This window comes from Somniosus microcephalus, chromosome 11, assembly GCF_052327205.1.
Source record: "Somniosus microcephalus isolate GS21.2 chromosome 11, FLI_Smic_1.0, whole genome shotgun sequence".
NCBI classification, from domain to species: Eukaryota; Metazoa; Chordata; class Chondrichthyes; order Squaliformes; family Somniosidae; genus Somniosus; species Somniosus microcephalus.
In genome coordinates this window covers 40,855,146-40,978,019 of record NC_140997.1, presented here as the reverse complement: position 1 = coordinate 40,978,019, position 122,874 = coordinate 40,855,146, and the positions used below count along the sequence as shown (strand labels likewise).

At 44.3% G+C, this 122,874-nt stretch overlaps 1 protein-coding gene across 4 annotated transcripts; it reads right to left on the bottom strand.

Annotated features, from left to right (window-relative positions):
• Positions 1-10,494: 10,494 nt before the first annotated feature.
• On the bottom strand, positions 10,495-105,525 carry epn2 (epsin 2). 4 transcript variants are annotated; one of them, XM_086000538.1, is made up of 10 exons: positions 105,438-105,525; positions 68,672-68,745; positions 67,493-68,286; positions 47,111-47,223; positions 28,591-28,698; positions 27,153-27,300; positions 26,316-26,483; positions 24,504-24,599; positions 20,309-20,527; positions 10,495-16,351 (listed from the first exon to the last, which is right to left on the bottom strand). In XM_086000538.1, the coding sequence occupies exons 3-10, from the start codon at positions 68,088-68,090 to the stop codon at positions 16,032-16,034; spliced, it is 1,770 nt and encodes a 589-aa protein (XP_085856664.1). In that variant the 5' UTR covers positions 68,091-68,286; positions 68,672-68,745; positions 105,438-105,525; the 3' UTR covers positions 10,495-16,031. The 4 variants fall into 4 exon arrangements, with proteins under 4 accessions (XP_085856664.1, XP_085856665.1, XP_085856667.1 ...); XM_086000539.1 differs by lacking the exon at positions 105,438-105,525 and adding an exon at positions 104,039-104,181; XM_086000541.1 differs by lacking the exon at positions 20,309-20,527.
• Positions 105,526-122,874: the final 17,349 nt, after the last annotated feature.

Below are 122,874 nucleotides of genomic sequence, written 5' to 3'. Positions count from 1 at the left end.
TACTGTATCCCAAAATACTATTTTCTGAAAAAAGTATGAATTGAATGAATCAATACGAACTGCTTCTACCGTCTCTCCAGGGAGCCTGTTCCATAGATTGAACACTCACTCACTGAAATACTGTTTCCATGGACTAGTTTTACCATCAATATCCTGGGGGTCACCATTGACCAGAAACTTAACTGGACCAGCCACATAAATACTGTGGCAACAAGAGCAGGTCAGAGGCTGGGTATTCTGCAGCGAGTGTCTCAACTCCTGACTCCCTAAAGCCTTTTCACCATCTACAAGGCACAAGTCAGGAGTGTGATGGAGTACTCTCCACTTGCCTGGATGAGTGCAGCTCCAACAACACTGAAGAAGCTCGACACCATCCAGGACAAAGCAGCCCGCTTGATTGGCACCCCATCCACCACCTTAAACATTCACTCCCTCCACCACCGGCATACAGTGGCTGCAGTGTGTACGATCTACAAGATGCACTGCAGCAACTCGCCAAGGCTTCTTTGGCAGCACCTCCCAAACCCGCGACCTCTACCACCTAGAAGGACAAGGGCAGCAGATACATGGGAACACCACCACCTCCAAGTTACACGCCATCCTGACTTGGAAGTATATCGCCGTTCTTTCATCGTCGCTGGGTCGAAATCCTGGAACTCCCAAACAGCACTGTGGGAGTACCTTCACCACAAGGACTGCAGCAGTTCAAGGCGGCGGCTCACCGCCACCTTCACAAGGGCAACCAGGGATGGGCAATAAATGCTGGCCTTGCCAGCTATGCCCATATCCCATGAACGAATAATAGAAAACTTCCCTTCAAGCACAGGCCTTGGCCTCTGGTTCTACTGTTCTAGACAAGGTAAAATAGCTCGTCACGCTCTAGATTATCGAGGAATTATTCAAATGGCATTCTCCACAAGAAAACATTAGGCCTGCGCAGCACCCGGCTTTCCTTCTTCCCTGGCAGTAATGCCCTCCCCTACGCCCCACCACTTACCTTAGTGCCTGGGACCGTTGTCTCGGGTCCCGGTGGCCGCCTCCTACCATCCAGCCACCTAATGATTCCCGGCGTCAGGTGATCTCCTCAGCCTCATGGTTGATTTCTCGGCACCCCATGCATCAATCCCGCTCTCAGGTAAAATCAACCTATAATTTTTCTGAAAATATTTGACAATAACTTTTTTCTGTTAAGGAATTAAACACTATTGTATTGAAAAGCATCGCCACCTCAGTTACACGTTGACATAGGACTGCTCTCAAGATTAAAAAAAGTTTGCCAAATACTTTTTCATGACAGTGGTCTTCACTAGGTTAGTCTGATACACCTGAAGGAGCTCTGCAAACATGCTGCTGCACAGCTTTTATTACTGTGCAATTAATTTTGGAACAGTCATATGAAAAAGTGCCCATCACCAACCCTGTGATACTGGCCCAGAAATTGCGGTCGGAGGCTTGCCGCCCGCATTTGCCTCCGAACCGCAAGAAAACTCCATACTTACCTGCTGTCTCCGGAGCTTCGGACCCTTTAATTAAATATTTAAAGTTAAAATTTAATTTTTTGAAAAATAAATTTAAACGGGACAAAAATAACCTAAACTCATTTTAAAAGCGGGGGAGTGGGACTAAGTGCTCTTGCAGAGAACTGGCATGGGCTCGATGGGCCGAATGGCCTCCTTTTGTGCTGTAACCATTCTATGATTCTATGTAAGTGAATGTTTAGATCATTTTAAAAGTTTTATTTTAACATTTATTTTAACCCTTACGCTGGTAAAAGGTCTTATGCCTTCTTTTACCAGGCGTGAGAGTTTGGTGGGTATTCGCTGGGCAGTAGTTGGGCAAATACCCTAACTGCGCCAGCAAAAGTGAATTTGTAGTGCATGGGTACGATTTGTCAAGGAGAAACTTGACAGATTGCAAGTTCCTCCCAAAATGCATCACCTCACACTTTTCAGGGTTAAATTCCATTTGCCACTGTTCTGCCCATCTAACCAACCCATCTATATCATCCTGTGGCCTGAGGCTTCCCTCTTCGCTATTTACCACTCCACCAATTTTCCTGTGAACTTACTGATCATACCTCCTACATTCATATCTAAATCATTAATGTACACTACAAACAGCAAAGGACCCAGCACCGATCCCTGCGGTACACCACTAGACACAGGCTTCCAGTCACAAAAACAACCTTCGACCATCACCCTCTGCCTCCTGCCACTAAGCCAATTTTGGATGCAATGTGCCAAATTGCCCTGGATCCCATGGGCTCTTACCTTCTTGACCAGTCTCCCATGTGGGACCTTATCAAAAGCCTTACTGAAGTCCATGTAGACTACATCAACTGAACTACCCTCATCCACACACCTAGTCACCCCATCGAAAAATTCAATCAAATTGGTTGGACATGATCTCCCCCTGACAAAGCTATGCTGACTATCCTTGATTAATCCTTGCCTCTCCAAGTGGAGACTAATTCTGTCCCTCAGAATTTTTTCCAATAATTTCCCTACCACTGATGTTAGGCTCACTGGCCTGTAATTCCCTGGTTTATCCCTACTACCCTTCTTGAATAATGGTACTACATTAGCTGTTCTCCAGTCCTCTGGCACCTCCCCTGCAGCCAGAGTTCTGAAAATTTATGTCAGAGCCCCTGCAATCTCCTCTCTTGCCTCACACAGCAGCCTGGGATACATCTCGTCAGGGCCTGGGGATTTATCCACTTTTAAGCCTGCTAAAACCGCTAGTACCTCCTCCCTCTCAATACTAATCTGTTCAAGTATATCACAATCTCCCTGCCTGATTTCTATGCCTACATCGTCCTTCTCCATAGTGAACACAGATGCAAAATATTCATTTAAAACCTCATCTACATCTTCCGGCTCTACACACAGGTTGCCACTTTGGTCCCTAACGGGCCCTACTCTTTCCCTGGTTATCCTCTTGCCCTTAATATACTTATAAAACACCTTGGGATTTTCCTTTATTTTGCCTGCCAGTGTTTTTTCATGCCTCCTCTTCGTTCTCCTAATTTATTTTTTTAAGTACCCCCCCTGCACTTTCTATACTCCTCTAGGGCTTCCACTGTTTTTAGTCCTTTGTATCTGCCAAAAGCCTCCCTTTTTTTTCCTAATCCATTCTTGTATATCCCTTGACATCCAGGGTTCCTTGGGTTTGCTGGTCCCACCCTTGACCTTTACGGGAACATGTTGGCGTTGTACTCTATTTCCTTTCTGAAGACTCCCACTGCTCTGATGTGGATTTTTGGGTAAGTTGAAATCCCCTACTATTATTACCCTATTATTTCTACACTTCTCTGAGATTTGCCTACATATCTGTTTCTCTATCTCCCCCTGACTGTTTGGGGGCCTATAGTACACTCCCAGCAAAGTACTTGCCCTCTTTTTGGTTTTAAGTTCTATCCATATGGCCTCATTAGAGGAACCTGCTAAGATATAATCCCTCCTTACAGCAGTAATTGACTCCTCGATTAATATTGCAACACCCCCTCCTCTGTCTCGCCTGAAGATTCTATACCCTGGAATATTGAGCTGCCAGTCCTGCCCCTCCCTCAACCATGTCTCTGTGATAGCAACAATATCATACTCCCATGTGTTAATCGATACCATCAATTCATCTGCCTTACTCGCAAGACTCCTTGCATTAAAATAAATGCCATCCAGCCTTGCCATACTCCCTTGTGCCGTTACATATTTGCTCTGCCTTCCAGGCGGACTTGTTTTTTCCTCTATATTTGGCTGTACATCACCCCCTACTATAGCTCCACTCTCTATCCCATCCCCCTGCCAAGTTAGTTTAAACCCCCCCTCCCCCCCAATAGTACTAGCAAACCTCCCTGCAAGGATGTTGGTCCTGCTCCGGTTCAGGTGCAACCCGTCCGACTTGTACAGGTCCCACCTTCCCCAGAAGCAGACCCAGTGATCCAGGAAACTAAAGCCCTCCCTCCTGCACCAACTCTTTAGCCACGCATTCATCTGCTCTATCCTCCTATTCCTATACTCACTAGCACGTGGCACCGGGAGTAATCCAGAGATTACAACCTTTAAGGTCCTGCTTTTTAATCTGCTACCTAGCTCCCTAAATTCTTGTTGCAGGACCTCATCCCTCTTTCTACCCATGTCTTTGGTACCAATGTGAACCACGACCTCTGACTGTTCGCCCTCCCCCTTCAGAATGCCCTGCAGCCGTTCAGTGACATCCTTGACCCTGATCGTTGAGGACCCTTCTCAACGACCTCATGCTCCACAGGAGGGGGCACCACAGGGCTGCACTACACCAGAGGCGATACCCCCAATACAGGGTATACAGACAGAGGATGAGCTTCCTCAACATGACTGAGCAGCAGTGCTTCAGGAGGCTGAGGCTATCGCGCCAGGTCATTGCAGGCATTTGCAGCTTGCTGGAACAAGACCTGCTGCCCAGAGGTCCTGGTGGACATTCCTTACCAGTGGCTGTCAAAGTCACCACCACCCTCAACTTCTTCGCTTCAAGTTCCTTCCAGGGATCTGCAGCAGACATTTGAGGGATCTCACAGTCGGCTGACCATAGATAAATCACCCAGGTGACCAATGGCATGTCAGCCAATTATATCAACTTTTCCATTAATGAGGCCAGTGTTACTCAGCGGGCGCTTGGCTTTGCAGCTCTGGCTGGCTTCCTACAGGTGCAGGGCGTCATCAACTGCACACATGTAGCCATGAAGGCACCCCATCATCACCCAGGAGTGTTTGTCAACTGCAAAGGCTTCCACTCCCTCAATGTACAGCTCAGCTGCAACAGTAAAAAGATTATGCATGCGTGCGCCAGATTCCCTGGCAGCTGTGATGACTCTTTCATGCTGCGCCAGTCCATCCTCCCTCAGCTCTTCACACCTCCAAACACACTTACTGGCTGGCTGCTTGGGAGACAAGGGCTATCCACTGAAGAAGTGGCTCATGACACCCGAGGAGGCCAAGTACTAAGGTTGAGGAGCGTTATAATGAGAGCCACATCTCCACCAGATGTGTCATAGAACAAGCAATAGGATGTACTTCAGATGCCTCGACAGATCTGGAGGAGCCCTCAGTACACAACAGCCAGGGTCTCCAGAATCATCGTTGTCTGCTGCGCGCTGCACAATATAGCGCAGCAGTGAGGATTAGAGCTGCACGAGGAGCATGGCGCACAGCCTCTTCAGAGAAGGATGAGCAGGTGGAAGACGAGCAGGAGGAGGAACCAGAGATGCAGATGGCATCAGCGCACATTGCTGCTTGGGAGGGCCTCATTATGGCCAGGTTTACTTAACTTGCTCCAATGCAGCCACATGCTCTAAGTTTCCCCCGTTCACCCCACCGCAACACCATAAAGCATCCCTATAATGACCAAGCCAAAGCCCCAAAGCTTGAGGTTAAATAATGTCATCATTCACTCCAAGTGACAAAGCCATTTCCAAGGTTTGAGGCAAAAATGGACAAGACCCGAAAGTGGTGCGAAGAAAACCATTTATGTTTGCAATAAAAACAACAAACTTAGCACGAACATTTTTTGATACACCCATGTGCATTTATTTGTATGTCAATTTTCTTTTGCGAGTGTTTCTACGAGGTGCAACCCCCCTGTGACTTCAGCAGACCTTGTTGCAGGCTGCTCACTTCCCTGCTGTGACTGCTTTGATACTTTGGGCGGACATCCTCTGGGTTTTGGAGTCTGCAAGGGCCCCGCCAAAGTCAGCTCCTAGAAACATAGAAGATAGGAGCAGGAGTAGGCCATTCGGCCCCTCGAGCCTGCTCCGCCATTTAATGCAATCATGACTGATCATCCAAATTCAGTACCCTGTCCCTGCTTTCTCTCCATATCTCTAGATTCCCTTAGCCTTAAGAAATATATCTAACTCCTTCTTGAATATATTTAATGAATTGGCCTCAACTGTCTTCTGTGGTAGAGAATTCACCACTCTCTGAAACTTATAAAATTCTAATTTCTTCACCCAATGAGATCCCCTCTCATTCTTCTAAACTCTAGCGAATAAGCCTAATCGACCCAATCTCTCTTCATACATCATTCCTGCCATTGCAGATATCAGTCTGGTGAATCTTCGCTGCACTCCCTCCTTGGAAAGAACATTCTTCCTCAGATAAGGCGACCAAAACTGCACACAATACTCAAGGTGTGGTCTCACCAAGGCCCTGTACAACTGCAGCAACACATCCTTGCTCCTGTACTCAAATCCTCTCGCTATGAAGGCCAGCATACCATTTGCCTTCTTAACTGCCTGCTGCACCTGCATGCTTACCTTTAGCGACTGGTGCACAAGGACACCCAGGTCTCGTTGCACTTCCCCTTTTCCCAATCTATTGCCGTTCAGATAATAATCTGCCTCCCTGTTTTTGCCACCAAAGTGGATAACCTCGCATTTATCCACATTATACTGCATCTGCCCAATCTGTCCAAATCGTACTGGAGTTTCTCCGCATCCTCCTCACAGCACACACGCCCACCCAGCTTTGTCTCGTCTGCAAACTTGGAGATAATACATCTAGTTCCCTTGTCTAGATCATTACTTTATATTGTGAATAACTGGGGTCCTAGCACTGATCCCTGCGGTACCTCACTAGTCACTGCCTTCCACTCGGAAAAAGACCCGTTTATTCCAACTCTTTGCTTTCTGTCTGCCACCAGTTTTCTATCGAAGTCAGTACCTTACCCCCAATCCCATGTGCTTTAACTTTGCACGCTAGTCTCTTATGCGGGACCTTATCGAAAGCCTTCTGAAAGTCCAAATACACCACATCCACTTGTTCTCCCTTATCTATTCTACCAGTTACATCCTCAAAAAATTCCAGTAATTAGTTAAGCATGATTTACCTTTTGTAAATCCATGTTGACTTTGTCCGATCCTGTCACTGTTTTCCAAGTGCTCTGCTATTACATCTTTTATAATGGACTCTAGCATTTTCCCCACTACCGATGTCAGGCTTACCGGTCTATAATTCTCCATTTTTTCTCTACCACCTTTTTTAAATAGTGGGGTTACATTAGCTACCCTCCAATCCATGGGAACTGTTCCAGAGTCTATAGAATTTTGGAAGATGACCAGCAATGCATCTACTATTTCTAGGGCCACTTCCTTAAGTACCCTAGGATGTAGATTATCAGGCCCATGGGATTTATCGGCCTTCAATCCCGTCAATTTCCCTAACACCATTTCCCTACAAATACTCAGTTCCTCCCTCTCATTAGACCCTATGTTCCCCGACATCTCTGGAAGTTTATTTGTGTCCTCCTTTGTGAAGACAGAACCAAAGTATGTATTTAATTGGTCTGCCATGTCTTTGTTCCCCATTATAAATTCCCCTGATTCTGACTGCAAGGGACCTACGCTTGACTTCACCAATCTTTTTCTCTTCACATATCTGTAGAAGCTTATAGTCAGTTTTTATGTTCCCTGCAAGCTTACTCTCATACTCTATTTTCCCCCTCTTAATTAATCCCTTTGTCCGCCTTTGCTGAATTATCAGGTTTGCTGCTTTTTCTGGCCAATTTATATGTCCTCTCCTTGGATCTTATGCTATCCCCAATTTCCCTTGTTAGCCAATGTTGAGTCACCTTTTTTGTTTTATTTTTATGCCAAACAGGGATGAACAAATTCTGTAGTTCATCCATGCGATCTTTAAATGCTTGCCATGGCCTATTTACCATCAACCCTTTAAGTAATATTCCCCAATCCATCCTAGCCAACTCGCGCCTCATACCATCGTAGTTTCCTTTATTTAAATTCAGTACAAATGTCTCTGAATCGACTACTTCACTCTCCATCTTAATGAAGAATTCCAACATATTATGATCACTCCTCCCCAAGGGGCTTCGCACAAGATTGCTAATTAATCCTTTCTCATTACATAATACCCAGTCTAAGATGGCCTGATCTCCAGTTGGTTCCTCGACATATTGGTCCAGGAAACCATCCCGTATACACTCTAGGAATTCCTCTTCCACAGTATTGTTACTAATTTGGTTAGACCAATCTATACGTAGATTAAAGTTACCCATGATAACGGCTGTGCCCTTATTGCACGCATCTCTAATTTCCCGTTTAATGCCATCCCCAACCTCATCATTACTGTTTGGGGGTCTGTATACAACTCCCACTAACGTTTTCTGCCCCATGGTATTTCTCAGCTCTACCCATACAGATTCCACATTATCAGAGCTAATAGCCTTCCTTACTTATTGTGTTAATCTCCTCTTTAACCAGCAATGCTACCCCACCGCCTTTTCCTTTTTGCCTGTCCTTCCTGAATATTGAATACCCCTGGATGTTGAATTCCCAGCCTTGGTCACCCTGGAGCCATGTCTCCATAATCCCAATTATATCATATCCGTTTACATCTATTTGCGCAGCTAATTCATCCACCTTATTACAGATGCTCCTCGCATTAAAACACAAAGCCTTCAGGCTTGTTCTTTTAACACTCTTAGACCTTTTAGAATTGTGACTGTGCAGGGCCAGACTCAGACATCGCGATCCGAGGAAGCATGTAGGGCTCTAACTGAGGGGGAAGCAACGTGGAAGAAGTGGGAGCTCTTTGAGAAGAGCCCGCACGTCCATGTCCCCTCTCACAATCATCCCTCTCATGGGCCACCCGCACTTCCCTGCTAGTAAGGAGCCAGCGAGCACCTTGCTGCACAATAATGGGGCGAAGGCGGCCCAAGTCAACGTTTACATATCTCCTTGAGAGGAGGTCTATGAGCGCCTACCATCTGCTGTCCACAGCTAACGTGCTCATGTGACTGCCACATTTACATGGAAGAGTACATCGCCGCCATCGCCTGCGACATGGTGGCGCCCATGTTAGAGATGGACTCCTCCATTCGCTGAACATTTGCAGACATCACGGCTGCAAAAGATGCCAGAGCATCATGCAATTGCTGCTACCCCTCCAAGATCACCCTCTTTCTTGATGGTCCCCGAGGCTCAGCGTCTGCATGCAGCTCAGCAGAGCTTGGAGCATCCTGTGCCCTCCGGTGAGGAGTCTCCACTGCTGTCCCCGTCAACATCACCTGCTCTTGCTCACTTGTGAATTGTGAGATACTAGGTGACAACTTTACTCTATGGTGCAAAGGACCCACCGAGGTGTGCGTATCTGCGCTGGTGCTGGCTGCACTTGGGTCTTCTGACGTTGTACCCTCAGAGGCAGGAGGTGCCTCTGAGTCGTTGTCTTCCTCCTCCGGGGGGGGGGGGGGGGGGCGGGGGCAGGTGGTTGATGGACCTGTGGGAGAGTAAAGAGATGAATTAGAAGTATTATAATAAAAATGGCTAACGTTACCATTATGCACTTGACATTTCACTGGCTGCTGACGTAAGTCACCATATGGGTGACTGTTGTATACCACGTGGCTTTGAGATGTGATTCTGTCACCAGGTTGCTGGGATGTCCCCTCTCTCTGTCTCCCACTGCCAGCGTCTCTCTCTCTCTCTCGATCCCGAAATTTCCAGAACCGCCAACTCCTCTGCTGCTGTGAGATGTGCAATTACTGGAGGGCCAACTCTGGCTCTCTCCCGCTGTTTTTGTGGGCTCTCTTCTCCTGCAAACAAGGAAAGGGAATATTGAGTGAGAGTGATGGAATGAGTGTAAGGAATGGATGTGTTACATCTCTAAAGTGTGACTATGAGGAAGTGGGGTGCCAATGCCAAATGGCCTCCTTCTGTTACTTGCTATGATCGCATTAGGATGAGGGTGAGTGTGAGGGGTGGTTAGTCAGATGGGGATGTGAGCATGTACATAGAGAGGGATGGGTGGACGTGCACGGTAGGTTGGTATGAGGAATGATGTGCAGGAGTAGGCTTGGGAAGGCAGAGTGATGGGGATGTGTTGACAGGCACTTCAGGATGTGTGTGGCATTGCACTCACCTTTCCTAACCTCGAGATCACTGAAGCGCTTCCTGCACTATATCCAGATCCCCCTCACCACATTACTGCTGCTGACCTCCTTAGCTATATCCAGCCAGGCTGTTTTTCTTGCTTGTGGAGGTCTCCTTTGCTTATCAGCAGGGAAGAAGACTTCCCTGCGTGCTCCGACAGCCTCCACAAGAGTATGCAGCGAAGAATCAGAGAACCGTGGTGCAGCCCTCTGCCTTTGCATATCCATCCTTCCAAAGTTTTAGCTTTACTGTGGCCTTTCTTTGACACCTTCCACCCTCCTCTGGCAACATTCAAATGAGTTGAGTGCAAGGCAGCTTTAAATATGGGCGCTGGAAACAAGTCATTGATGACATCATTAGACCCGCACTATTTAATAGGGCTGGGAAACGAGCATGAGTCTTTCAATTGGGGCCATTAAGTCAAAGCCGCTCTGAGCAACGCGTTGCTCAGAACATCGCGTTCCCGACCCGCTACGTCGCCCGCACACACCCAACCCGACGCAAAAGGGGAAAATTCGAGCCAATATTGAAATGACACCTTTTCTTATGGAAAATAAATGAAATATCAAAACCACAGCAACAGATACCAACAATTTAATTTCATCATTTAAGCAACAGGCCCCTGATCTTTGCTGCTGTTCAAATGGCATAAACAATAACATTTTGTGTGAATTGCTACAAAACCATTACATAGAAAATAAAAGATACAGAACATATGTCACAATAGTACAAATGATAAATTATATTATACAGTAATGACAGTTGAGCACAATACCCTAAAAAGCAGCCTGCTCCCAGCATCATGAATGAGTTTGGTAGATATACAGAACATAATACTTGAAAAAGGTAGGTTACTCACTATTATGTGCAGTAGTCCTCATTCTTTAAATGCAGTTATCCTTTGCCTTATAATATGCAAGCCAAATAACTGGAAAATCAAAAGATACCAGTCCCTCTACTGGGCTTTAATGACTTGCCTGTCGCAGCATAACACAAGCGCCTTTCACCTCTTCCTCCCCCCACCGCAAAGAAAAGCGGGTTATCTTCAATTAAAATTTTTTTTTTTTTTTTTATATAAAAGAGCCGTAAATTAACATACGTGACAAGTCCAGACAGTAGCAGCCAAATTCTAGTATTTTAACCTAGGCACACTAACTATGCTGCTTTGGCTATATTGCCTCCACTGTAACCTAATCAAGGTGAGAGTTTGGTGGTACTGTAATAATGTATCGCTCCAGGTTAACAACTAGAATTGGCGCAACACCCAATCCAACCTGCATCATAATCACACACCAAACTGTTGATAATAGCAAGCAACCAGCATGGATTCAATTTCTTGGAGTGGTGTACACTAGCAAGGAGGTTTAAAATACACCAGCCAGATTATACTGATTATTCACACTGAATAATGTGGCACCCCCTGAAACCAAGGCATGGACATCAAATCTGACAAAGTGCATGGATGACTGCATATGCACAGTGGAGCTCTAAATTTTGGAGGAAGTCAAAGTTCTCAATTGTACGCAAAAACTATAACCATGCCATGTTATCCAATGCACTCATTCCAAACACATTAGATACAATAGACACTTGCATTTGAAGAGTTTCAGGCCTTTTTGGGCTTTAACATGCAGCCCTATGCCAAGGCACTGAGACACAGATTTGCAGCCACAGTCTGCAGTATTGACAGAAGCAGAGTGCTTGCACACTTTCTGGGTGATAGATTGTACGTAACTCGGAGACCTAATAAGGGGAAGAAACAAAGAAGATACACATTCAAATGCTCATAAGTTAAGGGTATAAGCATTTGAGTTTCCACAAGTTCCAGAAAATATTTTTATTCAAAAAATTCTTAGTAAGCTCTTACATTATAAAAATAATGTAGATCAATAGTGAAATTTTTCTGAACTTGTGCAACTCTCATGTCATGTATCTTTAGTAGCTTATTAAAAGACAATTCTACTTTATCTCAATTAGAGGACAACATAATAAGTTAGTGTGGATATTTTTGAATGAAAATGTAAAGAACTGAATAAAAGCAATTACAAAACAGGCACATATTGTGTCCTAGACTAAACCTCTATGTAAAACTAAAACTATAGGTAGATTTTTTTTGATGAGTAATTATTACAGAGATATGTTTTTGAAGGAGTGCAAACAATAAAAGAGTGCTGGTGACTGAGGTAGTTTTGCTGTGACCTTGCTGCTCAATGTGCGTACCACCAGTCATTTTTTTCCAATGTCTAGGATACTGTCCTCTTGTGGGGCAATTAGCTTTTTTGTTTTCTGGAACCTAGCTCCTATAAACATGCCCTTGCAAGCTATTTTGTAGGGATCTCACCAGATTCACTTTATATGAAAAAAACAGGTTTACCAAATGGTTTACACCACTTAAGCTTTCTCCAGTCTGATAGCCTGTATTGGGGTAAATATGTAAACTCTTGAAATGCAGAAACACAGCAATAAACAAATACATGGTGATGACCCTGGGTACTGAGACCATAGATTTTAGAGCATATTATACTGAATTACAGAAATATCCTTTGGCAATCAGTGACTAACAAAGAGGTGTCCTTCAGGTCCATATCCACCAGCCATGAAAAACTGCCTGAACACTGGGTTACAATGATCATGTAAAATATTTTGTTTGGGAGGAGCTCATTCAACCCTGAAACTACTCTCCAGGTCTTCCTAAAACTTGGTGAGAAACAGGGCAGAGGGAGCATCACTGCGATCACTCAAGGTATCTCCTCCTCCAAGCTTGTCGGGAACATGGGTTTGGTCCTGATCCATCACAAATAAGCGATTTATTACAGAAAATAAACTCAGCCAAGTCACACAAGTGGCAGCTAGGAGTGGCTGTCATATAAAGATTGGATCGTGTGGGGGAAAAGAAAGATAGGCATATGTGCATGGGGTGTTGGCTTTCATCTCACAGCAAGGGGAAGTCATGTAGGTTTCAATTGAGATGTCTTCCTTTGATTTTCCAGTCCCATGGCTTAATTAATTCATGGTGTGTTAAGGATACTGAATAAAAAAAGGACAAGCATTTAAAGTTATTAACTATGCAAGTGACCATCAAAATCTTACTGTACGACTTCCTGTAGTAAAATTAATACATAGCTACAGTACACGTGAAGTTACACAACAGTTACAAATGACAGACTACCGTACATTTACATTGATGCAAAGTTATGTAACAGAATGACAGCAAAGACATTTTTACAGTACATGGTGAAAACAGTTGTTGATACAAATCTTACCAGAAGCTTTGTATAAATTCTAGTGACTAAAGGCAAGACTATACAAGTAGTGGCTGCACTCTTAGCATGCATACTCTCACCCACTCACATGAACCCTAAGAACTCAAAATAAATTCAAAATATCTGGACTTGTACAATATAAATATCTGATGAAGGGTCCCAGACCTGAAACGTTAACTCTGTTTCTCTCTCCATGGATGCTGCCTGGCCTGCTGAGTATTTCCAGCATTTTCTGTTGTTATTATATTATAAATATATATGTGGTAGGTCAAATAGGGTCACGTTCCAAATGAACTTGTTTAGCATGAATTTTGTTTGTGGCATTTCCATATTTGGTATCTAGATGACCACTTTCTGTATAAAAAATGCACACACTAAAGTGTCAAATTAACTTCAAAAGCAATACAATTTTCATATTCAGAAATTTGGAAAAATTCTAAAAGTTACATAATATGCCATACATGTATTGCTAGTAATGACAATTTTTTAAAAATAAGGTGCACACCACTGTCGCCTGTATATGCTATAACTAGACAAATTAGTTTGACACATGAATAATTATTCCACACCTATATTTTAAAGAATTATTACTGTAAGTATTTCTTTTTTACAGCCTGTTGTCTGTATCTAAGCAAAATTATATCAGCTGGAAATCAGCATTTTACTTAAATATGGATGACAGGTGATACAAAACGAATCTATTCAACTTCTGAATGCAGATCTGAGCAGGATAAAAATTGTGACAGGTTATTCACAATAGTTATCCAACGTGGGTATGAAATATCTTATACACATGTCAAGTGATATTAGAAGAAATGGTACCTGGCAATTGATATCTACACTGAGCAAATGTTGATCACTAAAATTATAATGCCAGATTGCTCACTATCCACTGCCCTGTAAACCACTCCAAGACATCTCTTTGTACTTAATGGTATAGAAATGTAAGTTATTGTTGTTTTTCTTTATAAAAGTAAATGAATTTGGATGAGGAAACAAATCCAAGCTTTTCACTTTCCCTTTAAAGGAATATTAACTTGCTGTTGGCCATGTCTTCAAAACTCATTTCCTAGACAAAAAATAAGCGTATGAACTCTGCGCAAAACACGCACTCTCAAATGTCATAATCCACTCCTGCCACCTTAAGAGGATAGAAAATTCCTCATTCATTAAAAGCAATGCATGGACTGATCACTGTAGTCTGCCCATTTAAGTTACTTAAATAAAAATGTAGGACTACTATCTACCTTCTCTGCATAGCAATTCATCCTTAAGTAACTTGTCTGGTCATCCATTTATTCAAAAAGAAAATCTGTTTTCAAATTCATTACAAAACTTTATAAACTGCTATGCACTTAGTGTTTAACCAACATGACACACTGAACGCAATACACAAATACACTCAATTACTGGATTCCCTTTTCTCTTTCTAAAATACAGAGCTTAATCTTTCTCTCCACAATGAAGCAAAGATACAATTTGGACCGCACATTTCATGGCACCTGTCAACACAATGTTTTAAAGCAGATAAAAAACACGCTTGCAAAATTTTACCAAAATCCCTAGACAGAAAGGTTAAAAATAGCATAAAACTTTTGTAAACTACAATATGGTTGCAAATTACAGACTCTAAAACTTGGCTATTTAACTTTTACATGAAGACTCGTCTATTAAAAAAAGCTGTGCAAAGTGTACAGGATTAACTGCATATACCGATGTCGAGTCTGAATTAGCTTAATGTTTATATTACTTAGTAAAATCTAAAAGAAATAAAATAAAAAGCACCTAGATTCCAAAGATACACTGATGTAAGTTTTTCCTTTAAACTCTATATTTACTAAATGTCTGGTGTCTACTTTGTTGCATTAACAATGGTGGACACTACAACCTCTCACCTAGACAAGTATTTTTAAATATTCTAGAGAATAGCCATCGTCACCATTAGCAAATCTTATATTTCAATAACAGAAACCGACTGATGCATGCAGCTTTCTCCCACTTAAAAAAATCATCTTCTCTTCAAGTTACTGAAACTTTTGTAAATAGTTTGTTCGTTATCATTGCAATGATTTTTAATGATCACAACTTTACAAGGAATTTCATTCGTATCAGTACTGAACCATAATTAATTAATACTGAACAATAACTGATACCTTCTGCTTAAATAGCATCCAGTGCCTAGAACGTTGCTTCAAACAGCGATTAAAGGTGCATGCAACAGTCCAAATTCAAAAGCAACTTTGTAACAGCCTATTCAGAACACAGCACAATTAAAAATTCCTTACTGCTATGAACAGGTTTGCAAAATTATCTTCCATTCATCAGCTATGAAATCAGGGTTTTGTAGGTTTATTGGTGTTGTGATTTTGGTTATTTAAGTTCCATATTTGCTTTTTTGATTAGGAAGCAAACTTCTAATTCTTGAAAACAGTCATTGTGGCCTTTATAATTTTTTTGAACCAGGTCAATAGTCAGGTGACATGTGAAATATGCAAAACCAGTGTAAACAGTGAATATACCACACAAAACACTGTGTTACCTTTGGACAAACTGTAATATGCACTTAAGGATTGGAGGATTCAATAGGTGTGAATATTAGATTCACGTTACTACTGTTCAACTAAATGTTCAGTCACCATATACCTCCATTGGCAGCAAATAGCTTCTTTAGAAAATAGTGAAAATTAACCACCGTCAATATGTACTTCATAAAAACCAGCACAGCAAAATCCGAACCTACTGTGAAGGTTTCCTCACCACACCCATAAATGCAGTCTAGAGTACATTTAACTCAGCTAGCCACGCTCCTATCTAGGTTTTCTCTCTGTAATGAAAGTTTTTCCTCTGGTCTTTTATAATAGGAAAGGATTAGTTGTAGTGGTCTGGGATGTAGGCGGAGGGATGCCTGTTGAAAAAAGTGGTTGGGGCATTGTTCCGGCACTGTTCATTCCTGTACCCATCCTACCAATAACAGGCACTGGAACCATGCCCATTGCCATTGGTGCTGAAATGGAGGCGAGTGGCATTGGCTCCATACTGACTGCAGGCATGGTGCCAAATGTAGACTGTCCTGGGGCCATCAAAGGACTTGCTCGCATTTGATTCAGTGTAGGAGGCTGCGGCTGGTTAATTTGAAAGGGATTAATCTGAGTGACCTGGACTGGAGTTGAACCTACAAAAAAAAATGCACAAAGTTATAATTGAACATCAGTAAAATTAAATTAAATTTTTACAAGACACACAAACAAATATTGCTACATTAAATAACAAAGGGGCTAAATTCGGTTGATTTGCACCTCCCGTTCGCTAACAGGGTGCAAATCAACTAGCGCCTGGGCGCAGTGCCGCTAACGCCTCCTGCGAAATTAAGCAGGCTAGCGGCGGCACTAACCGTTAGCGCCGCATGGCGCTGTGCTGTCAGTGATGATTTCATCGCCGTGCGCAGCGCCCCGGCTGGAACATTGGGTGGCAGCACCCCGGCTGGAACATTGGGTGGCGCCCCCCCGACTTACCGCCGGATGCTATGTCTGCCAGGGTCAGGGGGCCTAGCTGCGGCCGGGGCGGCGCTGGTTAAAGGGGAGGTGGCGGGCGGCCATTTTTGTTGCTGGCCACCTGCCGGCACCTGCCCCCGTTGCCATCCCCGGCCCCCATGGGGTGCCGGCTGCTCTCCGTGAGCCCGGCACTCCTCTTAAGTGCTGGGCTCGTTTGCTGGCACTCCCGATCCCTGGTGGCCCAGCTGGGTGCCAGGGCGCACTGCGCCATGCCCCTCCCCTTTAATAAGGGGAAGGCCTGCAGTACCACGATATTGGCTCGCAGTGCCCCAAGAGGGATGCGGGGCGCTTCCAGTAGCGCCCTTCCTCCCTCTCGGGGCGCTAACTTTCTCGGGGCGATCCGCTACCCAATTTTTACCCCAAGTCTTTGAAAGTAGACAATTTAATAGCTTTACAAAACAGACTCTAATAATGGCCTTACTTTTATTTGGCTACCAAAGATTATGGCGATGTAGCACAGTAACAGACAGAATTATTAAAATACCCTCTCCCTACAAAGAATTCGATCATTTATGTATTTTAAATATATCGCAGCATAGCATTAGGAATAACACTGAGGAACCCATCTGGATTCTTGTATTTTAACAATCAGGAATTCCTTTACAATGGTAATGCGCTTTTGCATTTGTATTGCACACTACAGGCTTAAGATTTCTAATTCTCTTGGGTCTTTTTCCTGGCCTAGAAATACCATTTTGTAAAGCAGAAGGAAAGAGGTTCATAAAGACAACAGTTTGCATTTATACAGTGCCTTTAATGTCGAAAAATGTCCCATGGTATTTCACAGAGGTGTAATCAGACAAAAATGGATGCTGAGACAAAGGAAATATTAGGAGGTGGATGATGTTAAGGTGGAAGTAGGCAGTCTATATGTTGGAAAGTGCATGGGATGAGAAGCTCAGCTTGGGGTTGAAAAGGATGCGGAGAGTGCAAATAGTCTGGTTAAGCCTGAGACAATGGTCGATGGGAGGGCCGGGCGGGTGGGGGGGGGGGGGGGGGGGGGGTGGAAATTGGTGACAATGGTCGATGGGAGGGCCGGGGGGAATTGGTGACAATGGTACGGAGTTTGTTGTGGAGGCCTGCAAATCTGATCAAAAACAGCAAGAAATGCAGATTTCCTTTATTTCAGTTTGCCTCAGATCAGCATTAGCTCAAGACTTGCATCAAAGACCAGGTTTTGAGTACATTTGGGCATGTACTGGACCATAATATAGATTATAAGTACAAACAAGCAACTAATCTCAGGCTATCCAAACTACATGTATCTAGCACAGCATCTAAGGTAGCAGTCTTCATGCGATTCAGAAGCAACAAAATCCCAGAAGAAAGCAGACAATCCTGCCTCCATATTGATCCAGCTAGTTAGGAGACCTCTAGCTGGATGAAGAACAATTTCCTATTTGCAATTTGTGTGTGTAAAATCCCAGACTGATGCACTGATTTTGATGCTTCTTGTTCATATTTTCTTTAGTCGATTTATTCTTATGAAATGAAATTGAGCTCAAAAAACCGTGGAAGCAGGATGATCCCGAGGGCTCAGCACATTGAACCATATCAGTGGTTAATGTTTGGGTCATTCATTGCTTCATATGCTTCTACAACTTTTCAAAATGCCATTTCTCCATCTTTTCCTAAACTTGTTGCAGAACTCATACAATGCAAACTACAACTGACTGATGAGGAATCACAAAGCCCCATTCCAGAGACTCCGAGCACGAAAATTAAGCTCACGCTCCAGTGCAGTACTAAAGGAGTGCTGTACTATCTTTCCAATGAGACATTAAACCGAGGCCCCACCTGCCCACTCAGGGTACGTAAAAGATCCCGTGGTACTATTTGAAGACGAGCAGGTGGATTTACTTCCTTCCGCAGTGTTACATTATTCGATTCTGTATGTACAAGGTTATATTTCAGTTCACATGAGCGAGGCCTCAATTATGGTGCTGAACATGACTTTTAACAACACTCACAGCAAAGTACGGATAAGAATATCATCTACAAGAATAGACCAAAAACAGGCTGTTCACATTTTTAAAAGTAAAAGTAAATTTTACTTTTACTTTTAGTAAACAAACAGGATGAGGTCAGAGCTGTTAAATGGGAAGGCAGACAGACAGTGCTGGATTCATAGCATAGTGCAAGGTTAAGGAGTCATTTTATCCAGGGAACATAATATCAATTGTTCAGGGAATCCCAATGTGGCATCATAGAATCATAGAGGTTTCCTGCACAGGAGGCCGCCATTTGGCATGGTACGGTTCCACATCATAGCTTGTCTGTAGTGAAATAGCCATACGTGTTCGGCCTGCTCAAGGAAGGGATGGAGGGGGGTCACGTAACCAGCATGCTAGATGCAAGTAGAGTGAACTTCTTGCGGAGTGCGACTGCTTTAACTGGACGGCAACCAACAAGGAATGATTATTCCTCTGGTATGTGAAGAGTAGGCAAAACTGAGAGGGTTTGTCTCATTTCCAGTGAGCAAATCATTTGAGGGTGTTCGTTTTGACCCTGGACAATGCTACATTACCAGATGCTATGTATAGATGGTTATACTGCAGTTTCTAAGGAGTGATGGTGCACTTATGAGAGCATTCCTTGGTGCTATGCACGAGAGAAATAAATGGCACAGCTGAAAATTATAACACAGATATTGGCTGGTGAAGCAGTGTGCTGAACAATTTATCCAGGGGTTATTTGTTAACTTCACGGCATGTTTCTTGCAAAGAGAGAAGATTGTGTGTAAAAGATCAGAGAACCATTCAACACTTTGGGCCTCACATCTCTGAGCAAGGATAGCTGGCTTTCCATTTATTATTACCATCTGCGTTTCTTTTACAGTGTCTCAGATACAGTAAAATGATAGTACTGCTTACATGTTTATGACAAATGTTAAACAACTTTGCGTCATCAATAATCTTTTCCCTTTCTATTACAATATAGCTACGTGATCAAGAAAGAAGCAAGTGGCAAAGCGTGATGTATGCAGATCAGTTGAGGAAGTAAAGCTGCAGATAGTAATTTCCCTTTCACATCATGTCTTCTCCACATCTACTGAGCTCCCACTGCCGTGTTCTATTGACTTGGAAGGAGCCACAATAACCACAAACACTTACTAAAATGCCAGAGCCAATTTCCTAAGCTGCTGTACGACAAACATACCGGTTTAATCTATCTCAGATGTGGTGGGAAATAACCAATATTTCTCAATGTGTGCAACCACCTTGAGGAGAGTACAAATAACAACTGCAGTAAAATCAGTGAGGGGCATGGGGAAATCCGTCATTTAATTATCTGATTAGATTTGGAATTAGCCATCTTACGGAAATAGAGTTGAATGCTAGCATGAAAGTCTCAAGTGTGATGGGAACCACAAAGGCTACCTTGCAATATATTCTCAATCTATTTTCAATAAATTCCACCATATAGAAAGACAACTAAATATACAAGCCCTGACACAAACTAATCACAAAACTCTATTACTAAAATCATAAGAGTTGTGATTTACAAAGCATTACCACTACACTTCAGAACAGGGAGCAGAGTTCAATTTACAAGGAAATCATTTATGATATTCATACCTGAAGCCAGGAAAGGATTAGATATACTGGAAGGTTGCACAGGCTTGGATACCAGGGAATCCAGATTCACCAAAGCTGCATTAGGGCCCAGAAAGGACTCTGGTGTTTTCCGAGCTGCAGTCTGCCTTGATGGTGCTGAACTAGTGAATTGAGCATCAAATAAATCTGGACTAATTGAACCACTGGGCCTAGAACTTCCTCCCAATAGGTCAGTCTCGCCTAAAGTAAAAATTGACAAACATTTAACTCAAAGTTGAAAAAAACTTCGAGACAATTCAATAATGCAGGATAGGCAGCTATCAAATGCTAATGGTAATTACTTGAATTATTGTATTTTTATATCCACTGGTCTGTATCATTTCCTGTGTACAGTAGCCTGAATTAAACTATTTACTTAAGTACAATACTGCATTTTTACTATAATGCTAACTGTCCTCTGTAGGTATCAATAGTGCTGCATGCACTAAAAACTACAGGATCAACACAGTTAACCATAAAATCACAATCCTGCCCAACTCACAGCTTTCATATTTAACCTTTGTTTATTGATAACAACCACTACTGATCATCTAAACATGGAAACAGCATTTATGGTTGGGAAGCTGCATAACATAAATCCCCCTCCTGATAGTGGGAAATGTCAAAACTGTTGCGACTGATCTGTTGCAACTGCACAGTATTATGTTTAACCAAGAACTTCAATTGTTCTCAATGCCAATATTAGCTCACATGGAGCAAGGTGATACGGATATCTTCTTTTTGGAGGCTGGTTCTTATTGCTTGCAGCAAGAAACTAAATTTTCTCCTTGAACAGTAGGTCACACCTTAGCAACCTTTTAGGACAAGGGAACCATGGAAAGCTAGGACTTCAGCTGAAGCATTTATAATCTTTTGTGTAGCACACGGGATAGATGTATGCTCAATGTCAGAGAAGGGGGGAGGGGATGGGAAACCACAGCATCAAGGAAACACTGAAATTTCTCTGAGTAACTTGTATTCCCTATTAGTATCTTAAGAGAGAAAGCACAGTGAGGTTAGCAGATTCGAGAAAAATGTGTTAAAAGATCTTCTGTTTTTCCTTATGAATGCATTTGGCCATGACCCTTCAAATGGGTCAATGTGGAGGTTATTTGCCCAGTAGTACCTTTCAAAAGGGAATCGGATATATACTTGAATAGGAAACATTTGCAGGGCTATAGGAAAAGAGCAGGGGAGTGGGACTAATTGGATAGCTCTTTCAAGGAGCTGGCACAGACTCGATATGACTAATGGCCTCTTCTGAGCTGTAAGATTCTATGATTCTATCTATAAATCCTGTAACCATCCCCAAAATTTGATACAACATGGGTGATATCGCCTGGACATCTTCAGCTGATGATCTTCCAAAATTCTCTAGATTCTAGAACAGTCCCAGCAGATTGGAAGGTAGCAAATGTAACCCTGCTATTCAAATAAGGAGGGAAAGAGTAAACAGGGAGCTACAGGCCAGTTAGCCTGACATCAGGCGTCACAAAAATGCTGGAATCCATTATTAAGGAAATGGTAACAGGGCACTTAGAAAATCATAATGGCCCAGTAATTCCTGTCACAACGCGTGAGTACGGACGGGGTACTCACGCTGGTGCCCGGAGGAATTGCCGGTTTTCAGCATGCACAGCGCATGCGCTGAAAACCGGCATTTCCTGTCCTCTGACCCAAGGGGTTAAGAGGCAGAATGCGTGCGCCTGCACAGGCAGCGCGTGCGCAGTGAAATTCCTTTTTTTTCCCCCCAGAGTTGCGCGTGTGTAAAGGCCTCGGGTCTTTTCGCATTGAAAAACCACACGTAAGTACTTAGTTTTTCAGGTAAGTGGGCTTTTAGTACAATTGAGAATTTTTTTTCCCCACAGGTTTGTTATTTTTAAAGAATTTACAGTAAGGTAAGTTTAGTTTTAGCCCTGATTTTTTATTTAATTTTTTTTTTCAAATTTTAAAATTATTGTTTAAAATAGTTTTTCAGAGTTCTTTATTGTTCATTTAAGTAGCGCAATGTTTTTTTTTTAAATTTTCTTTCAGGTTTAAGTAGTGTTTTGGGGCCAGGAGTTTTCATGAGTTTGACAGCTCTTACTGTCAAACTCATGAATGAGTTTCCCCTCCCCTGATTGGCTGCACAGTGCTCACCTGATCCCAGCCGGCACATCGCTGGATCAGGTAAGCACATCGCGCCGACATCTGAACCGGGCCAGTGACAGGAAATGCAAGCAGGCCCGGGCTTCAGATGTCGGCGCGCAGGGTGAGTGCACATCGGGGGCTTGCACCCACGGCAAGCTCCTGATCCTAATTTCAGGGCCAATATGATTAGGCAGAGTCAACATGGTTTTATGAAAGGGAAATCGTGTTTAACAAATTTATTCGAGTGTTTTGCGGATGTAACTAGCAGGGTAGGTAAAGGAGAATCAGTGGATGTAGCATATTTGGATTTCCAAAAGCCATTTGATAAGGTGCCACACATAAAAGGTTTTTATGCAAGATAAGGGCTCATGGGGGTTGGGGGTAATATATTAGCATGAATAGAAGATTGGTTAACATACAGAAAACAGAGAGTAGGGATAAACGAGTCATTTTCAGGTTGGCAGGCTGTAACTAATGGGATGCCGCAAGGCTCAGTGCTTGGGCCTCAGCTAGTTACAGTCTATATTAAATGACTTAGATGAAGGGACTGAATGTAATGTATCCAAGTTTGCTGATGATGCAGAGCTAGGTGGGAATGTAAGCTGTGAGGAGGACACAAAGAGCCTACAAAGGGATATAGACAGGTTAAGTGAGTGAGCAATAACGTGGCAGATGGAGTATAATGTAGGGAAATGTGAGGTTATTCACTTTGGTAGGAAGAATAGAAAAACAATTTTTTTTAAATGGTGAGAAACTATTGAATGTTGGTGTTCAGAGAGATTTAGGTGTCCTCGTAGAGGAAACAGAGTTATCATGCAAGTACAGCAAACAATTAGGAAGGTAAATGGCATGTCGGCCTTTATTGCAAGGGGGTTGGAGTACAAGAGGAAGGAAGTCTTGCTACAATTGTACAGGGCTTTGGTGAGACCACACCTGGAGTACAGCGCACAGTTTTGGTCTCCTTATCCGTTCACTACGAAGGTTCATTAGATTGATTCCCGGGATGAGAGGGTTGTCCTATGAGGAGAGATTGAGCCTATACTCTCTGGAGTTTAGAAGAATGAGAGGTGATCTCATTGAAATATACAAGATTCTGAGGGGGATTGACAGGGTAGATGCGGAGAGGTTGTTTCCCCTGGCTGGAGAGTCTAGAATTAGGGGGCATAGTCCCAGGATAAGGGGGTCAGCCATTTAAGACTTTCTTCACTCAGAGGGTTGTGAATCTTTGGAATTCTCTACCCCAAAGGACTGTGGATGCTGAATCGTTGAGTAAAGGCAAGGCTGAGATAGATAGATTTTTGGATTCTAGGGGAATCAGGGGAAAGTGGAGTACAGGTCGAAGATCAGCCATGATCTTATTGAATGGCGGAGCAGGGTGGTGAGGGTCTGGAACTCACTGCCTGAAAGGGTGGTAGAGGCAGAAACACTCATCACATTTAAGAAGTACTTGGATACTAGATTTTGTTTTTAAAAGAGTGGCACTGAATTTAAGGCTGCACTTTAATCTTGGGGTTCTGTCTATTGGAAATTACTTAATGTGACAATTTTATTTTGACAGTTATAAGCATTTGAGTGAATTACAGTCTTGGAACTGCCTACCATCTACAAATATAAAATGCATGTTCAATGACAAGTTGTTGAATATCACAGCTAACTCTCAAATAAGGGAAACAAAATGGCTCACAAACACTGTAGCCACAAGTCTATGTAGGTCTCATTTGCTTGTGGGATTAAAATCCGTATTCAAACGCTTCCCACTGAGTATTCTGTACCACAGCTGTGTCAGAAAAAACACACAATACAAATTACAGCATATACTTGGAGCAAAACGTATTGGAAATGGCACATTTGAGAATGAATATTGTAAACGTCAGCTGAACTCTCAGGTAAAAGAACCATCACATGGGACTAAACATTCTAGAAAACAGAGTTACATCTAGCAGGGTTATGTGGCTACCATGCTGAAGAATCACTTTCATCTATGAAACTGGATCAAGATGGAAAATGACACCGGAGACATAGATAAACAAAATAAACATTTTGTTACCTGTTTTTTTTGATGAAGTGCGAAGGTCTTCAAAATCAGCAAAGTCATCCTTTGCTGCACCATTTAAGGTGCTGAAGGGGTCAAAAACTGTACTGCCTGCAATGGTGGTGGGGGTGTGGAAGGGAAATCACAGTAGACTATAATTTAAGATTTACTTTAAACTGCAATTCATTTAAGTCAGCTTTATTATCTTACTAACAACAGAAAATGCTGGAAAAACTCAGCAGGTCAGGCAACATCCGTGGAGAGAAACTTGAGTTGACATTTCGGGTCGAACCCTTCTTCAAAACTGGAAAGAAAAGAAACTAGATCGAAGGCAGGGCTGCGATCGGACAAAAGAATAAAAGAAACAAAAGAAGTAAAAGAGATTAGAAGCTAGACGAGATGGTAATAGGCTGAGATTAGGTGTAAAGTGTACTGGCAGGGCAAGAGATAGCTGCCAGGTGTGAGAGAGAAACAAAAGGAAAGGGGGGGGGGGGGGGGAAAGGAGTGGAAAAATTACAAGAAAAAATGAAATAGGGGCCGAGGTTATGATCTGAAATTGTTGAACTCGATATTGAGTCCGGAAGGCTGCAGAGTGCCTAATCGGAAGATGAGGTGCTGTTCCTCGAGTTTACGTTGAGCTTCCGTGGAACAATACAAGAGGCCAAGGACGGTGAGGTCAGAGTGGGAATGGAGCGGTGAATTAAAATGACAGGCGACCGGAAGCTCGGGGTCACCCTTACGGACTGAACGGAGGTGTTCCGCAAAGCGGTCACCCAATCTGTGTTTGGTCTCCCCAATGTAGAGGAGACCACATCGTGAGTATCTTACTGCTTTGATACTTTATTGGTGTTTAGACCATGATTAACAAATTACACAGCTCAATTCTGATAAGCAACGATTAGAATACTAGTCAAATGCAAACATGTCAAATGCACACAGGATTTACGCAAGCTAAATCCTTAGTTACTTGCTTTTTAAAAAAAAATATAGTTTTCATTTAAGAATGCACGTTATTTGGCAAAAAGTGCCGTACACAGTTTTGCTGTCATTTGTCAAACTACCAAGCAAGAACAGATTTGCTTTAAAATTGTGTGCTTAATCTGTAGTCCTGCAAGTCTAAATCTACAATTATAAAACTATTTAGACTCGAGTACAATTTGCAGGAAATCACCACTGGGTACATAAAGTTAAAGCTGAGGCAGTAATCACATACTGTCCCTTGACGTCTCTGGTACGCTTTGTAAATAAGATCAGACACAATATTTACTAAATGTTCCAGTCACATCCATCAGAATATCAGATGTTTTAAAAAAGGACAGGATTTTGAATACATGCAACTTGAATGCTATATTAACAGGGTGCATCAATTTATGTAGCTAGGATCTAATTGAAATATGAAGTTCATTGGATGGATGCCATTAGTCCCTGGACCTACAGATAAATCTAGTTGGTTTGACTTAAAGTCACGGTGAAATGATAAACACGTCTGCAATTTCCTACTCAGACAGCAGAAATAAGTGATTTTAGGTTGCATCAACCCTGTGTCCAGTGGGCAATAAAAAGCTGCTCATAATTCAGCATTAATTGATACTATAACAAGTTTCACTCAGAGATAATTCAAAGGTTGATAATGTTGGAATTTAAAAAATACCACTAGTGTGGCAGAGTGTCTTCAGAAGATGATGTGAGGCAACTTCTAAGGGATGAATAGAAGACTTTTACTACGCATAGCCCTGTATTATGCCTGCCCTTGGAGGGCATGATACTGACAATAGGTGGCAAACTGGAAAATTACAATTTCATCTCCACAGGACTCAATAGGCTTACCAGAAATAGAATCAGCTGAAGGACCTGATCCCCAGGGGTCTGCTGAAGACGTCACAACAGCAGAGGTGGTCTGCGAAGACGTCCATGGGTCTACATTTTTAGAAAGTGTCTGTGTGGCGGATAAAGCAGAAGCACCCCAAGGATCAACAGCAGCAGTCGATTTGGTATCTAGAACCAAAGACAAATACCTTGGTATCATCTGAAAAAATGCATTTTATCAGCTAAGAATAAGCTAATCAGATGTGGCTCTAGACTCCCATCCAGTTACAACATAAATTGATATTTGAACTTGGTTACCGACAATGGGTGAATACTGCCAGTTCCTGGCCAGGCTACTAGATGAAGAACAGGGTGATTACCACCTGAAAGTAAGACTCGAGTAATATTTCAAAAACTAAATTTCAAAAGATATCTGACACTAATGAATTATTAAATACTTCGCTGGTGAGTTTACATGCTATGGCACTACCTATAGAAGAAGTCTCTGATCACACACAAAGCAAATTGTCCTTGGTTATATTTGGCTGATTGTTCATGTTTTAAGTTGTACTCCAGCAGCTTAATATTTAGAAGAAGATATTCAGATAGCTCTACAGTTTCAATATATTTAATTCAAGCTGATAGATCAGTTCATATTTAATTGATTAAATTGCAAAGTTATTTTTTGCACTGAAAAAATTCAAAATATTCAATAGTTTGAATTAAGCAAAGTAATACAGCAAAGTGGGAATTTAGTGCTAAAAATTTAAATTATCAGGTAAGTTAATTTCCAAAGGACCCGGCAACATTCTCACGACACAAATGCGAAAGGCACTTTCATTGTACAAGTAATCTTACCAAGCGATTGCCATGGGTCAGATGCTACTGGGCTGCCTGCTCCTTCCCATGGGTCAGGTCTATCTCTCGGAACTGGTCGGATAGATATTTGCCAGGTTTCACTTTTTTGTGATGGTGACAAGGTATCCACGAGGGTAATCATGGGTGCCTGTTATTTAATTGGGAGGAGGGAAGGAAAGAAAAGGTTACTCAACAGAAATACTGAAAGAAAAGTTACTGTGAAATAAAAACATATTCAGACCTGGGATAAATTCAGGCTGATACATCATTCAATGTAGTTTTCAGATTTTTAGAATTCCAAATTGGATCACATTTTAAAAAATTGTTTCCTCTGATCTACATTACATTTTTTCTATAATTAATTAATACTCTTACTTTCAGGACTGAAAAATTATTGAGCAATACCTTTTTTTTGAAAGGGACATACAGTGGGAAGCCTCCCTCACTGGTACCTATTCTTTCCTGCACCATCCACAAGTGAAAGAAACGGGCAGGCAAATTTTTCCCAATGTCATTTTCATGTGGCTGCGGGAGCTGTGCAAGAGGGGCCAATGGTTGACTCTTCCTTTCTATGGAAAAGTGCTCAGCTTCTGGTTTTCAAATCCCGTAACAGCATAACTGATACCGAGAAATCAGCAAATGAAGATTGATACAAACCAGTGTCCCACTACTCCATGGTACAATACCAATCAGTATCCTGATCTAGTAGCTGGATCAGTTTTTTTTTTAAAAACATTTAAACATACATCTGGAGTAGATTACATACCTTTACTGCCAAGTAATTAAGGTTTATATTCATCAGTCACCACATAAATAATAGCAGCTCTGACAGGGGAACAGCACACATGATTAGCAAAAATAAGATTCTGAGCCAGTACTGAGAGGAGCGATACAGTAGTTGAAAAATTGAGTCATTTTGTAATCAAGTTTTTAAAATAGGTTATTAAATAACGAGATACTCTTTAAATGTTATTACTGTATTTGCCAAGTCAAATTACCACACAACCCCGCACTCGCGTCCCCACCCGCCAATACAGTAGCCTTAAAACATGACCTTTAATTTCAAGACTAACTTATCTACAGACCGTGAATCTTGAAATATAACTCAACCAATTACAAAGTATTTACAGCACAGAAACAGGCCATTCAGCCCAAAGATCCATACCAGTGTTTATGCTCCACACGTGCCTCCTCCCACCTTTCTTTATCTAACTCCATCAACATATCCCTCTATTCCTTTATCCCTCGTGCTTATCTAGCTTCTCCTTAAATGCATCTAAACTATTCAACTCAACTACTCCTTGTGGTAGCGAGTTCCACATTCTAGCCACCCTCTGGGTAAAGATGATTCTCCTGAATTACCTACTGAATTTATTAGTGATTATCTTATATTTATGGCCCCTAGGTTATATTCAGAAGCAGACAGCGTAACCCTTACCTTTTTCTTCTTTGGAGCTGTGCTACCCACTATTACAGCTGAATTTCTGCGACTCTCCTCCAAAGCCATCTGAAGCCGAAGATCATCACCACGGCGAAGGCGATCCTCCTGACGAAGATTACAGTACAAAATTAGTTACCAACAAAGTATTCCCTTCATTCACAATGACAAATGAGTTCAACTATTTTTTGGAACTTTGATTTTTTTTAAATGGAGATTCCTAACCCAACAGAGAGAAAGTGGTTACAAGGATAGCACTAAACCAAGAGGAAGAAGAATCTGATCAAATACACAAATCACAGAAAGTTAACATGCAGGGCTGAATTTTTACCTTGGTGTTGCGATGGGTGAGGCAGGTGGAGGGAGTCGGGAACCCGGAAGTTGGAGGGGCGCATATTGCAGTGTTTTTTAAAGAAGCTACTGCAATTCAATCAGACATCCAGGTTTCCAGACCAATTAACTGGAGCGGGTCCGATTATGTCACAGATGCCTAGACTTCAGCTGAGAAATTTAAAGAACATAAGAAATAGGAGCAGGAGTAGGCCATTCGGCCCCGCGAGCAGGTTCTGCCATTCAAAAAGATCATGGCTGATCTTCTACCTCAACTCCACTTTCCTGCTCTATCCCCATATCCCTTAATATCCAAAAATCTAATCGATCGCTGTTTTGAATATACTCAACGACTGAGCCTCCACAGCCCTCTGGGGTAGAGAGTTCCAAAGATTCACCACTCTCTGAGTGAAGAAATTTCTCATCTCAGTTCTAAATGGCCGACCCCTTATTCTCTGACTGTGACCCCTGGTTCTAGACTCCCCAGCCAGGGGAAACATCCTCCCTGCATCTACCCTGTCAAGCCCTGTAAGAATGTTGTATGTTTCAATGAGATCACCTCTCATTCTTCTAAACTCTAGAGAATATAGGCCTAGTCTACTCAATCTCTCCTCATAGGACAATCCCCCATCCCAGGAACCAGTCTGGTGAACTTTCGTTGCACTCCCTCTATGGCAAGTATATCCTTCCTTAGGTAAGGAGACCAAAGCTGTATACAATACTCTAGGTGTGGTCTCACCAAGACCCTATATAATTGCAGTAAGACATCTTTACTCTTATACTCAAATCCTCTTGTAATAAAGGCCAACATACCATTTGTTTTCTTAATTGCTTGCTGTACCTGCATGTTAACTTTCAGTGATTCGTGTACAAGGCCACCCAGGTCCCTCTGAGCACCAACATTTCCCAATCTCTCACCATTTAAAAAATACTCTGCTTTTCTATTTTTCCTACCAAAGAGGATAACTTCACATTTCTCCACATTATATTCCATTTGCCATGTTCTTGCCCACTCACTTATCCTGTCTATATCCCCTTGAAGCCCCCTTGCATCCTCCTCACAACTTACATCCCCACCTAGCTTTGTATCAGCAGCAAACTTGGATATATTACATTTGATCCCCTCATCTAAATCATTGATGTAGATTGTGAATAGCTGGGGCCTAAGCACTGATCCTTGCGATACCTCACTAGTTACAGCCTGCCAACCCGAAATGACCCGTTTATTCCTACTCTCCGTTTTCTGTCTGTTAACCAATCCTCAATCCATGCTAGTATATTACCCCCAATCCCAGGAGCCCTAATTTTGTTTAATAACCTCTGAGTGCAGTTTCAACAGAGTGCTGCGAGTTGGGTGAGTCAGAGTTAGGTGAGGAGTGGAAGGAGTAGCTCCCTTGCTTCGCCTTTGTTTTTCCTAACTTTTCACCCTGTAGGAAGAGGCTGGTGTCGGGAGCAGCAGGAGAGTACTGAGTATTTAAACTCACTTTCGCAGGCTTTTTCTCAAAGGCCGGTCAATCTCTCAGACCGGCAGCGGCGTTCCAGAACCACGCCACGACTCAAAATGTGACGCGGGCAAGAGGAAGCAGCTGATTCGCTGAGTACAGCCAGGTATTTATACTACTCTACAGTTTGACAGTTAAGGTTAATAGCTTATAAAGTTTAGAAGGTCTTAATTTTTGTGGTTATAGTTTCTAAGGTCTCTGTTGTGTATCGGGGAGTGCTAGTAACCAAGGGCCCTTGAGTATAGAATAGCAAAATACTGCGGATGCTGGCTCCACGGATGCTGCCTGGCCTGCTGAGTATTTCCAGCATTTTCTGTTGCCCTTGAGTATATCATTTAATTGTAGTTTAATTGGTGGTATTGATTTGATTTAATTTAATTTAAATTAATTGAAGGGTAAGTCATGACAGCACAGCTCGGCCCCGTGGCATGCTCCTCCTGCACTATGTGGGAAATCAGGGACACTTCCTGTGTCCCTGACGACTGTGTGCGGGAAGTGTATCCAGCTACAGCTACTGGCAGACCGCATTGCGGCGCTGGAGCTGCGAATGGATACATATTGGAGTATTCGCGATGCTGAGGACGTCGTGGATATCACGTTTAATCAGTTGGTCACACCGCAGGTAAAGGCTGCACAGGCAGTAAAGGAATGGGTGACCGCCAGGTAGAGTAGTAGGTGCAGGCAGGTAGTGCAGGGGTCCCCTATGGCCATCCCCCTCTCAAACAGATATACCAATTTGGATATTGTTGAGGGAGATGGCTTATTGGGGGAAGGCAGCAGCAGCCAACTTCCTGGCACCATGGGTGGTTCTGCTGCACAGGACGGGAGGAAAAAGAACGGGAGTGCTATACTGATAGGGGATTCTATTGTAAGGGGAATAGATAGGCATTTCTGTGGCCGCAAACGAGACTCCAGGATGGTATGTTGCCTCCCTGGTGCAAGGGTCAAGGATGTCTCGGAATGGCTGCAGGGCATTCTGGAGGGGGAGGGTGAACAGCCAGTTGTCGTGGTGCATATAGGTACCAACGATATAGGTTAAAAACTGGGATGAGGTCCTAAAAGCTGAATATAGGGAGTTAGGAGGTAAATTAAAAAATAGGACCTCAAAGGTAGTAATCTCAGGATTGTTACCAGTGCCACGTGCTAGTCAGAGTAGAAATAGAAGGATATTTCAGATGAATACGCAGCTAGAGGAATGGTGCAAGGGGGAGGGATTCAAATTCCTGGGACATTGGAACCGGTTCTGGGGGAGGTGGGACCAGTACAAACCGGACGGTTTGCACCTGGGCAGGACCGGGACCGATGTCCTAGGGGGAGTGTTTGCTAGTGCTGTTGGGGAGGGTTTAAACTAAAATGGCAGGGGGTTGGGAACCTGTGCAGGGAGACAGAGGAAAGGGAAGCAAGGACAGAAGTAAAAGACAGGAAGGAGAAAAGCAAAAGTGGCAGTCAGAGAAATCAAGGGTTTAAATCAAACATGACCACAGTAAATAGTAATTCTAAAAAGGTCTAAGAGTGTTAAAAAAAACAAGCCTGAAGGCTTTGTGTCTTAATGCGAGGAGCATTCGTAATAAGGTGGATGAATTAGCTGTGTAAATAGATGTAAATGGATATAATATAATTGGGATTACGGAGACATGGCTCCAGGGTGACCAAGGCTGGGAATTCAACATCCAGGGGTTTTCAATATTCAGGAAAGACAGGTAAAAAGGAAAAGGAGGTGGGGTAGCATTGCTGGTTAAAGAGGAGATTAACACAATAATAAGGAAGGATATTAGCTCTGATGATGTGGAATCTGTATGGGTAGAGCTGAGAAATACCAAGGGGCAGAAAACATTAGTGGGAGTTGTATACAGACCCCCAAACAGTAATGCGGAGGATGGGGATGGCATTAAACGGGAAATTAGAGACGCGTGCAATAAGGGCACAGCAGTTATCATGGGTAACTTTAATCTACATATAGATTGGGCTAACCAAATTAGTAACAATACTGTGGAGGAGGAATTCCTAGAGTGTGTATGGGATGGTTTCCTGGACCAATATGTCGGGGAACCAACTAGCGATCAGGCCATCTTAGACTGGGTATTATGTAATGAGAAAGGATTAATTAGCAATCTTGTTGGATGAGGCCCCTTGGGGAGGAGTGATCATAATATGATCGAATACTTCATTAAGATGGAGAGTGAAGTATTTGACTCAGAGACTAGGGCCCTGAATTTAAATAAAGGAAACTACAATGGTATGAGGTGCGAGTTGGCTAGGATGGATTGGGGAACGTTACTTAAAGGGTTGATGGTGGATAGGCAATGGCAAACATTTAAAAATTGCATGGATGAACTACAGAATTTGTTCATCCCTGTTTGGCATAAAAATAAAACAAAAAAAGGTGACTCAACCATAGCTAACAAGGGAAATTAGGGATAGCATAAGATCCAAGGAAAGGACATATAAATTGGCCAGAAAAAGCAGCAATCCTGAGGATTGGGAGCAGTTTAAGATTCAGCAAAGGAGGACAAAGGGATTAATTAAGAGGGGGAAAATAGAGTATGAGAATAAGCTTGCAGGGAACATTTTTACTGATTGTAAAAGCTTCTATAGATATGTGAAGAGAAAAAGATTGGTGAAGTCAAGCGTAGGTCCCTTGCAGTCAGAATCAGGGGAATTTATAATGGGGAACAAAGAAATGGCAGACCAATTAAATACATACTTTGGTTCTGTCTTCACAAAGGAGGACACAAATAACCTCCCAGAGATGCCTGGGAATATAGGGTCTAATGGGAGGGAGGAACTGAATGAAATCAGTATTTGTAGGGAAATGGTGTTAGGGAAATTGACGGGATTGAAGGCCGATAAATCCCATGGGCCTGATAATCTACATCCTAGGGTACTTAAGGAAGTGGCCCTAGAAATAGTAGATGCATTGCTGGTCATCTTCCAAAATTTTATAGACTCTGAACAGTTCCCATGGATTGGAAGATAGCTAATGTAACCCCACTATTTAAAAAAGGTGGTAGAGAGAAAACGGGGAATTCCCTGACCTCGGTAGTGGGGAAAATACTAGAGTCCATTATAAAAGATGTAATAGCAGAGCACTTGGAAAACAGTGACAGGATCGAACAAAGTCAACATGGATTTACAAAAGGTAAAGCGTGCTTGACTAATCTACTGGAATTTTTTGAGGATGTAACTGGTAGAATAGATAAGGGAGAACCAGTGGGTGTGGTGTATTTGGACTTTCAGAAGGCTTTCGATAAGGTCCCGCATAAGAGATTAGCGTGTAAAGTTAAAGCACATGGGATTGGGGGTAGAGGTACTGACTTGGATAGAAAATTGGTTGGCAGACAGGAAGCAAAGAGTTAACGGGTCTTTCTCCGAGTGGCAGGCAGTGACTAGCAGGGATCGGTGCTAGGACCTTGCTATACACAATATATATCAATGATCTAGACAAGGGAACTAGATGTAATATCTCCAAGTTTGCAGACGACACAAAGCTGGGTGGGCGTGTGTGCTGTGAGGAGGATGCAGAGAAACTCCTGTATGATTTGGACAGGTTGGGTGATTATACTGCATCTGCCATGCATCAGCCCAATGTGGATAAATGTGAGGTTATCCACTTTGGTGGCAAAAACAGCAAGGCAGATTATTATCTGAACAGTCCAGAACCAGGGGTCACAGTCTAAAGTTAAGAGGTAAGCCATTTAGGACAGAGATGAGGAGGAATTTCTTCACCCAGAGAGTGAAATCCTTAATTATGCAGAGTCAAAGGTAGAAAGTAGCCCCCAGGTTTAGTGATGCCTCCTTGGAGATATTACTCCAAGGAGTGAGGGCCCGCAGGACATACTGTACCCTGCTGATGGGAGGAAGAGGCCAGCGGCACTGACCAAAACCGAATGGCTGGAGATAGCGGAATTGAGCAGCAGGCGTGTTGTTCAAAGGACATGGATCCCGTGTAGGAAACGTTTTAACGACCTCAAAGGGTCAGGCAAGGCGAGTACAATGCCACATTGCCCTACATCCTGATGTGCGTGTCACCCCAACCCCCTCACTCTGCCTTCCCAATCCTACTCCTGCATATCAGTCCTCACACCAACCTACTGTGCAGGTGCACCCATCCCTCACATTCCCATCTGACCATCCACCACTAACACTCACCCTCATCTTAATGCAATGTTACACCTCTCTCTCAGTCACTCAACAGATGTTGCCAATCCATTTATTACACACATTCCATCACGCTCACTCAAAGGTTCCTTGCAGGAGAAGAGAGCGCAGAACACCCGGGAGAGGCAGCTAACTGTGGTGGCCCACCACTGACTTCAGCAGAGGCGGCGGCCCTAGAACTGAGCTGCGTTGCGGAGCTGCTGGTGGTGGGAGATGGAGGGGAGGGGGGACCTCCCAGCTACTTGGTGACAGAATTAAATATCATACAGCCACATGGCATACAAGTCACTCATGTTGGCTTGATGTCAGCAGCCAGTGAAATATGATCACGTGCATAATGGTAACTTAAAACATTCTTATTCTAATTCATGTCTTTACTCTCCCACAGACACATCACGTGTCCCTCCTACTGTCCAGCCAGAGGTGGTCATGGACTCTGAGGGTGCACTGTCACACGACCCATGCACACCAGCGCAGATACGCACATGTTGGTGGGTCCAGTAAGAGAGAGAATAGTTGCCACCTGGTGTCTCAGATCACGTGAGTAAGAGCAGATGGTGGAGACAGGGACAGCAGCAGAGTCCTCATCGGAGGACACAGGACACTCCAAGCAGTGTTCAGCTGGACGAAGATGCTGAACCTCAGGGGCCGTCGACAAAGCAAATAATTCTTGAGGAGCAACAAAAAATGCGGGAGGCTCTGGCAGCTTTTCCAGCCGCGATGTGCTCGACTGTAGGGAGAATGGAGGACTCATCTCCAACATGAGCAGCACAATGTCGCAGGCTATGGCTATGATGTGTTCATCCATGGAAAGGGTGGCCACCTGCATGGAGCATCAAATGCGCCAGTCAAACGAGTGCATGTTTGCTGTGAACAACAGCTTGCAGACTCTGATTGCAGCCATATCTAGGATGGATACAAACCTAGCGTTGGCCCTAAATCACCCCACTGATGTGCAGCAGAGTGCTCACCAGCTCCTTGCTAGCAGGGAAATGCGGGTGGGCCACAGCAGAGATGATGGTGAGAGGGGACATGGAAGTGAGGGTCCTGCTCAAAGCGCTCCCAGTTCTTCCCTGTTGCGCCCCCACCAACTTCCTCAGTTAGAGCCCCACATGCTGTCTCTTATCCCGATGGCGGAGTCTGCCCCCGCACAGGTGCAGGAGGAGCAGTCTTTGGCAGGGTCCTCAAAGGTTCCAAAACCCAGAGGACAGCCGCCAGAAGTGTCTAAGCAGTCAGAGCAGGGAAGTGAGCAGCCTGCCTATCTCTGCTGAAGCCACAGGGGTTGTACGTTGTTGGAGTTGTAGAAAGAGAAAGAAGACAATTGTAGATGCACAAGGGTATGCACATGGGTGTGTTATAAAATATTAGATGGTTAAGTTTCTGCTAAAGTAATGAGCCACATAAAATTATTTCTTTGCACCATTTTCCCCATCTTGTCCACTATTGCCTGCTGCCTGGCAAGTGGCCTTGTCAGTTGGAATGAATGGCAAGACATCACTTAACCTCGAGCAATGGGTGTGTGAGACAGGAATGGTTTTGTCATTTTAGGACTGCTTTGTGGTGGTGAGGGGGCAGGGAGTTTGTTCAGCATCTGGGTGCACTGGTGCAACTTAACTAAATCGTGCCATCATCAGGCCATCCAGGGCCTCCCGGGCAGAAATGCGCCGCTGCTGGTGCCATGTCCACTTCAGGTTCCTCCTCCTCCTCCTCCTAGTGTTCCGCCTGCTCCTCCTCATTCTCCTCTAAAGAGGCTCCGTGCCTTGCTCCTCCTGAAGCTCCAATCCTCTCTGCTGCGCTGTTGTGCAGAGTGCAGCATACAATGATCATTCTGGAGACCCTGACTGGTGCATACGGAAGGGCTCCTCCAGATCTCTCCAGGCATCTGAAGCGCATCTGCAGCATCCCGATTGCTTGCTCTATTACACATCTCATCATCATCTGGCTTTGATTTTAGTCCTCCAGTTCGGAGCAGGGAGCAGCGAGGTGAGCCCGGTATAAAAACCGGCGCAAGCAGCGAGGCCCGACCAGTTCGGAGCAGGGAGCAGCGAGGTGAGCCCGGTATAAAAACCGGCGCAAGCAGCGAGGCTTACCAACTCAGCAGCGGGGAGAGGGGTAAAAAGTAATCAGAGTGTGACATCACCAGGGAGCAGGTAAGTGATTGGTTGGTGAGTATTTCTCTTTTTTAAACTTTTAACTCTGTAGTTTATAGTTACTAGGGTCTTTTCTGGTGTAGCAGGGGCTGTTGGTAGACTATACAAGCGCCTTAGAGATATCTTTAATTGGTGATAGTGAATTAATTTAAATTAATTAAAAGGGTAAGTCATGCCAGGAGAGCCCAGCCCCGTGTTATGCTCCTCTTGCTCTATGTGGGAATTCAGGGACACTGCCGGTGCCCCTGATGACCACGTGTGCCGGAAATGCATCCAGCTGCGGCTACTAGCAGACCGCATTGAGGCGCTGGAGCTGCGGGTGGATGGGTTGTGGAGCATTCACGATGCTGAGAGGGTCGTGGATAACACGTTTAGTGAGTTGGTCACACCGCAGGTAAGGGCTGCACAGGAAGAAAGGAAATGGGTGACCACCAGGCGGAGCAATAGCAGGCAGGTAGTGCAGGAGACCCCTGTGACCATTCTCCTCTCAAACAGGTATACCGATTTGGATACTGTTGAGGGGGATGACTCACCAGGGGAAGGCAGCAGCAGCCAACTTCCTGGCACTGGGGGTGCTCCTGTTGCCCAGGAAGGGAGGAAAAAGAGTGGGAGAGCAATAGTGGTAGGGGATTCTATAGTAAGGGGAACAGATAGGCGTTTCTGTGGCCGTAGACGTGAATCCAGGATGGTTTGTTGCCTCCCTGGTGCCAGGGTCAAGGATGTCACTGAGCGGCTGCAGGACATTCTGGAGGGGGAGGGTGAACAGCCAGAGGTCGTGGTCCGCATTGGTACCAACGACATAGGTAAAAAGAGGGACGAGGTCCTGCAGCAAGAATTTAGGGAGCTAGGTGGAAGATTAAAGAGCAGGACCTCAAAGGTTGTAATCTCTGGATTACTCCCGGTGCCACGTGCTAGTGAGCATAGGAATAGGAAGATAGAACAGATGAATGCGTGGCTAAAGGGATGGTGCAGGAGGGAGGGCTTTAGTTTCCTGGATCACTGGGTCTGCTTCTGGGAAAGGTGGGACTTGTACAAGTCGGACGGTTTACACCTGAACCAGAGGGGGACCAATATCCTTGCAGGGAGGTTTGCTAGCACTGCTGGGGGGGGAGGGGGTTTAAACTAACTTGGCAGGGGGATGGGATACAGAGTGGAACTATAGTAGGGGGTGATTTACAGCCAAATACGGAGGAAAAAACAAGTCAGCTGGGAAGGCAGAGCAAATATGTGAAGGCAAAAGGGAATATGGCAAGGCTGGAAGGCATTTATTTTAATGCAAGGAGTCTTGCAAATAAGGTGGATGAACTGAAGTTGTTGTTGAACACATGGGAGTACGATATTGTTGCTATCACGGAGACATGGTTGAGGGAGGGTCAGGACTGGCAGCTCAATATTCCGGGGTATAGAATCTTCAGGCGAGACAGAGGGGGGTGTAAAAGGGGAGGGGGTGTTGCAATATTAATTAAGGAATCAATTACTGCTGTAAGGAGGGATGATATATTAGCGGGTTCATCTAATGAGGCCATATGGGTTGAACTTAAAAACAAAAAGGGGGCAAGCACTTTCCTGGGAGTGTACTATAGGCCCCCAAACAGTCAGGGCGAGATAGAGGAACAGATATGTAGGCAAATCTCAGAGAAGTGCGAAAATAATAGGGTAATAATAGTGGGGGATTTCAACTTCCCCAATATTAATTGGGATAGTCAGAGTGTGAAAGGCTTAGAGGGTGCAGAATTCTTAAAGTGCATCCAGGAGAGCTTTTTGAGCCAACATGTAGAAAGTCCTACAAGAGAGGGGGCGGTACTGGACCTAATTCTAGGGAATGTAGCCAGGCAAGTGGTGGAAGTGTCAGTAGGAGAGCATTTTGGCGACAGTGACCATAATTTGGTGAGATTTAAGGTGGTCATGGAAAAAGACAAAGACGGCCCGGAAATAAGGGTTCTAAATTGGGGGAAGGCCGATTTTAATATGATAAGGCAGGATCTGGCCAAAGTGGACTGGGAGCAGCTACTTATAGGAAAATCCACATCAAAGCAGTGGGAGACTTTCAGAAGGGAAATAGAGAGAGTACAACGCCAACATGTTCCTGTAAAGGTCAAGGGTGGGACCAACAAGCAAAGGGAACCTTGGATGACAAGGGAGATACAAAAATGCATTAGAAATAAAAGGGGGGCTTTTGGCAGTTACAAAAGACTAAAGACGGAAGAAGCCCTAGAGGAGTATAAAAAGTGCAGGGGCATACTTAAAAAAGAAATTAGGAGGGCGAGGAGGGGCCATGAAATAACACTGGCGAGCAAAATAAAGGAAAATCCTAAGATGTTTTATAAGTATATTAAGGGCAAGAGGATAACCAGGGAAAGGGTAGGGACCAAAGTGGCAATCTGTGTGTAGAGCCAGATGATGTAGGCGGGGTTTTAAATGAATTTTTTGCATCTGTGTTCACTATGGAGAAAGATGATGTAGACATAGAAATCGGGCAAGGGGACTGTGACATACTTGAACATATTAGCATCGAGAAGGAGGAGGTACTAGCGGTTTTAGCAGGCCAAAAAGTGGATAAATCCCCAGGCCCGGACGAGATGTATCCCAGGCTGTTGTGTGAGGCAAAGGAGGAGATTGCAGGGGCTCCGACACAAATTTTCAGAACCTCTCTGGCCACAGGGGATGTACCAGAGGACTGGAGAACAGCTAACGTAGTACCATTATTCAAGAAGGGTAGCAGGGATAAACCAGGGAATTACAGGCCAGTGAGCCTAACATCTGTGGTAGGGAAATTATTGGAAAAAATTCTGAGGGACAAAATTAGTCTCCACTTGGAGAGGCAAGGATTAATCGGGGATAGTCAGCATGGCTTTGTCAAGGGTAAATCATGTCTGACCAATCTGATTGAATTTTTCGAGGGGGTGACTAGGTGTGTGGATGAGGGAAATGCTGTGGATGTGGTTTACATGGATTTCAGTAAAGCTTTTGACAAAGTCCCGCATAGGAGACTGGTCAAGAAGGTAAGAGCCCATGGGATCCAGGGTGCCTTGGCGCGTTGGATCCTAAACTGGCTGAGTGGCAGGAGGCAGAGGGTGATGGTCGAAGGTTGCTTTTGTGACTGGAAGCCTGTGTCCAATGGGGTACCTCAGGGATCGGTGCTGGGACCCTTGCTGTTTGTGATCTACATAAATGATTTGGATGAGAATGTAAAAGGTATGATCAGTAGGTTCGCAGATGACACAAAAACTGGTGGGGTGGTAAATTGCGAGGAGGAAAGCTTCAGGCTACAGGACGATATAAACGGGTTGGTCAGATGGGCGGAAAAGTGGCAAATGGAATTTAACCCTGAAAAGTGCGAGGTGATGCATTTTGGACGGACAAATAAGGCAAGGGAATACACAATTGAGTGGTAGGACCCTAGGAAGTACAGAGGGTCAGAGAGACCTTGGTGTACATGTACATAGATCCCTGAAGGCAGCGGAACAGGTAGATAAGGTGGTTAAAAAGGCATATGGGATACTTGCCTTCATTAGCCGAGGCATAGAATATAAGAGCAGGGAGGTTATGATGGAGCTGTACAAAACGCTGGTGAGACCACAGCTGGAGTACTGTGTGCAGTTCTGGTCGCCTCACTATAGGAAGGATGTGATTGCTTTGGAGAGGGTGCAGAGAAGATTCACCAGGATGTTACCTGGGATGGAGCACCTCAGCTATGAAGAAAGACTAAACAGGCTGGGGTTGTTTTCCTTGGAGCAAAGAAGGCTGAGGGGGGACCTGATTGAGGTGTACAAAATGATGAGGGGCATAGATAGGGTAGATAAAGAGGAACTTTTCCCCTTAGTAGGGGGGTCAATAACAAGGGGGCATAGATTCAAGGTAAGGGGCAGGAGGTTTAGAGGGGATTTGAGGAGGAACTTTTTCACCCAGAGGGTGGTTGGAATCTGGAACTCACTGCCTGAAAGGGTGGTAGAGGCAGGAACCCTCATAACATTCAAGAAGCATTTGGATGAGCACTTGAAATGCCATTGCATACAAGGCTATGGACCAAATGCTGGAAAATGGGATTAGACTGGACAGGGATTGATGGACGGCGCAGACACGATGGGCCGAAGGGCCTCTTTCTGTGCTGTATAACTCTATGACTCTATGACTCTTCGGCCTCATTGCTTGTCCTCCTCAAGTGTTTCATCGGCCATGTCTTCAGTGGATGCCCCTCATCTCCAAGCAACCAGCTGGTAAGTCTGGTCAGAGGTGCAAAGAGCCGAGGGAGGATGGACAGCGCAGGATGAATGAATCAGGACAGCTCCCTGGGAATCTGGCACACATATGCATGATGATCTTTTTGTGGTTGCAGACGAGCTGCACACTGATGGAGTAGAAGTCCTTACAGTTCATGAAGACTCCTGGGTGATCTCGGGGTGCCTTGATGGGCACGTGTGCAGTCGATGATGAAACCTGTGGGAAGCCATCAAGAGCCGCAAAGCCGAGCGCCCGCTCAGATGGACTGGCTTCATCGGTGGCAAAGTGTCAACTGTGGCTCAGTGGGTAGCACTCCTGCCTCTGAGTCAGGAGGTTGTGGGTTCAAGTGCCACTCCAGGGACTTGAGCACAAAAATCTAGGCCGACACGCCAGTGCAGCGCTGAGGGAAAGCTGCACTGTCGGAGGTTCCATCTTTCGGATGAGATGTTAAACCGAGGCCCCGTCTGCTCTTTCAGGTGGACGTAAAAGATCCCATGGCACTATTTCGAAGACGAGTAGGAGAATTATCCCTGGTGTACTGGCCAATATTTATCCCTCAATCAACATTACAAAAAAAAATCTGGTCATTATCACATTGTTGTTTGTGGGAGCTTGCTGTGTGCAAATTGGCTGCCGCATTTCCTACATTACAACAGTGACGACGCTCCAAAAGTACTTCATTGGCTGTAATGCACTTTGAGACGTCTGGTGGGTGTGAAAGGCACTATATAAATGCGAGATGCACCCCTATGCTCATCCCCTCTCTCCTGCAGGTCTGTGAGGAGAAGGCTGCTGCTCCTCCTGCTGCTGCTCCTGCTGCTGCACCTCCTGCTGGGGCTCATTTTGGTCCAAATCTGAGGTCCAAGGTGTAACAGCATAAGTGGCACCCATGCTGATCTGATTGATGCCAGATAAAAAGTGGAGATCAGAGGCACAATCCTCCAATGTAGTGAGAGTGACTTCCGAAGTTGTAGAAATCACCTGCAAACTCCTGAATGCAAACTCTCAGCACAAATGGTGTCAGCAAGAGCTCTTTCCTTAGGCAAGGAAGCAGGTGCGAGTATGTGTGATTTTTTTTCAATTGTCAATTGTTCAACTCCCACAATGGCCACTCTGCTCTCACCTTGCTTTCATTGGCGAGTTTCAGCAAGCCCGGTAATCCCATGGACAGCCAGTAAAAGTTGCAACATCAGGTTAAAAAGCTGTTAATAGCCTCTTAACGAGCCCTAAACTGCTTTAATTAGATCACCCGCCTCTCCCAAGCAGGTCTCTGGCACGCTAACACGCCAGAGTTAAAGGCGGAAGCCGGCGGGTTGAAGCCGGCTTCCCAGCACGGTCAATTTCAGTGCTTTTAATGAGCATAGGGGTGCATCTCGCAGGAGGCAATACCCCTAACATAGGGTATATAGGCAGAAGATCAGCTTCCTGGACATGACTGAACGCCAGTTCCTCAGGAGGCCCAGGCTATCGTGTCAGGTCGTAGGAGACATTTGTAGCCTGCTGGAAGAAGGCCTGCTTCCAAGTGGACCTGGTGGACACGCGTTACCAGTGGCTGTCAAAGTTGAATTGAGGTAGATGATCAGTCATGATCTTATTGAATAGGGGAGCAGGCTCGAAGGGCCAAATGGTCTACTCCTGCTCCTATTTCGTATGTTCTTATCCTACAGTGAGACCAAATAACAGTCTAAGTCAAATAGGCTGAATATTCTTTCCTACCTATGTGCTACTCATTGTTAGACTTCAAACATGCCATTTATTAACATCTGCCTGCTGACATTTTAATCTGATCAGTGCAGAAAAAACACACATTTCTTTTGTATTCCGCTGCTGCACTGTATATTTCTATACTTTTATATACAAAAATCCATTTAAGTATACACAGCTAAAGGAATTGGTAACCTCCTGTCAAAATGTCATTGAGTTTAGTGATTTTTACTTGCAATCCAAAATCTGCTTACACAAATTCAGCACAATGCAAGTTAAATAGCATGTAGTGTTATCAAATTCTGAACTTCATAAGTGAATTCCTTTGCCATTTGTCCCAACATGGGATGCATTGGATGTTATGCTACTCAGTTCTAAACCAAACATGCTGACAAAGTAAAAGCTGAACTGAGAACATATCTTCGCCCACATCGGAGGAGGCTCACACACATTTCTAGATAGGTTTCAAGAGAAAGTTGTTATCGGGTAGACAATCTCTCTCTTAAATCTGGCTTTCAATCCTTCTTTCTCTCCTGCAACCTGTCTTGTCTTGTCTTATCCAATTGAATCAATATTGCTATGGCCAGTGCTCCTCTGAACTTTCTTTACTTTCCTGAGAAAATACTGTAAACTTAAAAAATGTTCAGAAGCTCAATTATTAGATTTTATAATTCACGCAATCTTAATCTGCAGGTTTCTCATCCTGCTGCAAAACGCTATTTTCTTCTTTACATATCATTGAATGCTACCTAAATGTACACTGCATTCGATAATACTGCGATTTATATTGCAAGTTTCACGTTTGACAGGTTTATAACAGCTGATTACAGACAGAGAACAAATATGTAAACAGTGTTAGGTTATTAGAAGTGGGAGGTTCAAAATGACCATAACACAGAGTGCATAGCTCTATTTACCATGCACTTTTCCCACCCGAATTTTTGTGTACAGCACCACCAAAGCAAAAGATGCTGATTCCTTTACTGTTTTACAGATTGTTTAACATGATCTGCACTTAAGAGTCAAATAGGAAATTGCAATCACATACAACCACCAATACTCTGAACTCAAACAGTTATTAACTTTTGGTTGGTATTTGACTAGCAATTGTAAAAGATTTTTAGTAGGCATTAAGTGGAATACAAGTAGAATATATAATCCAAAATGTTTAATGTAAAGATAAGAAAAATAAACAGTTCATATAAAGAATGTGTGCATAGCTGATTGCAATGTGTAAATATATTACTTTGCAGCACATTTTTAACATGCCACAATTCAACTTGAAAAGAGATGCACCCTGTGCTTCTAATCATACAATTTTTCATTTTAAATATATCATAGAAATGCACTGAACTGCAGTCATACTTGGCAAGAGAAGTGGGGGCATGGTAAGTGGGGAGAACAGCAAAGGCCTTAGCCAACAGTGCCTGGAAATTGTCTTGGGACAGTTTTTCTGAGGTTGGCGAATAGGATGCTGTTTGATGCAAGCATGCTGTTGGTAGTCCATCCACAAGAATCCTAGTGAAGCCAAAAACTGTTCAGAAAGCTTGCTATCAGTGGCTTTTAAGGTAATTCTTCAGGTTGTTGCAGCTTTTATATTGGGTGCCCTGGAAGCCTGCAAAGTAATCAGTAATGTACAGAAAGGATTCTGCTCATGAGGAATGTGAAGGACAGGTTCTGACTTTATTCGAGACAGCGAAGTGTCACAATGCTCAAGAAATCCACTGACATTGCTTACTATGATTGGGTTGAAAAGGGGCAAACAGCTGCTGCTAAAGCTCCACAACTCCAGCTGATGGAGCCACTATTCAGTAGGATATGGTGTGGCCCAATGTTCCCATTAAACTGTGCGATGTGGTCTGAAGGCCCTGCGTAGGCCGCTCAAAGGCTTCCAAATGGAAAAAAACACACATGCATGAAAATTTGAATAGGCCATGCACCGCAAATAAAAAATTAGAGGGAACATTGGTGTGGACACGATATGGTTACGTGGCAATGCATTCAAACTTAGTCAGTTGCGATGCTCATCATGCTGCTTGAGGAGTTCCGGGTACCCATTGTTCATCTAATGAGGGCTCAAACCTTTTCCTGTCAGTTATTACCAACTACTGACTATCCTCCTTGGAGGGAAGGGAGGGGAAGAAATGTATAGATGTCTTACAAGATAGTTCTAAGATGACATGTCTGGTGATGGTCGCTCTAACAATGTCAATTCTTTACGGCAGACAACGCAAGCCAATACCTAAATTGGGCAGGTCTGTACTTTTCTACGGCATTACTGATGATTGATTAGCCTGGCTCACTAATGGAACCCATAGAATTAGCCTGTCACTTGGGCTGGGATTCTTCCCGCTCAGCTCCAAGTAATCCTGTAAACCACTGCCCTAATGGGTAGCAGCTACCAAGCGGCAGGAATGTAGAACAGCCAGGAATTAAACAGAGTACACAAAAGGATCTTCAGCAGGAAAAACAGAAAGGCAGAGTATTATTTAAATGGTGATAGATTGGGAAATGTTGATGTACAAAGGGACCTGGGTGTCCTTGAACACCAGTCACTGAAAGCAAACATGCAGGTGCAAGCAAGCAGTTAGGAAGGTAAATGGTATGTTGGCCTTCATTGCAAAAGGATTTGGAGTACAGGAGCAAGGATGTCTTACTACAGATATACAGGGCCTTGGTGAGACCACACCTGGAGTAGTGGGTGTAGTTTTGGTCTCCTTACCTAAGAAAGGATATACTTGCCATAGAGGGAGTGCAGCGAAGGTTCACCAGACTGATTCCTGGGATGGCAGGACTGTCGTATGAGGAGAGATTGGGTCGACTAGGCCTGTATTCACTAGAGTTTAGAAGAATGAGAGGGGATCTCATTGAAACGTATAAAATTCTGACAGGGCTAGACAGACTGGATGCAGGGTGGATGTTTCCCCTGGCTGGGGGGTCTAGAACGAGGGGTCACAGTCTCAGGATACGGGGTAGGACATTTAGGACTGAGACGAGGAGAAATTTCTTCACTCAGAGGGTGGTAAACCTGTGGAATTCTCTACCACAGAAGGCTGTGGAGGCCAAGTCACTGAATATATTTAAGGAAATAGATAGATTTCTAGACACAAAAGGCATCAAGGGGTAGGGAGAGAGAGCGGGAATATGGTATTGAGATAGAGGATCAGCCATGATCATATTGAATGGCAGAGCAGGCTTGAAGGGCTGAATGGCCTACTCCTGCTCCTATTATTCTATGTTTCTAAATAGAAATTAAGAGTCGAAAGGAGAGAACTGCAAACAGAATCTGGTATAGAAGACAGGAAGGAGAAAGAAAAGGCAGAATTTTAATATAGGCCCAAAATTTGCGATTCGAGGCTTCCTGCGGGCGGATATACCTCTGGCCTGTAAAAAAATCTACCCATTTACCTGGTGGTCCAGGAGGTTTGTAGATTTGCAATCCTGGGCCTCTCCGGGTATCCGCAGGCAAAGGCCCACGTATCCCAGGGACGCATGCGATTCGCAAGCGCCCCTGGGATCACGTGGGCCGTCCCAACCAATAAAAGGGAATCTCCATTCATATTTATGGTAGTTGCGTACGTACGGAACTCCCGTAATAATGGGGATCACTTAAAAAAAAACACGAACACATGAAATACATTTTTAAAATTACATTTAAAATTAATTAAAATGCTATTTAATTAAATATTTTAAATGAAAATTTAATTTTATGTTTTAATGGGGGCTAAAAATAAACTTACCTTATTGGGCAGGGTTTTTTAAATGTATAAATGAGTGATAACATTTTAATTTTCTATTTTTTTCAAACTCTTATGCTGGTAAAAGCAGGCCTTACCAGGCGTAAGAACTTCACAGGCATTCAGCGGGCAGAAGTTGGGCAAATAGCGCAACTCTCCACCCGCAGAGGCCCTTCTCCCGGGGAGGTGGAGGATCTGTCAAGAGGATTCTTGACAGATCGCAAGTTCCGGGTTTTAGCGCATGTCTAAACCCCGAACTTGCGCAGCCCCTACAGGCGCGTACGCAGCCGTAGGGGGTGCAAAATACAGCCATTATTTTCCTTCTTTTGGACACTGATGCACATGGTAAAGTTACGCAAAAATCTGAAATGAAAGCTCAGCATTTCCTTATTCATTGATCAAAAGTAAAGTGATTTCAACTTCTCCTGAGAGGACAGAAATTTTCACAGGCTGTATTTTTGTACAGAATACCTGAATTTAGGGGATCCATTAAATTAATCAACGTCAAACTGTTTTACAAAAGTTTTAGGAGACTGATATATTTCCAAGAGTCCCCAGACTTTGTGGAACTTGAGATTCCTTGCAAAAAATGTACAGCCTTATAAGTCATGCACAGGTATCAACAAGCAACTGCCCATTGCAAACAGGGTCACACAATCTGACTGTCAATAAATAACATACTAGGGGCATAGAATGAAACTAATTGTGCGGGGTGTACCTGTTCTGCTGCTTCCCTACTCATGGCTAAAGCCAACTGCAGCTGAAGTTCTTCCTCCCCACTGGTTTGTGGTCTAGCCTGTTCCAACTCTGATGAAGCTCGTGGAGAGGTTGCTAAAAAGAAACAGGGATACATTAACATTAAAGGTCAAAAAAAGGTAACCCACTTCAACTTGATTGTGATACCTGCAGTGTCGTATGCAAACTACAGGTACATACAGTAATACAGAATGTCTACTCAGACTTAATTAGCTGTAATGGGATACTGTACACAGTTTTAAAGGCAGTGTGAAAATACATCCATTTTAAAGTAAAATGACCACATCCTATGAATGTAGCTATACCAAAATTCTAACAGATACATCCAAGCCTAAATTAAAAATTATTTTCCATGTGCATTTAGGTGTTGACATCAGCTTGAAAGGTAGGTTTAGCTTTGTTCATTCATGTGGTGGAGGAAAAATAATGAGGAACTTGTCATTTTTACGTTTTATTTATTTTCCATCATTTCAATGGAACCACGGATCCTAGAAATATTGTTGGGATGGTCACACTTATTTTTTTGAACTGCTCAATAAAACAATTTTTGTGGAAGCTTATAAAATGTATACTGTACAAACTTCTACCCAGACAACCGCAACTCCCTTGGCTTACAATGTGCTCACACTACTTGTGAATTACAAACTGGAAGCCTAAAGATCACAGCATCAGAGATTACAGGAGAGCTGTTCAAAAATTAACACCTCATAAATGTATTATATACTGTTGCACAAAATAGTGTCAGGAAGTTAGCGACTGATGCTTAGATCAATAATCCTTACACATGATCTTGGGATCAAAAAGTAAAATATTCATTTAATTTACATTTTGATATAATGCTGTGTTTACACCTGCAATTGACTGTGGAATAAAGCCATATATAAAGAATAGGTAGTGTTGTGTATTAACCTTTAAGAGAATAACTGGTCTCAGACTGCAGTACCGGCAGTGGCCACCCCTGTATAAAAGGCGCTAGAGAGCCTCTATTTGTTAGTTTTCACTATTGACTTCCACCAGTAAAGACTTGTTTGTTTTCACTCCTGCTGGTCCGTGTCTCAATCATTCACTGACTTAACACTGGCGACGAGTAAGAAACAAACTTACCTGCAACTCGGCAGCACCTCAGACGATGTTGTTGAAGGTCGGAGCCAGAAGAAAGAAAAAAGAGTCCAAAGAAACTCGAGAAACGGGCGTCGACCGTCAATCATCGGTTTGAAAACTTGCAGGAGAGACTTTCCAGAGCCAGGCTGCGTTCCTCGGTCTGTGGTTTCCCAGCTAATCGGGCTGGTGGCAGGTAGTGCTCTGATCCTTCCTGGGCTGCGGCGGGCTGAAGCTCGATCGGGTGGCTTTTCAACAGGGCCGGGCAGCGAGTCGGGAAGCAAAGAGAGAGAGGGTGGAGCACACAGGGCGCGGCCGGTGCTTCGAAGCCGGGCAGCGTTCGGACCTAAGAAGAGGGAGGGAAGTGTCCCAGAGGGTCCGCTCCACGATGGGAAAATAACAGAAAAAGAATCAATATTTAATGCGCAAGAAACCGTGGAAAGCAGCGCTAACAACAGCGGGGAAGGCGGCAAAGCGCGGGAGGCGCCATTTTAGATTTGCAAGATGCCGAAGACTGGCTGTATCACTGCTTTTGATAATACAATAGAGGACTGGACCACGTATGTGGAAAGAGTCGAGGTATATTTCGAGGCAAACGAAATAGCAGAGGGGAAAAAGGCATCGATATTGCTAAACTTAATGGGCGCTAGAACGTACGGCCTATTGCGGGACCTGATTACTCCAGCCAAACCGAAGGCGAAGAGTTTTAACGAAATTGTTGCTGTCCTACAGGAACACTTAAACCCTGCACCGCTGTTGATAGCAGAAAGATTTAAATTCCACAGGAGAACTCAGCACAAAGAGGAGAGCAATGCTGAGTATCTTACGGAACTACGCAAGCTATCAAAGCACTGCCAGTTCGGAGCAGGGCTTGCAGATACCCTACGGGACAAATTTGTCTGTGGACTCCTGAGTGAAGGAACACAGAAGAAGTTACTCTCAGAGAAAGAGCTGACGCTAGATAAGGCTTTCAGCGTGGCAGTATCGTATGAAGCAGCAGCCAGGGGAGCTGCAGAAATTCAACAAAAACCACAGGAATACGGCACCCACGAAATGACACAGGGATTTGCAAAATGTTATCGCTGCGGCAGAACTAACCATGACCAGAAGGACTGCTGGTCCAAAGACAAAATATGCAGACAATGCAGGAAGATTGGACACATTGCACGAGTTTGCAGGTCTGGGAAGAAGACCAGCGACAACAAAAAGGCTACTAAGGAACCGTACAAGAAAGTACAAAAGATGACGGACAGTAGTTCCGAAGACCAGATGAGCGATAGTGAATCCGGAAACAGGAGACTAAGCTGTCTCAAACTTCACAATGTAAATCGCAAAAGAGGATCACCGAACCATTTGGGTCACCCTCACGATAGCAGGGTCCCAAGTTAAAATGGAATTGGATACAGGATCAGCGCTAACCGTCATGAATAGACGAGACTACAAGCGGCTATTTTCACACATACCCTTGAGAGAGACATCCATCGTCTTGACGACGTATACGGGGCAAAAAGTATACCCCAAAGGAAAAATAAGGGTGCCTGTCGAATACAATGGCAAGAAAATACGGAAATTGTATCTCTACATACTGCCAAATGGTGGACCACCGTTATTGGGACAGGAATGGATCAGGAAGATAAACTGAGATTGGCATTCCATTCATGCAATGACGGTGGACGGTAAAAAAGATGAAGACGTCACTCCTGGACGATTGTCAACAATCTTAGCTAACGCCAAAGAGGTATTTCAACAAGAACTGGGCACGCTTAAAGGCGTAACCGCCTCGTTAAAAATGGAAGAGAATGCATTTCCCAAGTTTTTCAAAGCAAGACCGGTACCATATGCAATTCGCCCAGCTGTCGAGGCAGAGCTGGAGAATCTGGAGAAGGCGGGCGTGTTGTCTAAGGTCGACTGGAGCGAGTGGGCGACACCCATCGTTCCTGTCATGAAGAAAACGTTAAGCAATGAGTCCGGAGAGCCAAGGAAGATTCGCATCTGTGGGGATTTCAAGGTGACGGTGAACCCTGTCCTTCACACAGTACAATATCCTCTTCCAAGGATAGAAGACATCTTCGCCTCACTGTCTGGAGGGAAGCGTTTTACAAAAATTGACCTAGCACAAGCATATTTGCAGATGGAGGTTGAAGAGTCCTCTAGGAAGTATCTCACGATAAACACTCACAAAGGTCTTTACCAGTATCATCGATTGGTATTCGGAGTAGCATCGGCTCCGGCGATATGGCAAAGAGCGATGGAACAAGTCCTGCAAGGGATTCCGGGGACTCCGTGTTACTTGGACGACATCCTTGTAACAGGTGAAGATGACAGTGAACACCTTGCCAACCGAGAACAGGTGCTCAGTAGACTACGGGAACATGGGCTGCGAGCCAACCGCCCCAAGTGCGAATTTTTTAAGAAACAGATATCGTATTGTGGCCACGTGATTGATGAAGAGGGGTTACATAAGTCCCCTGACAAAATTGAAGCGGTTGTTAAGGCCCCAGCACCTGAAAATGTGTCGCAACTGAGGTCATTCCTCGGGTTGGTGAATTACTATCATAAGTTTTTGCCGAATTTGTCGACAATTCTGCACCCACTGAACGCCCTGCTACGAACGGGGGTAGCATGGAAATGGAACGATGATTGTAAGCGTGCTTTTCAGAAGAGTAAGGACTTAATCACTTCAAGGGAAGTATTGGCTCACTACAACCCAGCACTGCCAATCAGGCTGTCGTGTGATGCGTCTCCCTACGGCATTGGGGCGGTACTGTCACATAAATTCCTTGATGGTTTAGAGAGGCCGATAGCTTTTGCGTCACGCTCGTTAACTTCTGCCGAGCGTAACTACGCCCAGATTGACAGAGAGGCCCTCAGCCTAGTGTGGGGGGTGAAGAAGTTCAATCACTATCTGCACGGTCAAAAATTTACTCTACTAACCGATCATCAACCTCTTGTCTCCATTTTCAACCCTCAGAAGGGCGTACCGATAATGACGGCACAACGGCTGCAGAGGTGGTCCCTTTTCCTAGGGGCACACCAATATGACATCGAGTACAAAGGAACTAAACAGCATGGAAATGCTGATGGATTGTCACGCCTACCGTTGCCGACGGTGGAAGAAGACGACCTTGCAGTGGATCCAATGGAGTTATTCCACTCGACCATAGTTGAATGTCTCCCTGTGACGAATGCAAACATAGAAAAGGAAACACGGAATGACCCGACACTATCACGGGTCTATGATTTAACGGTGAAGGGATGGCCAGCACATGGCGAACCACTGCTGCCAGCATTCTCGCCGAGAAGAGAACAGCTGTCAGTGTGCAGAGGAACCTTGATGTGTGGATCCAGAGTAGTAATTCCACCTAAGTTGACGGATAGAGTACTCAATGAGCTTCATGAGGGTCATCTGGGTGGGGTAAAAATGAAGAACTTAGCCAGAGCATTTGTGTGGTGGCCGGGAATCGATAGAGAAATCGAAGAGATGACCAAGAGCTGTGCAGGATGCCAGAAGCTCCAAAACGCCCCACCACAAACTCCTCTGCATCCATGGGAGTGGCCCTCATCTCCATGGCAACGGGTGCACATTGATTTTGCTGGTCCCTTCATGGACTCGATGTTTTTAATTGCGGTGCATGCACAAAGTGGCCAGAGGTAATAAAAATGTCCTCAACCACCACGGAAAAAACTATCACAGTTTTGCGAACCATATTCGCCAGGAATGGGCTGCCTGAACAGATTTGCTCTGACAATGGACCACAGTTTGTGTCTGAAGAGTTCCGGAGGTTCTTCAAGAACAATGGCGTTAAGCATTACACATCTGCCCCATATCATCCAGCCACTAATGGATTGGCTGAGAGGTTTGTCCAAACATTCAAGAAGGCTATCAAGGCAATGTGTAATGATGATATACCCCTCCAACACAAGGTGGACAACTTCTTGTTTGCCTACCGTAATGCGACACATGCGGTTACCAACCAAACTCCAGCCATGATGTTCTTCAATCGAAGACTACGAATTTGGTTAAGCCAAACGTCCGAAGAGATATGGAGAACAGGCAGTTTCAGAATATGAATGAAAGGCCGACCAGGAGTTTTAAGATAGGTCAACCAGTTTTGGCCCGGGACTACCGCACTGAGAAATGGCAGCCAGGAACGATTTGTACACGACAAGGACCTCTCATGTATACCGTGGACGTTGGGGAGAGCATTGTAAGACGCCATGCTGACCAGATTCTAGAGTCACTGGAAAACGTCAACTCCACACCACGATCTGATACACCTGGTAATGAAATTGACGTTCCAATTGCAGCTACCGCAGAACCGGTAATATTGGAAGCAGATGAACCAAACAAACAAAGACATTGATCCCGACGCAACATTGCCAGAAGAACCTGATACCCCAAAGAGGCGTTATCCAGACAGAATCAGGAAGCCTCCTCAAAGACTGAACTTATAATTGCTTAAACTTAACCAATGTATCTAGCAACAGTAATTGTGATTGTAATTCGTTATCATTTAGTTGTTAAATGAATGTTAATCTAAAAAGGGGAGGAACTGTTGTGTATGTACCTTTAAGAGAATAACTGGTCTCAGACTGCAGTACCGGCAGTGACCACCCCTGTATAAAAGGCGCTAGAGAGCCTCTGTTTGTTAGTTTTCCCTATTGACTTCCACCAGCAAAGACTTGTTTGTTTTCACTCCTGCTGGTCCGTGTCTCAATCATTCACGGACTTAACAGGTAGTGATTCAGTCTCAAAGTTTGTAACTCGTACAAGTTTCACTCTCATAATTCAGGAGGTTACGAGATGAACGACTGAATTACTGTTTTTTAATTCACTGCCAGGCCAGCCATCTATTACTGGCAGTGATTTATTACATCTGTGGACTGTTATATTCAACAACCTGCAACTTAATGAACAAAAAATCTCAAGATGCTTCACAAATGGAGATTCAGAAATCAGACACCGAGCCAAGGTGAGAGAGATTGGGGTGGGGGGTGACTAAAAGCTTGGTCAAAAGGATGGGGTTTGGAAAGGTTTTTAACAGGAGGAGAGAAAAAAGTGAATGGCAAATGGATTAAGGGAGGGAGTACCAGAGAAGGGTACCAAGGAGTTGTAGGCTTTGCCACCAGTCATGGTATTCACTTCAATACTCTTTTGTAGACATTTGTAGACATTTAATGGCAAAGATTTTCCTTACCTCGGCGGGCGATGTCGGTGGCAGGTCGCGGCCCCACTGCTCGCTCCATCCTGCTCTGGAAAATGAATTTACGTTGATAGGGCTTGTTAAGCCCGCCCAGCACGTTTCCCGGTCCAATTAGAGGAAGCGGATCCGATGACGTCATTCATGACGTGTCAATCAGCCGGTTTCCTTAAAGGGACGATGGCCACATTTCTTTTTGACGTTTGTGCTGTCAGTGTTCTACAGCATTGAAGTGCTGCAAACACTGAATGACTGCACAGAGGTGCAGGGTTGCACTAAGGTTCTCCCATGACTCCCTCCATATGCGTATGGAGGGAGTCAGAGCATGCAAGGAGGTCCTCTTTCCTTCTGATGGGTGGAAGACACCTCCCCAGGAGACCAAAACAACCTTGTTGCACAGTGCAGAGGAGAGCACAAGCAGGGATGTCGTAAGGAGGACCTGGGTGCAGTGGTGCAAAAGTTTCAGTGATCTCATTAGATCACAAAACGTTAGTACAAAGCCACACTCAACCTCATCCTGCTGTGCCTCTCATCACATCCCCATCACTCTGCCTTGCTTAGCCTACTCCTGCACATCCTTACGCCAATTTATCTTGCACCTCCACCCATCCCTCTCTATCTACATTATCACATCCCCATCTCACTAGCCACCCCTCACACTCACCCTCTTCCTGGTGCCATCATACCAAGTAACAACACACAAGGGTAGCCACTTGGGTGTTTTATCCAATGTTTATGTAAAGTTTCTATTATGTGCTGTCAAACATTGAAATCTTTATTTTCAACACTTTCCAGTCTTGGACAGATGTGTGTGCACCTTTGGAAGTGGCTTAGTGAGTTGCAGTGAATGGCGAGACATAATGGCACCCCCCGTAATGGTGATGAGTGTGAAAGGAATGGCCTGGTCATTGTGGAAGCTTTATGGTGTTGGTGTGGGGTGGTGCCAACCTGGCGCATCACGAGGCAGCCAGTGTGTACAGCGTAAAGTTAAGCAAATCTGGCCATGAAAAGACCATCCCTGGCTCCCAGGCAGCAATGTGCTCGGGTGCTGATGCCCTCTGTCCTTGCAGCATCAGGTGATTGCGGAGGAGGTTGGTGTTGTTGGTGCTGCTGGTGTTGGGATTCATCGTGGTCCGATTCTGAGGATCAAGCTAAGACAATATAAAGGGCACCCATGTTGATGGAATAGATGGCAGGTGAAGCACAGATGACAGAAGCGATCTGTCAATGGTGAGAGAGGTAATGAGGCGAGACTGGATGGAGACTCGCGGAAAGACTTGCAGCCTGCTGAATCTGTTGTGGAAATGCAGTGAAGAACAGCTTGTGGCCGAGGAAAGTGATCTCTATCGGGTGGGAGCTTTTACTATACATTTGAAGCTGTCAAGTAATCAGATGGAGCAATGGCCACTGAACTCCCGCCTCAGGTTGACAGACGTGGTCACTGAACAGCGTGGTTCCCGTGGCCATGAAGTTAAAGTTGGAAAGTAAGGTGAAAAAGCCTGTTAAGAGTCTGGTAAGTACATTATAATTAGTTTTTTTTTCTCTCCCACATGGCAGCTGTCTCTCATTCAGCCAGCGCATTTCACACCTAATCTAATCTAGAGCCGTCTTTTGTCTCTTTACTAGTCCTATCACCATCTCGTCTCGTTTTGAATACCTCTTAATGTCTCGTCACTTCTCTTTTGTTCTTTCATCCCCATTTCCCAGCCCCCAAACTGGCCTTTTAATCCGTTTCATTTCCTGTGTTTTTTCAGTCCTGACGAAGGGTTTCGACCTGAAACGTGGACTCTATTTCTCTCTCCACGGATGTTGCCTGGCCTGCTGAGTTTTTCCAGCATTTTCTGTTATTTCAGATTTCCAGCATCCACAGTATTTTGCTATCGTTATAATTAGTTTAATTGGGTCGCCCGCCGCTGCCTGTCGAGTCTGCTCAGCGCTGACAGACCAGGCACTGGGAAAGGCATGTAGCGGCAGGTTCCCGACCTGCTGTAAAAAAAAAAACACTTTCCCACCCAACCTGCCAACTATCCCGCCCACTGACACCCCAAAAAATTTCCGGCCAATATGTTTGGAAACTAATTAAGGTCAGCAAGGGGCGAGCAGGATTTAGTGGGGGACAGGATATAGGCAGCTGCATTTTGGGTAAGTTTGAGTTTATGGAAGGTGGATAACAGGAAGCTGGAAAATAAGGCATTAGTGTAATTGAGTCCAGAAGCGACAAAAGGATTGAAAAGGGTTTCAGGGTAGAGAAGCTGAGGTAGGGACAGGGGTGGGCAATGTTATACAGGTGAAAATTGGTAGTCTTGGTGATGGATAGGATGTGAGGTTTTGAAGCTCAGCTCTGTGTTGAACAGGACATCATGATTTTGCAAAGTCTGCTTCAGCCTCAGCAAATGGCTGCAGAGGAGGATCGAGTCATGGCAAAGGAGGAGCGTTTATGGCAGGGGCTGTAAACAATGGCCCTGAATTTGCGGTCGGAGGTGACCTCCGGACTACGCCTCTGACCCGCGAAAGATCTACGAACTTACTTCCTGGCTCCAAAGCTACAGAGAGTTCGGGTCCTGGGCCTGCAGGCGTATATGCCTGCGTAAAGGCCCACGGATCCCAGGGATACAGGCGGTTTGGAAGCGTCCCTGGGATCATGTGGGCGAGGTCCTCCAATGAGAAAGGAGGATTCCAGTTATGAATGGAAACCCCAATTAAATAATTTAAACAACTGCAATAAAAATAAATGTTCTGATTTTCAAATTTAATTAAAGTCCCTTCATTACAGCAAATACAATAAAAATTTGATTTTTTGAAAAATAATTTTAAACATTTTAATCTGGGCCAATATTTGTATAAACTAATTTTAAGTCTTTAAGGCTGTGGAATGAAACTAACTGGATAGCTCTTTCAGACAGCCAGCATAGGTGTGAAGGGCCAAATGGTCTCCTTCTGTGCTGTAAAATTCTATCATTCTAAAGGTTACGCTATCACAGAATACAAAAACTTTTAAAGGCCCAGAAATTCCAGAACGGGGCTTGCAGCGCGTGCAAGCCCCGTATTTACACTTACCCCGCGCTACTGACGATCAGCTCCAGGGACGCCTGGACTTGGTGAATGAAAAAGAAGAATCCCGGGCAGCGTATGACGTCACGCCGCCCAGGAGTGCAGCCAGCGCGAAGCCAGGAGGGTGCAGTGTAAGTGAGACACGCCCCTTGAGGTCTCAGTTTCACTGGACACGCCCCCAATGTTTCTGTCAAGCTGCTAAGGATTTTTACATGCAAAGCAGCAGTTTAAATAGGTTTTTGGACGTTTTTTGAAGATTTTGGTAACTTTTATAAACTTTTAAAAATATTTACATTATTTTGAGTAATCTGAAGTAGTTTTAAAGAGAATTAAAGCAATTTAAAGACTTTTAAAAGCCCTAAAAGAATTTTTTAAATTCCATTTATTTATTTAGCAATGTCGTCGTCATACGTGTCTTCACATTGTTCCCTTTGGGGAACTGTATGAAGTGGTGGAAGGATTTATGGCCGTGATTAACGCTCATTCCGTGACCGTAACCATCTTTGAACCAGCCATTAGGGCGGTTAGTCCTATGGCGGGAGGGTTTTACGGGCTCCCACAAGCTATACAAGGAGGGGGGGCCACCCGCACCCACGGACGCAAATATCCCACTGGATGTCAACCCAGAATTTAGAGCCGGAGCTCCGACTCCACTTGCCGGGACTGTCTGGAGCGGGGTTCGCAACCCTACCCTGATCTGGCCCAGCGGCGGGGATCCTACCGCTATGACAAAGGCCCAATCCAATTAGCAACGTGAAATGGCAGCATAGGGCTCCAGTCACGGGGAGGGAAAAGGCGCAGGAAACGTATGGGTGTCACCTTTTGTGCGGAGTGGGCCTTTTGCGTAGCAGTAAGCATCCCCGCCGCTGGGCCAGAAGGAGTAGGGTTTTGAACCCCACTCCAGACAGTCCCGGCAAGTGGAGTCGGAGTTCCAACTTTAAATTCTGGGTGAACATCCAGCGGGATACTTGCGTCCGTGGGTGTTGGTGGGCCCCCCCCCCCCCTCAGATGGGTTGTGGGAGCCCGTAAAACCCTCCCGCCATAGGACTAACCACCCTAATGGCTGGTTCAAAGATGGTTACGGTCACGGAATGAGTGTTAATCACGGCCATAAATCCTTCCACCGCTTCATACAGTTCCCCAAAGGGAACAGTGTGAGGATACGTACGATGATGACCTCTTGCGCAATGCACCTCCTTGGACCCTCAGTCGCAGATGCGAGGGGGCAAGTCGTGCAATTGTTAAATTTTTCATTTTATTGACATGTAAAATGTTGGCCCAGTAATTCCCTTCCAACTGCGCGAGTACGGTCGGGGTACTTACGCATCTGGCCGGATGAAATGCCGGTTTTCAGCATGCACAGTGCTTTTGGGGAAAACCGGCATTTCCTGTCCTCTGAACGAAGGGGTTCAGAGGCAGAACGCGTGCGACTGCACAGGCAGCGCGTGCGCAGTATAATTCGCCGCTTTCATTACTGCTTTCAGCGAGGTCAAGTCCTTACAACTTACACATGAAAAAAGCATGGGTACAGTTGCTCCAGAGGCTGCGGAGGAAGATATTTCTTATCGTGGAGCTTCTGAAAGTATGTATGTCTGTATATATTCCTTTGCGTGTTATGTATATATTCCTTTACTTATGTGTATGAATGTATTATTTAGTTATGACTTTCAGAGAAAGTAACTTATTTGAAAATCATAATTAAAAACATACATTCATACACATTATTAAAGGAATATAAAACATACATACATATACGTAAAAGGAATATATGTGGACATACATACATAACTCATTCTCACATTCCATTCACACAGCCACAATTGCTCCTTCTACCTACCGTTCTGAAAACCCTTTTTAAAAAAAAAAAAAAAAAAAAATTTTAACTTTAAAACTTACTTAAAATTTCTTAAAATAACTTCCCTCCCTTTCCCAAACAAAAATATTGCATTTCAGAAGCTCCACGATAAAATGTTTCTTCCTCCGCAGCCAATGAACCACTTTACACTTGCTTTTTTCAAGTGTAACTTCTGAGGACTTACCCTCACGGATTTCATGAATGAAATCTATGAAGTTCACTGCGCAAGCGCTGCCTGTGCAGTCGCACGCGCTCGAGGTCTGGAAATGCCGGCGTTCCCCGCATGCGCTGTTCATGCTGAACGCCGGCATTTCCAAAGGCCAGATGCGTGGGTACCCCGAGCGCACTCACGCCTTTGGCCGCGAATTTCTGGCCCAAAAACTTTTCCAATTTTGGACAATAGCATGGCAGGAACAATTTCAGCTAGAATACAGATATATTTTGATAAATACTGAAAAAAATCAGCAAAAATTTGCAGACAAAATAAGCTATTCACAAGTAAAGCTTCATTTTATTTAAATGTATTCACTTTGTACTTCTCAATTCGCTGTTATTGTTTTCTTACTTTTTGTAATTAATCTTTTATTCAACTACTTTTTTGTCCAACTTTTAGCTTCAACTAGTTGCTGCTTTAGTGCGTCACAGTGCAACAAATAAAATGTGCTGTGATGTCAGTAAAAGTGGAATCACACTGTGCAGCACACTGGTGGGAGGCGGGGGGGGGGGGGGGAAAGAGATCATTTGCAGCCTCTTTACACCCACTCCCCCACATCTATAGGGGAACAAAAATAAAGTTAAGGTAAAAGGGTGCTTTCACTTACATATTGGACAGACTCTTCCCATCATCCTGTTAAGAATCTATATAGACATTTACAAGCTTATGCAGCAGGCAATAACCTAATTATTGTGCACAAATTTTTACCTATCCCTTTTCAAACTCCAAAGCCAATACAGGTAGACTATCCTTTATCTGAAAACCTCGGGACCAGCCGTGTTTCGGTTTTAGGAAAATTTCGGTTTTCGGAAGGTGCGCGAAAACACTTCGGTTTTCAGAGGTAATTCGGTTTTCGGGAGTGCGGATAAAGGATACACTATCCCTTATCCGAAAATAACGACTATAAATACTGTAGTTACAGGGATAAATACTGTAGTACAGTTTATTTGTAAGGAAAACATTCAGTAAAACTTCAAACATGTACAGGTACAAACTAAGCTAAATACCTGTACATAAACATGCAATAAAGGTACATTACATCTGGCTTGAGGATCTTGGAGAAGATGGTACATCAGTGTTGTCATCATTGTCGTCAGGTTGGAGTTGGACATCTGAAGATGGGCCAGGAACAGGATTCTCAAGTGATGAAGCATGACTACGACAGACGGCCTTTTTAAAGACTTCTTCCAGTGTCATCTGTCTCATTAACATTGGTTTCTGTCTAAGCAGTCTCTCTTTAATTGAGTAAACTTGCATAATCTCTTGCTCACTGATAAATGCACGTTTTTCAAGGCCAGCAATTAACTGATCACACATTGTCACCATATCGTCTATGGGGATTTTTTCACCTGTGTTCACAATGTCATCATCATCATCACTACTGTCCTCATGCTTGTCTTTATTTAACACCATTTCAGCAATTTCCCCATCACTCAACGAATTCACAACAGGTGCATCATTGTCAATGTTCAGCACTTCTTCGATGTCAGCTTCCTCTAACGCATTTACACTTTCGGATGATAAACCTTTGGCGTAAGTGAGGAGGTTTGATATCATCTTCTCCTGACTGACAGGAAATCCTTCAAACTCGTCATCTGCAGGTCCATCTTCATGAAACATCGTTGAAGGCCAAAGTCTGTGCCAAGCATTTTTTAATGTTGGTTTGTCAACATCGTTCCAAGCATTAGCAACTGCATAAATGGCATCCTTAACATTGAATTCTTTCAGGAAGCTTTGGATTCCTTCGCCTCTGTTGATTGCATCAAGCATAGAGTTCAAAAAAACGTCTTTATACTTGCTCTTCATGGAGCGTAAAATTCCTTGGTCACAAGGCTGTATTAAAGATGTCACATTAGGGGGAAAGTTAATGCCGAAAACATAACTTTTCACAAGAAGTTCAGGAGGGGGGATGTGCGGAGCAGTTGTCCAGGAACAATAAAATTTTGCAGTTTTCTTCCAGTCCAACTTGCCTGCAATGAGCTCGTGTCGCTGGTACGAAGTGGTTATTGAACCAGTGAGAAAATATTCCTCTGGTTACCCATGCTTTCCTGCTCGCATAATAATGCACAGGTAAATTGCATACACCTTTCAAACATCTCGGATGTTGGCTTTTTCCAATCACTACCAACTTTAACTTGTGTGTGCCTGCAGCGTTGGCACACCCAAGAACAGTCAACCTGTCCTTAGCATCCTTAAAACCTGCTGGTGCACTCTCATCAGCCGTTGCTAATGTTTTTCTAGGAACGTAGCGCCAGAACAGAGCTGTTTCATCAGCATTGTAAATTTGTTCAGGACTGAGGTTTTCATCCGATATTATTTTTGCAAACTCATCTATGTAATTTTCAGCTGCTTCATGATCAGCAGAAGCTTTTTCACCACAGATTTTCAGATATCTTATACCATGACGCTTCTTAAATTTATGCAGCCAACCTTCTGAATATTCACACTCAACTTCAATGTTCAGTTCTTCATGGTATATGCTAGCTTGCTTCATGACCATCAAACCAGTCAGTGGCACACGTTCACCTCTGCGTTGTCGAATCCACTCAATCAGCACACGGTCAAGATCTTCATTTTTTGCCGTATGCAATGTTTTCCTAATTTTCATTAGTTTATGGTCATCACTGTCAGTGTAAAATTTCAACAACTTGTCTTTCTGTTTCTTTAAGTCATATACGGTGGTACTTCCCACACCATATTCTTCAGTAAGATGTCGCACAGACACACCACGATCAAGCTTCTGCAATAACTCCACTTTCTGCGATATCGATAATGAGCGATGCTTCCTTCTCTGCTTCTCACTATTACCCATTGGGGTATCTGCAGCTCTTTTTAGCATTTTCACAAATTGTTAAAAGCCAGCAAATATCTAAGAGAGCAGAGCTGCAAATATCTAAGAGAGCAGCAAATATCACACAGAGCAGCATAACACCTGCGTGGGTCAAGCATCGGCAGCGTCGGGTCATGCTTTGCGCCACTTTCGGCTTTCAGAGGTTTTCTGGTTTCGGATGTGCGGATAAAGGATGGTACACTATCTCTTATCCGAAATTGGGTGGGGTTCGGCGAGGGTGGGGTACGGCGGGGGGGGTTGGGGGTCGTGGTCGTGCGCATTTCGGTTTTCAGAAGTCATGCTTTGCTCCACTTTCGGCTTTCAGAGGTTTTCTGGTTTCGGATGTGCGGATAAAGATTTCGGTTTTCAGAAGTGCGGAAAAATGCTACACTATCCCTTATCCGGCTAGGCCTGTAAGTCGTGCGCCACTCTGGTCATGTCGTGCGCACGACTTACGCTGACCGAAAAAACCTTCGGTTTTTAGAGGGTTTCGGTTTTCGGAAGTCCGGATAAAGGGTAGTCTACCTGTAGTAAGCAATTAGGGAGTGACAATGAGTCCCATTAATCCAACCCAATGCAAAACAAAGAATATTCATGCACTGAATTGTCCATTTACAGTTTAAATACAGCACCTTCCTACAGTTCCTTTACTATAGTGGATACAACTGTCAATGTTCACATTGTTTCTTGTGGGATTACCCACAGACAGAAGTGAAGTACTAGACGTTGTCCTTTAATTATCCATTTTTGTCTGCTCTTCTATTAAGAGAAAATGTGGGAGTTGGAGCAGATCTACAAAAACAGTGGGAAGCTTGTGTAGAAGTAAACGCAACATATGTCAACACAAGAGATTTAAAATATTACAAAACTACAACAAATGTTAATCTTATACAGTATATGGTATTTCCATCAGGCATTTACAAATACTTAAATTCACATAAGGTACATTAAAATGCAAAATGAAGAAAGCTTATGAAAGAGGAGTAGATTTTGATTTTCTTACAGCTACATTAACACTTGCATCAGTGGAAGACGGCAGAAATTGTACCTATATCAGCCAACTGGAATCTCGTTCGAGAATTAACAGATATTTATAGATAGCAGACAGTAGTACAAAATGGATCAATTGACATTGGGGTGAATTTACACTTTCACCATCAGGAGGAAAGCAGACAGTAGTGGATTGGCTGCCTGTTTTACACCCTGCCGGATTTTCCTTTCCATTCAAGTCAACTGAAGTACACGTTGCCCGTTTTCCACGTGGCAGTAAAAGTGAAAATTCAATCCATTGAGTAGTGGGCTGCAGTGTTTGTGCGTGAGCCTTCCTATTATTAATTAATTATGGAGGGATTTTTTTTGTTAATTACAATCTTAACACACACTCATTGTTAAGATCAGTTTCAGACTGTGTTGCCACTCTTATATTATCCAAACATCTGCAACATGTAGATTTCTGGGATCAAATTGCTTTCAAAAATACAAAATTTTACTTACAAATGGAAATCTAAGCAAATTTAAGGCAAATTTCAAAATGTTACGAAAATCCCCAAACAGCTCCAAATTCAGTGAAACAGAAACTTGTCTTGGCTTTACTGTCTTCCAAACATCTAGCATTCTGTTCAGAATAGCAACAGTTAGCTGATATAATACACATGTAGTAAACAATGTGGAGGAAAGTAACAGACTTCAGGAGGACATACATACTGGTGAAATTGGCAGACACATGACAACTGAAATGTAACACAGAAGTGCGAAGTGATAAATTTTGGTAGGAAGAATGGGGAGGCGCAATATGAACTAAATGGTACAATTTTAAACGGAGTGCAGGAACAGAGAGACCTGGGGGTGCATATTCACAAATCTTTGAAGGTGACAGAGCAAGTTGATAATGATGTTAAAAAAGCATATGGGAACCTTGGCTTTTAACAGAGGCATAGAGTACAAAAGCAAGAAAAAGTTACGCTAAACCTTTATAAAACAAACACTGGTTAGGCATCAGCTGGAATACGGCGTTCAATTCTGGGCAACATACTTTAGGCCTTAGAGAGGAGATTTGCTAGAATGGTACCACGGATGAGGGACTTCAGTTATGTAGAGACTGGAGAAGCTGGGGTTGTTTTCCTTCGAGCAGAGAAGGGTAAGAGGAGATCTGATAGAGGTGTTCAAAATCATGAATGGTTTTGATAGAGTAACTAAGGAGAAACTGCTTCCAGTGGCAGAAGGGATGGTAACCAGAGGACACAGATTTAAGGTGATTGACAAAAAACCAGAGGCGACAGGAGGAAAAAATTTTTGTTTACGCAACGAGTTGGGATTCACTGCCTGAAAGAGCGATGGAAACAGATTCAATAGTAACTTTCAAAAGGAAACCGGATAAATACTTGAAGTTAAAAAATTTACAGGGCTATGGAGAAAGAGTGGGAATAATTGGATAGCTCTACCAAAGAGCCGGCACAGGCACGATGGGCTAAATGGCCTCCTTCTGTCCTGTATCATACTACAATACAGCAAGTGATCAACATGGCATCAGCCAAATGATAACTTACTCCTGCGTGCTGAAATCCACTCAACGGTAACTTTTCCAACAGGAATGATAAACAGAACTTTGAAAAGTTAGGGTGTGTGTCATGCGAAATATCCAGATCGAGTGGAGTTTAACATTTTGTGCTGATTAGGAGCGCTAGATTGATCCCAAATGTCAAGCAGCTAGCTCCTGCAAATCTCTATTCATCTTTGATGTCTTCATCGTCCAGACCTCTAACAAAACCCATTTTTCAAATTGGCCAAACAGTGAATTAAGACTTGCTATAGTTTGCTTGATTTCTGGATTTAACTCAGCCACAAGAACCACAGACATAGGGTCCACGTGTAATCAGCACCAGGTAAACAGCAATTCACTTCAATACTCTTTCAAAGACAAGCTTGAACATCGCTTTCATCACCTGGCATCACAGTGGCGTCAGGTGAAAATTATGGAAATTTCAGACAGATTTTTCAACTCTCAAATTTGGAAACCAAAGATTCAGCAATGCTGTATGATTTTTTTCTTCACAACAGTTAACAGAAAAATAAATCTCTCAACTGGATGACTCTCAATAAACCAACAAGATAACAATTATCATTTAATTTGTCTCCAATAAAAGCACATGGGAATGACCTTTGAAAAATATACAGCATCACTTAGATCGATTCTCTCAGTAAGCTTACAGAGCAGAGTGTACAGTGGTGTTAGACAGCTCAGTCGAGACAGGGTTAAGCCAATTAATTTTTTCTACAAGCAACACTTTTCAGCTTTTTGTACTGCAGTTGCTGGAACAATTGCTCGCCAACAAATCTTTTTGCTTTCCCAACTTGACTATCCTCACTTGTCTGAATATGTAACTACAATTTCCTGTGCACTGCCAGTTTACTTTAGCTTCTTGTTCCATGTAATGTGCATTTATAACAACTGCCTGTTGTATTTTTTAATGACACATCCTTATTTCCAAAGGCATCTTCTTTCCATTAAACTTCACTGGCACTACCTACCATTTTCACCCTCATTAATTCTCAAGAAAAAGCATGCTATAGAAAGAGGCAGGTTTTGTGATTTTCAGCATTAGGAGAACATTTTATATTTTAACTGTTTAAAATGGACCTCCTCAAAAGAACTCCATCAGGCTTGTCAAGCATATCTTCCTTTCTGAAGTCCAGGTTGGCTACTTCTAATTATTTTCTCTTTATATAGATATTTAGTAATTTTGTCTTTAATTAAAGATTCCAAAATGTGCCCTACCACAGATGTTAAACTAACTGGCCTGTAATTACCCAGGTTAGCTCGGTCTCCCTTTTTGAAAAAGGGTATTATATGGTCACTCTCAGTTCTCCACCACACATCTGCTCTCAACAGAAATCCAATATAATTTTCTAGGGCTTCTGCTTTTTCTTCCCCATTTCCCACAGAATCTTTGGGTGTACTCCATCAGGTCACAGCACTTTGTCCTCCTTAGGTTAACTTAACTTTTATTTATTTATTAAAATATCTCTCATCTCACTTTTAACCAATTCAGGATTTACCTGCTCCCAAATATCCTTCTCTTTTCTAAACAGAGAATGTTATGCATCCCTGCAAATTTCCACTTGCCCCTCCACCCACCCCCCCAAGACAAACTCGCTATTCCCCTCCTTTCAAGGATCCACCCTCACATTTATCAATTCTATTTTTACTGATATATTGTTCTTTTTTGAGGTTCTCTCTTTATACTGCCTCCTTGCTTTCCTTATCATTTCTTTATTTTCCCATATTCTCTCATTTTCATCATATTTATAGGTCCCACATACCCCCCTCTTCAATTTTAGTTGGTTCCCAACCTTTTTATTTATCAATATTCTAAAGCTTAAAAGCTTTTTAAAAAAAATGGTATACATTTAGTCTGCAAATTTTTCAATCTTCTTTTAAAAAAATATTCGACTGCTGATGCACAGCGGTTGTGCTCATTTCTATTTCCACCTCACTTGAGCTAGATCACTCATCTTTCTAAAATCTGCCCTATTCCAATCTGGTGCCTTTGCTTTGGTTCTAACTTTTCCCGATCTATCTGGACCTTAATCCTTATATTATAGTCACTACTTCCTGAAGTGCTCACCTACATTTAACTCATCTACCTGATCTATTTCATTACTCATAACTAGATCTGTCAATGCCTCTCCCTTGTAGGCATATGAACATACTGCTCAAGGAAGGCGAGCTGTACACACCATTCCTTTTTTCCCCCTATTTACTCCCTCCCTGTCCCAATCAAGAAGTAGACAATTAAACACAGACATACCACCCATTATCCACCCCTAATACGCATTATCCCACCCAAATATAAGTACTGCCTCAAACTGTCACTTCCCCCAACCCAAATTCTCACTGCTCCACACAACTCACCTTACTTGTCACTATTCTAATCATTCCAACTACAGGAAACTTTGGTTTATCCGGAGGTTGTATGTCCGGAAACCTCGATCTAACGGCAGAAATCAGCAGCCGTTTTGGTTAGGTTTTTTTTCTTCTCCTAGCATTTAAATTTTTTTTTTTATAAACAGTCAGGCACTGGAAAGCATCTCTGTAGCTTAGCAACAGCTTCAGAGACGCTTCCAAGGTACGGGCCGAGTGTTTACAAGCTGTTGCTAAGCACGAGTGTTTGTTGTCAGATACGGAGATGAAAACCTCCGTATCCTTCAACATTAGCGCTGGTCTATCCGGAAGTTTTGATAGATCGGCAGCAGCTTGGTCCCGTCGGTGCCGGATATCGCAAAGTTTCCTGTACTCACTACCAGCAGTATCCTCTAACTTTTCAATTACTTGCAACCACTTCATGGAACACTATTCTCCCCTAGTTCCTCAAACTGCTCCCACACATCTTGAATCTTTATAAACCCAATAAAATCTCCCCCAAACAGCATATCCCCACAATTAAAAAGATCAAAGCCATTACAAAACCACTTATGAAACATCATTATCTTCTATCTTCCAATAAACAATGCCATGGGAGATCCACTAGTAATCTGTATTAAATTTTTGCGTGTCACAGTTACTACCTACCAGGCTTGTTTGTGTCTCATCCAACTACTCCAAAATCCAAAGACCCCCCCCCCAATAACACTGCGCTCCTCCCATACCCCACCATCATTTTCCCACTGGATCCATACCCCGATCACCTTCCCAATTCTACTGAAACGACATCACTCCCCTCATACTGCTACTTTAAACCTCTACCTACCCATAATCTGGAGCATCTTCCATATCATTTTCCTCTGGAACTTGGACTTTAAAGTGAGATAAGTCATAAAATTAATTATTCATTACAGCTAAACAAACAAAATAATCAAATCTACCGATTGATTTTCATGAAAATGTACCCCAAATTACTGTCAACCGTGCCATAATACTTTGTAAAAGAAATACACAATTTCAATTATTCAATCACCATAAAATAGTAGTCCTAAAATAGTGTAAAAGTGCATCATTTCATACACTGTTTATAGTATCACAACTGTACTCAAACTTACAAGGATGCAATAACCATCGAGTAACAGCAAAATGCATAGAATTAAAAAAGTTTACTTACAACCATGGTACGAAGCAGGCGATCCTCCCGATTTTCCATACTCATGTTCTGAATAGCTTGTGGACAGGTTAGGTTGGCTAGACCCACGACCAAAAGTAATTTGATTATTGCTTCCTACTCCTGTGGCTACTTGAGCCATACGTTCTTTTGTCTTAAGAGCCTGAGTTCTCTCTGACTTGAGCCGTTCATCATCCTTCAACAAAGTGACAAGCTGCTTTGACTTCTCTCGTACATTTATGCCTTGATCTTTACCATCACGATCAATATACTGGAAGTCTTTCAGAGTTTGAATGGCAAATATGTTTTCCTTGCACTGTTGTGCAACTCTTTCAGATCCAGTTTTTATCATATAGTCTAACAGTGTCAGAGCCTTGTAAACATGTCGCCAATTCTTGCCATGATCATTGAGACGTTTCCATATCATACTCATTATTTCTGAGAATGCCACCACATTATAGGTTAGGTCTGCAATTTCAGTCATTAAGGAACTAGAAGGTCCCCAAGGATCATTGGAGGTTGCCTCACGTACTTTAATTTCAGCTTCAGAATAGTTGTTTACAATGTTTTTCATCTGCCGTCTAATAGCTGATGTAGTCATGATGAACCTGGTCAAAAGGAAATCTAGTAGAAAAGGCCTTTTTCAATTACCCAATGGTACTAATGATTTTTACACCCAACAGCTACTGTTGGGAACACCACTCATAAAATCTTTGTATATTTCAATGCGTGTTGTAGGTCTTCCGGTAAAATCATTTCCTCTCTTCAAAGAGAATTCTCATTGTTGAGCAAATTACCTGTGAAAGAAAACATCTTTAAATAAGAGCATTTATTAAGTCTACTGCACTTAAAACTATATTTCACAAACCTACATTTATCAAATCTTGTATAAAATTCAGCACAATGATTTTCTATGCATATAATTTAGCCACCTTAGTACCAATTAAACAATTTTTAAAAAATATGCTGGTAAAAATTATGAAAATGACCAATGCTAAACTTTGATCTTGCTGAGGAGTTTTGCCGTCTAAATTATAACATGTAATTATCTTGGGTTAATGACCACCTCTACCAATATTAACTCAAATTCAACCAATGAGATCATCAGCACTAACTTTTTTTTAAAAAAACAGAAAATTGTAACTTCTATATTTAAAATTAAGCACTGATGTTGAAACTTACTCTTTGAAGGAGCCATACAACTATTCAGCAAACTGTTCAGAAAATTATTGCCCAATCATGTCCTGTTTGTTTCACTAAAAGACATTAATGGGGGGGATACATCAGGCTTTTGATAAATTGACTCAGAAGCATAATTAGGTACTGACAATCGCTTCTGGAAATAAAGTTCAAAATAAATACAAGTGTAACCTTTCTAGTATTTGGAGCAATGCATTACAGGTAATATGAAACATAAGTGCAAGGGCAGGAATGAATGATATCAGATCTTTTAAACAATGCACGTCATATATTCATACACTTAGGGTCTATTCATGAATATCCAATACAAGACTCAGCTGAATCCTGTTTCAGCATTATTTTTAATAGCAAGTTGAAACAAATGTGATTGCTTTGTATAAAACTGTGCTGGCAGTACTTAATCAAGGATTGCCTCAGTAAACAATGGGTTCCAGACTTCCCTGAAGTTGCCCCATGAAGCACATCATGAAGCATTATGGCATCAGACTTCTGCACTGGCCTGGGAAACGCACCAATACCCTTGCTAATCTGCCTGCACAAGTGAGGAATGTTAACTAATGGTGCAGCAGCCCGGTAATACTGGCTACATGCACTAGACACTCTCTTCCTTCAATACAAGTGCCACGGTGCACAAGGCTGTGTAAGAACAGTTCTACTTTAAAGTTTTAGCAGTAAGTCCAGTATAACCTGGCATGCACGCATTGTACTCAAACGAGAGGAATGACCTCTATCCAGTGGCTTCAATTTATATCATGACATAGTGCACTGAATGATGAGATTTCCCAGTTGACTGTTTACATACAAATGTACTCATCTCCCTATTTTAACACAAGCATTAATCCCTTTAAAATAAAAATATTAACACCTGCTTTAAAATAATGCACTGAAAATCCAATAGAAGAAGCACAGTAAAGTGCAATATATGTACTACTGAAATGCATTAGTCACAACACTAGGCAGAACTCTCATACACGGTACAACAAAAGGATATACAGTCTGCATAACTAAGCTACAACCACACCATAGATCATGGCAGGGTCATACCAGTTTCACTAGGTGGCCGACTAACACAACACTCTTTGGTATGATGAGATGTAGGTTAGCGTCTACGATTCTCCTGCAGTAAAATTCCAAACAAGTTGTGTAGCCACGTATTCATATGGACCTCATTATTAGGCAAGGCAAAAAGTAACAAAGTTGAAAAAATAAACCCTTCAGCAGGTTGTGAAGTACAACAAAAATATTTCTGTTAAAGCAATAAATTGCTGCTAAACTGAGAAATGTGTTTTACCAAATTAATTTCCCCTCATCCATTTCTAATGGAGTAGAGAATGGAAAATAATTTGATTAACTTTCCCTGGCTTTCCCTACATGCCATCAACATTTCTGAGAAAACCTGTACAAGACTTCTCTGACGAGGAAGGCAACAAAAAGGGCTAACAAAAAGTACACGTTTCAAGATTATATTGTAATTTTCTTTTTTTAAATGGTCCAAGATCTTAAAGGCCTATGTTGTTCCAGTATAATTTGTCATGTTTACCTCAGCACTCAATTAGAATAGCAACAAGTAGCATCTACTGTACACTATTTGCCACAGAATATAAGTTGGATGTTTTTTTTACAATTACTGTGGAAAAACGTGCTGCACATCAATTTCTTCATGGTATGAAGTAATTTTGATGAACTGTTTGCAACAGCAAGACACAAACAGATAATTTAATTAAACATTCAATCTCTTTACAAAAAATTTAAAAATACAAACCATCAGGGCCTCATCAACTCAAATACGACAGCTGGAATGAGTGAATCACATCCCCAGAATACATTAACCTTTAAGGTTATATTAACAATGTTACCTTATCAGAGCGAAAGAAAAAATGTTCACAGATGCTACAAGCGTTTTAAAAAGTTGTACAGGTGCTGCAAGCGTACTAATTAACTCAACTTTATTCGTAAATTCTAAGAACCCAGAAGAGCAGCATCATGTCAACAGCTTTTCAGCAATGCTTCACATTAAGCTGGTGAAGGGATTAACACTTGGTAAGCTAGCACAAATTGATAACTGAGAATCCAGAGATAAAACAGACTTTAAATATTAAGAAAATATACTAAACAAGCTATGTATAGATGAACATACACAGGAATAATAAAACCTCGAAACATCTGCTGTATTAATCTTGATGATTCTGTTTCTACAAAGCCTTGAAGGAAACCCTGTAAGAAGTAGAATCAAGTTATTGACCTCATCTCCTCTGGAGATCTTCCCTCCATGGCCGCCAACCTCATAGTTCCCCAACCACGCACAGCCCGCTTCTACCTCCTTCCCAAGATTCAGAAACAGGATTGCCCTGGTAGACCCATCGTTTCAGCCTGTTCTTGCCCCACGGAACTGATTTCTTCCTATCTCGATTCTATTTTTTTTTCCCCCTTGTCCAGTCTCTTCTCACCTACATCCGCGACTCTTCCGACACCCTCCGCCACTAACAGTTTCCTGGCCCTATCCGTCTCCTTTTCACTATGGACATCCAATCCCTCTACACCTCCATCCCCCACCAGGATGGCCTGAGGGCGCGCCACATCTTCCTTCAACAGAGGCCCAACCAATTCCCATCCACCACCACCCTCCTCCTCCGCCTGGCTCAACTCATTCTCACATTGAACAACTTCCCCTTTGACTCCACTCACTTCCTCCAAATTAAAGGTGTTGCTATGGGAACCCACATGGGTCCTAGCTATGCCTGCCTTTTTGTGGGATATGTGGAACATTCTTTGTTCCACTCCTACTCAGGTCCCCTCCTTCTCCTCTTTTTCCAGTACACTGATGTCTTTATTGGTGCGGTTTCCTGCTCTCGCCCGGAACTAGAAAATTTCATTCACTTTGCTTCCAATTTCCACCCTTCCCTCACCTTCACACGGTCCATCTCCGACTCTTCCCTGCCATTCCTTGACTTCTCTGTCTCCATTTCTGGGGATAGGCTAGCAAGAAACATCCACCATAAACCCAGACTCCCACAGCTACCTGGGCTACACTTCCTCCCACCCAACTTCCTGTAAGGACTCTATTCCATTCTCCCAGTTTCTCCGTCACCTTTGCATCTGTTCTGACGATGCCACTTTCCATACTAGTGCTTCCAAAAATGTCTTCCTTTTTCCTCAACCGAAGATTCCCCTCTACCGTGGTTGACATGGCCCCCAGCATGTCTGTTCTATTTCCTGCACTTCTGCTCTCACCCATTCCCCTCCTCCCAAAACTATGATAAGGTTCCTCTTGTCTTCACCTTTCACCCCACAAATCTCCACATTCAACGGATCATCCTCCGCCATTTCTGCCACCTTCAGTGTGATACCACCACGAAACATATCTTCCTCTCCCCTCTCCTTTCAGCATTCCCACTCCCTCCATGACACCCTGGTCCACTCCTCAATCACCCCCTCCCCTTCCCGTGCAAGCGTAGGAGATGCAACCTGCTCTTTTACCTCCTCACTTCCCACTGTCCAGGGCCCCAAACAGGGCTCCTTCCAGCTGAAACAGCAATTTAGTATACTGTATTCGCTGCTCACGATGCAGTCTCCTCTACACTGGGGAGACCAAATGCTTTGCAGAACACCTCCAGTCAGGAAGCGTGACCCCGAGCTTCCAGTCGCCTGTCACTTTAATTCTCCGCTCCACTCCCACTCTGACCTATCACAGACCTTCCCTTTTATTCTTTCCTCCCCTCCTTACCCTGCCCCTGCACTTGCGTAAAATCTGATACTTCTCTAACTTTTACTAGTTCTGTCGAAAGGTCATCGACCTGAAACATTGGCCCAGAAATTCAGGTCGAGGGCTTCCCGCGGGTGCAAGCCCCCGACCTGCACTTACCTTTCACACCGGCCGTTGTGCTGTGGGTCTGTGTGGGATTCCGATCCTGGGCCTGCTCCAACTGCCGGCGCGCAGTGCTTGCGTATCCCAGGGGCGCATTTAGTTTGATGCATCCCCTGGGATCATGTGGGCCATGGGGAGCCAATCGGAGCAGGGAATGCTTCATTCATAAGTTTGACAGGAAGGGCTGTCAAACTTATAAATACTACAAGCCCCCAGCCCCAAAACATCACTAAATCTTCAAATAAATTTTTTAAAAAGTCACATTTTTTAAATAAACTATAAATTACATGAAATAACTATTTTAAACAATAATTTAAATTTTTGAAAAAAATAATTTTATTTTCTAACGGGGCTAAAAAATAAACTTACCTTTCTTTAAAGTATTTAAAAATAATAAACCTGTGGAAAAAATGTTTTAATTTTAATTAATTCACCACTCACCTTGTAAAAAGCAGGCCTTACACCTGCTTTTTATATTTGTAACTTCTGGACTTACCCTCCTGGGAAAATCGGCAAAAAAAACGTAAGTTCGATGCGCACGCGCTGCCTCTCCTGCGCACGCGTTCGAACTCCAGACACCTTCTTTCAGGGGAACGGAAGTGCCGGTTTCCCACGCATGCGCAGTGCATGCAGGAAACCGGCACTTCCATTGGGCTTACGGGCGAGTACCCCATGCGTACTCACCCGTGGAGACCCGAATTTCTGGGCCATTAACTCGGTTTCTCTCTCCACAGATGCTGCCTGACCTGCTGAGTATTTCCAGCATTTTCTGTTTTTATTGCAAGTTATTGGCTTAGTGGCTGAACAGCAAATCCAGTTTTCAGGGAGCTGTGCGGTCAGCCCAAAACAATTTATGTTTCAGTCCAATGTTAAGAGACTGGGTTACATTATGCCATTGGTGACAGCACTCAAAAAGCGCAGCTTTTCCATGAGTACAATGAACTTCAATAATAGAATTTATAGCAACTCTTTTGTTACATTTAGTTTTTATGCTAATTGCAGAAGGTCTTAATACAGGTAGACTATCCTTTATCCGAAAACCTCGGGACCAGCCGTGTTTCGGTTTTCGGAAAATTTCGGATTTCAGAAGGTATTTTATAAGACTGGGAAATTTGTCGGGGGTGGGGGTCGGCGGTGGTCGGCGTCGGCGGGGGGGGGGGGGGGTCGGCGTCGTGCGCACGACTTACGCTGAACAAAAAAACTTTCGGTTTTTAGAGGGTTTCGGTTTGCGGAAGTTCGGATAAAGGATAGTCTACCTGTACTGGTAAAGAAGCTCAACCTTCAGTAAGTAGGAGGTCATGTTTTTGTGGTTTTATTACTATGTCTGGAATGCTATACACAGCAATAGAAAAGATCCACTTTCTATTTTAAAAAAGCATACTGCACTCTCTCATCTTCAATATAATTTTCCTAGCAAAACAAATTGCTTCTTGGGCAGCATCATCCCAACATCAGGGTCTCAGAGCATCTAAATTTTTAATGTTCAATTGAGAATCTAAATTTACTACTGGCATCGTCATTTAATCCATAGAGGTTGCTAAATAAGGTGGGGGTTATGGGGAAATAAAACATGGAACCAGAAAAGGCCATTTCCAAAATGCACTCCTCCAATGGGCCACGTACAAATTACTTTATCATGGACTGTACTCCACTTATTTAACTTTGAGGGAAAGGTCTCGACAACTTTTTTCTGCCTCAAATATAATCTAGTAAAATTCAATTTCTACCTTTATACTTTTGTTATATATTATATATAAGTAACAGGCTGGAATTGTATATGTTCCACCATGGAGAGGAAGAAACTTTTCTATCCTCAAGTCTTGTTAAATTTGTATCCTATAGTTCTCTACCTACAGTTCAAGTTAAATAGTATGTTTAAAATCACATTATCCACGTCTCTCATCATATATCATTTGAAATTAAGGCAGGAGTACACAGGTGAAATACCACCCAATGGTTGGCCAGCAAATATTGCAGAATGCATTCACACATAAGTTTGAAGTACTACCAGGAGTGGAGGAACCATAAAAGAAACCAGAGAGATTAGTAGATTTGTTTCTTGGTAAGTGAGATGGACCACATATTTCCAATTGGAATAAAAATGATAGACATTTCAACATTTTGTTTATATTGTTAGATACAGAACAAAATAAAAACATGTATGGTAATTGTAGATAGTACACTGCCTTTGCACAGGTATTGGAAACTAATAAAAAGCAAAATAAAGATGAAATTGCATGGTTAATGAGATTTTCTGGCGCGCTGTCACTGAAATAAATAATGTGGAAGTTCACAAACTGTGCTGAGAAAATAAAGTCACCTCGTCATAGGTCAAAGCTACAAAGACATCTTAATAGGAGTCCAACTGTGCAAATGCAATGTGATATATCTCAGAACTCGTAATTATGTATTGTCACTAGGCTTTATTTACTGTACTGATACTAGTACACTATGTGATAAAATCAAATCACATTTAAACAAATACTCTGATGTTATGTGATACCCTTAATTCATTATATTAAATTAAATCGGTGATCAGTAACAAAGAGAATTTAGTGGAGTTTGAAGAAATTGAAACCAATTCTAAGCAGCAGAGCATTTAGGAGCGACTTCAGCAAACCGGTCTAATCCCTGCTGATGTTCCTCAGTCTGACTCTTTCCTCATCTAAACCTCCATCAAAGCTTTGAGCCGATCTGAGCCAGAATTTTAAAATGTTTTTATTCGGTCATGGGATGTGGGCACCGCTGGCAAGGCCAGCATTTATTGCCCATCCCTAGTTGCCCGGGAAGGTGGTGGTGAGCTGCCTTCTTGAACTGCTGCAGTCCGTGTGGTGAAGACACTCCCACAGTGCTGTTAGGGAGGGAGCTCCAGGATTTTGACCCAGCGACGACGAAGGAGTGGCGATATACTTCCAAGTCAGGATGGTGTGTGACTGGGAGGGGAACTTGGAGGTGCTGGTGTTCCCATGCGCCTGCTGCCCTTGTCCTTCTAGGTGGTAGAGGTTGCGGGTTTGGGAGGTGCTGCCGAAGAAGCCTTGGCGAGTTGCTGCAGTGCATCTTGTAGATAGTACACACTGCAGCCAAGGTGCGCCGATGGTGGAGGGAGTGAATATTTAAGGTGGTGGATGGGGTGCCAATCAAACGGGCTGCTTTGTCCTGGATGATGTCGAGCTTCTCGAGTGTTGTTGGAGCTGCACTCAGCCAGGCAAGTGGAGAGTATTCCATCACACTCCTGACTTGTGCCTTGTAGATGCTGGAAAGGCTTTGGGGAGTCAGGAGGTGAGACACTCACCACAGAATACCCAGCCTCTGACCTGCTCTTGTTGCCACAGTATTTATGTGGTTGGACTAGTTAAGTTTCTGGTCAATGGTGACCCCCCAAAGGATTTTGATGGTGGGGGATTCGGCTATGGTAATGCCGTTGAATGTCAAGGGGCGGTGGTTAGATGCTCGCTTGTTGGAGATAGTCATTGCTGAGCACTTGTGTGGCATGAATGTTACCTGCCATTTATCAGCCTAAACCTGAATGTCGTCCAGGGCCACCTTCATTATCTGAAGAGTTGTGAATGGCACTGAATGCTGTGCAGTCATCAGCGAACATCCTCACTTCTGGCCTTATAATGGAGGGAAGGTCATTGATGAAGCAGCTGAAGATGGTTGGGCCTAGGACACTGCCCTGAGAAACTCCTGCAGCGATGTCCTGAGCCTGTGATGATTGACCTCCAACCACAACTATTTTCCTTTGTGCAAGGTATGACTCCAGCCAGTGGAGAATTTTCCCCCCGATTCTCATTGACTTCAGTTTTACTAGGGCTCCTTGATGTCACACTTGGTCAAATGCTGCCTTGATGTCAAGGGCAGTCACTCTCACCTCACCTCTGGAATTCAGCTCTTCTATCCATGTTTGGTCCAAGGTTGTAATGAGGTCTGGAGCCAAGTGGTCCTGGCGGAACCCAAACTGCCCATAAGTGTGCAGGTTATTGGTGAGTAAGTGTCGCTTGATAGCACTGTCGATGACACCTTCCATCACGTTGCTGATGATTGGGAGTAGACGGATGGTGCGGTAATTGGCCGGATTGGATATGTCCTGCTTTCTGTGGACAGGACATACCTGAGCATCTGGAAGTATTTGCAAGTGCTTATAAAGGAAAGTTCCCCTATTGTTATAGTATATATAATTTTGTCCTGTCCGACAGAGTATAAATTTAGGCAGACTCGACTGTACAATAATAAAAGGATAAAATGTGACTTTAAAATGGGGAATGAATTACATCTGCACGTCGTGGTCCAATTATTCCCCACCCTCAACGCTCTGTGAGCATCACAGGAGGTTAATTGGTATCTTATTAAAAATCTTACATCTGGACTCACTTCCAACTACCAAACTTTATTTCCTGTGGTCACATTTTTGCCAATTTTCCATTATAAATTCCAATGTCCATTTTGATAATGGAAACACTGCACATGAACTCATCAACCTGTAATTGCACAATCTGACCACCAGGTAGCACTATTATCTTTTATCCACAAATCATCCAAAATGCTTTCTGAAAAGATTTACACCTGAATTTTTTGAGTAACTGACAGTTCTAATGTCCAAAATAAAGATTTAAATAAAATTTTAAAAATTACAAATTTCACAACATCATAATTAAATAGATTACAGAATTGTCTATTATGTGGTTCAATGCCTTCATGAATGTTTTTAATTGAAGGCCTCACCCTCTTCCAAAAGCCTGGGCTTGGGCTGGTTTTTCTCCCGAGCTACGACACAGTTGAGCTGAACTTGAATTGTACAGTTTGACCATATATCGTGTATCCAATTTCCCAGGATGCCTCTGTACAGTTCAGTAAACTATATTGCTGAATATTTCTCTTAGTCTTTTAGCAGTTTCTTTTCAAAATTATTTGAAGAAAAGCTAGGAGGACAAATTTTAAAAGCTTTATTCTGGTAAAATTTACTTGGGTGTTTTTAAAAACAGAAAGGCTAGGCTGTGTGCTTGTGTGACAGTGAGAAAAATTATAGTGACCACATTGCACACTTGATGTATATTTCATTTTGCTATCTATAAACTTTAAAAAGCATATTAAGCTTAGAGAGTCTGGTTAATGTTAGCTAAATTTAAAAATACCAGTTGAAGTTTGAAAGTAATTATTACACGTTTTATGTTAACAGATAGAAAATGTGAATGTTGTAATTGCTAATACCTGTGACGCAAAGAACAAGAGGGCAGCACGGTGGCATAGTGGTTAGCACTGTTGCCTCACAGCGCCAGGGACCCGGGTTCGAATCCGGCTTCGGGTGACTGTCTGTGTGGAGTTTGCACATTCTCCCTGTGTTTGCGTGGGTTTCCTCCCACAGTCCAAAGATGTGCAGGTTAGGTTGATTGGCTATAATAAATTGACCCTTAGTGTTAGGGGGGGATTAAATACGTGGGGTTACGGGGATAGGGTGGGATATGTGTTGGTGTAGGGGTTACGGGGATCGGGTGGGATGTGTGTCGGTGCAGGCTCGATGGGCCGAAATGGCCTCTATCTGCACTGTGGGGTTTCTGTGATTCTGTGATAATAGAGACAGTCTTTCTAATTAAGTTTTTTTTAAGTTGTATTTTGAAAGTAAACAAAGCCTCCTTTAAGAAATCAGATAAGAGACAAGGAGTGGCAGGAAACAGGTTGAGGGTGGGTGGTCTCTAGTCTCTCGCCACCTGACCTTGTGGGAAATGAATGGGAGTGACAGGTTATTGCATGATTATGGGAGATGAGCGAAAGTGAAGCAAGGGGGGGAAGGGCGGATAAAGGGTTTGAATAGATTGTTCAAAAGGGTAAGAGATAGGATCAGTAATGGGAATTAGGATGTGGAAGGGGATGGGATGATGGGAAGGCAAAGTGGATGAGCAAAGACAAATGATGGGAGCGAGGATGGGAAGGTTGTGGTGTATGTGCCTTTAAGAGCCCGTGTACTGTAATGCTGGTAATGGCCACTCGGGCTATATAAGCCTGTATAGTGTCTTGTATCTGTTAGTTCACCTCCAGGCTTTGTTCAGTAAACACCTGTGAAACCAACTCCTGCATTCCGTGTCTCCATTAACACACGGATACAACAGTGGCGACAAATTGGAAACGGACTTACCTGCAATTCGGCAGCACCTCAAGGAGATCGATTCCTCAGACGAAAGTCGAAGAAAAACAAGAAAGAAAAAAAACTGTGGTTTCACCAGCTAGCCGAGCTGGTGGCAGGTACTGCAATAATCCTTCCTGGGCGGCGGGCTGGGGCTCCATCGGCTGGCTCTGCAGCGGGGCCGAGCAGCGAAGGCGGAGGCAGCCGGAGGCAAACGGAGACAGAGGGTGGAGCACTCGGGAGACGGCCGGCGATGCAAAGCAGGTCGGCGTTCGGACCAATCAGAGGGAGGGAAAAGTTCCAGAGAGAGTCCAGCGGGAACGAGTCTCCACCTATTAAAAATACCTATGTAAATAAAAACCGCGGAGAACAGCGTTGTCAGAAGCGGCAGCGGCGGGAGGCGCCATTTTTTTTCTGCGGGGAAGAAAGGAAAGCGCGGGAGGCGCGATTTTTTTTCCAGGATGCCTAAGACTGGCAATATTACTGCTTTCGATAGCGATATAGAGGATTGGACGACATATGTGGAAAGAGTGGAGGTATATTGCACAGCAAATGTAATAGAGGATGATAAAAAGGCATCAGTACTTCTAAATCTAATGGGCGCAAGGACATACGGGCTGTTATGAAACTTAATCACTCCAGCCAAACCGAAGGACAAGAATTTTAAGGAGATTGTTGATACCCTACAGGAGCACTTAAACCCAACACCGCTGCTGATAGCGGAACGATTCAAATTCTTCAGGAGGAATCAGCACAAGAATGAAAGTAACGCTGATTACCTCACCAAATTAAGGAAGCTGTCAAAGCACTGCCAATTCGGGGCAGGACTGGCAGATTCTCTTAGGAGACGGCAGACGAATTTGTCTCGAAGTGAAGGAACACAGAAAAGGCTACTTTCTGAGAAAGATTTGACACTGGACAAGGCTTTCAGTGTGGCTGTATCATACGAAGCAGCCGCAAGAGGAGCTGCAGAGATACAGCAAAAGCCACAGGACTTCGGCACCCATGAAATGACACAGGGTTGAGAGAGATGTTATCGCTGCGACAGATCCACCCATGACCAGAGGGACTGCTGGTTCAAGGACAAAGCATGCAGGCAATGCGGAAAGATTGGACACATTGCACGTGTATGCCGATCTGGAAACAAAAAATCCACGGACAGGAAAAAAATCAATAAGGAAAAGTACAGAAAGGTACAAATGATGACGGACAGTAGCTCCGAAGACCAGAAGAGCAATAGCGACTCCGGAAACAAGAGACTAAGCTCTCTCAAATTACATAATGTAATTGCCAAAGAAGATTACCAGACCATTTGGGTTACCCTCACGATAGCGGGGTCCCCAGTTAAAATGGAGCTAGATACAGGATCGGCTCTGACAGTCATAAGTCGACGGGATTACGAGCGGCTATTTCCGCATATACCTTTGAAAGACACATCCATTATCTTAAAAACATATACGGGGCAGAAAGTATACCCCAAAGGGAAAATAAGGGTGCCTGTTGCATACAACGACAAGGAAATACAGAAGTTGTATTTATACATTCTGCAAGATGGTGGTCCACTGCTGTTGGGACGTGAATGGATCAGGAAGATACGTTTAGACTGGCACTCCATTCAGGCACTGACGGTGACCAGTAAGAAAAAAAATGATGATGACGTCATACCTGAACGATTAAAAGACATCTTGGCCAACGTCAAGGAAGTGTTTCAACAGGAACTAGGAACCATGAAAGGCGTCACCGCCTCAATAAAAGTGGAAGATGCGGCAATTCCCAAGTTTTTTAAGGCAAGACCGGTGCCATACGCAATTCGTCCAGCAGTCGAGGCAGAGCTGGAGAATTTGGAAAAGGCAGGCGTTTTATCCAAGATAGATTGGAGCGAGTGGGCAACACCCATCGTCCCGGTCATGAAGAAAACGTTGAATAATGATAAATCTGAAGAACAGAGAAAAATTCGCATCTGTGGGGACTTCAAGGTGACTGTAAACCCGGTCCTTCACACGGTACAGTATCCTCTTCCGAGGATAGAAGATATTTTCGCCTCACTATCCGGAGGGAAACGTTTCACCAAAATTGACTTGGCACAGGCATATCTACAGATGGAGGTTGAAGAGGCCTCTAAAAAGTATCTCACGATAAATACACACAAAGGCCTGTACCAGTACAATCGACTGGTTTTCGGAGTAGCATCAGCTCCAGCTATCTGGCAAAGAGCTATGGAGCAAGTCCTCCAAGGGATTCCGGGGACTCAATGCTACCTAGATGACATCCTTGTAACAGGAGAAAACGACAACGAGCACCGTGCCAATTTGGAGCAGGTGCTCACTAGGCTGAAAGAACAGGGCCTACGAGCAAATCGCCCCAAGTGCGAATTTTTCCAGAATCAAATATCATATTGTGGCCACATAATTAATAAGGAAGGGTTGCATAAGTCACCTGAAAAAATTGAAGCGGTCATAAAAGCCCCAGCACCTGAAAATGTCTCACAACTAAGGTCGTTCCTGGGATTGATAAATTACTATCATAAATTTTTACCGAACTTGTCAACTCTTCTGCACCCTCTTAACGAACTGCTACAAACGGGAGTAATTTGGAAATGGAGCGAAGACTGTAAACGTGCCTTCCATAAATGCAAAGGCTTAATCACATCCAAGGAAGTTTTGGCTCATTACAACCCATCACTGCCAATCAGACTGGCGTGCGATGCATCCCCTTATGGCGTAGGAGCGGTATTATCGCATAGATTCCCTGATGGCTCGGAGCGGCCGATAGCTTTTGCGTCATGCTCATTGAACTCAGCAGAGCGTAACTATGCCCAAATCGACAGGGAAGCACTCAGCCTGGTATGGGGAGTGAAGAAATTCAACCATTACCTACACGGACAAAAATTTACCCTGTTGACTGACCATCAACCCCTTGTCTCCATATTCAACCCTAAAAAGGGTGTTCCCAATATGACAGCGCAAAGGCTACAGAGGTGGTCCCTTTTCCTAGGGGCACACCAATATGACATAGAATACAAAGGATCAAAACAGCATGGGAATGCTGACGGTTTATTGCGCCTACCGTTGCCAACGGTAGAAGAGGCACCTACAGTGGACCCAGTGGAGATGTTCCACTCAACCATAGTGGAATGTCTACCAGTAACAAATTCTGCCATTGAAAAGGAAACGAGAAATGACCCGACTTTCACGAGTTTACGATTTAACGGTGAAGGGATGGCCAGCACATGGCGAACCACTGTTGCCAGCATTCTCGCAAAGAAGAGAACAGCTGTCCGTGTGCCGAGGAACCTTGATGTGTGGATCCAGAGTGGTGATTCCACCCAAACTCCAGGAGAAAGTGCTAAAGGAGCTTCACGAGGGGCATCTGGGTGGAGTGAAAATGAAGAACCTAGCCAGAGCGTTTGTGTGGTGGCCAGGTATCGATGGAGACATTGAAGAAATGGCCAAGAGCTGCCTAGGATGCCAGAAGGTCCAAAACGCCCCACCACAAGCCCCTCTACATCCATGGGAGTGGCCCTCATCTCCATGGCAAAGGGTACACATCGACTTTGCTGGTCCATTTATGGACTCGATGTTCTTAATCGCGGTTGATGCACACTCCAAGTGGCTGGAGGTAATAAAGATGTCCTCCACCACCACGGAAAAAACCACAGTATTAAGGACCATATTTGCCAAAAATGGGCTGCCTGAACAGATCTGTTCTGATAATGGACCACAATTTGTGTCCGAAGAATTCAGGAAGTTCTTAAAAAACAATGAGGTTAAGCACTACACGTCCGCCCCATACCATCCCGCCACCAATGGATTGGCTGAAAGGTTTGTCCAGACCTTCAAGAAGGCCATAAAGGCCATGGGTAATGAAGACATAAATCTACAGCATAAGGTAGATAACTTCTTGTTTGCATACAGGAATGCAACACATGTGGTTACAAACCAAACTCCCGCCATGATGTTCTTCAATAGAAGCCTAAGATGCCGGCTGGATTTGATCAAGCCAAACATCAGAAGGGACGTGGAGAACCGGCAATTTCAAGGCATGAATGAAAGGCCAACTAGAACCTTCCAGATAGGTCAACAAGTTTTGGCCCGGGACTACCGTACCGAGAAATGGCAGCCTGGAACTATTTGCACACGACTAGGACCGCTGATGTATACCATGGACATTGGAGAAAGCATAATAAGGCGCCATGCTGACCAGATCATAGAGTCATCCGAAAAGGGACAACCTACACCACAACTCTATACGCCTAATGATGAAGCAGAGATACCCATAGTATCTACCTCCGATCCGGTGATACTGGAACCAGATGAACCCAACACTGGCATTCAAGCCGAATCGACCTTGCCAAAAGAACCTACTACACCACCAAAAACTACTGCACTACCGAGGCGTTATCCGGACCGAGTCAGGAAGCCTCCAGAGAGACTGACTTATAATTGATTAACTGCAGCAAATGTGTAGATTATTGTTCTTGTAACATGTTAATTAATGATTACTTAAAATGTTATGTACTGGTTGTCTAAAAGGGGAGGAATTGTGGTGTATGTGCCTTTAAGAGCCCCTGTGTACTGTAATGGCCACTCGGGCTATATAAGCCTGTATAGTGTCTTGTATCTGTTAGTTCACCTCCAGACTTTGTTCAGTAAACACCTGTGAAACCAACTCCTGCATTCCGTGTCTCCATTAACACACGGATACAACAAAGGTAGCTGCTGATAGCCACATTTTCTGTGCAACACCCACAGGCTACAGCTGTTGGTGGCTCCTTCTCCTACCACCTCCCAAGTGAAAGGAATGAAAAATAAACCGAGAGAAGCAAAAAGAAAACCGGAGGGGAGAAAAACAGAAGGAGAGAAACAGCAACACAAAGACAGGTAAGAAAGACACCATATTCGCTGACTTATTGTGCGCAACCCCACTGGAGATCTACTGTGCAACACCATAGGAGATCTACTGTTGTACTAAAAATCTTATGTCTGCTGCACTTCCTATCTATAAAACCTTATTTCCTGTTGTCACACTTTTGTATCAATTTAGTGAAACCACCTAAGCAAACTTGTAACGATGTAATTAATCCCTCTTCCTAGTGGTGGTGGTGTAACACCTCAATTTTGCATTTGCAGCTCCTTAGCCTGTACTGGAGAAACTCCCATGCTCCAACCAACTGTACTTCTTTGATTCCCAAATTACAAGTTTTCTATTTAACTATAATTTTTTTTCAGAATCAAAGTAATACATAAAAATAAGGACAGAATGTATGACTTTAAAATTGAGACTAAATGATGTCTGTATGCACTGATCTAGCTTCACCTGAAGATTATAATTGGTATTGATGTCCTGTGTGTAATGCTAGTGTAGTGTCCGTGTGTTGATAGAGACACTGAAGACAGGAGTTGGTTCATAGGTGTTTACTACGCAAAGTCTGGCGGGGTACTAACGGATATAACACAATATACAGGCTTATATAGCCCGAGTGGCCATTACCGGCATTACAGCACACATGGGGCTCTTAAAGGCACATACACTACAATTCCTCCCCTTTTAGCTAACCAGTACATCATATTTTAAGTAATTATTAATTAGATGTTATAAGAAAAATAATATACACATTGCTGTAGTTAATTAATTATAAGTCAGTCTCTCTGGAGGCTTCCTGACTCGGTCCGGATAACGCCTCGTGGTGTAGTCGGTTCTTTTGGCAAGGCTGATTCGGCTTGAATGCCAGTGTCGGGTTCATCGGGTTCCAGTATCACCGGATTGGAGGTAGATATAGGTATCTCTACTTCATCGTTCGGCGTATAGAGTTGTGGTGTAGGTTGTCCCTTTTCGGATGACTCTATGATTTGGTCAGCATGGCGCCTTATTATGCTTTCCCCGATGTCCACTGTATACATCAGTGGTCCTAGTCGTGTGCAGATAGTTCCAGGCTGCCATTTCTCGGTACGGTAGTCCCGGGCCAAAACTTGTTGACCTATCTGGAAGGTTCCAGTTGGCCTTTCATTCATGCCTTGAAACTGCCGGTTCTGCACGTCCCTTCTGATGTTGGGCTTGACCAAATCCAGCCGGCATCTTAGGTTTCTATTGAAGAACATCATGGCGGGAGTTTGGTTGGTAACCATATGTGTTGCATTCCTGTATGCGAACAAGAAGTTATCCACCTTGTGCTGAAGTTTTATGTCTTCATTACCCATGGCCTTCTTGAAGGTCTGGACAAACCTTTCAGCCAATCCATTGGTGGCGGGATGGTATGGGGTGGACGTGTAGTGCTTAACCCCTATTTTTTTTTTTTTTTTAAGAACTTCCTGAATTCTTCGGACACAAATTGCGGTCCATTATCAGAACAGATCTGTTCCGGCACCCATTCCTGGCAAATATGGTCCTTAATACTGTGATGGTTTTTTCCGTGGTGGTGGAGGACATCTTTATTACCTCCGGCCACTTGGAGTGTGCATCAACCGCGATTAAGAACATCGAGTCCATAAATGGACCAGCAAAGTCGATGTGTACCCTTTGCCAGGGAGATGAGGGCCACTCCCATGGATGTAGAGGGGCTTGTGAGGAGCGTTTTGGACCTTCTGGCATCCTAGGCAGCTCTTGGTCATTTCTTCGATGTCTCCATCGATACCTGGCCACCATACAAACGCCCTGGCTAGGTTCTTCATTTTCACTCCACCCAGATGCCCTTCGTGAAGCTCCTTTAGTACTTTATCCTGGAGTTTGGGTGGAATCACCACTCTGGATCCACAAATCAAGGTTCCTCGGCACACTGACAGCTGTTCTCTTCTCTGCGAGAATGCTGGCAACAGTGGTCCGCCATGTGCTGGCCATTCATTCACTGTTAAATCGTAGACCCGTGAAAGAGTCGGGTCATTTCTCGTTTCCCTTTCAATGGCAGAATTTGTTACTGGTAGACATTCCACTATGGTAGAGTGGAACATCTCCATTGGGTCTACTGTAGGTGCCTCTTCTACCGTTGGCAACGGTAGGCGCGATAAACCGTCAGCATTCCCATGCTGTTTTGATCCTTTGTATTCTATGTTGTACTGGTGTGCCCCTAGAAAAAGGGACCACCTCTGTAGCCTTTGCGCTGTCATAATGGGAACACCCTTTTTAGGGTCGAATATGGAGATGAGGGGCTGATGGTCAGTCAACAAAGTAAATTTTTGTCCGTGTAGGTAATGGTTGAATTTCTTCACTCCCCATACCAGGCCGAGTGCTTCCCTGTCGATTTGGGCATAGTTACGCTCAGCTGAGTTCAATGAGCGTGACGCAAAAGCTATCGGCCGTTCCGAGCCATCAGGGAATTTATGCGATAATACTGCTCCTATGCCGTAAGGGGATGCATCGCACGTCAGTCTGATTGGCAGTGATGGGTTGTAATGAGCCAAACCTTCTTTGGATGTGATTAAGTCTTTGCATTTATGGAAGGCATGTTTGCAGTCTTCGTTCCATTTCCAAATTACTCCTGTTTGTAGCAGTTTATTAAGAGGGTGTAGAAGAGTTGATAAGTTCGGTAAAAATTTATGATAGTAATTTATTAATCCCAGGAACGACCTTAGTTGTGAAACATTTTCAGGTGCTGGGGCTTTTATGACCGCTTCAATTTTTTCAGGTGACTTATGCAACCCTTCCTTATTTATTATGTGGTCACAATATGATATCTGATTTCGGAAAAATTCGCACTTGGGGCGATTTGCTCGTAGGCCCCGTTCTCTCAGCCTAGTGAGCACCTGCTCTAAATTGGCAAGGTGCTCGTTGTCGTTTTCTCCTGTTACAAGGATGTCGTCTAGGTAGCATTGAGTCCCCGGAATCCCTTGGAGGACTTGCTCCATAGCTCTTTGCCAGATAGCTGGAGCGGATGCTACTCCGAAAACCAGTCGATTGTACTGGTACAGACCTGTGTGTGTATTTATCATGAGATATTTTTTTTAGAGGCCTCCTCAACCTCCATCTGTAGATATGCCTGTGCCAAGTCAATTTTGGTGAAACGTTTCCCTCCGGATAGTGAGGCGAAAATATCTTCTATCCTCGGAAGAGGATACTGTACCGTGTGAAGGACCGGGTTTACAGTCACCTTGAAGTCTCCACAGATGCGAATTTTTCTCTGTTCTTCAGATTTATCATTCTTCAATGCTTTCTTCATGACTGGGACGATGGGTGTTGCCCACTCGCTCCAATCTATTTTAGATAATACGCCTGCCTTTTCCAAATTCTCCAGCTCTGCCTCGACTGCTGGACGAATTGCGTATGGCACCGGTCTTGCCTTAAAAAACTTGGGAATTGCTGCATCTTCCACTTTTATTGAGGCGGTGATGCCTTTCAAGGTTCCTAGTTTCTCTTGAAACACTTCCTTAGCGTTGGCCAAGATGTCTTTTAATCGTTCAGGTATGACGTCATCATCATTTTTTTCCTTACTGGTCACCGTCAGTGCCTGAATGGAGTGCCAGTCTAAACGTATTTTCTTGATCCATTCACGTCCCAACAGCGGTGGACCACCATCTTGTAGAACGTATAAATACAACTTCTGTATTTCCTTGCCGTTGTATACAATAGGCACCCTTATTTTTCCTTTGGGGTATACTTTCTGCCCCGTATATGTTTTCAAGATGATGGATGTGTCTTTTAAAGGTATATGCGGAAATAGCCGCTCGTAATCCCGTCGATTTATGACGGTCAGAGCTGATCCTGTATCTAGCTCCATTTTAACTGGGGACCCTGCTATTGAGGGTAACCCAAATGGTCTGGTAATCTTCTTTGGCAATTACATTATGTAATTTGAGAGAGCTTAGTCTCTTGTTCCCGGAGTCGCTATCGCTCTTCTGGTCTTCGGAGCTACTGTCCGTCATCATTTGTACCTTTCTGTGCTTTTCCTTATTGATTCTTTTCCTGTTAGTGGATTTTGTGTTTCCAGATCGGCACACACGTGGAATGTGTCCCATCTTTCCGCATTGCCTGCATGCTTTGTCCTTGAACCAGCAGTCCCTCTGGTCATGGGTGGATCTGCCGCAGCGATAACATCTCTCGAAACCCCGTGTCATTTCATGGGTGCCGAAGTCCTGTGGCCTTTGCTGTATCTCTGCAGCTCCTCTTGCACTGAAAGCCTTGTCCAGTGTTAAATCTTTCTCAGAAAATAGCCTTTTTTGTGTTCCTGCACTTAGGAGACCGCAGACGAATTTGTCTCGCAGAGAATCTGCCAGTCCTGCCTCGAATTGGCAGTGTAGGGTATCAACAATCTCCTTAAAATTCTTGTCCATCGGTTCGGCTGGAGTGATTAAGTTTCGTAACAGCTTGTATGTCTTTGCGCCCATTAGATCCAGAAGTACTGAAGCTTTTTTCTCATCTTCTATTCCATTTGCGGTGCAATATACCTCCACTCTTTCCACATGTGGTCCAATCCTCTATCTCGTTTTCAAAAGCATCAATATTGTCAGAATTAGGCATCTTAGAAAAGATATGGCGCTTCCTGCGCTTTTCTGCAGAAAAGATATGGCGCTTCCCTGCCGCTGCTGCCGATGACAACGCTGTTTCCCGCAGTTTCCGTTCTTTTTTTTAAAAAATTATTTATTTATTTACAGTTGGAGACTCGTTCCCGCCGGACTCTCTCTCTAGGTCTGAACGCCGACCTGCTTGCAGCCGCGGCCGTCTCCCGAGTGCTCCCTCCCCGTCTGTTACTGCTTGCCTCCGCTTTCGCTGCTTGGCCCAGCTGTAGAGCCAGCCGCTGGAGCCCCAGCCTGACGCCCAGGAAGGATTACCACAGTACCTGCCACCAGCTTGGCCAGCTGGTGAAACAACAGCTTCTTTCACTTCTTGATTCTTCTGGACGCCAGAGGAATTGATGTCCTTGAGGTGCTGCCGAATTGTAGGTAAGTCTGTTTCCACTTCGTCGCCACTGTAGTGTCCGTGTGTTGATAGAGACACTGAAGACAGGAGTTGGTTCATAGGTGTTTACTAAGCAAAGTCTGGAGGGGTACTAAAGGATATAACACAATATACAGGCTTATATAGCCCGAGTGGTCATTACCGGCATTACAGCACATATGGGGCTCTTACAGGCACATACACTACAGCTAGGATTGACTAATATGTTAAAAATCCTGAATTTGGTCATTTCTGTCACACCCCAAGTACATTGTGTACACCTGGTGTTATTACTTCCTCCAGATATGGCACTATAACCTTTAAAACAAACATTACCGCAATGCCGGTTATTCTTGCATGTTCCAGAGTTGGTGGTGTAACGTCAGCCTCTTACAACAAAAGCAGCTCAAACATAGCATTTCTCCAGACTAACTGAGCAAGGCCATGGAGATCCATTCATATGAATATTTGACAGCCCCCTTATGTTTATTGAAATTCTAGTGAAAACATAATGGCCCAGAAATTCGGGTTGGGGGCTTCCCGCAGGTGTAAGCCCCCGACCTGCACTTACCTAGCGCGCCAGCCGTTGAGCTGTGGGCCCGCATGGGATTCCGATCCTGGGCCTGCTCCAGCTGCCGGCGCGCAGTGCTTGCATATCCCAGGGGTGCAGTTAGTTCGATGCATCCCCTGGGATCACGTGGGCCATGGGGAGCCGATCGGAGCAGGGAATGCTCCATTCATAAGTCTGACAGGAAGTGCTGTCAAACTTAGAAATACTACGGCCCCAAAACATCACTAAATCTTCAAATAAATTTTTAAAAAACCATCACATTTTTTAAATAAACTATAAATTACATGAAATAACTATTTTAAACAATACAATAATTTAAATTTTTGAAAAAAATAATTTTATTTTCTAACGGGGCTAAAAATAAACTTACCTTTCTTTAAAGTGTTTCAAAATAATAAACCTGTGGAAAAAAGGTTTTAATTTTAATTAATTCACCACTTACCTTGTAAAAAGCAGGCCTTACACCTGCTTTTTATATGTCTAACTTCTGGAGACTTAGCCTCCCGGGAAAACCTGTTAAAAAACGAAGTTCGATGCGCACGCGCAGCCTCTCCCGCACACGTTCAACCTCTGAACCCCTGCTTTCAGGGGAACAGAAGTGCCGGTTTCCCGTGCATGCGCAGTGCATGCAGGAAACCGGCACTTCCATTGGGCCTATGGGTGAGTGCCCCGTGCGTACTCACCCGTGGAGGCCCGAAGTTCTGGGCCAATAGTTATTGGTAATACTATGGTAATTGATTACAAGTATATTATTGAAAAGCATTAAAGTATATAATTTATCAACTCAAACACAAGAAAATGTATACAGTAGATGTGCTTTTCAAAATAAAAGTATTAAATTTACCTCAGCAGAACTGATTTCAATGTCATAATAATTCACTCAAGAACTAGCTGAACTCAGCCACTGTACAATACCCTCCAATTATACAGATTACAGTGACGCTCAATTATATACATTACATTAAGAATTGGCAAAAACAGCTGTACATAACCAAACTTGCATACAGGGGAATTATATATTGTTGTAAAGAAATCAGGACATGGGGAAAATATGCCTGCAACAGGGATGTGTAACTGATTGGATCTCTAAGTATTCAGCTGCTATGCCACTTGCATAATAATTTAACAAAAAAAGAGAAACCATTAAAAAAAAGAGTATTAGTGTGATGAAACTTCCCTCCCCTGTCCATCCAAGTTTTAAACTCACCTAATGATTGGGGCAACTTTTCAAGCTAGGCCAAGGCACAAAGTTTTGGAGTTTGGCCTTGGCTCTGAGGAAGTCCCAGCATCACCAAAAACAATAACCCCCAAAAGTGGCTAGCGCCAAGGGTAACGAGTGACATAAAGTCTCCCCTTTAAAAAGCTGCAAATCTGTCAACACTGCTTGTGAAGCAAGCCAAATGAAGTTTGTTTTCAAATTAGATATATATATTGGGGTTTGCAGTTCCCACAAATATGTAACCAAGATCACTGCAGGTCCTTATCCTGAAATAATTCTTTTAAAAAAGCGCTTGATACAAGTATTGATGACAAACATTAGTGTGCTCAATAAAAGTTGGAATCAGCTTTACTACAGTTCAAGGTTATGCCAGATGGTGTTTATTTACAGCAGCAGCAGTACTGCAGAAATGAATCAGCGACTTACTATCAAAGTGGAATGAATTAGTTAATAAAGCTGTTTATAGTGATCAAATTTCATACTTGCCACGTTTAGCGTGGTGGCACAAGCAGGGCCTATGTACAAGTACAAGAAACAGAACAAGGCTGCAACATAATAGGTTAAATCAATCTGATGCTCAAATTATAAATGGAGTATGGCATCAAACCATTGTTTTGTAAATAGGATCTGTGTTGTCACCAGGCTTATGTAGCATACTGGTACCAATACACTTTAGGAAAAACTGCATTTAAGCCAATACATTTTAATGTGTTATCTGATCATCTCAAATCGCTCCCTCCACCAGTGCTTAGCTGGAAATGCTTTCTTCAGTCACAACTAGTTTTGAAGCACAGAACCTATAATTGTACTGTTGGGCATTTTTTCAGTTCAAGTGAACACAGTATAAGAACTTCACACTCCCACCATTATGCTTTAGTGAAACCCTGGTTACATAACTGTGGATTACAATTTGGTTGTACTATTCTGGTACTACAAACATATCAGAACATAGCATATTATATAAGGTCTCAGTTTTCACAAAACACCTCCAAAATGTCCTACTGTAACTCCACCATATATCTACAGGAATACAAAATTTGCAATTTTAACACTAACTTTTATGCCACATGTGCCCTCTGGGTAGAGGTCAGGGAGCCTGCCTCCAATGATAATGCCCCGAGGCCAGTGTATGGCAGGGGGAAATTGCCAAGGCAGGCAAAAGAACCTCTTCCTACACCCAAAGATGCTTGTCAATCAGGTAGAGGGGGTGGAAAGCCTGGTCAATTATTGAATGGTGCAACTTTTGTTTTGCTTAATCAACTAAAAACGTGATCCAAAATGGTCACGGCTCAGGTAGCATAATATAGTGGTGTACCAAAATGCTGTGTCATCATAGAACGTGGGTTCATGACATTGATTAGCGTATCATTTTAGCTGCCTCACCTATTTCATTACCAAAAATGTTTTAAGATGGCTCAACTGAGGCACATCATGCTTGGAATGCAGAGAAACCGGCAAGTGAAATGCATGGGTGTTCTCTAAGCCACACAATAAAGGATATTATGCACTTAAAATAATTGTTTTTTTCTTTCAAAATTTTACTTTAGTGTAAAAATATATGAAAATGATCAGAGGTGGTTGACGTTAGTTTCAGTAGAAGACATCAGAAACTGGCAATAAACAATAATCAAGGGCAGAACAAAGGCAGATGAAATCTAATGTAGACTAATGTAAAGTGTTGTGCATAAGATAGAAAAAGACAACCTGCATATGCCATGAATAGTGTCCAAATAGCCAAGAATGAAGTTGAAAGAGACCTAGGAGTCTTAGTAGACTCAATATGATGTGGAGATGCCAGTGTTGGACTGGGGTGGACAAATGTAAGAAGTCACACAACACCAGGTTATAGTCCAACAGTTTTATTTGAAATCACAAGCTTTCGGAGCGCTGCTCCTTCGTCAGGTGAAGTGGAGAGATGCCTATAGACACAGATTATATAGTCAGAGAATAATGCCAGATGATTACAGGTAATCATTCTAACTGCCATTTATCACACCTCGGCAGAGAGATAATCACAGCAATCAAAGGTGTGAATGGTGTCCAAACAGGTCAGTCAGGAAAACATTACATCAAAGAACAATGAGGTGGGGTCACAAGGGGTAAAATGTTGCAGATGCTGGGGTCTGTACGAAAAACAAAAAACAGACAAAAAACATTTTCTTTGCTGGAAATCACAGCAGGTCCGGCTGCATCTGTGTAGAGAGAACAAGCCAACGATGACTCGAGTCTGGATGACCCTACGTCAGGTGGGGTTACATGTAGCGTGACATGAACCCAAGATCCCGGTTGAGGCCGTCCTCATGAGTGCGAAACTTGGCTATCAGTTTCTGCTCTACGATTTTGCGTTGTCGTGTGTCTCGAAGGCCATCTTGGAGAATGCTTACCCGAAGATCGGAGGCTGAATGTCCTTGACTGCTGAAGTGTTCCCCGACTGGGAGGGAACACTCCTGCCTGACGATTGTTGCGCGGTGTCCGTTCCTCCGTTGTCGCAGTGTCTGCATGGTCTCGCCGATGTACCATGCTCCGGGGCATCCTTTCCTGCAATGTATGAGGTAGACAACGTTGGCCGAGTCACATGAGTATGTACCATGTACCTGGTGGGTGGTGTCCTCATGTGTGATGATGGTATCGGTGTTGATGATCTGGCATGTCGTGCAGAGGTTGCCGTGGCAGGGTTGTGTGGTGTCGTGGTTGCGGTTCTCCTGAAAGCTGGGTAATTTGCTGCGAACGATGGTCTGTTTGAGGTTAGACGGCTGTTTGAAGGCGAGTAGTGGGGGCGTGGGGATAGCCTTAGCGAGGTGTTCGTCGTCATCGATGACATGTTGAAGGCTGCGAAGAACATGGCGTAGTTTCTCCGCTCCGGGGAAGTACTGGACGACGAAGGGTACTCTGTTGGTTGTGTCCCGTGTTCTGAAGTCTATGCGATTTTTTGCTGTGGCCCGTCGGAACTGTCGATCAACGAGTCGAGCGTCATATCCCGTTCTTACGAGGGCGTCTTTCAACGTCTGTAGGTGTCCATCGCGTTCCTCGTCTGAGCAGATCCTGTGTATTCACAGGGCTTGTCCATAGGGGATGGCTTCTTTAACGTGGTTAGGGTGGAAGCTGGAGAAGTGGAGCATCCCGAGGTTGTCCGTGGGCTTGCGGTAGAGTGAAGTGCTGAGGTGTCCGTCTTTGATGGAGATTCGTGTGTCCAAGAATGAAACCGATTCTGAGGAGTAGTCCATGGTGAGTTTGATGGTGGGATGGAACTTGTTGATGTTATCGTGCAGTCTTTTCAGTGATTCTTCGCCGTGGGTCCATAGGAAGAAAATGTCGTCGATGTATCTGGTGTATAGCGTTGGTTGGAGGTCCTGTGCAGCAAAGAAGTCTTGCTCGAACTTGTGCATGAAGATGTTGGCGTATTAGGGTGCGAATTTGGTCCCCATGGCTGTTCCGTGTGTTTGGGTAAAGAACTGGTTGTCGAAGGTGATATAATGTTTTCCTGACTGACCTGTTTGGACACCATTCACACCTTTGATTGCTGTGATTATCTCTCTGCCGAGGTGTGATAAATGGCAGTTAGAAAGATTACCTTTAATCATCTGGCATTATTCTCTGACTATATAATCTGTGTCTATAGGCATCTCTCCACTTCACCTGACGAAGGAGCAGCGCTCCGAAAGCTTGTGATTTCAAATAAAACTGTTGGACTATAACCTGGTGTTGTGTGACTTCTTACATAATACCAAATATGTTCAACCAATGCAGAGTTCATTGGATGTTGAACTACATAGCCAAAACAGAAGACTGGGACTTTACAGCTGGGAAAAGTGGCATGGCGATATTATAGAACTAACTATATCAGATTGTTGAGAGCAAAAGTTAACCCAGAATATTTCTTTCAATTAAACTGTGGGAGTAGAACTAAGCGACACAGGTTCCAACTAGTAAAAGGGTAAGTTTAGGACTGATATCAGTAAATTCCTCTTCACACAGAGTGATCAACACATGAAATAAACTTTCAGACAAAGACCCTGGTAAATTTAAGAAACAATTGTATGCTACTATGGGAGGGGGGGGGGGGGAAAGAGAACACATTAGAACCTCTCTAGATCGATGAATTAAGATGGGCCAAAATGGTCTTCCACATCTAACGATCTTGTGATCTCTGGGTGGCACTGGGAAAGTGAGTCATAGCATGCCCTCTCCTCCACCCACTTCGCTGATTATCCAAAAATTACAATATCAAAAATGTGAAATTACTTGCTACATTTTTATATAGGAACACTCATAAGGGAGCAAAACATGATACCAAAGTTACACAAGGATTCAAATGAGTAAAGTGAGTCAGCTGTCTATTATTATAGACTTTTTGAACCAATAAAAATGTCTTCCTTTTGAAGAAACACAAAATGGTTATAACCTCATAACTGGATAGCAACATGTACTATATTATGAACAGTAGTACTAGATTTCATAACTACTATCATACAGACAGTACAATATATCAACTTGACTCAATTGCTAAGACTATTGTCTCTAGGTTTGAAAGTTCTGGGTTAAAGGCAGTCCATTGCAATACTGAGGGAATTCTACATCATCAGAGCGCCACCCTATAGATGTTAAATAAAGGAGTTTCTACCAGGTGATCGGTGTCAAATTTTGTTTGATAATAGCTCCTGTAAAGTGCCTCGATATGTTTTAATATGTTAAAGGCACTATATAAATGCAAGCTGTTGTTGCTCCAATGATTCATATTGAAGATCCCATTATTTGAAGAACAGAGTTTTCTCAAATGCTGGCCAACATTCCTCTCTCAACCAGTATCACTAAAAACAGCTCATTCACCTTAATTGCTGCTTATGAGATCTTGATGCTCGCAAAAATAACTGCCACATTTACTTAGATAACAAAAATCATTGCACTTCAGAGTTTTTCATTGTATGTTAAGCACTTTGAGATTTAATAATATGTTGTGGCGGTACCACTGGTTGTTCCTTACATATAGATATATACATAATTCCCTTTAACTTACCTAACTATGTACTTAACTTACTTATGTATGTTTAACTTACCTTTTGGGGCTGTTGCCCTTTTAACTTACCTGTTGGGGCCATTGCCCCTTTAAGACGCGCCCTAGCGTGCTGACGTCACGTCACGTACGACGTGACGTGCGTGCGGCGGCTGCCGGCCCGACTCGGCTTTCCAGGACGGCCGCTGGCACAGCCCAGCCTAGCGTCTTCGGCCGCAAAAACCAGCCGACGGGAGCGACGCAATCTTCCGCTCCCGCGGCAAGCACCGGCACAGCCCGGCCTCGCAACCTCGGCCTCAACAGCCAGCGATGCAACGGCGCAGGTCACGGGACCGCCTAAGCGCACGCGAACGTGCTGACATCACGACGCGGTCACGTGACGCCCAAAGCGCGGGAACACACAGCAGAGCGTGATGACGTCATCACGCTCGCCACAGTGCTCCTACAGTTAGTCTTCGTGGAGTCCCCGCTGGGACAAGACCTATACCACCGTGCTCCTACAGTCAGCCATCTTACCTGCCATCTTACTTGATGTAATTAGTCTGTTCTTGTAAATAAATAACTTGTTAATAGTTCGTCGAAGTCAAACTCTCTTATTTAGTGGCAATCAACTTTAATCGCTACAATGTTATATATAAGAAAAACTTTTTGTATAGTGGGCATGCTTTTTTTTAAAAAAAAACACAAAAGCAAAATACTGCAGATGCTGGAAATCTGAAATAAAAACAGAAAATGCTGGAAATACTCAGGTGGTCAGGCAGCATCTGTGGAGAGAGAAACAGAGTTAACGTTTCAGGTCGATGACTCTTCGTCGTATTTCCAAGTCAGGACGGTGTGTAACTGGGAGGGGAACTTGCAGGTGATGGTGTTCCCATGCGCCTGCTGCCCTTGTCCTTTTTTTAAAGTCTTGTAACAAACGTTTCCCCATGTCATTAATCCTTTATGACCCACAGTACATCCCAGCTGAAATAGCTCAAAAAAAAGTTACTGTACTTTGTTTTCCTACTACTATCTAGAGGCATCTGTCATGGTATTCACACTGTATCCACACACTGTTACGCTATAATCACAGTCTCACACCAGGGGAGGATCTGTAGCAGCACCACTAGCAGGACAGTGTCATTAAGTGCAACAAGTTTATAAATATGGATGGACAAAGGAATTTGTAATGCAAAAAGTTGACAGCAGTGCAGGTAGATTTAAGATTTTTAATACATTATATTTTTAACATAATACGTGGATGTCCGTGATGTGATCATAGCTTATAGCTGACAGGCTGTAGCAGAAAACCCAACAGTTTTTTTTTTATTCATCATGGGATGCAGGCGTCGCTGACAAGACCAGCATTTATTGCCCATCCCTAATTGCCCTTCAGATGGTGGTGGTGAGCTGCCTTCTTGAACCGCTGCAGTCCATGTGGTGAAGGTACTCCCACAGTGCTGTTAGGGAGGGAGTTCCAGGATTTTGACCCAGCGACGATGAAGGAATGGTGATATATTTCCAAGTCAGGACTGTGTGTAACTGGGAGGGGAACTTCCAGGTGATGGTGTTCCCATGCGCCTGCTGCCCTCGTCCTTCTAGGTCGTAGAGATCACGGGTTTGGGAGGTGCTGCCGAAGAAGCTTTGGCGAGTTGCTGCAGTGCATCTTGTAGATGGTACACACTGCAGCCACGGTGCGCCGATGGTGGAGGGAGTGAATGTTTAAGGTGGTGGATGGGGTGCCGATCAAGCGGGCTGCTTTGTCCTGGATGGTGTCGACCTTCATGAGTGTTGTTGGAGCTGCACTCATCCAAGCAAGTGGAGAGTATTCCATCACACTCCTGACTTGTGCCTTGTAGATGGCGGAAAGTCTTTGGGGAAGTAGGAGGCGAGACACTTGGTGCAGAATACCCAGCCTCTGACCTGCTCTTGTTGCCACAGTATTTATGTGGCTGGTCCAGTTAAGTTTCTGGTCAACAGTGACCCCCAGGATGTTGATGGTGGGGGGATTCAGTGATGGTAATGCCATTGAATGTCAAGGGGCAGTGGCTAGACTATCGCTTGTTGGAGATAGTCACTGCCTGGCACTTGTGTTGCGCGAATGTTACCTGCCACTGATCAGCCCAAGCCTGAATGTCATCCAGGTCTTGCTGTATGCAAGCAAGGACTGTTTCATTATCTGAGGAGTTGTGAATGGAACTAAACACTGTGCAATCATCAGCGAACATCCCCATTTCTGACCTTATGATGGAGGGAAGATCATTGATGAAACAGCTGAAGATAGTTGAGCCTAGGACACTGCCCTGAGGAACTCCTGCAGCGATGTCTTGGGGTGAGATGATTGATCTACAACAACCACCTTTCTTTGTGCTAGGCATGACTCCAGCCAATGGAAAGTTTTCCCCGATTCCCATTGACTTCAATTTTACTAGGGCTCCGAGATGCCACACTCGGTCAAATGCTGCCTTGATGTCAAGGGCAGTCACTCTCGCCTCACCTCTGGAATTCAGCTCTTTTGTCCATGTTTGGAACAAAGCTGTAATGAGGTCTGGAGTAGAGTGGTCCTGGCGGAACCCAAACTGATCATGTGAGCAGGTTATTGGTGAGAAAGTGCCGCTTGATAGCACTGTTGACGACACCTTCCATCATTTTGCTGATGATTGAGAGTAGATTGATGCGGCGGTAATTGGCCGGATTGGATTTGTCCTGCTTTTTGTGGACATACCTGGGCAGTTTTCCAAATTGTCGGGCAGATGCCAGTGTTGTAGCTGTACTGGAACAACTTGGCTAGAGGCGTAGCTAGTTCTGGAGCATAAGTCTTCAACACGACAGCCTGGACGTTGTCGGGGCCCATAGCCTTTGCTGTATCCAGTGCGCTCAGCCGTTTCTTGATATCACGTGAAGTGAACTGAATTGGCTGAAGACTGGTCTCTGTGATGGTGGGGGCCTCAGGAGGAGGCCGAGATGGATCACCCACCCGGCACTTCTGGCTGAAGATGGTTGTAAACGCTTCAGCCTTCTCTTTTGCACTCCTATGCTGGGCTCTGCCATCACTGAGGATGGGGATATTCATGGAGCCTCCTCCTCCCGTTTGTTGTTTAATTGTCCACCACTATTTGTGACTGGATGTGGCAGGACTGCAGAGCTTTGATCTGATCCATTGATTGTGGGATCGCTTAGCTCTGTCTGTAGCAAGCTGCTTCCGATGTTTAGCATGTATGTAGTCCTGTGCTGCAGCTTCCCCAGGCTGCACCTCATTTTTAGGTATGCCTGGTGCTGCTCCTGGCATGCTGTTCTGCACTCCTCATTGAGCCAGGGTTGGTCCCCTGGCTTGACGATAATGGTAGAGTGAGGTGATTGCGGTGGAATACAATTCTGCTGCTGCTGCTGACGGCCCACAGTGGCTCATGGATGCCCAGTTTTGAGCTGTTCTGAATTTATCCCATTCAGCACAGTGGTCATGCCACACAACACAATGCAGGGTGAAAATGGGACTGTGTCTCCACAAGGACTGTGCGATGGTCACTGCTACCAATGCTGTCATGGACAGATGCATCTGCGACATGAGGATGAGGTTAAGTAGGTTTTTCCCTCGTGTTGGTTCTCTCACCACCTGCCACAGGCCCACTCTGGCAGCTATGTCCTTCAGGACTCGGTCAGCTCAGTCAGTAGTGGTGCTACCAAGCCACTCTTGGTGATGGGCATTGAAGTCCCCCACACAGACTACATTTTGTGCCCTTGCTACTCTCTGCTTCTTTCAAGTGGTGTTCAACATGGAGAGTACTGATTCATCAGCTGAGGGAGGGCGGTATATGGTAATCAGCAGGCGGCCTATGCTTAACCTGAACCATGAGACTTCATGGGGTCCGGGTCAATGCTGAGGACTCCTACGGCCACTCCCTCCTGACTGTATACCACTGTGCCGCCATCTCTGGTGGGTCTGTCCTGCCGGTGGGACAGGACATAAGAACATAAGACGTAGGAACAGGAGTAGGTCATTTGGCCCCTTGAGCCTGCTCGGCCATTCAATAAGATCATGGCTGATCTGATCTTGGCCTCAACTCCACTTCCCTGCCTGCTCCCCATAACCCTCGAATCCCTTACCATTCAAAAATCTGTCTATCTCCACCTTAAATATATTCAATGACCCAGCCTCCACAACTCTCTGGGGAAGAGAATTCCAAAGATTCACGACCCTCTTGAGAAGAAATTCCTCCTCATGTCCGTTTTAAATGGGTGCCCCCTTATTCTGAAATTATGCCCCCTAGTTTTCGATTTCCCCACGAGGGGAAACATCCTCGCTGCATCTACCCTGTCAAGCCCCTTCAGAATCTTATAAGTTTCAATAAGAACCCTTCTCATTCTTCTAAACTCCAATGAGTATCGGCCCAACCTACTCAACCTTTCTTCAGAAGACAACCCTTTCATCTCCGGAATCAACCTCGTGAACCTTCTCTGAACTGCCTCCAATGCAAGTATATCCTTCCTTAAATAAGGAGACCAAAACGGTACAGTACTCTAGGTGTGGTCTCACCAACGCCCTGTAGTTGTAGCAGAACTTCCCTACTTTTATACTCCAACCCCTTTGCAATAAAGGCCAACAGTCCATTTGCCTTAATTGCTTGCTGTACCTGCATGCTAACTTTTTGTGACTCATGTACAAGGACCCCCAGATCCCTCTGTACCTCAGCATTTTGTAATCTCTTCCCCATTTAAATAATAATTTGCTTTTTTATTTTTCCTACCAATGTGGATAACCTCGCATTTTCCCACATTATACTCCATCTGCCAAATTCCTGCCCACTCACTTAGCCTATCTATATCCCTTGAGATTCTTTGCATCCTCCACATAATTTGCTTTCCCACCTATCTTTGTATCGTCAGCAAATTTGGCTACATTACACTCGGTCCCTTCATCCAAGTCATTAATATAGATTGTAAATAGTTGAGGCCCCAGCACTGATCCCTGCGGCACCCCACTAGTTACAGTTTGCCAACCTAAAAATGACCCATTTATCCCGACTCTGTTTTCTGTCAGTTAGCCAATCCTCTATCCATGCTAATATATTACTCCCAACCCAGTGAGCTCTTATCTTGTGTAGTAACCTTTTATGTGGCACCTTATCGAATGCCTTCTGGAAATCCAAATACACGACATCTACTGGTTCCCTTTTATCCGCCCTGCTTGTTACATCCTCAAAGAACTCCAGCACATTTGTCAAACATGATTTCCCTTTCATATAGTCAAGCAGAGTCAGCATGGTTTTATTATGATTTTCTAAATGTCCTGCTACCACTTCCTTAATGATGGACTCCAGCATTTTCCCAATGTTTACGGAGGTCACGGTCCATCATCAAAGACCCTACCCACCCCAGCCACAGTCTGTTCGCCCTCCTGCCATCTGGGAGACGCTACAGATGCATTCGCACCCGTACGACCAGATTTAGGAACAGCTTCTTTCCCAGGGCTGTCATCCTACTGAACTCCACAAATAAACTCTAAAGCCTGCACATCTGCCAATGCACTTTATTATGGTTATGTTTATGTTAATGTATTACAAGCCAAACGTATGTTGAATGTTTAAATGTCTTAATCTAAATGTACACTCTCGGGAGCCGCAAGCCTACATTTCGTTGTACTGCACTTGTGCACTAACAATGACAATAAAGTTGATTATGATTATTATTGACAGTGCATATCCAAGTACTTTTTAAATGTGATGAGGGTCTCTGCCTCTACCACCCTTTCAGGTAGTAAGTTCCAGACCCCCACCACCCTCTGGGTGAAAAAATTTATCCTCAAATCCCCACTAAACCTCTGACCAATTACTTTAAATCTATGCCCCCTGGTCATTGACCCTTGTGCTAAGGGAAATAGGTCCTTCCTATCCACTCTATCTAGGCCCCTCATAATTTTATACACCTCAATTAGGTTTCCCCTCAGCCTCCTCTGTTCCAAAGAAAACAACCCAAGCCTATCCAATCTTTCCTCATAGCTAAAATTCCCCATCCCAGGCAACATCCTCATAAATCTCCTCTGCATCCCCTCTAGTGCAATCACAGCCTTTCTGTAATGTGGTGACCAGAACTGCACGCAGTATTCCAGCTGCAGCCTAACCAGTGTTCTATACAGTTGAAGTATAACCTCCCTGCTCTTATATTCTATGCCTCGGCTAATAAAGACAAGTATCCCGTATGCCTTCTTAACCATCTTATCTACTTGTCCTGCTACCTTCAGGGGTCTGTGGACATGCACTCCAAAGTCCCTCTGATCTTCTGCACTTCTCAGTATCTTACCATTTATATTCCCTTGCCTTGTTAGCCCTCCCCAAATGCATTACCTCACACTTCTCCAGATTGAATTCCATTTGCCACTGTTCTGCCCACCTGACTAGTCCATTGATATCTTCCTGCAGTCTACAGCTTTCTTCTTCATTATCAACCACATGGCCAATTTTTGTATCATCTGCAAACTTCTTAATCATACTTCCTACATTCAAGTCCAAATCATTGATATATACCACAAAAAGCAAAGGACCCAGAACGGAGCCCTGTGGAATCCCACTGGAAACAGCCTTCCAGTCACAAAAACACCCTTCAACCATTACCCTTTGTTTCCTGCCTCTGAGCCAATTTTGGATCCAACTTGCCATTTTGCCTTGGATCCCATGGGCTTTTACTTTTGTGACCAGTCTGCCATGCGGGACCTTATCAAAAGCTTTGCTAAAATCCATATAGACTACATCAAACACACTACCCTCATCGACCCTCGTTACCACTTCAAAAAATTCAATCAAGTTAGTCAGACACGATGTTCCCTTAACAAATCCATGCTGACTGTCCCTGATTAATCTGCGTCTTTTTAAATGAAGATTTATCCTGTCCCTCAGAATTTTTTCCAATAATTTTCCCACCACCGAGGTTAGGCTGACTGGCCTGTAATTACTCGGTCTATCACTATCTCCCTTTTTAAACAATGATACCACGTTAGCAGTCCTCTGGCACCACACCTGGAAAATTATGGTCACAGCCTCTGCTATTTCCTCTCTTACTTCTCTTAACAGTCTGGGATACATTTCATCCAGGCCTGGGGATTTATCCACTCAAAAATACTAAACCCCTTAATACTTCCTCTTTCACTATGTTTATTTCATCTAATATTTCACACTCCTCCTCCCCCGATTGCAATGTCTGCATCGACCCTCTCTTGTGAAAACAGATGCAAAGTATTTATTAAGAACCATAACCATGTCTTCTGCTTCCACACAGGTTACCTTTATGGTCCCCAATAGGTCCTACTCTTACTTTAGTTATCTTCTTGCTCTTAATGTATTAACAAAACACCTTTGGGTTTTCCTTGATTTTACTTGCCAATATTTTTCATGCCCTCTCTTTGCGTTCCAAATTTCCTTCTTTATTTCACACCTGCACTTTCTATACTCCTCTCGGCTTCAGGTCGACTGGGCTGGGTGTGCCGTTGTTGTGTCTGAAGCCGGTGCCTAGGTTGATGCCGGGTGGTCTGTCCGGTTTTATTCTTATTATATTGTTTTTCGCAGCGGTTTGTTACAACTGAGTGGCTTTCTATGCCAGACGTTGGTACAACCAGGATTCAGAGGGTCACAGGTGACGAGAGGAAGGCTGCATTATAAGTACCATCGATATAAGGTTGGTACGTTGCCTTTTGCTGGTGGGCTATTGGTTAGTTTTCAGCATTCTCATCACTGTGGGTCAGGAAAATTTGCATTTTGGATGCCAACTTGACTTAGTTGGTAGCACTCTTGTATTGGAGAAACTTGTGGGTTAGAGACCAAATCCAGAACGATACTTTGGTGAAGCACCAATGGAATGCTGCACTGTTGTCCTTCAATTGAAGGATGTTAAAAATTCAACTGAAAGACCGTACAGCTGGTATTCTGGAAGGTTGAAATTGTAGGGTCAATAGTTCTTCCTCATCCGAACCCATCTTGTGACACTAACGGCACGGCTAAAATGAGTACCATATGTAACACAATCTTCAGGTTTATGACAGTTGTGAAATCAGAATTGCTCAGTTACATTACCCCTTTGTCACAAAAGTCAATCTAACTTTTATATAAACTGTTTGTAACATTTCACTTTCAAGATAAAGGATAATCCTTATCAATGGTCAACAGACACATGCAGTGCTCGACAAAGCTCATGGAAGTACATTTAAAACATCAATAAAAAGGTTGCACTGCTGATGCTGAGTTCCAAAGTGCTAGATTTGTTTTTACTCAACACAGTTCTTAACTCTACTTACTACTGTATATGGGTCTTTTATACTTAGGGAAGATTAGTAGCTCACAGCCATCAAGTTCGAAAATGCATTGCATCCAGTAAAATCAAATATTTTATGAACAAAAACCATTAGACTTAAACATATTACTTAGAATTAAAACTATAATAACCTGTATTAATAAACAATCGCAACAACACAGCTGTAAGCTTTTACTGCCTTGTTCTGTAGATGCCATCAGCATTGCACTTTCCACAAGTGTCAGCAAATCATACAAAATAATTATATGTAATATTTTATGCTGGGGTATTACTGTTTAAAGGTGTGTCAGAATGAGAACATGATTGTGAACAGACAAGAATTTATTCAATAGAAAGATGCAAATATTTCTGTTCATGCCTAATTATTTACAAAAGAATTCTTAGAATCTGGGTTGTCCTGTACGTCACAAATTTCCAAACTCACCACAGCCCTGCCAGTAGCTATTCAATTTAAAATCTGCATCATCATTCTTGGGTAACTTATACGCAGTGGTCCTATATTCACAAAAAGTGACAACAAAATATATTCTCTGAAAGCTTTCAATCAATACAAGTCATTTTAACTTAATTTTCCCTACATTACAGCAGTGACTACATTTCAAAGTACTTCATTGGCTGTAAAGCATTTTGGGATGTCCTGAAGTTGTGAAAGGTGCTATGCAGAAGCAAGTTCTTTCTTTGTATGTTAAACTCTGTAAACACATCTTACAGTTTCATCCACAATCTTTAAATCCTTAGATCACCTCAACTGCCCTGAAAAACATTTCTTACAGTTCAAATCATGTGAATTGTTCTCCCTTTGCCCAAACCCAGTAACTACCAGGACTGCTGGTTTACACTGACTCAATAAGTCAAATTCTCCTTTTTTATTACAGAAGATTCCACGATTACCAGTAGTGTTTTGGGGATCAAATTCCCCAATTCTGTCAATTTTTCTGTGAAAACCATAAATCAGTTGCCTTGGTGATTACCCAAAGGATGAACTGGAGAAAGATATGCCTTCTGTTACATTTAACAAAACAAAAGGAGGGGGGCAAAACTGCCCAGGGATATATGGTTTACAGAAACAGCTGAAAGTTAAACCCACCCCACCACCAGATTAAATCTTTGGTTAAAACAATTGCACCTCTAGTACATAACTACATTGCCAAAATGAACTTCTTTCCAGGAATTGATAAATGTTTTTAAAACTATACAAAAAAAAAGGTTTTAACATATAGGCTTTGATTTTTTTTTTTAATTAAGACAATTGTAGCAGAATGATGGTTTTCAGAGTCACAGTAAACTTGGGCGTTTAGTCGACAGGCCTGCTATTGAAATCATTTAAAACCGCACCTCGTCAGAGTGACAGCTTGGATCCAGAGGGGGACAGCGCAGAGTTATTGGACATAGACATATATATATATAGAAGATAGATAGATAGTGAGAGAGAGGGAGGCTGAAGTCAAGCCAGGGGACAACATCTCCCAACTCTTGTAACTCCCCGGCAGCCTGTAACAAGTGGAAAGTTTCCTTTCTCTCTCTTTAAGAGGGGAGGCTGCCCCGTTTCGAGACGCCAACAAAAACCGATATGAACCCGGGGCGGGCCTGGCTGCTGGTTGAAGCCTGCGCCACCCTCCCAAGCCTGGCTCGTCCGAAAGCCGAGGCTCGTTTCAACCCTCCCAATGGATAAGGGAGAAAGATATGTGTGGGGGAAGAGAGGATCTGCTTCTCTTTACCCCCGCCGGCCAGCCAGCCGGCCGGCCCGCCCGCTATGTTGTTGCTGCCGCCAGGGCCGCCCCCCTCGCCGTTCTCCCTCTTCTCTCCGCGTTAGTTGCTCTTACCTTCATGGCAGCTCCGTCCGTCCGCACGCGCCGGCGACTAGAAGGTTCTGGGCGTTTTCCTTTGGGCTCCGAGGTGACGGCCGAGCGAGCAGAGCTGGAGCTGGAGTTGCTGCAGTCCGCCTGACAACAACATGGCGGAGGCGCGCCACACACCGGCGGAGGAGTGGTCTCAGCCCCATAACACACACACAGAGAAAGAGAAAAACAAGGCAGCAGCATAGAGAGGAGTGAGGATTATACCTCGGGTAATAACCATTCCCTCACACTCTGTCTTCCTTTAAAAAAAAGTAAACAGGAGTAGGCCATTCAGCCCCTCCAGCCTGTTCCACCATTCTATTATAGATCATGGCCTGATCTGTATCTTAACCCCTATCTACCAGCCTTGGTTTCCCTAACCCTGCATACCCTTGTCTAACAAAAATCTCACCAATCTCAGTGCGTCAAGATTTGAACCAGTTACCTCTTTGTTAGAATCCTCCAGCACAGCAAGGAGACCATTCGGTCCATCGTGCCCGTGCTGGCTCTTTGAAAGAGCTATCCAATTAGTCCCACTCACCTGCTCTTTCCCCACAGCCCTGCAAAGTTTTCCTTTTCAAGTGTTTACCCAATTCCCTTTTGAAAGTTACTATTGAATCTGCTTCCACTACCCTTTCAGGCAGTGCATTCCAGATCATCATAACTCGCTGCATTATTTTTTTTCTCATTTCACCTCTGGCTCTTTTGCCAATATCCTTAAATGGATGTCCTCCGTCACTGGTACCATTCTAGTAAATCTCCTCTGTACCCTCTTCATGGCCTTGACATCCTTCCAAAAGTGTGGTGCCCAGAATTGGACACAGTATAAAACAATATTTTCTTTGTTGAACATGTTTGCAGTTGAGTTATTCTCATTCATCCTGTTTTAAATTTTTAAGGATGAATGGAAAGGAAGAGGCCTCTCCTGGTATCTTGAGATTGGTACCCTATGTGGGAAAGATAGTGACCGAAGACAAGGTAGAATAAGAAGGAAAGAACTTGCATTTATATAGCACCTTTCATGATGTCAGGACACCCCCAAAGCACTCTACAGCCACTTAATTACTTTTTGTGGTGTAGACACTGTTGTAATGCAGGAAACTCAGCAGCCAATTTTCACACAACCAGCTCCACAGGCTTTGAATGTAGGTTTTGGTGCAAATTTTCAGGAAATTCCAGTCCTCTGTGTTAGATAAAATATTGGTTTAATAGTATTGTGATAGAAACATCATAGGAAGATGGATATCATAAAATAACAGAGCTACAAAATTTGAGACTTTGTTTTGGTACAAACCAAAATGCACACAGACAATTCAATTAAGTCGGTCCCTTAAAGTTAACGGGGGTGAGAGTCAACTTTGGCATGGGTGCAAAATGGATGGTAGCAGATGGCCGACTGTTATACGCACCACTCAATTTTTCTTTCCATTGAAAGGCAGCCGATCTGCTACTGCCCATTTTGTGCCTCTGCTGGAGATCAATTTCACCCCCAAGATCTTTAGCTTGAAGTCAGAGTCACTTTGAAAAACTTGGAGAGAAGCAATTGTGAAAGAAATTTTAAAAATGAATCAAATTTTAGTTCCAGTCACTGTTGAAAAAGTGAACCATTAATAAAAATTGCCTTAAAGACTTGACTTCATAGTGATGGAATAGTTGAAGAGGAACAAAAGTCTTTCGGGAGACATTTTTGTCCAAAGTAGGTCCCTTTTTATATTAGAAAACAATACTCATACCTGAAATTTCTTTGACTTTTTGAATATCAATTTTGTTGCAGCCATAGAAACTCTTCAGTGTTCCTCTGTGCTAGGCCGCTCTGGTGACATCGATTATGAAGCTTATCCTGGAGTGTCTCCATTGTAACTGGTAGGGAGTGCAACTACAAACCAGTCTGAGAGCTGGTCTAGAGCTGCCTGACTGTAGGAAACCATGCCACATGCTAGTAACACAAGTCCCTCAAGCTAGTTTGAAGTCGCCGCACCTGGTATCTGTAATGGAGCCATTCTGGGATGCTCTCCATAATTGGCATCAATGAAAGAAACATAGAAACATAGAAGATAGGAGTAGGCCATTCGGCCCCTCGAGCCTGCTCCGCCATTCAATGAGATCATGGCTGATCATCCAAATTCAGTACCCTGTCCCTGCCTTCTCCCCATATCCCTTGATCCCTTTAGCCTTAAGAAATATATCCAACTCTTTCTTGAATATATTTAATGAACTGGCCTCTACCACCCTCTGTGGCAGAGAATTCCACAGGTTCACCACTCTCTGGGTGAAGAAATTCCTCCTCATTTCAGTCCTAAATGGCCTACCCCTTATCCTTAGACTATGACCCCTGGTTCTGGACTCCCCGGCCATCAGAAATATCCTTTCTGCATCTAGTCTGTCCAGGCCTGACAGAATTTTATAGGTTTCGATGAGATCCCCTCTCAATCTTCTAAACTCCAGTGAGTATAAGCCCAATCGACACAATCTCTCCTCATACATCATTCCTGCCATCCCAGGTATCAGCCTGGTGAATCTTCGCTGCACACCTTCCATGGCAAGAACGTCCTTCCTCAGGTAAGGCGACCAAAACTGCACACAATACTCAAGGTGTACAAAACTAGTACAAAACTTTGCTCCAATTGGCAGTCACTACTCCTCTTTCTCCTCCCCTCCCAAACAAATGTTGAGGAAAAGAGAACTAAAAAGCACCAGAGAACACAATAGGGACAATGTTGTAATTCTGCACTGTCATTGCGGACTGTCACTGCTTATTGGAAATTCAGGTGAGCTTTCCCGATCAATTGGAAAACTGTGGGCAATGTTTCTCAATTTCCAATATGCACTGCTGTCTGCCAGTTTCCCCACTGACAGGCTGAGATTTTGCTCTCCTCGGTGGGTCCGGGGCGGGCGATGTCGGTGGCCCTGCTGCTGGCTCCATCCCACTGTCTAAAATGAATTTACATTGATAGGGCTTGTTAAGCCCGCCCAGCGCATTTACCGGCCCAATTAGAGAAAGCAGTTCTGGTGACGTCATTCATGACGCGTCATCAGCCGGTTTCCTTAAAGGTAAAGAAGCCATGTGAAGATACAGCATAAGAAAATAACAATAAATTGTAAAGCAAATAGGACTGCTGAAGAGAATATGATGCAAACAAAACTTGTTATATTGCAGTATTTGTGTAAAATCACATCTACATAGTAATATAGTCATGAATATTGGTTGACGTACGTACAGGACCTGCCATTTATTGTTGCATACAATGACTATACAATATACTAATTTGATTCCAGATTCTGGTGTTTTAATACTAACAAACCCCCCAACAAAATGGTGTAAAATCTAATTTGTTTTTCAGTGTAAACCATAATAGTAAAATAGTGCTGCATATGAGAAATACAACCTGTTAAATGGAAAGAAAGACATTTTTTGTGGAGCGAGGCAATGAATGAAAAGTAGTAAGCCTGACACTACCCAGTAAAGGAAGGAAACGAGAAGTCTTATTATAGGGAGTAAAATGAAAAAGTATTAATGAACAAATTAACTGAGGCAACAGAGAAACAGGAAAAGACATATATTAAAATGGTGATGCAATTGAGCTCACGAGAGCCCAAGTCAAATTAAAAGTATTTCTCATTTATTTTAATGTAATAAATTCTTCGAAATACAAAAACTGCATTTCTTAATTTGCCTCATCAGTAAAAATTCAATAGATATTAAACCATTACTAATAATGTTCAGCCAATGTATTATATGTTAAAAATGCTGAGTGTGTCACAACATTCCATCTCAAACCTCCTGTTAGGCTTTATCAAAGGGAAAACATTTTAAAGGTGTCAACATTTACCTGCAGTACCTGTTATGCCTGAAGGTGGCATTGTGATTGGCATTTACAGTGTTAAATACCTGTCATGTACCATTAGGGCAACACCCTCCACTGACGCTGTTTTGTAACAATGAGACTCCCCATCTAGTTCAAGTACACAGACAGTGGTTTTGAGATTATGCCAAAGTATTGTAGGCAGTCGTTTTGGAATCGTTTGTCCTTCTCCAGTATTGGCAACTCTTGCGAATCCATCACGAGAGCCACGATATCTGAGTCAAATAAAGTATCACATGCGATCGAACTCCTAAATCTCTGGATTTTTTTGGATTCGCGCCAAATGCCGTCAATTTGCGAGTACGTGAAAAAATATGCCAATTTGTGTATATGTGAGAAATTCGCTACCATCATTGAAAGGCAGCACCATCTCCTGGGAGGCAACTGAAAAGACTGATTCCAACTGCCTACCCTTTCAAGCCAGAGCCTCCGGATTGCATTAGGGAGACTGTTGCCATCTCTAGGGTGCTTAGAAGCTGGTTCCAGATCCTCTGGCTTCAACCTGTATTTTTCTCTTTTTTTTCCCTAGTCTGCCTGCTTTGACCGAGATGATGTTGCGCTGAAGAACTTTGCCAAGTTTTTCCAGGATCAGTCCCATGGGGAGCGAGAACATGCGGAGAAACTGATGAAATTCCAGAACCCACGCAGGAGCTGTGTCATTCTTCAGGATATTTCGGTTAATGGAAGAAATGGCTTCATGGCCCCAGTACATCTTCCTGACTCTCTCTGTCTGTTCAGTGTTTGTTTTTTACTTGTGGTCTAATCTAACCCCTTCCCTAGAAACCTGACCGAGATGAGTGGAGCAATGGTCTTGAAGCAATGAGGTGCACCCTTCACTAGGGTAATAATAGTAGGGGATTTCAACTTCCCCAATATTAACTGGGATAGTCAGAGTGTGAAAGGCTTAGAGGGTGCGGAATTCTTAAAGTGCATCCAGGAGAGCTTTTTGAGCCAGCATGTAGAAAGTCCTACAAGAGAGGGGGCGGTACTGGACCTAATTCTAGGGAATGTAGCCGGGCAAGTGGTAGAAGTGTCAGTAGGAGAGCATTTTGGTGACAGTGACCATAATTTGGTGAGATTTAAGGTAATCATGGAAAAGGACAAAGATGGACTGGAAATAAAGGTTCTAAATTGGGGGAAGGCCGATTTTAATATGATAAGGCAGGATCTGGCCAAAGTGGACTGTGATCAGCTACTTGTAGGAAAATCCACATCAGAGCAGTGGGAGTTTTTCAGAAAGGAAATAGAGAGAGTACAACGCCAACATGTTCCCATAAAGGTCAAGGGTGGGACCAACAAACCCAGGGAACCCTGGATGTCAAGGGATATACAAGAATGGATTAGGAAAAAAGGGGAGGCTTTTGGCAGATACAAAGGACTAAAAACAGTGGAAGCCCTAGAGGAGTATAGAAAGTGCAGGGGGGTACTTAAAAAATAAATTAGGAGAGCGAAGAGGGGGCATGAAAAAACACTGGAGGGCAAAATAAAGGAAAATCCCAAGTTGTTTTATAAGTATATTCTTCTTAGGCAGTCCCTCGGAACCGAGGATGAATTACTTCCACATTAAAAATGAGTTCTCAGGTGACTGATGCGTCCAATGCGGGACCTACAGTCTCTGTCACAGGTGGGGCAGACAGTGGTTGAAGGGGCGGGTGGGTGGGGTGCTTGGGTTGACATGCGCTACTTGCGCTTGGCTTCCGCTTGCTCCTGGCGAAGAGACTTGAAGTGTTCGGCGCCTTCTCGGATGCTTCTTCTCCAGTTTGTGTGGTCTTGGGCCAGGGATTTCCAGGTGTCAGTGGGGATGTTGCACTTTTTCAAGGAGACTTTGAGGGTGTCCTTGAAGTGTTTCCTCTGCCCACCTGAGGCTCTCTTGCCATGCCGGAGCTCCGAGTAGAGCGCTTGTTTTGGGAGTCTTGTATCGGGCATGCAGACGATGTGACCCGTCCATCGGAGCTGATCGAGCATGATCAAAGCTTCAATGCTGGGGATGTTGGCCTGAGTGAGTGCCTCTGCAGGGATTCCATCTGCTCCTGAGGCCTTGTTGTTCTTCAGTTGTCATAAGTATATTAAGGGCAAGAGGATAACCAGGGAAAGAGTAGGGCCCATTAGGGACCAAAGTGGCAATCTGTGTGTAGAACCGGAAGATGTAGGTGAGGTTTGAAATGAATATTTTGCAGCTGTGTTCACTATGAAGAAGGACGATGTAGGCATAGAAATCAGGCAGGGGGATTGTGATATACTTGAACAAATTAGTATTGAGAGGGAGGAGGTACTAGCGGTTTTAGCGGGCTTAAAAGTGGATAAATCCCCAGGCCCTGATGAGATGTATCCCTGGCTGCTGTGTGAGGCAATGGTGGAGATTGCAGGGGCTCTGACACAAATTTTCAGAACCTCTCTGGCCACAGGGGAGGTGCCAGAGGACTGGAGAACAGCTAATGTAGTAACATTATTCAAGAAGGGTCGTAGGGATAAACCAGGGAATTACAGGCCAGTGAGCCTAAAATCAGTGGTAGGGAAATTATTGGAAAAAATTCTGAGGGACAGAATTAGTCTCCACTTGGAGAGGCAAGGATTAATCAAGGATAGTCAGCATGGCTTTGTTCGGGGGAGATCATGTCTAACCAATTTGATTGAATTGTTTGAGGGGTGACTAGGTGTGTGGATGAGGGTAGTGCAGTTGATGTAGTCTACATGGATTTCAGGAAGGCGTTTGACAAGGTCCCACATGGGAGACTGGTCAAGAAGGTAAGAGCCCATGGGATCCAGGGCAATTTGGCACATTGGATCCAAAATTGGCTTAGTGGCAGGAGGCAGAGGGTGATGGTCGAAGGTTGTTTTTGTGACTGGAAGCCTGTGTCTAGTGGTGTACCGCAGGGATCGGTGCTGGGTCCTTTGCTGTTTGTAGTGTACATTAATGATTTAGATATGAATGTAGGAGGTATGATCAGCAAGTTCGCAGATGACACGAAAATTGGTGGAGTGGTAAATAGCGAGGAGGGAAGCCTCAGGCTACAGGACGATATGGACGGGTTGGTTAGATGGGCAGAACAGTGGCAAATGGAATTTAACCCTGAAAAGTGTGAGGTGATGCATTTTGGGAGGATTAACAAGGCAAGGGAATACACAATGAATGGCAGGACCCTAGGAAGGACAGAGGATCAGAGGGACCTTGGTGTGCTTGTACATGGATCCCTGAAGGCAGCAGGACAGGTAGATAAGGTGGTTAAAAAGTCATATGGGATACTTGCCTTCATTAGCCGAGGCATAGAATATAAGAGCAGGGAGGTTATGATGGAGCTGTATAAAACGCTAGTTAGGCCACAGCTGGAATACTGTGTGCAGTTCTGGCTGCCACACTATAGGAAGGATGTGATTGCATTGGAGAGGGTGCAGAGGAGATTGACCAGGATGTTACCTGGTGTAAGAAATAGCTGTTAGATTCAAAAATGGGTTTTAATTATTAGAACAGAGACTGACAACATGCAGCTGGGAACAGATAGCAGAAATGCCAGCAAGGTCGAATATCAAGCATCAAAAGACAAATAGAAGTGATAAGGGAATCGTAAAATGCAAAACAACACAGGGTGGTGGGATAAAAGACAAAAATGGAGCCGAAAAGTCATAAAATGTCCTTAAATAAACATAACAAAACATTCCTCAGAAAGATAAGAGGGAGGCCTCCTACCTCCACCTGGATCATGACCCCACTACTGAACATCAAACCACCGTTTCCAAGACTGTCACTGACCTCATCTCCTCTGGAGATCTTCCCCCCACGCCCACCAACCTCATAGTTCCCCAACCGCGCACAGCCCGCTCCTACCTCCTTCCCAAGATCCACAAACAGGACTGCCCTGGTAGACCCATCATTTCAGCCTGTTCTTGCCCCACGGAACTTATCTCTTCCTATCTCGACTCTCTTTTCTCCCCTTCTCCAGTCTCTTCCCACCTACATCCAGGACTCTTCTGACGCCCTCCGCCACTTTAACAGTTTCCAGTTTCCTGGCCCCAACCGCCTCCTTTTCACCATGGATGTACAATCCCTCTACACCTCCATCCCCCACCAGGATGGCCTGAGGGCGCTCCGCTTCTTCCTTGAACAGAGGCCCAACCAGTCCCCATCCACCACCACTCTCCTCCGCCTGGCTGAACTTGTTCTCACATTGAACAACTTCTCCTTTGACTCCACTCATTTCCTCCAAATTAAAGGTGTTGCTATGGGTACCCGCATGGGTCCTAGCTATACCTGCCTTTTCGTGGGATATGTGGAACACTCTTTGTTCCAGTCCTACTCGGGTCCCCTCCCTCACCTCTTTTTCCGGTACATTGATGACTGTATCGGTGTCGTTTCCTGCTCTCGCCCTGAACTAGACCATTTCATTCACTTTGCCTCCAATTTCCACCCTTCCCTCACCTTCACATGGTCCATCTCCGACTCTTCCCTTCCCTTCCTCGACTTCTCCGTCTCCATCTCTGGGGATAGGTTATTGACCAACATTCACTACAAGCCCACTGACTCCCACAGCTACCTGGACTACACTTCCTCCCACCCCGCCTCTTGTAAGGACTCTATTCCATTCTCCCAGTATCTCCGTCTCCGCTGCATCTGCTCTGACGAAGCCACCTTCCATACCAGTGCTTCCGACATGTCTTCCTTTTTCCTCAACCGAGGATTCCCCTCTACCGTGGTTGACATGGCCCTCGACCGGGTCCGTTCTATCTCCTGCACTTCTGCCCTCACCTCTGCCCCTCCCTCCTGGAACCATGATAGGGTTCCCCTTGTCCTCACCTTTCACCCCACCAGCCTCCACATTCAACGGATCATCCTCCGCCATTTCCACCACCTCCAGCGTGATCCCACCACCAAACGCATCTTCCCCTCCCCTCTCCTTTCAGCATTCCGTAGGGACCGCTCCCTCCGAGGCACCCTAGTCCACTCCTCTATCACCCCCAGCACCCCTTCCCCTTCGCCCGGCACTTTCCCGTGCAAGCGCAGGAGATGCAACACCTGCCCATATACCTCCCCCCTTCCCACTGTCCGGGGCCCCAAACACCCCTTCCAGGTGAAACAGCGATTTACTTGTACTTCTTGCAATCTAGTATACTGTATTCGCTGCTCACGATGCGGTCTCCTCTACATTGGGGAGACCAAATGCAGATTGGGTGACTGCTTTGCGGAACACCTCCGTTCAGTCCGTAAGGGTGACCCCGAGCTTCCGGTCGCCTGTCATTTCAATTCACCGCCCCATTCCCACTCAGACCTCACCGTCTGCGGCCTCTTGCATTGTTCCACGGAAGCTCAGCGTAAACTCGAGGAACAGCACCTCATCTTCCGATTAGGCACTTTACAGCCTTCCAGACTCAATATCGAGTTCAACAATTTCAGATCATAACCTCGGCCCCTATTATATTTTTATATTTTTTATCCACACTTTTGGTTTGTGCCTTTTCCTTTTTTCTCCCTCTCCCCCACATGGCAGCTGTCTTTCACTCTGCCAGCGCATTTCACACTTCATCTAGAGCTATTGTTTGTGTCTTTACCTGTCCTATTACTATCTCGTCTCATCTTGAATATCTCTTAATGTCTCTTGTTTCATCCCCTCCCCCATTTCCCAGCCCCCAAACTGCCTTTTTAATCCGTTTCATTTCCTGCCTTTTTTTCTCAGTTCTGTAGAAGGGTTTCGACCCGAAACATTGACTCTGTTTCTCTCTCCACGGATGTTGCCTGGCCTGCTGAGTTTTTCCAGCGTTTTCTGTTGTTATTTAAGAGGGAGGCCTTGTCAGTCATGCAGAAAGGGACAGCGAGGGATGCCTTCCCGCTTCACAATTGGACAATAGGATGGGGAATCAAATGATTGACAGCAGGTGATTACCAGCCCACCGAAATAACTATAAATATAGGCGACCGCGAGGGGAAATCAGGCAGTCAGGGGCGAAGGCTTCTCCAAGGTGGCTACGGCCTAACACCTTGGTCACGTTTAGCCTTTGAGGTGGCTGATGGCCTCACACCTCCAACAGCTTGAGAGATGACCCAACGGAAGTGACCACTGCAGCAGACTGCAGGAATCCACCCAATCTGAGACCATCGTACTGCCTCCCCATCCGGCCGGTCGTGGCATTCCGATTCGGGAGTCATAGATCGCTCCTACTGTCACGGGTTGTATGTCTATTACACTCAGCTTAAACCATATGTAATATCTGATTATGCTTTAAAACTGTAGCTCTTTAATAAAAGCCTTGCAACTTCTAAAACACTGTTGGGTAATCTGTGTGTGAGCCTGTAATCCTGATCTTACACTGAGCTGGAGCACTTCAGCTATGAAGAGAGACTGGACAGGCTGGGGTTGTTTTCCTTAGAGCAGAGAAGGCTGAGGGGGGACCTGATTGAGGTGTACAAAATTATGAGGGGCATAGATAGGGTAGATAGGAACTTTTCCCCTTAGTAGAGGGGCCAATAACCAGGGAGCATAGTTTCAAGATAAGGGGCAAGAGGGTTAGAGGGGATTTGAGGAAAAACTTTTTCACCCAGAGGGTGGTTGGAATCTGGAACTCACTGCCTGAAAGGGTGGTAGAGGCAGGAACCCTCATAACATTCAAGAAGCATTTAGATGAGCATTTAAATTAAAAGGTAAGACAGTTGAAATGCAATGGTGGACATTTAAGGAGATATTTCATAACTCTTAACAGAAATATATTCCAGTGAGAAAGAAAGATTTTAAGAGAAGGGAGCACTATCCATGGCTAACTAAGGAAGTAAAGGATGGTATCAAATTGAAAATGAAGGCATACAATGTTGCCAAGATTGGTGGGAGGCCAGAGGATTGGGAAATTTTTAAAGACCAGCATAGAAACATAGAAGATAGGAGCAGGAGTAGGCCATTCGGCCCCTTGAGCCTGCTCCGCCATTCAATGAGACCATGGCTGATCATCCAAATTCAGTACCCTGTTCTTGCCTTCTCTCCATATCCCTTGATCCCTTTAGCCTTAAGAAATATATCCAACTCCTTGAATATATTTAGTGAATTGGCCTCTACTGCCTTTTTTGGCAGAGAATTCCACAGGTTCACCACTGTCTGGGTGAAGAAATTCCTCCTCATCTCTGTCCTAAATGGCTTACCCCTTATTCTTAGACTGTGACCCCTGGTTCTGGACTCCCCGACGATCGGGATCATCCTTCCAGCATCTAGTCTGTCTAGTCTTGTTAGAATTTTATAAGTTTCGATGAGATCCCCTCTCATTCTTCTAAACTCCAGCGAGTACAAGCCCAATCGACCCAATCTCTCCTCATACGTCATTCCTGCCATCCCAGGTATCAGCCTGGTGAATCTTCGCTGCACTCCTTCCATGGCAAGAACATCCTTCCTCAGATAAGGCGACCAAAACTGCACACAATACTCAAGATGTGGCCTCACCAAGGCCCTGTACAACTGCAGCAAGACATCCTTGTGCCTGTACTCAAACCCTCTCGCTACGAAGGCCAACATACCATTTGCCTTCTTAACCGCCTGCTGCACCTGCATGCTTACTTTCAGCGACTGGTGCACAAGGACGCCCAGGTCTCGTTGCACTTCCCCTTCTCCCAATCTATTGCCATTTAGATAATAATCTGCCTTCCTGTTTTTGACACCAAACTGGATAACCTCGCATTTATCCACGTTATATTGCATCTGCCATGCTTCTGCCCAATCACCCAACCTGTCCAAATCATACTGAAATTTCTCGGCATCCTCCCCACAGCACACACGCCCACCCAGCTTTGTGTCGTCTGCAAACTTGGAGATATTACATCTAGTTCCCTCGTCCAGATCATTAATATATATTGTGAATAGCTGGGGTCCAAGGACCGATCCCTGCGGTACACCACTAGTCACTGCCTGCCACTCGGAAAAAGAGCCGTTTATTCCAACTCTTTGCTTTCTGTCTGCCAACCAGTTCTCTATCCAAGTCAATACCTTGCCCCCAATCCCATGTGCCTTAATTTTACATGCTAATCTCTTATGTGGGACCTTATCGAAAGCCTTTTGAAAATCCAAATACACCACATCCACTGGTTCTCCCTTATCTATTTTACCAGTTACATCCTCAAAAAATTCCAGTAGATTAGTCAAGCACGATTTACCTTTTGTAAATCCATGTTGACTTTGTCCGATCCTGTCACTGTTTTCCAAGTGCTCAGCTATTACATCCTTTATAATGGACTCTAGCATTTTCCCCACTACCGATGTCAGGCTTACCGGTCTGTAATTCCCCGTTTTCTCTCTACCACCCTTTTTGAACATGATGTCATTTGATGACGCGTCATCAGCCGGTTTCCTTAAAGGGTGCGGTAAACCACTGTTAACCTGTATATGCCTGTGTGGTAAACCACTGTTAACCCTGTACAAGTCCAGGCATGTCTCAGCCCCTGGCTCCACCCCTAAGCCCGGGTATAAAGGTGACTCACCACCCTTCCCCCGGGAGCTCTTAGGATGGATTCACTAGCAGAGGCATGCTCTAGTTCTTAGTCAATAAAAGCCTACTTCAAATAAGTCCATTTCGTAGTCTTTGGTATTGTTGATAGCGCATCAATTTTATTGACTAATTTTCAACATGGAGCAAATCTTGAAGCCGGAACGTTTAGACCTGGATCTTCAAGCAGCAGATGCAGCCAATAACTTTGAACACTGGCTGAGCTGTTTCGAAGCCTTCCTGGAGGCCTCCAGCACTACTGTCACTACAGATGACGCGAAACGGCTTGTCTTGAGCTCACGGGTGAGCCACCAAGTCTACTCGATCATCCGAGACGCCACTACTTACGCGGCCGCCATCGCGACGCTAAAGGAACAATACGTGAGGCCTGTTAACGAGGTCTACGCCAGACACCTCCTGGCTACCCGAAAACAGCGCCCCGGGGAATCGGGCGCTGAATATTTACTGGCACTGGGAGTCCTCGGCCGGGACTGTAATTGCAAAGCGGTGACGGCCAAGGAATGCACGGAAGACCTGATCCGAGACGCCTACGTAGCCGGCATCAGGTCCAACTATACTCGGCAGAGGCTGCTGGAACAGAGGAGGCTCGACCTGCAGAAGACGGTGGCCCTCGCTAACTCTTTAGACGTGGCCCTCCAGAACATGGACGCCTACCCCCCTGACCGGATGGCCACGTGGATGCCACGGGAGCAGCCATCTTGGGACCCGGTAAGGCCACAAGCCGCCAGCAGCCCAACTACAGCTGCAATGACCAGAGGCCAGAAATGCTACTTCTGTGGCCAGGCCAAGCACCCCAGACAGCAATGCCCAGCAAAGGACGCGACCTGCTCCAAATGCGGCAAGAAAGGTCACTATGCGAGAGTGTGCAAGGCGAAATCAACCCCCAATTCCAGCAGCGCCGCGTGTGAACCGTACAGGCCACCATTTTGGACCCCACCAACCACGTGTGAGCCGTGCGGGCTGCCATTTTGGACACCACCAGCCGAGGGGGAGCCGCCATCTTGGACACCATCTCGGGACCAGGCCCTCGGCGCGGGCGAATACTACAGCGACCCACCGACCTCGACGATGGCCTCCATCACCCTGGACCAATCTAGGCCCCATCAACTAGCCAGGTCCATGATGAACGTAAAGGTAAATGGCCATGCCACAAATTGCCTTTTCGACTGCGGAAGCACGGAGAGCTTCATCCACCCCGACACGGTGCGACGCTACTCCCTATCGGTTATGCGCACACGCCACCAGGTCTTTATGGCCTCAAAGTCCCATACGGCGGACGTCGGTGGCTACTGTGTAGCGACTCTGACAGTGAACGGCGTGGAGTACAGAGAGTTTAAATTCCTCGTCCTGCCACAGCTCTGCGCTCCCGTACTGCTAGGATTAGACTTCCAGTGCCATCTGGAGAGCGTCACGATGGCATATGGCAGGCCCCTGCCCCCACTTACAGTCTGCAGCCAGCAGAATTTAAACACGGCGCCGCGCAAAGTATGCAGCCTGTCCACCCTGAAGGTCAAACCCCCCCCGTTGTTCGCTAACCTCGCCAAAGACTGCAAGCCAATTGCTACTAAAAGCAGGTGGTACAGTGCCGGGGATAGGAGCTTTATTAAATCAGAAGTACAAAGACTCCTGAGGGAAGGGATTATCGAGGGCAGCACCAGCCCATGGCGAGCCCAAGTGGTGGTAGTAAAGACCGGCGAAAAACAGCGCCTGGTTATTGATTACAGCCAGACGATCAATCGATACACGCAATTAGACGCATACCCACTTCCCCGCATATCTGACATGGTCAACCAGATAGCACAATACCGGGTATTCTCGACGATTGATCTGAAGTCGGCATACCACCAGCTCCCCATCAGGCCTGAGGACCGCCAGTACACGGCCTTCGAGGCTGACAGTCGCCTCTACCACTTCCTCCGAGTCCCCTTCGGCGTCACCAACGGGGTCTCGGTCTTCCAAAGGGAGATGGACCGGATGGTTGACCAGAACGCGCTGCAGGCCACCTTCCCCTATCTAGACAACGTCACCATCTGCGGCCATGACCGGCAGGACCACGACGCCAACCTAGAAAAATTCCTCCGTACGGCCCAACGGCTGAATCTGACATACAACAGAGAAAAATGTATGTTCCGCACCGCGCGCCTCGCTATTCTTGGCTGCGTGGTGGAAAACGGAGTCATCAGCCCCGACCCCGACCGAATGCGCCCCCTCCTGGAACTACCCCCCCCCCCACTGCCTAAAAGCCCTGAAGAGATGCCTAGGGTTCTTCTCTTACTACGCCCAGTGGGTGCCCAACTATGCGGACAAAGCCCGGCCCCTCATCAAGTCAACCTCCTTCCCCCTGATGGCAGAGGCCCGTGCGGCCTTCACCCCCATAAAAGAGGACATTGCGAAGGCCACAATGCACGCAGTGGATGAGTCCATCCCTTTCCAAGTGGAGAGCGATGCATCCGACTTCGCCCTAGCCGCAACCCTTAGCCAGGCGGGGAGACCCGTGGCCTTCTATTCACGGACCCTCCAGGGCCCCGAAATTCGACACTCCTCAGTTGAGAAGGAGGCCTAGGCGATAGTGGAGGCTGTACGGCACTGGAGGCATTACCTGGCCGGTAAACGTTTCACCCTGCTCACTGACCAACGGTCAGTAGCATTTATGTTTAACAACAGACAAAGGGGGAAAATCAAAAATGATAAGATATTGCGGTGGAGGATCGAGTTATCCACCTACAACTACGATATCTTATACCGGCCCGGGAAACTTAATGAGCCCCCAGACGCCCTATCCCGTGGGACATGTGCCAACGCACAAGTCGATAGGCTACGAACCCTCCACAATGATCTCTGCCACCCGGGGGTCACCAGGTTCTTCCACTTTATTAAAGTTTGCAACCTGCCTTACTCCATCGAGGAGGTCAGGACCATGACCAGGAACTGCCAGGTCTGCGCCGAATGCAAACCGCATTTTTATAGGCCAGACAGGGCACACCTGATTAAAGCCACCCGCCCCTTCGAACGTCTCAGCGTCGATTTCAAGGGGCCCCTTCCCTCCTCTGACCGCAACACGTACTTCCTCAATATTATTGACGAGTACTCCCGTTTCCCCTTCGCCATCCCCTGCCCGGACATGACCAGCGCCACAGTCATCAGGTGCCTCCACGACCAGTTCGCCATATTTGGCTTCCCCAATTACATCCACAGCGACAGGGGCTCGTCGTTCATGAGCGACGAGCTGCGCCAGTACCTGCTCGAGAAGGGCATAGCCACGAGCAGGACTACCAGCTACAACCCCCGGGGTAACGGACAGGTAGAGAGGGAGAACGCAACGGTGTGGAAGACCGCCATGCTCGCCCTAAAATCCAAGGGCCTCCCAATCTCCCGCTGGCAAGATGTCCTCCCCGATGCGCTCCACTCCATACGATCACTGCTCTGTACTGCCACAAACGCCACCCCTCACGAGAAGATGTTCGTCTTCCCCAGGAAATCCACCTCGGGGACATCACTACCGCCATGGCTGACGTCTCCGGGACCCGTCCTGCTCAGGAAACCCGTGAGGAGCCATAAGATGGACCCCCTGGTCGAAAAGGTTCACCTCCTCCACGCCAACCCACAGTACGCCTACGTGGCGTATCCTGACGGGCGGGAGGACACAGTCTCAATTCGAGACCTCGCACCCTCAGGTACCACCCTAAACACCATCGATCACCATCTACTACCTCCACCCACCACCACTACCCACGACGCACCACCGGGTTGTCTACCACGAACTGACGACATGCCGGTGCCATCCCTACCCCGAGAGGATGACACGCCAGTGCTCCGTCCCACGCGAGAAGCGGCCGCAGGCAAAGAACCGCTGCAACCGGCACCACGAAGATCATTACGGCAGACAAGACCCCCGGAGAGACTTTCGTATACGAACTTTTGAAACACGTCACCCCGCTGGACTCTTTTTTAAACGAGGGGTGAATGTGGTAAACCACTGTTAACCTGTACATGCCTGTGTGGTAAACCACTGTTAACCCTGTACAAGTCCAGGCATGTCTCAGCCCCTGGCTCCACCCCTAAGCCCAGGTATAAAGGTGACTCAGCACCCTTCCCCCGGGAGCTCTTAGGATGGATTCACTAGCAGAGGCATGCTCTAGTTCTTAGTCAATAAAAGCCTACTTCATATAAGTCCATTTTGTAGTCTTTGGTATTGTTGATAGCGCATCAAAGGGACCATACGTAAATTTACTTTGACAGTTGTGCTCTCAGTGTTCTACACGTTTGAGGTGCTACAAACACTGACAAACACTGCACAGAGGTGCAGGGCTGCACCCAGGCTCTCTCATTACTCCCTCCATATGCTTATGGAGGGAGTCACAGCACGCAGGGAGGTTCTCTTCCCTTCCAATGGGTGGAAGAGACCTCCCCAGGCTATCATTGCAGTCTGGTTGCACATTGCACAGAAGAAAACGAGCAGGGATGTGGTCAGGAGGACCGGGCTGCAGTAGCGCAAACCTTTCAATGATCTCAGTAGATCACGAAACTTTACTGCAAAGCCACACTCAACCTCATCCTGCTGTGCCATTCATCACATCCCCATCACTCTGCCTTCCCTACCCTACTCCTCCACATCCTTACTCACACCAACTTACCTTGCACCTCCACCCATCCCTCTCTATCTACATTACAGTATCACTTCCCATGTCACTAGCCACCCCTCACACTCACCCCCATCCTAGTCCAATCATACCAACTAACAACACACAAGGGTAGGCACTTATGTGTTTTAGCCAATGTTCATGTGAAGTTTCTGTTATTGTGCTGTCAAACATTGAAATCTTTATTTTCAACACTTTGCGTTCTTGGACAGATTTGTGTGAACCTATGGAAGTGGCTTCGTGAGTTGCTGTGAATGGTGTGACATAACGGTACCCCCGCAATGGTGATGAGTGAAAGGAATGGCTTGGGCATTGTAGGGATGCTTTATGGTGTTGGTGTGGGGTGGTGCCAATCTGGCGTATCATGTGGCAGCCAGGATGTATAGCGTCAAGTGAAATAAATCTGGCCATGGTGAGGCCAATCCTGGCGTCTTGGGCAGCAATGTGGTC

Coding starts and splice junctions, on each gene's coding strand:
- epn2 (XM_086000538.1), bottom strand. CDS start 68,090: ATGACTACATCAGCTATTAGACGGCAGATGAAAAACATTGTAAACAAC. Junction 27,301..28,590: donor CAGCTCCAAAGAAGAAAAAG/GTAAGGGTTACG, acceptor ATTAAATAACAG/GCACCCATGATTACCCTCGT. Junction 16,352..20,308: donor TAATCCTTTCCTGGCTTCAG/GTATGAATATCA, acceptor TTTTTTTTGTAG/GTTCAACTCCAGTCCAGGTC.